General features: G+C 42.9%; 7 protein-coding genes across 8 annotated transcripts; 4 read left to right on the top strand and 3 right to left on the bottom strand.

The window, feature by feature from the left end:
* Positions 1-14,488: 14,488 nt before the first annotated feature.
* LOC124692560 (glutamate receptor 3.4-like) lies at positions 14,489-20,632 on the bottom strand. Of its 2 annotated transcripts, XM_047225953.1 has the most exons (6): positions 20,295-20,626; positions 16,359-17,704; positions 16,007-16,284; positions 15,827-15,858; positions 15,318-15,724; positions 14,489-15,204 (listed from the first exon to the last, which is right to left on the bottom strand). In XM_047225953.1, exons 1-6 carry the CDS (start codon positions 20,548-20,550, stop codon positions 14,719-14,721), a joined length of 2,805 nt encoding a protein of 934 aa, XP_047081909.1. In that variant the 5' UTR covers positions 20,551-20,626; the 3' UTR covers positions 14,489-14,718. The 2 variants fall into 2 exon arrangements, with proteins under 2 accessions (XP_047081909.1, XP_047081910.1); XM_047225954.1 differs by lacking the exon at positions 14,489-15,204 and having other exon boundaries at positions 15,527-15,719; positions 20,295-20,632.
* Positions 20,633-29,381: 8,749 nt separating this feature from the next.
* Positions 29,382-33,791, top strand: LOC124690282 (THO complex subunit 2-like). Its single transcript, XM_047223684.1, has 5 exons — positions 29,382-29,531; positions 29,633-29,758; positions 33,451-33,492; positions 33,594-33,657; positions 33,769-33,791. The coding sequence occupies exons 1-5, from the start codon at positions 29,382-29,384 to the stop codon at positions 33,789-33,791; spliced, it is 405 nt and encodes a 134-aa protein (XP_047079640.1).
* Positions 33,792-34,544: 753 nt separating this feature from the next.
* Positions 34,545-50,904, top strand: LOC124692559 (THO complex subunit 2). Its single transcript, XM_047225952.1, has 26 exons — positions 34,545-34,607; positions 34,707-34,775; positions 34,881-35,014; positions 36,065-36,140; positions 37,048-37,238; positions 37,412-37,492; positions 37,660-37,861; positions 39,583-39,771; positions 39,856-39,936; positions 40,031-40,150; positions 40,932-40,991; positions 41,140-41,267; positions 41,997-42,093; positions 42,171-42,299; positions 42,375-42,478; positions 42,773-42,950; positions 43,054-43,205; positions 43,835-44,441; positions 44,545-44,649; positions 46,111-46,266; positions 46,334-46,414; positions 46,524-46,599; positions 46,678-46,943; positions 47,398-48,468; positions 48,689-48,972; positions 50,237-50,904. The coding sequence occupies exons 1-26, from the start codon at positions 34,545-34,547 to the stop codon at positions 50,304-50,306; spliced, it is 4,770 nt and encodes a 1,589-aa protein (XP_047081908.1). The 3' UTR covers positions 50,307-50,904.
* A 3,829-nt stretch (positions 50,905-54,733) lies between these two features.
* On the top strand, positions 54,734-55,721 carry LOC124689099 (protein MAIN-LIKE 1-like; the record flags this gene model as incomplete). The annotated part of the gene is made up of 2 exons (XM_047222694.1): positions 54,734-55,409; positions 55,489-55,721. Coding segments are annotated over 2 exons (909 nt in total), but the record flags the coding sequence as incomplete, so codon positions are not given.
* Positions 55,722-59,336: 3,615 nt separating this feature from the next.
* LOC124687632 (phytosulfokine receptor 1-like) lies at positions 59,337-60,299 on the top strand. Its single transcript, XM_047221405.1, has one exon. The coding sequence runs from the start codon at positions 59,374-59,376 to the stop codon at positions 60,178-60,180; it is 807 nt and encodes a 268-aa protein (XP_047077361.1). The 5' UTR covers positions 59,337-59,373; the 3' UTR covers positions 60,181-60,299.
* Positions 60,300-112,230: 51,931 nt separating this feature from the next.
* On the bottom strand, positions 112,231-113,277 carry LOC124692558 (thylakoid lumenal 19 kDa protein, chloroplastic-like). Its single transcript, XM_047225951.1, has one exon. The coding sequence runs from the start codon at positions 113,174-113,176 to the stop codon at positions 112,430-112,432; it is 747 nt and encodes a 248-aa protein (XP_047081907.1). The 5' UTR covers positions 113,177-113,277; the 3' UTR covers positions 112,231-112,429.
* Positions 113,278-121,408: 8,131 nt separating this feature from the next.
* On the bottom strand, positions 121,409-121,931 carry LOC124687631 (histone H2B.2). Its single transcript, XM_047221404.1, has one exon. The coding sequence runs from the start codon at positions 121,929-121,931 to the stop codon at positions 121,479-121,481; it is 453 nt and encodes a 150-aa protein (XP_047077360.1). The 3' UTR covers positions 121,409-121,478.
* Positions 121,932-135,000: the final 13,069 nt, after the last annotated feature.

The raw sequence follows: 135,000 nt of genomic DNA, 5'->3' as shown, positions 1-135,000 counted from the left end.
ATATTGCATCCTGACGGTGCTTTTTCCAGCAGAATCCTGGCTCCGGTGCTCGATCTCCAAATAATCATGAAACATGCAAAATAGATGAAATAACATAAGTATTGTGTCCTAATATGAAATATATCAATGAATAACAGCAAATTATGATATAAAATAGTGATGCAAATTGGACGTATCATCTGCCCTTCCGCCTACTTAAAGCCTCCGTCGCGAACCCCCTGATGCGAAAAACCACGATACGGAAAACCTTACTGAGACGCCGCCGCCGCCGATCCCATCTCGGGGGATTCTGGAGATCTCCTCCGGCACCCTGCCGGAGAGGGGATTCATCTCCCGGAGGACTCTACACCGCCATGGTCGCCTCCGGAGTGATGAGTGAGTAGTTCACCCCTGGACTATGGGTCCATAGCAGTAGCTAGATGGTTGTCTTCTCCTCATTGTGCTTCATTGTTGGATCTTGTGAGCTGCCTAACATGATCAAGATCATCTATCCGTAATACTCTATGTTGTGTTTGTCGGGATCCGATGGATAGAGAATACCATGTCATGTTAATTATCAAGTTATTACATATGTGTTGTTTATGATCTTGCATGCTCTCCGTTACTAGTAGAGGCTCTGGCCAAGTTTTTGCTTTTAACTCCAAGAGGGAGTATTTATGCTCGATAGTGGGTTCATGCCCGCATTGACACCGGGACGATGACGAGAAAGTTCTAAGGTTGTGTTGTGCTTGTTGCCACTAGGGATAAAACATTGGCGCTATGTCCGAGGATGTAGTTGTTGATTACATTACGCACCATACTTAATGCAATTGTACTGTTGCTTAGCAACTTAATACTGGAGGGGGTTCGGATGATAACCTCGAAGGTGGACTTTTTAGGCATAGATGCGGTTGGATGGCGGTCTATGTACTTTGTCGTAATGCCCAATTAAATCTCACTATACTTATCATGTCATGTATGTGCATTGTTATGCCCTCTCTATTTGTCAATTGCCCGATCGTAATTTGTTCACCCAACATGCTTTTATCTTATGGGAGAGACACCTCTAGTGAACTGTGGACCCCGGTCCATTCTTTTAATACTTGAAATACAAATCTGCTGCAATACTTGTTTTTACTAATTTCTCTCGCAAACAATCATCTTCCACACAATACGGTTAATCCTTTGTTACAGCAAGCCGGTGAGATTGACAACCTCATCTGTTTCGTTGGGCCAAAGTACTTTGGTTGTGTTGTGCGGGTTCCACGTTGGCGCCGGAATCTCCGGTGTTGCGCCGCACTACATCCCGCCGCCATCAACCTTCAACGTGCTTCTTGGCTCCTCCTGGTTCGATAAACCTTGGTTTCTTTCCGAGGGAAAACTTGCTGCTGTGCGCATCATACCTTCCTCTTGGGGTTGCCCAACGAACGTGTGAAATACACGCCATCAAGCATATTTTCACGGCGCCGTTGCCGGGGAGATCAAGACACGCTGCAAGGGGAGTCTCCACTTCCCAATTTCTTTACTTTGTTTTTGTCTTGCTTTATTTTATTTACTACTTTGTTTGCTGCATTATATCAAAACACAAAAAAATTAGTTGCTAGTTTTACTTTATTTACTGTCTTGTTTGCTATATCAAAAACTCAAAAAAAATTAGTTTACTTGCATTTATTTTATCTAGTTTGCTTTATTTACTATTGCTAAAATGGCCAACCCTGAAAATACTAAGTTGTGTGACTTCACTAGCACAAATAATAATGATTTCCTATGCACACCTATTGCTCCACCTGCTACTACAGCAGAATTCTTTGAAATTAAACCTGCTTTACTTAATCTTGTCGTGAGAGAGCAATTTTCTGGTGTTAGTTCTGATGATGCTGCTGCCCATCTCAATAATTTTGTTGAACTATGTGAAATGCAAAAATATAAAGATGTAGATGGTGGCATTATAAAATTAAAATTGTTTCCTTTCTCATTAAGAGGAAGAGCTAAAGATCGGTTGCTATCTCTGCCTAAGAATAGTATTGATTCCTGGACTAAATGCAAGGATGCTTTTATTGGTAGATATTATCCCCCTGCTAAAATTATATCTTTGAGGAGTAGCATAATGAATTTTAAACAATTAGATAATGAACATGTTGCTCAAGCTTGGGAAAGAATGAAATCTCTCGGTTAAAAATTGCCCAACCCATGGATCGACTACTTGGATGATCATCCAAACCTTCTATGCAGGACTAAATTTTTCTTCGCGGAATTTATTGGATTCAGCTGCTGGAGGTACCTTTATGTCCATCACTCTTGGTGAAGCAACAAAGCTTCTTGATAATATGATGGTTAATTACTCTGAATGGCACACGGAAAGAGCTCCACAAGGTAAGAAGGTAAATTCCGTTGAAGAATCCTCTTCCTTGAATGATAAGGTTGATGCTATTATGTCTATGCTTGCGAATGATAGGACTAATGTTGATCCTAATAATGTTCCATTAGCTTCATTGGTTGCCCAAGAAGAACATGTTGATGTAAACTTCATTAAAAATAATAATTTCAACAACAATGCTTATCGGAACAATTCTAGTAATAACTATAGGCCATATCCTTATAATAATGGTAACGGTTATGCTAATTCTTATGGGAATTCTTACAACAATAATAGGAATACACCCCTGGACTTGAAGCTATGCTTAAAGAATTTATTAGTACACAAACTGCCTTTAACAAATCTGTTGAGGAAAAGCTCAATAAAATTGATATTCTTGTTTCTAGAGTTGATAGTCTTGCCTCTGATGTTGATCTTTTGAAATCGAAAGTTATGCCTAATAGGGATATTAAAAATAAAATTGTTACTACAGCAAATGCCATCCAAGTTAGAATTAATGAGAATATAAGATTAATGGCTGAACTGCGTGCTAGGTGGGATAGAGAAGAAAATGAAAAACTAGCTAAAGAGGAAAATGTAGCTAAAGTTTGGACTATTACCACCACTAGCAATGCTAATGATTCATATGTTGCTGCACCTCCTACTATCAATGGTAAAATAATTGGTGTTGGCAATGCTTCTACTCCTAGTGCAAAGCGCGCAAAATTACTCGAAACTGCTAAAACTCGCTGAAACCGCTTGTGATAAAACTGCTGAAATTTTTTCCAACCTTGGGGATGATAATCCCATTGCTTTAGATTGTAATGATTTAGATTTTTATGATTGCCACATCTCTGAAGTTATAAAGTTCTTGCAAAAACTTGCTAAGAGTCCCAATGCTAGCGCTATAAATTTGGCTTTCACAAAACATATTACAAATGCTCTCATAAAAGCTAGAGAAGAGAAACTAAAACTTGAAACTTCTATTCCTAGAAAGCTAGAGGATGGTTGGGAGCCCATCATTAAAATGAGAGTCAAAGATTTTGATTGTAATGCTTTATGTGATCTTGGTGCAAGTATTTCCGTTATGCCTAAAAAAGTCTATGATATGCTTGACTTGTCACCATTGAAAAACTGTTATTTGGATGTTAATCTCGCTGATAATGCTAAAAAGAAACCTTTGGGGAAAGTTGATAATGTTCATATTATGGTTAACAATAACCTTGTCCCCGTTGATTTTGTTGTCTTGGATATTGAATGCAATGCATCTTGCCCCATTATATTGGAAAGACCTTTTCTTCGAACCGTTGGTGCTACTATTGATATGAAGGAAGGTAATATTAAATATCAATTTTCTCTCAAGAAAGGTATGGAACACTTCCCTAGAAAGAGAATGAAGTTACCTTATGATTCTATTATTAGAACAAATTATGATGTTGATGCTTCGTCTCTTGATGTTACTTGATATACACTTTCGCGCCTAGGCGAAAGGCGTTAAAGAAAAGCGCTTATGGGAGACAACCCATGTTTTTACTCCAGTATTTTTGTTTTATATTTGTGTCTTGGAAGTTGTTTACTACTGTAGCAACCTCTCCTTATCTTAGTTTTATGTTTTGTTGTGCCAAGTAAAGTCTTTGATAGAAAAGTAAGTACTAGATTTGGATTACTGCGCAGTTCCAGATTTCTTTGCTGTCACGAATCTGGGTCTATCTCCCTGTAGGTAGCTCAGAAAATTAAGCCAATTTACGAGCATGATCCTCAGATATGTACGCAACTTTCATTCAATTTGAGCATTTTCGTTTGAGCAAGTCTGGTGGCCTAATAAAATCCATCTTTACGGACTGTTCTGTTTTGACAGATTCTGTCTTTTATTTCGCATTGCCTCTTTTGCTATGTTGGATAAATTTCTTTGATCCACTAATGTCCAGTAGCTTTATGCAATGTCCAGAAGTGTTAAGAATGATTGTGTCACCTCTGAACATGTGAATTTTTATTATGCACTAACCCTCTAATGAGTTGTTTCGAGTTTGGTGTGGAGGAAGTTTTCAAGGATCAAGAGAGGAGTATGATGCAATATGATCAAGGAGAGTGAAAGCTCTAAGCTTGGGGATGCCCCGGTGGTTCACCCCTGCATATTCTAAGAAGACTCAAGCGTCTAAGCTTGGGGATGCCCAAGGCATCCCCTTCTTCATCGACAACATTATCGGGTTCCTCCCCCGAAACTATATTTTTATTCCGTCACATCTTATGCACTTTGCTTGGAGCGTCGGTTTGTTTTTGTTTTTTGTTTTGTTTGAATAAAATGGATCCTAGCATTCACTTTATGGGAGAGAGACACGCTCCGCTGTAGCATATGGACAAATATGTCCTTAGGCTCTACTCATAGTATTCATGACGAAGTTTCTTCTTCGTTAAATTGTTATATGGTTGGAATTGGAAAATGCTACATGTAGTAACTCTAAAATGTCTTGGATAATTTGATACTTGGCAATTGTTGTGCTCATGTTTAAGCTCTTGCATCATATACTTTGCACCCATTAATGAAGAAATACTTAGAGCTTGCTAATTTGGTTTGCATATTTGGTTTCTCTAGAGTCTAGATAACATCTAGTATTGAGTTTTGAACAACAAGGAAGACGGTATGGAGTCTTATAATGTTTACCATATGTCTTTTATGTGAGTTTTGCTGTACCGTTCATCCTTGTGTTTGTTTCAAATAGCCTTGCTAGCCTAAACCTTGTATCGAGAGGGAATACTTCTCATGCATCCCAAATACTTGAGCCAACCACTATGCCATTTGTGTCCCACATACCTACCTACTACATGGTATTTATCCGCCATTCCAAAGTAAATTGCTTGAGTGCTACCTTTAAAATTCCATCATTCACCTTTGCAATATATAGCTCATGGGACAAATAGCTTAAAAACTATTGTGGTATTGAATATGTACTTATGCACTTTTATCTCTTATTAAGTTGCTTGTTGTGCGATAACCATGTTTCTGGGGACGCCATCAACTATTCTTTGTTGAATATCATGTGAGTTGCTATGCATGTCCGTCTTGTCTGAAGCAAGAGAGATCTACCACCTTCATGGTTGGAGCATGCATGTTGTTAGAGAAGAACTTTGGGCCGCTAACTAAAGCCATGATTCATGGTGGAAGTTTCGGTTTGGACATATATCCTCAATCTCATATGAGAATAATAATTGTTGCCACATGCTTATGCATTAAAGAGGAGTCCATTATCTCGTTGTCCATGTTGTCCCGGTATGGATGTCTAAGTTGAGAATAATCAAAAGCGAGAAATCCAAAATGCGAGCTTTCTCCTTAGACCTTTGTACGAGGCGGCATGGAGGTACCCCATTGTGACACTTGGTCAAAACATATGCATTGCAAAGATCCGGTAGTCCAAGTTAATTAGGACAAGGTGCGGGCACTATTAGTATACTATGCATGAGACTTGCAACTTGTAAGATATAATGTACATAACTCATATGCTTTATTACTACCGTTGACAAAATTGTTTCATGTTTTCAAAATAAAAGCTCTAGCACAAATATAGCAATCGATGCTTTCCTCTTTGAAGGACCATTCTCTTTACTTTTATGTTGAGTCAGTTCATCTATCTCTCTCCACCTCAAGAAGCAAACACTTGTGTGAACTGTGCATTGATTCCTACATACTTGCATATTGTACTTGTTATATTACTCTATGTTGACTATTATCCATGAGATATACATGTTACAAGTTGAAAGCAACCGCTGAAACTTAATCTTCCTTTGTGTTGCTTCAATACCTTTACTTTGATTTATTGCTTTATGAGTTAACTCTTATGCAAGACTTATTAATACTTGTCTTGAAGTGCTATTCATGAAAAATCTTTGCTTTATGATTCACTTGTTTACTCATGTCATTACCATTGTTTTGATCGCTGCATTCACTACATATGTTTACAAATAGTATGATCAAGGTTATGATGGCATATCACTTCAGAAATTATCTTTGTTATCGTTTTACCTGCTCGGGACGAGCAGAACTAAGCTTGGGGATGCTTGATACGTCTCCGACGTATCGATAATTTCTTATGTTCTATGCCATATTATTGATGATACCTACATGTTTTATGCACACTTTATGTCATATTCGTGCATTTTCCGGAACTAACCTATTAACAAGATGCCGAAGTGCCAGTTCCTGTTTTCTGCTGTTTTTGGTTTCAGAAATCCTAGTAACGAAATATTCTCGGAATTGGACGAAACGAAGACCCAGGGGCCTATTTTTCCACGGAGCTTCCAGAAGACCGAAGAACATACGAAGTGGGGCCACAAGGTGGCGACACCACAAGGCGGCGCGGCCTAGGGGGGCCCGCGCCGCCCTATGGTGTGGCCCCCTCGTCGGGCCCCGACTCGCCCTTCCGCCTACTTAAAGCCTCCGTCGCGAAACCCCCGATGCGAAAAACCACGATACGGAAAACCTTACCGAGACGCCGCCGCCGCCGATCCCATCTCGGGGGATTCTCGGAGATCTCCTCCGGCACCCCGCCGGAGAGGGGATTCATCTCCCGGAGGACTCTACACCGCCATGGTCGCCTCCGGAGTGATGAGTGAGTAGTTCACCCCTGGACTATGGGTCCATAGCAGTAGCTAGATGGTTGTCTTCTCCTCATTGTGCTTCATTGTTGGATCTTGTGAGCTGCCTAACATGATCAAGATCATCTATCCGTAATACTCTATGTTGTGTTTGTCGGGATCCGATGGATAGAGAATACCATGTCATGTTAATTATCAAGTTATTACATATGTGTTGTTTATGATCTTGCATGCTCTCCGTTACTAGTAGAGGCTCTGGCCAAGTTTTTGCTTTTAACTCCAAGAGGGAGTATTTATGCTCGATAGTGGGTTCATGCCCGCATTGACACCTGGGACGATGTGACGAAAGTTCTAAGGTTGTGTTGTGTTGTTGCCACTAGGGATAAAACATTGGCGCTATGTCCGAGGATGTAGTTGTTGATTACATTACGCACCATACTTAATGCAATTGTCTGTTGCTTAGCAACTTAATACTCGGAGGGGGTTCGGATGATAACCTCGAAGGTGGACTTTTTAGGCATAGATGCGAGTTGGATGGCGGTCTATGTACTTTGTCGTAATGCCCAATTAAATCTCACTATACTTATCATGTCATGTATGTGCATTGTTATGCCCTCTCTATTTGTCAATTGCCCGACTGTAATTTGTTCACCCAACATGCTTTTATCTTATGGGAGAGACACCTCTAGTGAACTGTGGACCCCGGTCCATTCTTTTAATACTGAAATACAAATCTGCTGCAATACTTGTTTTTACTAATTTCTCTGCAAACAATCATCTTCCACACAATACGGTTAATCCTTTGTTACAACAAGCCGGTGAGATTGACAACCTCACTGTTTCGTTGGGGCAAAGTACTTTGGTTGTGTTGTGCAGGTTCCACGTTGGCGCCGGAATCTCCGGTGTTGCGCCGCACTACATCCCGCCGCCATCAACCTTCAACGTGCTTCTTGGCTCCTCCTGGTTCGATAAACCTTGGTTTCTTTCTGAGGGAAAACTTGCTGCTGTGCGCATCATACCTTCCTCTTGGGGTTGCCCAACGAACGTGTGAAATACACGCCATCACCCGGCGGCGTGCGCTCTATATTCCACTCGAGATCGATCGGATTCGAGCGGATTTTGTAGTCAGTCGAATTGTAGTGTTCAGGAATCAGAACTTGTAATCGCCTCCAAGTCAGTGAAGACAACAGCAAGTGGCAATCGCCTTCAAGTCAGTGAAGACAACAGCGCGTCCGTGCGCCACCGGCATGTGAGAACGCCTTGCCTTTGAGCGCGTCCTTGCGCCACTGGCCCGTACGCTCCTCTCCTTGGTGAAGGCCTGGCCCGCGTTATCGATCGTCTGCCTCTTGGCGACGCCGTCGCTGTTGCCGGCTTCTACGCGGCGCACGACCTCGCATAGGGCGGCGTCCACGCTGGAGGAGGGGGCAGTGAAGGAGATCCAGCGCGTCGAGGGCATCTTCGTAGGAGAGCATCGGGAGGATCTCCGCATTGCCGAGTCTCTGGAGTCTGGAGCGCTCATGGCGATGCTCTGGAGAGCGGTCCACGATCTACGTGTTGCCGATGCTCTGGAGCGCGTCGGAGAGCGCTGGAAGGAGGATTTGTTGCCGCGCGAACAACAACGAGCTTCAGGAGGACGAATCCGCGAGCGCCGGGAGTGTCGTCGGCGAGCGCGGGCGCCGGCACCGTAGGCAGAGAGGACGGCATAGTCTACGTGGCCAAAACCACTCTCCACATAGGCTAAAACAGCCATGACCGGCCTGGGGGGTTAACTAACTGGTAAGTGATACCTGGGGGGTTATTTGCTCTAGTTGAAACCTGGGGGGTTAAACGCCGCAAACGTGAAACCTAGGGGGGTATGTAGACTTCTTTCTGGGTGATATCTACGGAATCCTACGTGGGACCGACCAAGGCCGTCAGCCATGTAGTTTTTTATTTTATTTTAAACAAACAAAAAAATCATCAGCCTGCAGCATTATAAAACACATAGGCAAATGCTCACAAATACCGAAACTGTCACCTCCCACTGAAAAAAATATTCAAAAATATTTCACTTTTTTACGAGACAACAAAACATCAAACCTAGTTTTTATTTTTGGTGGGCGCGAGGTACAATTACCCTCCGACCTTCCAACCACAGATTGATTCTCATCCTACAACTTTCAATAGAGCTTACGAGATTAAAAAAAAAGTGACAAGTCGAGGGCTCGGGATTTGTACAATTCACAAGAGGTTGGAATGGACATAATTTACCAAAGAAATCTAGTTTAAATTAATCCTAAGAAAAAAATCATGGATTTACATCCCATGAATCAAATAACAAACATAAAAAAAATCCTATGGACTAGAATCCTCCGAAATGCCTTTCGAAGTCCTTTGAATCAAAGAGAAATTGAGTATGTCGTCCACAAGATTGAATCCGTAAAAAAATGAGACAAGTGAATAATGTCATGTGCTATTCATAACTATTTTTTAGGCTAGCCACATATAATATTGTACTTCCAACGAATTGTGTACGTCTCAATGACCGGGCTTAGAGGCAACACCATTGTACAAGCTAATGGGTTCGCCGCCACCATTGTTCAAATTTTCCTATTTGGAACGTGTGATCCAGTCACACTTCTCCTTTTGAACGAACCTTAACCATAACATGATGTTAGAAATGGCATGAACTCAATGAAATTACTAATAGCGTCATGTTTATTGATAATGTAGATGCTTCAATGCAACAACAACAAAAAATGACAGTAAAGCTCCTCGTCTTTTTAAGTTTTTATGTTGTACTTTGGTGGTGTTACTCCAATCGTTATACTGTTGTTTGGAACATCAAATTCCACAAGAGTTTACATTTTTTATGGCTCCTTGCCTTGGATAAGTACAGGGCCTGGATAAGTATATGACTAGGGATAACCTTAAGAATAGGAGCATTCATAAACATGTATCTTCTGTTTCAAACGTAAGTGGTACATCATGTTTTAGTTGACTAGAAAATGTTGGCATGTGGTTTCATCCTTCTTTCAAATAGAGGTTGGTTTTGATTATGAATCTACGGCCAAGTACTGGAGCTGATGGCAAACATGCAGTTCTAAAACTCTGGCAATGCCTTTTGTTCTGTGGAGCCTTTGGAAGATTGTAAATAGGTTAATTATTAATTATGAAGTATGATTAGATATTTAACATGTTTGGAGATTAATCCTAGGCTCAATGAAGCATTGGAGATTGGTCTTCAAAAAACCTTGGAAGCATCCCACAACTTTTGCTAATGCATCTTCAAGTTTCTAGTATTTCTTTATTCTCTCAGGTCCTCCATGAAATCTATAACCCACTACCATTTAATGCAGTTATGTACCTTTCGGAATCCTTTCTGTGTTAAAACAGTGTCGTTATCTAAGAGCAAGTATAATAAGGAAGCTATAAGATTTTAAATAATACTTCCTCCGTTTCTAAATATAAATCATATAGTTTCTGGCACGAAAATTAAGGAACACATATTTAGGAAAAATTACACCATATTTAGCTGGAATCAACCCTAGGCAATTGACGTGAGATAATAGAGGACTTTGCGTAAGCTAAGGAAAACTATTCAAATCCCTAAAAATATTCTCCATATAATTTTTTTTTGACCAATATTGTCCATATAATTGGGGCAACGCATTAAACCATATATTATGGAATTTTTCTCAAAAAACTATATGACTTATATCTGGGAACGGAGGGAGTATAGTTTTGCTGAGTTGGGTGAGAGAGAAGAGGAGAGAGAAGACAAGCAGGCTACAGGATAATAGCCAGCTGCAGCACGTGCTCCTAGGCACATTGTGAGATTGCAAAGTGAGCCATATGCATATAAAGTAGTTCATACTTGTATCTAACTATTGTATGGGTTGACTACAAGTAGACTATAGATGACATGGCAAAAACATATAACCAACTGTTGACTCTTCTATTTTCTTGCTCTAATGTTATTTTTGTAGTTTAAGTTTTACCTTGCAATGGTGGTTTTGGGTTGTATCTTATTGTTGTAGTGAAACTTGAAAACTGCAAATGGAGGCTGAGCTATACGTAGATCTTTATTTAAAAAAAATTGAAAGTTATATTTTATAGTTTAAAAAAAACTGAAGAAAAAATATAGATGTAGCCAATGATGTATGCTACAAAGGTGCAAAACTTTAATGTAAAATTCTTTGTGTTCTATGCGACAAAAATGGCAAAATATGACAAGTTTTATAGTTTTAAATATGTGTTATCCACTATAATTAGATCCACACATTTATCATTTTCATGTAGCCTAAAATACAAATAATATCACATTGAGATTTTGCACGTTTTAGATTTTATCATTGGCTACATACAAGAATTTTCACATTTTTTGAAACTTAAAAATATGATTTCTAATTTTTTGAAAATAAAGTGCTACATATAGCTCAACCTCCGTTCGTTCACTCTCAACTGGAATAGGGATATCATCCGTGTCTCTCTACAAAAACAGGTTAATCAGTCGACCGCATGTTAGTAAAAGAGGTTGTATATTGTATTTTTTTTGTTAAATGCATGTCGGAATTATAGGTCTATGGATCCGATAGCAATCAACCAACCTAGTACACAACTCAACTTGCGTGTAACCAAGAGATTCAAAATAATGGCAAATGTTGCCAAAGTCCTCCACATCCCTACTGGAACTTTAGGTTTAACAATGATTTTCAGGCAAGTGGAGACGAGGAGAACAGTCAGTATGAATCATAACTCCACGTGGCAATGTTCCACAACAAAAACAAAAAAAAAAACAAGGTGAAAATATCATGTGAAACCAAGTCCGGGTGAAAACGAAGTGAAAACTCCGAAATTTATTTTAGAACTCATACATGGAGCTTGTCCTTTTCAAAATTCAAAATAGACATTTTAAATATTCAAAACATTCTGAAAAAAAGTTTATAGACAACGGTGTATTCTACCAATGTGCAAAATCTGAAGTATAAATACCTTGTACTTGGCCTACACAAAAATAAAAAAATCTGGGAAAAAATATTGTGGTTTGAATTTTTTGCATTGCTCACTACTTAAGATGTCGGTTTGATATCATTTTTGCGCAGCCATGAATTCAAGATGTTTAGAGCTGGGCGTTTGATTGAATAATAACCTCAACATCTAGGATTTTCTACATAACTTATTGCAAGTTTGAAGTGCAGTTTTTTAACTTTTCAACAAAAGGAAAATGAGCTCTACAGTGTCCGAGACCCAAAACACCGCACTCGCGAAAACTGTGTAAGTTTCTATAAATTTTGGAAAGATAAAGATCAAATGATCTACAAACATGTATAGTATTTTAAGAATCTTCAGATACTTGCAAACATAACTGTCTCAGAGTAGTTAAAAAATGTAGAGTAACTTGTTTTACAGGTACCTTCACATAGACACCATAAACATTTAATTAACCATACCCAATATCACCGGCAAGTGGCGACATAAGAGCTTTTTGGCCTTCCTCATCAGAGCCGGTAGCCGTCTCTCTTTATGTTGATGGAGAGGCAGAACGGCCTCCCAACATTTCCGGCGTTAGAGGCAGCAAAATTCAGTTAGTTCTCAGCTGCTCTCTCAATCAGTCGTGTGGCGAAATACGAACAAGGCTCGTAATTAAAATCCCCCGGCCTTCTGTTGCGATTCGATGGAGATCGGTAGGGAGAGAGGGGCTTGAATGCGAAAGCTCAGTTCACCAACAGGGAGCGAACCTCAACCCGATGGCATGTGTGGGAAGATGAGACTCTGTAGTGTGAGTGTCTGGATGATGGTAGCTGAGATGGAACACGAGTAATTTGCTTGTCCACGGATCAGTGGTGCTCGAGCTGCTCGACGACTACTTAAAAAAGAACGTCCGCTGCAACTTGCGGATGCGTCAACCACCGCGTGCACGCACGCGCAGTGCCTTCTGTGTTGTTAGCGCCCACAGCTGCGGTCATCTGGTTTCAAATTTTATATTTTAGGGTGAATTACAATTTTTACCCTCTAGTTGTGCATATATAACATATATTACTTCTATCAAAATATCACATCTACGAGATCTTGAAGACGGTTTTACCCTAGTTTGACATTTTATTATTTTTTGTTAAATAGGGCTAGCACGTTACGTCGACGACGTGCCGTGACAAAATGTATAAAGATCGGAGAACTTATATTATGTGTATGTTTTATTATCGTCGTTGTTCTGATATTTTCGAACCTCGCTTACCACCTCACACCTTTAAAATGAGGATACAAAGCTTCTAAAAGGGGTAGTCTAGACGAATTCTCAATCGACGGTTAATTTGTGTCACAAATGCATAACTAGGGCTAAAAAGTACTCCATATGTTTCTCCTTTAAGCTTATCTTGATTGGTCAAGGGTAGACGTTAATTAGCAATGACTCTGTTAATATGTTATTTTTGTCACACAAAATCACAATTTCAAACAAGTATTTTTAAAATACAAACCCAAAGAACTACCATCACTGTCCCTAGTTCCTAATGTCGGCATGAGCACGAGAGGCGAAACAGCTCAGGGCAGAAATGTGCTCCCTGGATGAACAGTGAATTCGTAAAAAAAAAGCAAAATAAGGAAAAAAGACCACCAATAAATGCAATGTATTCTACTTGTTAACTTGTAGTTTTTCATCAAAATTTTGTTGGTATATGTTTTTGCCAGCGAGTTTTCACATAGGAACATACTTCCTCCGTCATTTCTTTATGTAGAAAACATACTACCAAACTTGTACTGTAGAAAAAAACTATTGACGAACATAATACTATGTGGATATAATATGAAAATACATTTCATTATGTATTTAATGATAATGATCTGACATAGTAGATGTTAATATTTTTTTCTATGAAACTTCATCAATCTTAAATCGTTTGAGTTTGACAAAAATTTATACATCCTTACAGAAACGGAGGGAGTAGTTGTTTAGAAGGTGCGCTTCAGCAGAAACTACGTATAATTCACGAATTTATCCCCAGACCCGTCGTCAGTTGTAGCGTGTGATCAGAGGCTACACCTCAGGTGAGCGAGGTTTTTCTTGTCATCTTCAAGCTGCTTTTTAACAATGATTTGGTGGTCTATCCTTGTAATCACAAAAAAGAATAGGCATTAGATGTTTCCTCTTTAGCAGTGATCCCAGGAAGCACTTCTGTACCAATAGCGATCTGTTAATTTGGGAGTAGGGGAGATGGTCGGTCTTAGCGATCTGATTTGTACAGGAGCAGAAAGGTGAGTGAGAACCCTATCATTATGGCTGTAGTGCCCACGAAGACTGTCCAGATCCGGATAAGCAGAACAACAATTAGCCAGTTCGGATTTCAGAATGATCCTGCCCGCACCACATTTACGTTTGTCTGTTAAGATTCAGAAAAAAAAAAGAACTAAAACAAAATTTGTGATTATGAAATGTCAAGTATACGGACTATAATTAGTTCAGTGAATTTTTGTGCCTATGAGCCTATCTATGTATGGCACAAACCAGAGTGGCACAGTACAACTCACTCTGGAAAAGGAAGCCATCTGTGTACTCACTCTGGAAAAAAAAATTACAAGGGCGACTATCAGAAATATTAATAATTAAAAAAATGTTATCGGAGACAGAATTCCAATGACCCTTACAAACAAAATGGATTTCCGAATCCTGTTACAGGTATACAGCTGTTATCTACTTCGGTATATGCCGTGTCTTGGCTGTGTAAGGAGAATATGTGGCTTTTGTCATCTGAAAAACCGAAAATCTGCAAGAACCTTCTATGCTGCCTGAAGAGACCGAAATCCACGAGAACCTTCTATGCTGAAGAGATAGAGCGGCCGTGTGAGGATCCGCCGGCTCCGTTATCTTTCTCGCCTGTTCTCCGTTTCATCACCTTCTTGATCTCCTCCTCCTTCGTGTCGACAAACTGCATCAGTTCCTTGAAGCTGCCGAGGCGCGTCGGCCTTGGCTTCGACGGCTGCATTTCAGAGACAATAGCGGTGGTGACAGCGGCAGCGGCACCTGGCTCACCATCAGCTTTAGAGTTGGAGTACCTGCTGTACTGCCAGCAGACTCGCCCGAAAAAAACCATGAGAGCTAAGGTGCATATCAGAGCACACACTAGGAAAAGGCCCCAGAAGCTTCCGAGGCTAAGCTGGACTGCTCCCAGCCCGCTGTCCTCAGAGCCGCAGCTTGGATCTGTGAACCACTCGTCGTGAATTCTCTGGAGCTGGCCGCTCTCTGAGAGTTGGAGGATAGCGGTCGATAAGTCCGCAGCAAGGGGAGAATCTCTCTGAAATGCCTGTAATGAACAAGAAGATAAAATGAGCATGCTTAGATCTCTCCTTTTATAAGGGGCGCACAAAAGGGAATATCTACATATATATATGATGAGTTAATGGATAATAAACATACAAATCCCCATCCCTCCTTCGTGAACTCCTGGCCGACTATTCTGAACTTGCAGTGAGATGACAGAAAGATCTCAACACATGGCATCTCATCAACAATTGCAGCAACGCCGCCGTTTTTGGGCCCACGGTTAAGGGCATCAGCATACTCCTGAATCGTGCTCAATGGTACTAACCGGGATTCAGGAATATTCAGCTCATCAATCAGGTAATTTCTGACAAACTTTCCAGCCTGGTATCCGATAGGTAAAGCGCTTGCAACCAAATTGTCAAGCCCAGTTATTCCGGTTGCAAGTTGCTGGACTGTGAGGATTGACGTCAGGCTAGCGGTGTAGCTTGAATTGATGATCAGCACGACGAACAACCATATGATCAGTACAAAACGCCCAAGAGCACTTACGGTGTTCTGTCCTGAGGTGAATTTTTTCAGTAAGATATTTTCATTCAGATGGGAAGATAATATGGACTGGAAAAATTAAACATAATATAATGTGATGCATCTAGTGGACTTACGGTGAGCAAAGAACATTGTCGAGAAACTGAACCTGAAAGACAAGCATGAAGAATCAGTTAGAAACTGAACCTATAACATTTAGGAAAATCACAATAACCACTTTATTTCCAGTCTGAATCTTAGTTCAAGCAGGTCTGGTAATCTAAATCAAACACATCCTTGGAGAAAAAGAAATTTACCAAAATATTGTCAGGACTTGTTGTCGTGGAGAGCCTCGAAACTCCTCATTAGTTCGATGTTCAAGAATCCAAACAACTACTCCCACAAAAAGAAAAAGAGCACCTGTTACACACCACATCTCTACTGTGAAAGGTTTAAGGAAAGCCCAGGCACTTGAATTTGCTCGTCTTGCTGGTGCTACTATCACGAGTCCCGCCTCGATATAAGGCTGTGTGAACTCTGCAATCTTCGTTCTATTTCTCACAATGGCAAAGTCGCCTACAGCTGCATCAAGGGACTGAAGAAAACGAAAGATTCAGATAACTGAAAGCAAAATGAACAAAACAAGCAGAGCAAAGAATGAGAACATACATTGGTGGAAATCCTGTTAATAATGTCGTCATAGTTAGGATTATTTATACCATCCCCAATTGCTATGAATTGGCAAGGAACTGGGTAAGGAAGCAGTTTAATTGCTGCGTTGAATATATCAATGCTGTACCCGCTCGCATTATCAGGGCCTTTGCCACCTGACACCAACTCCTTAAAACTTGGTTTATTTGGAACACCAACTCTGAGAGGCTTGCCATTGTTTGGGAAAACCCACCCCCTAGGCTTAGTGGTAATGTCGCCAGGCCAAACCACACTGTACAACCGCTGGGCACTTGTTGACCTATTTGGTGGCTTCTGATACAAAATTTCAGGAGAAGCAACAGAAAGGCCAGAGTAATTGCTCCAATATCCAATCAAACGGGAACCAGAACCACCAACGTTAAGGATATCATAAGCTGGCTGTACCAAATTACGGTCTGAGTCAAACCGAACCTGACCTGTTAGGCCTGTAATGTTTGTGAGTAGAAGTTGCTGTAGCAACTGCTCACCACCATCAAATATCTTAAGAGTTGATAGACGCAAAGTGCTTCCATTTGAGTCGTGCAACCTTGGATCTACAGAGAAATTAATCTGCTGGCCGCTATCGAGAAATCGATCGATAGCATGGGCAACAGTCCAAACTGAGTCATATGCATAAAAGCCATATGAATTCAAGGCCGAATCAATGCTCCTATTACGAGCCATATTATTCCATTTAGATATGAACTTCGACTTGGCAACAGAATCAGGAGTATGCTGACGAAGAACAATTATCCCTTGTATATAATTCATGTCATTACGGTCGCTAGATTTTGATGAGTCCAGGACAGCAGCTAGCCAATCGGTTACTATCCAGACATAGCCACTGGCCATCATCCGAAGCTTGTTAGCTGTAGAAAATAACTTCATCCCTGTATCAGGATTAACATGCACAACAAACACCCTTGATTCCATCATGTTTGCTCTAAAGAGTACATCACTGACCACATCTGTGTCTGAGTTTGGAGGAATGGCTGCTTTATACGAAATTCTTGCCCGCTTTGCTGCAAGTGCATCTCCGAGTACCGAGACCCCACCTCGCCCATAATCATCATCAACAAATATAGCAGTCACCTCTTTCCATTGGAAGTAATCAACAATGCTAGCAACAGCGTGCATCTGGAAGTAGTCATTAATGGTACTCCTTAGAAAGTAAGGATACTCCGATGCAGATAGGGTTGGATCTGTTGCTGCAAATGATAGAAGTGGAACATGGAGCTCATTAACAACATGTGAGATGACATGGCCTATTCCAGATGATTGTGGGCCAATGACAGCAACCACGTTTTTCTCCATTAGTTCCAATGCTGCAAAAAAGTAAGATTTTATGTATGAGTTCATAGACTATTCAAAGAAATTAGCGTATATGTACTAATTGGAGGCTCCTTTGAAGCAACCATACTGATCTAAGGAAAAGAAACATCTTCAAGACCTATATTCTATATCTCACTATCCTAAGGCCTGGATGAAGTACATATGTTCGTCCAGGTACAATGAAGTGCACAATCCCCGATTACCGATAAGGAGTTTGAATAGACTTGTAACGTATGTAGTGTCTCAACACTATTACCACCATTGAAAGATTTGACTTACCGATTAGACTGCTATAAAGCTGTAAAACATGCACATGCGATCTAGGAAAAAAAAAGGAATCTGTCACAACAAGGGAAAAGAAAAGAGAAAGGCTCGGACACATATATATGATGAATTATACACCCATGTGTACACAAATAAATGAAATACATATACAAGGACTGTATCACATAAAAGAAGTTCTCTCTAAAGTATATTTTTTAATGTGCGCAATCGGGTAATCATGGCCTATATATAGGGCGCATGCTCTACAGAAAAATGCAATAACAAAACATATGAAAACCAAAACTACTAATAGGGCTTAACCGTTTAGGGGCATTTTTTTCGAGCATTTCATTTCATTGAAAAGGTAGAGTTTGATTTACATTCCTCCTAGGATGATGATTACAACTTGAAAGAAACTAACTTAGTGCACATCCCAGGTGGGTGGCAGGACTACTCAGAGCCCGTTTGTGCCTGCTTGTGCCCAAAGCCTAGCCTCATCCTTGATCTTGGACACCAGGGAGTGGACAGATGGCTGGGCGCCCTGGACGATGCAAGTGTGTCAGTGCTTCCATATCATCCAGGGGGTAACTGGGTAAGCAACACGGCAGAGGTGGGGCCTTTGTGCAGATGCTTGGGAGTTTGCTGCTTTGCTTGCATCCCACCAATCCATACTGTTTTGGGGCATGAATAGGATGGTATAGGGAAGTGTCTGACTCGATGTTACCAATAGCATAAATAATTTTATGAACACATAAAACAAATAAGAAAGTTGGAAATTTTTGTGTGTTGTCCATCACTAAGCTTATATATTACTTTATGAGCATCAGGCAAAAGGATGGCTCGAACGAGGGCAGTAAAAGGGTATTGATAGAAATCTCACATTCCCAAATTGATTCAATATGCATCAGCAAAACTTATTGTCCAACAACAATGAGAAAAAAAAATGTTATGGTTCAAAGCATATGCTGATGTATGTTATGCAGATGCTCACACATGCCACAAAGAGAAAAAGGAATCTTGCATCAGAAGAAAGTGAAGAATAGGATGCTCCTTAATACATGTTTCTTGCACCTTACGGAATGACCTAAGCAGTATTGTAAGTTATGCTACTTATGCTCCACAGTACCAGCATGCTTTTTGTCTGTTTCTCTTTTGTTGCCAGAATAATCATGTTAGGACGATTCTCAAGAAAGGGGACACCATCCTCATAGAAGTTTAGAGAATCAGTTTCTTTAAGCAGAGTTGGTTTCTCCTTTTGCAATCAAGAAAGTAATGAAGCATCTCATCGAACACGAGACAGGAAATTATTGCCTTAAACAAAAGGTTAAATGTACAGAAAATGGACCGTCCCTTAAAGAAAAGGCAATAAGAGACATAATATAAAAGGAAGCTTGACCAAATTCAGAGTTCAGACTAAGACATCAATAATATTACACCGCACCTCAATTATTTCTTTGCTAGTCAAACAATTAGTTCCCCTAAATTTATGGTACCTAATCTAAGTGAATCTCAAACAGAAAGGCAACAACAATTGAACTAAAAATGGTATGCATGCTTAAAGGCTAGTGAAGATTATTATCTAAAAATAAAGAAATGAAAGAGCAGAGCAGGTTTCTTCAGATATGTGCCACAAGGCCCAGATCAATGAAATATATACTAATGAAGTCCGACATGCAAGTTCTGTCATTTTGTAACCAGTTGCAACTACTTTTGTATTTTATATAGGGTTTGTAGATATGCAGATGCAATAATTCACAAGGCCCACCGCATCAGGAACAGATATGCTGGCCAGACTTGAGGTGTCCTCGTCTCCACCACTACCAACGAGGCTTATACTGAGATCTCAATAAAGAAAAAGAAAAATGAGGCTGATGCTAAAGGTAGCAGAGGGTTCAGGTCCTTAAAAGATAAATTTGTTCAGACATGAGAAAATTAACCACATTTAGATTAGTTTTCTCGGGTGATGGCAAATCAAATTATTCTCCTTTCCACATCTCACCCGAAAAAGAAAAAAAGCATTGTCCCTCATTTGCAACTACTAAAGCAGGAAAGTACTATCTCCGTCACCAGCTTCGCTTTGTACTACTACATAGTTGTTGGAATAAAGAACCAGATGAGATGATTCCAACCAGAAAACTACAGACGAGGCTAGTGGTAACTAGCAAGGTTACCGAATCACTCAAACCAGCCAGGAATTACGGACAAATCTCTTCTGTTTTTAAGCACATGGCACGTGGGGATGATAATAATGAGCTGAAAGAAAACGAGAAGTGTAACAAAGCTGGAGGATAATAAGAAGTAATAAAGAACCCAACTGACCTTCGATGGTTCCAAGAAACCCGCTGCAGTTGGTGTCCTGGGTGATCAAATTCAGGTTGGTCCCGGCGAGCACGGTGGCGTCCGCGTTGACGTCGTCGACGGCGAGCTCGATGGCGAGCTGCGCCGCGCGGCCAATGGTCGAGTCGTAGGTGAAGAGCGCGCCCACGGACACCGCGCTCGGCCGCTGCCCCGCGGCCGCCGCCGCCGCCGCGGCGGCGAGCGCCAGGCACAGAACTAGCAGCCTGTCCGCGCCCATTGGCCCCAAAATGCCAACCGAAAGCGCGCGCTGCGCGGCGCTAGAGCGCGGGGCTCATAGGAATGGATCAAGAGAGACTACTCCAATCAGGGATGGCCACAAAAGATGATGGCTTTGAGGTGAGCGTGCGAGGAGGGAGAAGAGGACGAGCCGAGGCAGAGCTGTCCCCTCCTCCCTGTCGCTGGGAGAAAGAAAGCTCGACGGCGGCGTGAGGATCGTCGAGTAGTAGCGAGTCCAAGAAGACTGTAGCGGGATGCGACAGCAGCGCATGTATGTAGCGTGCGGGGAGGCGTGTTGTGTGGTGCGCGGGTGCCCTGCGCTGCCGCTGCCGCTGCGTCGGCGTGTGTGTATGCATCACATGGAGAAACTGTTGGATGGAGACGGGGGCAGGGCAAGGAATTTCGGTGGCATTCCTCTCTCGGCGACGCTACAGATATTTTTGGCATGGTTGAGAACGGTTATCGATGAAATCACCTGAGATTTGGTGACATGAATATCCAAAAAGATCATCAGAATTTTATTTTCTTAGGATTAGGATTGGTATATACTCCCTCAGTTATATATATACCAGCAAACATGACCTTGAGAATTTTTTTGATTCGTTTCTATTTTGCACTTTTGAAAAATATGGTTTTGTTAACTATCAGCTGGCTAAGAATTAAGCTAGCATTAGTCTTGCAGCATTCCATTTCATTGCCATCCGTGCACCTAGGAGTTTACAAGTTAGATTGCAAATGAGATTTTTTTTCAGTTGTTTGCAATTGAGAAAAATATTTCGAAACCGTTAGATTTGCTTTGTGGTTCATGGTAATGATTTGCAACTTAGATTATATTGAAATTTGATGGTGTCATCTAACTCCGGACTAAGTTAATTCTGATTCAAATGAAAATTAGCCACACCCTAAAATAATGTGATGTACCACTAAGAGTTATATAGAACATAGATGTGAATGTTAAAGAAATATTTATTAATGTGGAGAGCAACACAACTTCAGAAATTATATGAAGTAAAAAAAGTACATTTAAATTAAGGTTGTTGAATGCTCATTGATAAATTTGATTTTTTTACTATTATGCTTTATAGTCATCTACCTGGACAACAACCAGGCAGCATAGATGAACCCTTTTAGATTTTGTATTATTTCGGTGCAATGGTTGTGAATAATTTTTGATGCGGAAACAAATAATTTGTGTTTTTTTACATTTTAAGAAAGAATAGATTCATCAATGACAATAAGGTACTAGGCTTCTCTAGAAAGGGAGAGGCCCAAACTTTGGCAGCGTCAATCTAACCAGGCATGAGTTCCTATGCATTGTCGAATATATAAGCATGTTACCATATAATTTAATCTAAAATAACAACAAAAATAGTAGTATGATCATAAAAACAGTAATTAAACTAATTATGCAAATTAATAGAATAGAGGAACAAATTATATCTAAACATGGTAAATTGATTACATCTACTCCAAACACAAGAACTAGAAGCTCCAGCAAGATCGGTGATGTTGTCTCTATGTTGAGTTTGCCAAAGAGATCATTGACGCCCGGGAATAATTCGTCATTAGGAAAGTCATTGTCAGACGGTGTCCTGTTGCTAGTACGTAGTTGCGCTAGACCGATCCCAAAAACTTGATCGCCCATCACCTGTATAAGCATACGAGAGACCTACTGTCATACGAGAGACGGGTTCAGAGACGTACTGCCATATCCTTCAGTGTACGCCAGAAGCAGGGGTAGGGAAGATCTAAGCGGCGGCGCGAGGTTCTGGAGGCGGGTAATCTCATATGGCATTCCGATTAGGGTTTATGTCAGTGTTTATATAGTGCATGTCGGGGTGCAAACATAACCCATGATACGGCTGGTACACAACCCACAATGCATGGGCATGAGCTCGGCTCGGCTCAATCCTGCTACTCACGTCGTGTCGTGATGGGGCGGCCACGGACATCACAGATATTTTTGGGATGATCGAGACGGGGAAGGAATTTCGGTGGCATTCCTCTCTCGGCGACGCTACAGATATTTTTGGGATGATCGAGAACGGTTACCGATGAAATCACCTGAGATTCCATGACTTGGATATCCAAAAAGATCATCACAACTTCATTTTCTTAGCATTGATATATATATATATATATATACCTGTCAGTTTTATACGAGTTATGCTAGTCATGAATTACAACATGGGTTGCAACTGAGATTTGATAATATCAATGCTAAAAAAAGATATGTGATGTATTGCACCAAGATTGTTCTGCATAATGTATTGCACTAAGAGTTATATAGATGTGAATGTTAAAGAAGTAGTTATAACGGAGATACTTTTGTACAACCACACATGGAAATTATATGAAGTAAAAAAGGTGCATTTGAATTGAGGTTGTTGAATGTTGATAGATAGATTATGCTCTGTAGTTATCTACTATCTCTGTTAGAGAATAAGTGTCTCAACATTTTCTTGATATAGATGTATCTACAACTAAAATAGATCTAGATACATATGTATCTATATAAAACTAAGATATTTATTTTTGGACACATGTATTACCTGGACAACCCAGATAGATGTTCTTTTTTTTTTGGATGTAGTGCTTATGAATAGCTTCCGATGCGGAAACAAATAATGTTTATGCTTTACATCTTAAGAAAGAATAGATTCATCAATGACAATAAGGTCATAGAGAGGCCGAAACTTTGGCAGTATCAGTCTAAAAGGGATGAGTTTGTATGTAATGTTGAATGTATAAGCATATAGAAGATTCACTTCATAAACCACTCAAACTCTCTCCTAACTCTCGCCTCGTCATCCCCAGAGGCGGGCGTCGGGAAACCCTACGTGTCGCCGCTAAAGGGGACGGCAGGCCCTGGCGCCTCGTGGTTGTGGCACAACGGGAGGGGCAGCGCTCAGCGGCTATTTGGAGCAGCGGCAAGACCTACTACGGCAGTGCGGTGGCAAGACCTACTGCAGCTGCTTCTCCCGACGGCGCAACGTCATTCTGGTGGCGTAGCGAGGACAACGGTCTCACGGGGTGATGATCGATCTGCGGCACATGGACCCTGGAGCAGTGGCTCTGGACACGGCGACGGCGGTGTCCCATTCGCCAGGGATGTTTCGCCAAGAGGCGGCTCCTTGTGGCGGTGCTTGTGGGAGATGGGTCATGGGATCTCGAGCCTAGGTTCATCGTAGAAGGCGCGTGGTGGCCAGAGCTTTCTGGCATCAACTATGCGGGATGCAGGGGAGCCATGGCCCTCTAGGGCCTACGGGTCGGATATGGTCCAGCGGCGTTGGGGTGGCGCAACCTCCGGTGAAAACCGCGCCGCGACTTTGGTCATGGCAGGCGATGGCGGTGTGCATGTGCCGTTCCCTTGTTAAAGGCGTCGTCATTGTGGTGTGCTTCCACTACACTTGAGTTGCTTCTGAGGAAACCCTAGGTCCGGGTATCCCTTCAAAGTTGGCAATTCTTGGCAACGTGGTGCAGCGGGGTTTTCTCGATGGTCACGGAGTGATGGTATCACACAGGGTGGGCCCGATGTTTGGCACGGTGGTGACATGATGGTAGCCTGCCATGGGCTATGTGTAGCTCGACCCTAAAGATGGACCAGCGGTTGATGGATGTGATGGTTTCTGAAGCGAGAGCATGAGACTCTCACGGATGGCATGCATGACTACACTAGGGTGACTCAGTGGCGCCTCCGATGCCTAATTAGCTCATGGGGTGTTGGTTTCTATTTTTATGGCATACGACCCTGACAATATGTTTTTTCATCCATTGTCAGGTTCGTAGGTGTTGAATGTTGGCATCGGGTTTTGTGATGTATGTCTTTGGCAGATCTTTGTTGAATAAAATTTAAATAAAGACCGAATACATTGTTTTGATGCAGAGGATAGGGCTTCGCTCCCCATTTCGAAAAAAATCTCCCCACTAGCAATGTGTAGCTAAACTTAATCTCACCCTAGTGTAGTCATGAATTGCATATATATTGGTTATGCCGGGAGTGACAGGAGAATCTATCCGATCTAAAGAAACAATCAAATTCACCTAACCAGGCTTCATGGCAGGTTTTGGACGAATTGATCGAAGTTATTCCCTTCCACTTGTTATACGTGTGTGTTTGTTTGTGCTTGAGGAATCAATAGAGGTAAAACCTTCAATGATTACCCAATCCAGTGCAAGTCCGGTAGTCGGCGGGCTATGAGTGCAAGTCCGGCAGTCGGCGAGGCATCGAGTGGTCGTCGTGGAGGCGTCTAAACTCACGAACGGGAAATATCTTCACGTCAATTCGCACCTGCTAATTCCTACCACATACCAAACTCCCTCTAAATTCCAAATCCCTTTCCCAGAGTTACCAAACACGCTGTCAAAAGCAAAAGAAATGCGTCAATAATTCGCCGAACTACCAGAAACGATATAGTTCCACATCTCCATTTCATTGCTGATGTAGCAAGGTCCAACGTTTTGTGTCCTACATGAGAAGTTCTGTGGCTGCAAAGAAAGAAAACGCAGAAGAGATTGATTGGACACCAGAGGAGTGGACACCGCTAGATCTTTGTCACTGTTGCGTGCATCACTCTCTGTGATATAACAAGTGACATGAGAGCTCTGTGACACATTTTCTATAAATATCAACCTTTTTGTTTCTTTTTTTAAGGATAAAACAATTTAGTGTGAGAACTACTGAAGAGATAAGGAAACTGGCAATGCATAAATTCGTCTATTGGTTGGAATCTAGGCGTTATGATATTTGTAATGACAGCTTAATGTTCCGCGAAACAACAAAAAATGGATTGTGCAAATATTTATTTATTCTTTGAAAAATTGCAAATATTTATTTTGGTAATGTCAGAATTTTCATTAAAGATACAAGTTCAAGGCTGTTTTTTTTCAACTTAAAGTGAAAATCCTGTTCATAATTGGTTATGTTCATTTTTAGATGGCGTGGTTTGATTCGGTGTCGTCTCACATCCTGAACTTAACTTTGACCATAGTTTTCTTTTATGATACTTACTTGATAGTTACAGAATTAAAATATAGGAGAATAACCTTAAATACAAACCCAAATCTGCCTATTTCTCTCACATAATTGTAGAATTGCATGAACAGAGGCTCTTCTTCAACACGCCCACTCATGTGTGGCTCCCTTGGGCATGTATGTGTGGGTTTATATACTAGCTAGAGGCTCAGACTTGCTTTTGTTCAATTCAAGAGTAGACGCGGTCTTATTGTTGAAGTGAATAGCTCTATTCGGCTTCTGCACCTATAAATCCATCAATGATATAAATGAGGATATGCATTTGGTAAATCTAAACATTAGGAGTTGTTATTCCCATATATTTGCAAATGGATAGTTAATGGTGATGTGTTGAGTTTGGCTCAATTTTGTTATCTTTTCATCTGTCCTAGGCAATGGTACATGCTTGTCCACAATAGTTTTAATCAAGATCTTAACGGTGAACTCGCTCCCGTCGCTCCCGTCGCTCCCCCCGCGGGGCGACCGGGGCGCCCCCCGTCTCCCTCTCCTCTACCCCCACCCTTCTCCTTCCCCCCGCCGCCGCCGCCAGCGGGAGCCGCCGGGCAAAGCCCGGGCGGTGCTGGCGGCGGCGGTTTTCTCCTCCCACCGCCTGCTGGGAAGGCCCGACGGGGCGGGTCTCGCCCTTGCCGCGGTGAGGCGCGTCGGTTCCGGCTCGGGCCGGCGTTGCTCCGGCCGTGGAGGGCCGTGTGGTCGGCGACCGCAGCGTGGCGCGGTCGTGCGCGGCGCCGCTCGGTCCGCCGGCGGCTGCCGGGTCGCCTAGGGTTGGCGTGTGGCGGCGGGATCCGGGCTCGGGGGCCCGGATCCGGGCCTGCCGGGGCCCGGCCGGATCCGGCCGTTGGTCCGCTCTCGGGCCCGATCCGGGTACAGAGGGCCCGGATCCGACGACCTGGCCGCTCACTGCCGTGGGAGTCCGGCGTTCTCGGGCTCTCCGACGGTTTTGACGTCGCTTGGGGGCGAGGTTCTTGTCGGCTATCCAGGATGGGTCCCTGGGCCGGCGCATGCTTGCCGGGTAGGCAGTGTGCCCGCATCGCTGCTCGCTCCCGCGGCGGTAGTCCGGTTTCCCTCCGACCGGCTTGCGTGTGCGAGTGCCGGCGACCCGGGGATGGTGAGGTCGTTGGGTTGCCGCCGATATAGCGTCGTTGACGTCTAGATCCGGGTCCGGCCGGGCATTGCCGGCCGGCGTTTGCGTTCACCCCGCGGATGAGTCTAGCTGGGGCTAGTTCATAGGGCGACTTTGGTCGGGGGCGCGGTAGCGATTGCTGCCTTGTCTGCTCTACGTCCTCGTGATGGCGACCGGAATTTTGATCGGGTTTGGACCTCGGCGAAAGCTGCACATGGCCGTGGCCTGTGCCGGTGACGGCGTCACCTGCGGGTGTCGCTCCCTTGTTGAAGGCGTCCCGATGATGTCTCTCGTTCGAAGTGATGGACTCCGTCCCTCCGCCCCAATCTGCTCTCCTGGGGCCCTCACTTTGTGCTTGCTTCTCTAGTAGTGTCTTGTGGATCACCCCGTGATCTCCGGCCGGTGTCACGGCCCACTCGCGAGCATCGGCCCGGCTGCTTTTACACGGTTTGCTGCGGTAGCCGATGCCCTTCCTAGCGCCTTGGGGGCTTTGCTAGGGCGGCGTCCGGTCGTAGCTTTGCCGGTGTGCTTATCCCAATGCCGGGGGAAGATGTTGTGTTCTTGGTCCGGACCTAGCCCGAGCTCCGGGGGTGGTGGCTCTCGGGTCCGGGTGAAAACTTTGCAGGACCCGTGTTTCGCCGACGACGATGACGCATTCTCGCGCCATTCACCTTCTTGGAGGCGTCGCCGCAAGACCCCCTCCTTTGGTTCCTCAAGCTCCGCTAGGTCGTCGGCCCGTCGTTGAGTTCCTCATGGGTTGCGGTCTTGGTGCGGTGGAGGTTTGTTGGTGTGGACTTGGTCGTCATTGCTCCGGTCTTGCAGAAGACAAGGCTCCCTCCATAGTTTAAGCTGACGCTTCAGCTCGACGTTATCTGTGTTGTCTTCTGTTTTGGGTTCCGTTGTGTGCTTGACGCGTGTGTGTTGTAACTTCTGGTGTAACTCCTAGCCGGTTGATGGCTTTGTTAATTCAAAGCCGGGCTCATTTCGAGCCTTCCGTCTAAAAAAAAGATCTTAACGGTTGTCCATGACCCCATATTACATGCTTGTCAGCGAAAGTTAGTCTTCCAAATGCAACTATCCTATCACTTTTCCTCGATTGCAGATAGTCTAAATAAAGTTATTATAGCATCAAATATGAATTCTTGTAAGCAAACATACATAGAACAACAACCACACATATAATTATAACTGCAATGCACATACAAGACATACATACTAGAGTTTCCGCAGTTTGTCGAATTCAAAGACTTGAGACTTCATCTTATTGTCGAGCCGTGACCTATAAAATAGCAGAGATCCACATTTGTAATGCATACAAAAGAGGATGGGGTACTTAAGTATTCCAATGTGCAATGGTCACTTGCGATAAGTGCATGAACTGTGACTCACTAGAACACTTTCCCTTGATACTATTGCCTCCAACGGATAAAAATGAAGCTTATCCCTTCTTCGAAGCACCTTCGGATCCTATACTAAGATCTGATGGAATAACCGAATCCGATCTAGATGCACATGAGCTATAGGGGGTACCACAACAACATCCTCGAGTAGCAGTTTTCGCAGCACCAGTATAGGAGCAGTTTGCACAACACCAGCAACATATGTACGAGCACTTGACACAACATGAGCATCATCTAGAGGTGTGTTGAGCACAACACTGATGCATGTAAAATGCACACGTTGTAGTTTATTGCCACATAATCCTTCATATTTCCATTCCATTAAAGGTTATATCAATGTTTTATATTTTTTTTGAGAATTTTCAATGATCTCCTTTATTTTGGTTATAATTCTACGGAACAACAATCTCCTGTTTTGTGTATTTTTTTACTACTCGAAGCCCCACGCCGTGGCGGCCTCCACCTCGTCCTTCCCCCTGGCGGTGACTAGCTACCGCTCCACGACGTCGCTTAGTCCGAGTCCGTCCCACTGTTGGTGCCCCTCGTTCTCCTCCAGGCATTCCTAGCAGAGGGGCAGGCCCACATGACGCCCATCACAACGCAGATGGACCATGGCCAAAATCTCTAATGGAGCCTCGCCGTGTGCTGCTGTTGTCCGCTGCTGCGACTATGCTCGAATCAAACCTATGAACAAGGATACAAAATTAGAAGAAATAATTTATAAAGTTTTTTTTTTGTAAAGTTGCTAGTAACTGCTGGTTTGTTAAGGTTTTCAGCTACACATAGCCCAGACAAGTGGGCCCGAATAGTCAGAAAATGGATCAAGACGCCTAATTGGTGAAATCAGTGTTATTTGTCACATACTACGTACCTAAAAAGCTATTTACTCTCAAAGTTTTTTTTGACAAGATCGTCCAAAGTATGGTAATTTCTTCTTGTCATTTTTTCGGCAAACAAAGGGGATGGAGTAAGAGTTTTTTATGGAGCGAGCCAGTTTGCGTAGGCCCATAAGGCCGCCCACCAAAGCCCAGGATCCACTCAGAAAGCAAGGCCCAGTCTGCTCCCGTCGTTCTCCGTCGCGGAACACTCCAGGAAAATGCCATTTTCCGGCAGCAGTAATTACGGAAAATTGCCACCGCAGCCCGCATCTCTTTCGTTTTCGTCTCTCTTCCCCATCAAGCACCACCACCGCCTCCTCCCTGCTTAGGCCTCGCCACCTCCCATGAAACCCTAATCCCCCCGCAAAACCCCGCCGCCGTCCGCCGCCGCCCGCCGCCATGTCGCCGCCGCCGCCGCTCCAGGCGCCGGACTACAAGTACGTCACGGAGGAGTGCCTCCGCGAGTGGAAGGGCCAGTCCGCCGCCGCCTTCCGCCTCCCCGATCCGGTCCCCATGCCGCGCTTCCTCTACGAGCTCTGCTGGGCGGTGGTGAGCTTCCCCTCCACTTCTCCTCACCGCGCGATTCGCTCCGCTCCGCTCCTCGGTTCGCCCTCGTTGCTGATTGCGTGCGTTGGTTTGGGCCTGCGCAGGTGCGGGGGGACCTGCCGCCGCACAAGTGCCGGGCGGCGCTGGATTCGGTGGTCTTCGTGGAGGAGCCGTGGCAGGAGGAGTCCGGCTCCGTGCTCGCCGACATCGTCGCGCACCTAGGGCAGGATGTGAGTATCCTCGACTCCCTTTCCTTTCGCTGATGTGCTGTACGGTTGCTTAGTTAGCTACTACTAGTGCCTCCATGAAGAGTGTCTGATTAGTCAATTTGCTAGGCGGTAACACTGTACGCAAAACTTAGCTGAATTGGCTGCTGTGTAGTTAGCGTCTGTTACTTTTTGTGCCAGCTGAAGTTACAACCTGGTTGGATAGTAAGGTGCTTCTGTTATTATGTACAATATCCCACTAGAACTCATAGCGTGTGGTGGCCATGGACAAGTTGTAAGGCTATGTTTGGAAAACATGCCCTGCTGAAGCGGTTACCAGAAAAGAACGGTTAAATTATGCACATGAAACTGCCAGATTTTTTAGTGACACTAGCAAACCTTATAACGTCTGAGAGTCAAGGAGTATACTTAGTTTATCTTCGCAGAAAGCAAAACCTTGCAAACCTATTTTTCATTATAATTTGAGTTATAGAGCGGGAAGTTTACCTTTACAAGCTTACGAGTTAGAAGCCTATGTGTTGCTACGGAACAACAAACCAACTTTTTAAACCATAAATCAAGCATCATTCTCCTGTTTTCTTTCTCACCCCGCTCTCTTTCTCAGTGACGCACATATCCTGCTCTGTCCCCACTTTATAAGAAATCAAAGGCGTCATCTCTGGCTCAATCGCCGCCACTGTGCTGTCCCCACTCTCTAATTTCGTGCCTTTCCACAATGCTCCACCTTCATGTACTCTATTACGATTCGCTCTCACGTGCACACCTGCTAGTACTGCAACAAATCTCCAACATGATGTCTTGTTCAGCTTCAACACATTGCTGTTGTTGTTGTTGCTTCCATTACCTTCGACAGAGGATGGAAGCACATTAGATCCCAACATTCAGCCCCTGCGTTCGACAGTGGCATCTGCCTCTATGTACCCTTCTCACACACACAAACTCTAGACAGCCTTTCTCTCTTCCCTTACCGATCTATTTATGATCCTTGGCTCTTCCATCATTCTTCCTATCCGTTTCGCTACTTCGTGGCAATGCATTAAGCTCACAATCTTTATATGGATCACAAAGTGCGTCATGAGGAAATGGCAATACATTTTTTCTCTCATTTGGCACTGGCAACGAAGGTATGACAGTGTCCGGATTTACCTTCTCCATGTCATAAAGCTCTGACATTTCTATAGACTGATCCATCGACAACCTTGGCCATATTAGATCCATGAAGCAACTAATCTTTGCACTGGACCCATACATGTAAATACTTTGTTTGTGCAAAGTGAAAGCATGCCTGCCGAATACAACAGACATTATTTGTTCTATTAGTAACTGTCATCTCTAACCATGGCCATAGGGTTAGACAGTAATTCCATGATGTTGAACATGAGCAAGGTTCAAAAAAGCGCTGAGCGCTAAGCGAGCGGTGAGGCTCAGCCTAGAGGAACTACTGCTTAAGCGTTCATGGTAAAAGCGTACGGACAGGAGCAGGGAAGGCAATCCGATGACGCCGGTGCTAATATGTTTCTTGAAATGGTAGATGCCGACGGTGCTAATATGTCCACAAAAGTCACATTTCACCTTACTCTTGTTGGTTGGATCACAATATTTGCCATACTTCCAACCAACATCTTTAGAGTTACCGGTCAATGCAATTGGCACCTCAGGCACCGATTCATCCGCACCCGGATCAATGTCCATTTCTTGACAGTACCTACAAATTGCAAGCAAATCTTAGGCTTAGCAGCAACAAAATACTAGCTGCAGCAATCAACTAAGCTAATTTCATTAATTAATCAGTCGCAACAGCAACCTAGCAGCAGATATCATATACAGTTCATGTTCATTAGTCCATCAAGCCAGTAGTCAGTAGCACATAGCCACATATACGAGCAGACTAGATCAATTGATTTAATTCATCTACTGACTACTGCAGATAGCACCAATGCACCACACCAACGCACATACACGCAGCAGCACGCCAGTAGCACATACACGTGAAGGAGAATAAAAGGGTTAGGGAATACCTGAGGGCTGAGGCGTGGCGGACGGCCGGCGGCGACGAGCTCGAGCTCGATCTGGGGCTCGAGCGCCTGGGCGGAGAGGGGATGAGCGGGACGGGGAGCCTGCTTGGAGGAGGGAAGTAGGCATCCCGCCGGCCTGGAGTAGGAGGTGGAGGGCGGTGGAGGAGTAGCGTCGCAGGCGGAGTAGAAGCTTGGAATCGGGATGCGCCCCTGCCGCCGCCTCACTCCCCTGTCTTTCTCTGTATCTCGCGTGCGGGGGGATGGTTGATTGGGGTGCCCAGGAACCCTATCTCCTACTTTTCCCTCCCACCTACCCTCAATTTTTCGTTTTGCCGCCGGCGGCCATGGACGCTCAGCCAGGCGCTTTTCTTCGTTTCTGCCCGCTTCCGCGCGCTTAGGCGACGCTGAACGCCTAATCGAAACGCTTAATCGCGCTTAGCGCTTTCCTTCTCGCTCAGGCCTGAAACGGAGCGGTTTGCCTCTGCTTTGCTCTAAGCTGCGCTTAAGCGTGCCTGAGCGTCGCTTTTTTGAACATTGAACATGAGCACTTCCATATATACATTTTTATGTCACCATTGTCGAAGTGTTAGACCATATAGGCATTCAACCAAACGTGTGTTAGGCTTAAAAAATGCAACCGTAAGCTGCCGAGAATGGAAGGCCCTTGCCAGCCTGGAAGGAGTGAATCTGGCAGTCCATGGTTAGCACGTAGCTGAGAGAGCAAGTTAGTGACATGGAATGCTTTGTGCAATACCTGGTCTGTCTCCTTGAGCCATGCCTCCACCTTCAGCCAGTCTTCAGCCAATCGACCGTAGATGGCAGTACCAGCAGCCACCACATCATGTGAGGCGCTGACTGAGACACACATAGCTCCCAGGAGGAGGACGTGGTGGTGGTGGGCATAGCTGAACTCATCTCACTATTTTTCTTTTCTCTCTATCGTACATGATCTATAAGTGCTAATTTGGTCAATATGTGTTATCTCTACTCTTATAAAGATCCGAGTTGATGGCGGTCCATTTGCACTTATGAGATTACCTCTTAAGTTGCCAAGAAATTAATTACCATAATTATCATAAATTTTATGTAGTAGACATATGTATTGTTTACTTTTGGGTTAATTATATTTTTAGTTAAAATTTTATTTTTCCATAAAGTTAAGGGAATATGATGACACAAGGGTTTAAGCAACTCAAGCAATGGAAAAAAAAACCTTGGCAGCGCATGAGCATTTAGTTAGTATCTCCTAAGTATGGACATGGCATGTTGACAATGTCATCCTTGTGGCGCTGGGGTCTTGCCACGACTCTAGACGGATTGCCATGACAGCCTTTACGGAAATGCTGCTAAGCAGTGTTATTGTTGTTCTTCCAAAAACCAGGGTCAGTAGAAATGTTAATGCCATCCTTCGTACAATCTCTTGCCACTTCCCATCCTGCAAAAAAAGAATCCTTGATACATATGTGCGTTGCTTACGCAGTACTATAGAATTCAGACTATAACCATTTATTTTACATCTGTCGGTGTGGTTGTGCTTTTGATCTGTGGTTGATGCCTATGTTCAAGATGTATTCATTTTAGAATCATGTAGCTTGGATTTACCACCATTGTTTGTGTTACTATTTCTCAGAATCATTGAGTGCTTCATTATTATTTGATCTGACACGTTGTAATGTGCAGATTACAATTTCTGGTGAATACCGCAACCGTCTTGTCAAAATGGTAAAAAATCTTTTTTGATACTTATACACCTACTTCATGGTCCTTGTTCTGGTAGAAGATCTAGTACTCACTAATTTCCTTTTGAATACTCTGGGCTGCAGACTAAGTCATTCGTGGAGTCTTCGTTGATTATGCCTAGGCTTCTTCAAGAGCGATGTGAAGTGAGTATTTTTTTTTCCCTCATACTGGGCACCACATCTTTGTTCACACCACCTTTTCTTGATTCAAGTTAGCTGACACATGCTGTCTCTATTTCCTGTATGTGCACATCTGAAGGAAGAATTCCTATGGGAGGTTGAACAGAGTAAGTCGAAGGGCCAGGATTTAAAAGCCAAAGAGGTATGTGTCATATTCTAAATTTCTAATACCATGCATATTGCTCGGATAACATGTTGCTATCATTGGTTCCTGATATTTTGTGTGTGTTCACGTAAATTGCAATATACATGTCACAATCAATTCCCACATATCTTATAAACATGGTTCCCTCTGCAACTCCCTTCTCCTTATTTTGCACAGTTTCATTTTTACCTGTTTAGTGCATTGGTCTCTTATGGTTGCTTAAAATATTTGGCAACAGGTCAGAGTCAACACACGGCTTCTTTATCAGCAAACCAAATTCAACCTTCTAAGAGAGGAAAGTGAGGGCTATGCCAAGTTGGTATGTATCTCTGCCTGTGAAATTTTTACCATTTGTTGTTGTGATGGGTGTGATTACTTCTACAAACAATTGATTAAAGATGTATATATGGCACATGTGTTCTAGATTCTTATACTTCCAGTTTGAAATTTATTGAGAATATAGCGCAATCATGTGGGATTTACGGCTAGTTCCATTCTTCACTTAGTGCACAATGGTCTACTGGACCTTGGTGTAATTTTTAACCTTGTTGCCTTTTGTTTTTCTCGAATTCAGATAACCCTACTTTGTCAAGTCGGTTCAGACTTAGCTTGCCAAAATGCTTCTTCAGCTACTATCAGCATTGTAAAGGTTGGTGCTAGAATTATCTGTTTTTCTCCGGAGCATGTAAACAGTATTATGTAATAACTTAATGTTCTTGTGGCAGTCATTAATTGGACATTTTGACCTGGACCCGAATCGCGTATTTGACATTGTGAGTTTTTATTTTTTAATCCGGGTATTACTATCTGATATTGTAAAAGTATGTTATTGTTACAATATAATTATGTTTTTTTCTTGTTTGCCTTGCCAGGTCTTGGAATGTTTTGAACTCTATCCAGATAACAATATATTTTATCAGCTTATACCTCTTTTTCCAAAGGTATTCCTGTAGTTTCTTATAAGATACATAGACAGCCTATAAAGATTATTACCATACTCCACACCTACTATTTTCGGCCCATCTTATGACTTCTCTTTGTTGCAGTCCCACGCTGCTCAAATTTTGGGGTTCAAGTTCCAATACTATCAACAATTGGATGTAAACAGCCCTGTTCCATCTGGCCTTTTCCGAATAGCAGCCTTGTTGGTCAAATCTGGTCTTATTGACCTTGATAATCTGTAAGTTTTCTAGCTGTACTTGTGTTTCTCTACACTTTCGGACCGCAAACTGTAATTTCAGACATCCTCCATAAATATTTCTAAACAGATCAGTCTTTTATGAGGTTCATATACATGTAAAATTGGTATTTGTATAACATTACATTTTAGGTGATACTCACCAACTTCTGCTCTTATTTTGATGGCCATTTTTTCTAACTATGCGATGACTTTTATGAACAGTAGTATGCCATTTTCCCCAAATGTGTTGTACTTCGATACTGAGAACCATTTTCCTCAAATGTGTTGTACTTGATACTGAGAAAAAAATTGTATGCAGTATTGAAGCAGCACAAAGTTGTGGAGGAACAACTCCACCGTGTTGCTACAATGTGGACAGCACAAATGTTGAAGGAACCACTTCAACGTGCTGCGCTAGATATCGCTCTAGGGGCGTAAGCTAGATATCGCTCTAGGGGCGGGGCTGTCAAGAGTTCAATCTAAACTCTCAACACAAGATCTAATCCAAGATCTTACAACAAGAACAGAAAGTTCTCTTTATTGATAGGTAGATGGTACATAGTCTGGTTACATATGTAGAGGCTGGCCCTCTATTTATAGGCTGCATGAGCCTTCTCAACTTAGCTCTACTCACAACTAGAGTGTTCTAGAGAACACTACATAAGCTAGGAAAAGAGATACAAATATTCTAGTTACAACATATAGCTACAACATGCTAGAAACTACTACAACACATGTGACTAAAGGATTCTATTTCCTAGAATATAGTAGAAGTGTGTAGAAGCTAGTACTGGACCTTACTTCTGTTTTATTTTAATTTATTTTCTTTACTGTCCCTCATCAAGTATGAATATCACTAATTATTCTGCTAACCGACTGACCGTAATCATAGCTAAGTCCTTGTTTGCTTTTATTTCCGTATTCTGTAGTACTTACTATGCTGTGTCAGTATGAATAAGTGTTGTTGCTGGACCTATTTGCATGGGAATATACTTTTCAACTTCACCTCATATGTTATGAATCATGACATGTTTATCGCTTCTGTTTCAGCTATGCTCATTTACTTCCAAATGATGATGAGGCATTTGAGCATTTTGGCTCTTTTGTTTCGAGGAAAATTGATGAGGTTAGTATCTTTTTTGTTGTTGAATTCATTCTGTTCGAAAAAAGATTTACTGTATTTCATGTAGGGTTATAAAGGAGAATCATATGCACGTCGCTACAATGCACTCAAATAATAAAAATACCACCACACAGATTTTCAATAATCTTATATTTTTATGCTTTGACTCTTAGACTTAACAAAGACTACCATTCGTAAAAGGAAAACAATGCTGTGTAATTGTATAGTTCTGTTTATGGAAATACCATAATAATTCTTATTGGAACTACAACTTAATGACGACAAATAGCAAGTTGCCATACTTTTGAGTTTTTTCACTCATGAAACCACATTATCGAGCTTATTTTTCACGCAATTCCTGAATACCCCATTTGAACTGACATGTCCTGGCGTGGAGCGTGGCCTTGGCAACATGCACCGACCCAAACTCTTCTTCATTCTCCCGAATCTTCATCCTCTGCTCCACCGCAGCACCATCTTCTTGTGAATGATCTGGCCTTCTTTGCTGAAGTGAAGCTGGCAACAAACTCCCTGATCTCACTGGTAGTTTACTCCAGTATCTTCCTCTGGTCAACGTCCTTGACTTCATACTTGTTGCCGGCCTTGAGCAGTTCCTTGATCTTGGGCATGTAGTCTATGCAAGCGGCCAGAGTCAGCATGAAGTTCACTGGCTGGATGTTCTGGTTTAGCAGCGCTTCTATTTTTGTCCCACGCCCTCTAAACATCGCCATGTATTTGAAGCACAATATGTGATTAAACTCGTGGCCACTGTCAGAACATAGTTGAAGTACATTATAGATCTGGTCTTACATTTATGCTATGTCTGCATTGTTCTTCAATATTTTTCAATAATTATGTATGCATCGGAGTTTCAACTTATGGAGTTTACTCATCTCTTTATTTATTCCAGGCTACTAAAATAGGCAAAATAAATCTTGCTGCTACTGGAAAGGACCTTATGGACGACGAGAAACAAGAAATAACGATCGATTTGCACACAGCATTGGAGATGGAAAATGATATAATTGAGGAGAGAGCCCCTGAGATAGAAAAGAACCAGAAGCTTGGACTTCTTCTTGGTTTCCTCTCTGTTCATGATTGGTATATACCCTGCATGCTATTGATTTAGATGTTGTACAATCATAATGCGAAGTTTCTTTTGATAACATTTCCTTGTTATACTCAATTGGTACAATTATGCTCTTGCTGTGAACACATCTGTCTTCTTTGGCATGTTATAATTCCCCTGATCGATTTCTGCTATTATTTGCCAGGGACCATGCACAGCTACTCTTTGACCGTCTTGCACAGCTAAATCCTGTTGAGCATGTTAAAATTTGTGATGGCTTACTTAGGTTTGTCAACTTCCTCTGCATATTCTATTAGCAGCCTCGCATTTATATACAATTGCCTGTACTAATGTGCAAACATGCTATATTATGGCGTGCATGAGTATGTTTGTTGTAATGCTATGGTAGAGCTCCCTGATTTATGTTGTTCAATTCTACTTTCATTTCTGCAGAATTATTGAGAAGACTATTTTGCCAGCCTACAGTACATATTGTCAAATGCATCATAAAATCTCCCGTAACATTGACACTCACATGACGGATGCATCATCTGTCTCCTCACCAAGTTATTTGGTTGATCTGCCAAAAGAGTTTTTCCAAATGCTTGCTGCCTGTGGACCATACCTTCATCGTGACACACTATTATTTCAGAAGGTACTGTTAAATCTTTTGATGTTGATTTTTTCTGCATTCTTACCCTCTTGATATGTTTCTGCCTATTACATATGATTGATATTTTCCTTATTGCATGCATGTCATGCATTATTGATTTGTTATATCTGCTTTGTACGAACTACAAATGATAACATGTCTGTATAAAAACTTCTTTTTAATCAGTGGTTGTGATGACCAGGATTTTGCTTCCTGACTTGTGTTCCTTTAACAAATTAAGAAGCGAAAAATGGTCATCCCTGATACAATTCAGAATTTTGGAAGCTATCTGCTGCATACAGCATGTGTGGCGATATGGGTATGGGACAGTTGTCGTACTTAACTCTCTTGGAGCATCATCTCCAGTAGCCCCCTCTTAGCTCATTCCCGTATCTCTATGGGGGACCTCCCCCAAAAGATGCCCTGCCTATGTTTCCTCCCACTCTAGCAGACTTTCCATATTGGACTCCCTAGATTTTATTAATATACTGTCATGGTTTTTAAGGCATCGTCTAAGCGGCGCTTAAGCGCTGAGGCGCCCTAAGATGGCAAGGCGTCTGCCCCGCCTTTGATAAGAAGTGTATGGCTGCCTCATTGAAGTGTCCAACCTCGTAAGAGGTCTCTGTTTCTGCCTGTTGCTTGCTGCACCATCGCTATGGCTTCTCCTGGGGCTTGGAGATGACTACCCTGCTGCGGTGCTGCCTCCCTGCACTCTGGCGGGCATCATGTCGTGCACCTGGTTCTGCTGCCGCCCTTCCCTTGCCCGATCTACTCTGCTGTTGTGATGGTGAAAGGATGCTGCGGTGAAGGAGAAGGGTGGTGAAAGGAAGGATGAGTTTTGAGGGTTGTGTGCTGCTACCGCGAGGAAAGGGAGCAGAAGATGTGTGTCGGCTATGGTGGGGAAGAAGGGAAGGACAGTGGGGAATTAGGTCATGGAAAGAGTATATGGCCAATAGATGGGCTTTTGGGCCACTGGGAGGTGCATAAGTAGTGGCCCATCTCTCAGTCATTGCTATTTCCCCTTGTAATATACATGCAAAACTGTTGATTCCTCTTTTCCTGCAATGTCTAAGGCATCATCTTCCCTCTCTTTAAGAGCTTAACAGCTAAGGCGGGGTTCAGTCACCTTACCTGGCTTCAACGCCTTAAAACCATGTATACTGTAACTAGCAACATTTTTGCAACATAATTAAGTGCACATTTGGCATCGGTTCCAAGAATTTATCATGCTAATGGTACTGACCCATATCCAAAATACCAATGAACATGATAATTAGTAATTACAAGTAAATAAGACCTGATAAGAAACGATTAGCACCAAATTAGCATGGATTATAATACCAAAGGATTAGCACCAACCATCATTGATTAGCATATAATCATAGCACACAAACACCCCTAATCCCTTACGCAGATTATCATGGATTAGCACACATCTATGATTAGCGCCAGGGATGGGAGCCCAGAGCACCCCTTTCCCGTAGTGCAAACGAGCGCCTGTACCGTTCACACTTAGTGTGCTTGTTACTTTACAGATAAAGAGTATACTTTTCTGCTTACGGCAAAAAAAAAAAAGGTTTCATTACATTCATTTAAAAGCATTTGGAAAGGTCCTATGACTGAACATCTTTGCTTGCAATAATGCGGTTCTGCCTTGAGCATCTAGTGGCAAAAAATGTTTGGTGTTGTTTATTTAATGGCACATTCAATGTGTTAATTTCCAGGTTTGCAGAGTGCTAAAGGTGTACCATGCCTCGTCAAAAGATTCAGCCCGTACAGCAGGCATAATGTCTCCAGAATCTCGTATTGAAGAAGCACTTGGATTATGCTTGCTTCCTTCGTTGCAGCTTATACCCGCCAATCCTGCTGTTGATATGGAGATATGGGGAGTTCTTTCCCTTCTTCCTTATGAGGTTTGTCTTGCTTCATGGTTGTTACTTGTTATACTTGACTACTTTCATTACCTTCTTAACCAATCTGGCACTGTTCATGTTTAGGCACGCTACCGTTTGTATGGTGAGTGGGAGAAGGACACTGAGCAAAACCCAATTGTCCTTGCTGCAAGGCAAACAGCAAAGGTTGCATGCTAATTCCATGCCTGGGTTTTCTTTCTTTCATCTATCATTTTATCTTGAGCTTTAAATTCACCCACGTCCTTATTTTCTCAAATAGCTGGACACCAGAAGGCTCTTAAAGCGGCTGGCCAAGGAAAACCTGAAGCAGCTTGGCCGCATGGTGGCTAAACTTGCTCATGCAAATCCAATGACTGTACTTCGGACCATTGTCCAACAGGTACCAACAGTGGGCATATAATTTATTCAAAAGCAATAATAAGCACTGCAGCCATATATCAAACATGCAAACTTCCATGGCTGTGATATTATTGGCCTTTTGCATGTAAATTATTCTCCTTGTTGTTTTCGATTCTCTGATGTTGGAGATGACAACCATTGTTACATCAGCTGACTGCTCCATTCGGACTGTATTTGGCTCTTCTATCTTCGCTGTAATATTTTTGCACCAACCTTTTTTTTTTCGATAAAAAGCAAAACAATGTGCGGTTCATTTTGTTGAACAGTAAGAGTTTAGAGGCTGGTGCTTTGAGGAAATCACAGAACAATTTGCACCAACCTGGCCATGTCAAATCCATTATATGTATTTTCCCTATATGCTGGTGGGTCGAGGATAGTAAAATTTTTAACTGACAAAGGGTAACACGAATCTCAGATTGGCATTAATGTTTAAATCAGTAAATTAACAATAATGCTGCTAAGAATTGTCAATGGAGGGAGTCTTTTTTGGGACCAAAAAAGTAGCAGAGCCTCCTACAGTCCTAATGTGCATGTGTAGAGGGAATGTGGCCCTTGGGGCTACACCACACTTAATGAAGCAACAGAGGAAGCCTAGTCAGTTTATTTCTGAATATATTATATTATTTTAATGGGTTAATTTGTGATAATTCAGTGATCCTGGAAATTCACCTTCATTTTTGTAAATGCTTCGTTGACTTTTTTCATTATAATTTATCTTCAGTTCTTTTTTTACATCTACAGTACATTGTTCCATCTTTCAGGTTGAAGCATACAGGGACATGATAAATCCAGTTGTGGATGCTTTTAAATACTTGACTCAGGTATTAGCTGCGTATGTGATGCATGTTTTGTGGAGTTGACTGTACCCTTTTGGCCTTTTCAGAGTCTATTGTAATTATCTTCCACATGTCTTTGAGTTGTTTTTGCCAGTCAAATTAACAGCATTGCCTAAATGTGTTCCTTTTACAGCTGGAGTATGATATCTTGCAATATATTGTAATCGAGCGCTTGGCTCAAGGTGGCCGTGAGAAAGTAAAAGATGACGGTCTTAATCTGTCAGACTGGCTTCAGTGTCTTGCATCATTCTGGGGACACCTGTATGTCGTTTGATTCCTGTCTCTGATTATATTATTTATGTAAGACATGATGTGATGTACTGACCAGTTTTTAGTCAAACCTGATGGTAAAGTGATATTTAATCATGTTTGTTCTTGCTTATTAGGCACATGTAGCTTATGTCATATGGCTCATACAATGATCTGCTATTTAAAAATTTGCGTTTAGCAGCAAAGTATGTGAAAAGAATTTCTGCCTAGGGTTTCCTTTTATTTAGTATCACAAATTTATCTGTAAAGTAAGCATACTATACATTATCTCGAACATGCACGCCAATGATACTTTTAGATATGCTAATGCAGCATAATGTAATTGATTTATAATCTAAATATTTAGAGATTTACCTTTTGTTTTACAACTAGTACTCACTTTAATCTTGTGCAAAATCTTGGGTTACTCTCTCCCCATTTATTTGCCCATTTTTCCATCACGTCTAGTCGTCTATAAAAGTTATCTACAAAAAAGATATCACTGATTTGCCAAGACTCCATATTCTTGTTAATATTTGTTAATCACATTTGAGCTTGAACCTTGATTGATGGATAATTACTGTGACTCTTTGAGTAAATCTTTATGCGTTGAAAATGCTAAATGTTTCTACTAGTGCTATATATATCTTCATAACCACTGGGCACTTGTGTTTCCCTTCTCAGTATTGTTATTATCTTTAATTTTTTATGTTCTTATTCTGAACCAATTAAGTTCAACAGCTGCAAGAAGCATCTTTCCATGGAGCTAAAATGCCTTTTCCAATACATAGTCAATCAACTAAAGAAAGGATTGGGCACTGAGCTTGTTGTACTGGAGGTTTGTTGACTATGTCGAAATGTCCTTGCTCCCTTTGAACTATATGAATCTGAATTTTGAAATGATGTACCATGCAGGAACTCATTCAGCAAATGGCAAATGTACAGTATACTGAGAACATGACTGACGAACAGGTTGATGCCATGGCAGGGAGTGAAACACTGCGGCTTCAATCTTCACTGTTTGGATCAACACGGAACTATAAGGTTGCATGAGGAACCAATGCCCCTTTCTCTTTTCATGATAATAAAAAAAAAGTTTACCAAATCAATTTTTTGTAGGTCCTGAATAAGTCTACAAACAAGTTGCGGGATTCTTTGCATCCAAAAGATGAACCAAAACTTGCAATTCCTCTATTACTGCTTATTGCGCAGCACAGATCCAAGTAAGGTTTTGTTTCAATTTGCAAAATCCTATGTGCCCAATCCCCTGCCTTTATTTTGTTCTGTTCTGCTCTCTCGACTAAGTGGACTTTAGTCTTGGTGCAGTTATGTAATATAGATGAATACTGGTAGCTATTACAATTTACAACTGTATAATAATCAAATGAAAATTTTGACTGTATGGTATTATGCAATAATTTACTTGTTAAGTACATTCAACAGAAATTACTCAGAAAGCAACCGTGAGCTAAAAGCCTATCATGTTCAGTTCTTGATAATTTTTTTATTATTCTCAGGATTATAATAAATGCAGATGCCACATATATCAAAATGGTTAGCGAGCAGTTTGATAGATGCCATGGGATACTACTTCAGTATGCCGAGTTTCTTTCAAGTGCTTTAACTCCAGCAACCTATGTTCAACTAATACCTCCCCTGAAAGATCTGGTTTATAAGTATCATATTGAGCCAGAGGTAATACACCCGTGTCTTGTGATATTTTAATTAATGTGCGAGCAGATTTTATATTTATGCACCCGGACTTTAGTAAACCTCTTAGTACTTAACTTTATTCTAGGTTGCTTTTCTTATATACCGCCCAGTAATGAGGCTTTTCAAAAGCGGTAATGGTGGTGAGGCCTGTTGGCCTCTGGATGGCAATGAAGAAGGGGAGTCTGTATCAAGTGATGATATGATCTTGCGTGGTGATTCATCTCAGAAGTTAATCACGTAAGTCTGTTATGAACATCTTCCACTAGTCTCTTAATCATGAATTCAACGCTATGGGTCATCACCGGCAGTACCCCCCACCTGTCTAACAACATTTACTCGGCAAATATTCGAAAATATTCACATGTAAATACAGCAGCACTTCGTGTAATTGCAAAATGTTTTTTTTTTGTTGAAAGAAGGTTATTTTCTAGTTTGGTCCCCATCCTTGTCTTTTTTTTCTAATTCAAACCTAAGGATAAAAGTGTGTTGGGAGCTTAAAATCTGCATCCGGGTTATCACGTCGTAGTTATTCCGGTTTGACCTTTTTGTTTCATGTAAAAATGAACTTGAAAGTAAATACAAGTTAGGTTCAGAAAAAATATTGACCCTTTAAAATATTTGAGTTACAAATATGAAAATTTGATCCCCTCTTGCCACTATATCAGTGAAGATCTTGTGGTCCTTGAAAGCTGGTAGGGAACTAGCTGCTTACCTTGAACAATGGTTGCTTTTAGAAACTTACAATTTAAATGTTTAAGCCTCCTTGAGGATAGCTTAGTTCAAAATTTCGGTTTCTATTCATTGATATGGCCATGGTATTTTAGGTTCAATTCACATGCAGTTCTCCGTATTCTGTTTTCTTGCAGGTGGACAGATCTTCTTGAAACAATCAAAACAATTTTGCCAGCAAAAGCCTGGAACAGTCTTTCACCTGAGTTATATGCTACTTTCTGGGGTTTAACACTATATGATCTTCATTTTCCAAAAGATCGCTATGATGCAGAAATCAAGAAGCTGCATGAAAATCTCAAACAACTCGAAGATAACTCAGATAACTCTAGCATTGCAATATCACGACGTAAGAAGGACAAGGAGAGAATCCAAGATTTACTGGACAAATTGAACAATGAATCTGATAAGCATAAACAGCATGTTGCATCGGTGCTCCAAAGGCTTGCCCGTGAAAAGGATAAATGGCTGAGTTCCAGTCCCGATGCACTGAAGATCAACATGGAATTTCTCCAGCGGTGCATATATCCACGCTGTGTTTTCAGCATGCAGGATGCTGTGTATTGTGCTACATTCGTCCAGACGATGCATTCACTTGGGACTCCACTTTTCAACACAGTGAATCATATAGATGTTTTTATCTGCAAGACACTACAGCCAATGATCTGTTGTTGCACAGAATATGAGGCTGGCAGGCTTGGAAGGTTTCTTCATGAGACACTTAAGACAGCCTATTATTGGAAGGTAGTCTATTGATTCATTTGTGCTAGACACTCTTCACCATAGCTTTCATGATGTTTATTACATTGTTTAGTGCTTCTGAGTTTGCATATACAACTTTTTGCAGAGTGATGAATCAATATATGAACGTGAATGTGGAAATAAGCCGGGATTCGCTGTATACTTCAGATTTCCAGATAGTCAACGTGTATCTTATACCCAGTTTGTTAAAGTACGGTTTGCACACTCCTTGAAGTTATGTGTGTCGCACAATTCAGTTTATGTTTGTCATATCCTTTAGTGCAGCTTAGTCCTAAAATCTTAAAAGAGTGACTGATACATAGATAGCCTGTTTTGTGTTCGATCACCATTTCTCAAAATTTTAGGACGTAGTTGTACTCAAGTAGCATGATTATGGTGATATGACAAATCCTAAGAGTTTGTAGGGGTAATTTCTAGTGTAAAAAGTACTATCAGGAGCACAAATAAACTAGAAGTAAATATATTATGTTGTTTATGGTGTTTTGTCACCTTTTAAAATAACTGCAAACATAATGCATATTAAATTATACAAAAATGAACATTTACTGTCGATATTGATGGTTCCAACTTTTTCACAAGTCCATGAGAACAGTCTTCTGAATATCTTGCACTCCCTCTTTCCCAAAACAACTTGCTTAACTTTTCTATAACTAAAATGTGTATATTTCTGTATCTAGACAAAGTTGCAGCAAGTTATTTGCTTTGGTATCCAAACCAAAAGCTTTTGCTCTAGATATCTTATTAATATCTACAGAGTGCTCATAGATATTCTGTTCTATCTCAGTTGAATTAATCCTGTGATAAATACTAATGCACAAAAACCGTGTTTAGGTGTCAAGTGTAACTCTTTACTGTGAGCTGTTAGCGTGCCAGATATTGATGGGTTAGTTAATGGATTTAAAATTTTGCAGATGAACTCGTTCACGAACTCACAAACTATGTTAGAGGAACCCATGTCTTCTCATTCAATCTAAATCGGGTGTCTCCAATGCTCATACAATGGCACATTGGGTGTTAACATGCTAGTTCCCAGATATGGATACTTCCCCTTAGTTCCACCCATAGGGGACATAGGACATAAAATCTTTCCACTCCTTGTAGTATGTCACTCGTAAAATTTGCAAAAATGTGGACAGGTAGCCCATTCTCAGTAAGCTGGCCCTGTCTGTTTGTCATGCCAAACATGTCAGAGCTCGTTTCATAAAGCATTGCTGTCCTGCCATGCAGTTTTATTTTATTTAAAGGGGATTTCAGATGTGTCAGTTGGTGCTGCATGTGCTAGACGTGTTTGGCTTTATTGAGCTGTACATTTGGTCATGTTTGAGCTTTGCAACAGAAGTGTAGTGGCTACTTCTTTTATAAAATGTTAAAACCTGCAAGATTACCATATTCACTGCATGTACCTTTTATTGATAAGCATCTACCCATTTTCTGGTGAAATTTCTGTTTTTTGCATCTTGGTATGAATTCAGCATGGTTTCATTAACTCTAGTTTTTATTATTGACTCATGCTGCTTTTCTTTGTATATTTTGTTCATGCCACCTGAATTAACAAGTCATAAGTGAATGTCTAGTATCAAAAGTTTCAAGTTGTCCTTTTATCTGCTATTCTTTAAATATATTTGTGAACATTTTTTTTTTCTGTCCTTAGGTTCATTGGAAATGGAGTGGAAGAATTACCAAGGTGCTTAATCAGTGTATGGAATCAAAAGAATACATGGAAATCAGAAATGCCCTTATTCTGCTCACAAAGATAACTAGTATTTTTCCTGTGATGCGAAAAAGCGGCATCAACATCGAGAAAAGGGTAATTACATCATTAGTCACCATATGTGGTATGCTATTGTTCTATCGCTCACAAATATTTTTACCAGGTAGCGAAGCTAAGGGGGGATGAGAGGGAAGACCTGAAAGTACTGGCCACTGGTGTAGCTGCTGCTCTGGCGGCTCGCAAGGCAAGTGTTAAATCTTCACTGTTGCCTTTTTTCTTCCTATCAGGAGGCACCCACTTGTGTATGATTATGAGATGTATGCGTGGAAGCTCAATTATTATTTATTATGCAGAGCTCATGGCTATCTGAAGAAGAGTTTGGCATGGGTCACCTTGATCCGAAGCCAGTGCCTGCAAAAACTATTCCTGGTAATTAGAAGATGCAGAAGGTGTTTTTGTTTAACCACTATGATTAGCTGGACTATAACGCTTCCTTCGATTCTACAGGAAATCAGTCTGCAGACCCTACGACAGCAAAGGATCACATTGTTCGTGCAAAATCTACTGAGGGTAGGCATGAAAGGTCAGAAAATGCAATGAGGTCTGATGCTCAACACAAGAAGAATGCCTCGACTGCAAATGGATCTGATAGTCAAATACCATCTTCCTCTGCACAAGGAAAAGTTTCAGGGGTTGCACATGGTGCAGATGAACCTCCAAAGCTTTTGTCTGATGAGGGAGTCAAGGTTTTGAAGCCTACTGCAGAATCTGAGGTACCTCCCAGTTTATCATGTGAAAAGCATGAAAGTAACAGTAGGATAGCTCCTGTGAGCTTGGCTTCAAAAAGGTTTTTGGAATTGCAAAAAATTCCTACAAGAGCGAATATGGCAATAGTATGTGTATTTGTAGATTGTCGTGCAAAGAAATCTATTTTTATGGCCTATACATGTGCTAAAATGGTGCAATATTTTATCTATTTCAGCCCATCATCCTCGTATTTTTTCTGCAGATGAGAAATGGATGTATATTTCACAATTTTTCGCAAGTACATGAGTGTATTTCCACTTGTAATTTTCTTAGGATTTTTTGAAATTTGAAACAATTATTTTCTTGAAAATAACGGGGTCAGGCGTCCTTTAGTATGTCATGGAACATGGCAGTGACCATTGACTAATTTTGTGCTGGGCATTTGGTTTGCATTGTTTCTAATCATTTTTCCTACAACAGACAAGAGGGCCACAGAAGCGTGCTGCACACAATGCTGCAAAGGTATCTAAGCATGATGCGGTGAAGGAAGATGCAAAACCCGGGAAATCAACCAGCAGAAGTCTTAATCAACAAGCCTCTGCTATTTCTGTAGACAGAGAAGTATTGCCTCAGGCAGCTGATGGTATGTTGGATACTAAAACTACTAGTCCCTTGGTTGGAACTAATGGTAACGTACATCCGGCGCCACGAAAGGTATCAGCATCCTCCCAAAGATCAACGGCGTTGGCTGCACATATTGGTGGAACAGCTAATCCTGCCAGCGAAGGTGAATCTACTGACTTGATTGATTCTACCGTGAAACAGCAAAAAAGATCTGTTCCTGTTGAAGAACAAGAGAGAACAGGTAAACGAAGGAAAGGGGAGTCTGAAGTCCGGGATGGTGACTTAACAGATCACCATACAGACAAAGAAAAAAAGTTGGACTCGCGATCGGTAGATAAATTTCGTTCTTCTGATCATGAGAGAGGTGCTAGTGAGGAACAAAACGTAGTTAGGGCAGAGAAATTAAAAGAAAAGTTCGATGATAAATATGACAGAGATCCTAGAGAAAAAGCAGACCGGAGTGAAAGGCGACGTGGAGAAGACGTGGTTGAGAAACCAACAGACAGATCATCTGAAAGGAGAGAGCGTTCTATTGAAAGGATGCAAGACAGGGGGATAGACAGGGTTCCTGAAAAAGGAAGAGAAGACAGGAATAAGGAGGAGAGAAGCAAAATTAAGCATGTTGAACCCTCTATAGACCGGGCACATACTTCTGACGAACGGTTCCGAGGGCAAAGCTTACCACCACCTCCACCTCTTCCAACAAGTTTTGTACCCCAATCAGTCGTTGCCAACCGAAGAGATGAAGATGGTGACCGAAGGGGTGGCAGCACCAGGCATACACAAAGGTTGTCTCCCAGGCGTGATGACAAAGAAAGGTGGCATGTGGAGGAGAATGCTTCACTGCCGCAGGATGATGGGAAACATAGAAGAGAGGAAGATCTCCGGGATAGAAAGCGGGAAGACAGGGATGTTTCATCAAGCAAGGTAAATCTGTCTTTCCCCCTAATGCTCTCCTGTGATTTGTGATCAATGTTTGCTCACTAGTTTGGTTATATCGATAAAGATGATGTATTAATCTCGTCACTCAACAGTTCTATGACTGCAATGGTGTGAGGCATGCATTCACTCCTCTTGGGACCTTACATCTTGTAACTGATAGACTGAACATTCTTGTTTAACCTCTAATGCTTTATTACTTCTATAGGTAGATGACAGGGATAGGGACAAAGTTATGAAGGAAGATAGTGACCCTAATAGTGCTTCCAAACGGCGAAAGATAAAGAGAGAACAGTCTACTCTAGAAGCTGGAGAATATGCACCTTCTGCTCCACAGCCTCCGAGCCTTGGAGCTGGTAACTCGCAATCGGAAATACGAGAGAGAGAAAGAAAGGGTGCTGTTTCACAGCATCGGCCGTCACATGCTGATGACCTTCCTAGGTTGCATGCCAAGGATTCAACAAGCAAGACAAGTCGTAGAGAGGCTGACCAGTAAGTTTAGGAAATGATGATTTCATTGAACTAAGCATTGCACACCTTCCTACGATTTACAACTCACTTCACAATGTTTTTTTTTTAAATCTTACCTGTCACGTGAAACACAATCTATTTTATGGGAAGGATCAATTTTGTATCGACTGAATGAAGTTGCAAAACCATTTTCTTTATTTTCTTAAAGTTCAGATGCTTTGCACATAAAAAAATCGTGAACTGCAATATCTTATGCAAACTCATTTTTTCTTAGACCTCTTTTAGTATGCACCCAACCCGCTTCTTTCTATATTGAAGAAACATTTAGTCAAATAAAATAACGATTGTGCTGCCAAGTTACAAGCTATTATGCTGGTAAGTAATGTAGAAAAAAAAATCATCATTTCACCTTCCTAAATTGTAGATAACATGGTGCCATGCACTTAATGAGGCATAGTGTGGCTGGCATTATGGAAACTAACCACTTATGTTCCAAGATACTCCCTCCGATCCAAAATAAGTGTCAGATTTAGTACAAACTGTGTACTAAATCAGTACAAAATCACCGACACTCATTATGGATTGGAGGGAGTAGCATTATTGTGAAAGCTGCCTCAAAGAGGGTTTGCTTTTAAAAGTAGTGGAATATGAATAATAGAGAAATGCCCAACTAAATAATTGCCATTTATTAGAACAAGGATAACTGCATGACAAATAGTTCAATGGATTGATGTCTTACCAAGAATTTGTAGCATTCAATTTTTTTTGTTTCCATTGATAGAGAACAATGAAATTTATGACTTATTAAGTCGTCATGGTTGACACGTGTTAAATCGTAGCTACCAAAATCTAGGTCAATGGCTGGTGTAGTTTAGAATTGGTATGACCCCTTTTCCTTGCATGTAAGCATCTTTAAAGAAATGAGAATTTAAAGCTTACACATGTAAAATACAATATACTCTAGCATCACTTTGTTGTCTTGAAGCATATTTAACTGCTTGATTCCGCGTGTTCTCATCTATGTGTTTAAATTGTCTTAATCCTTGTGTTGGTTAATATATAGCTTGAGCTTTTGTCATGAATTCATGAGTTACATATATAAAAGAGAATAGTTACATCGATGATTAGGCTTAAAATCTTACCTTTCATATGTAGCGATCGTAAGGTATACTAGAAATAAAGCTGCAGACAAATGATTGCTAGGATGTTTTTCTTTCTAGTTCTTCCCAACAGTCATGTAATGCAACATCATATTTTTCTCTGACAAACCCTGGTTAACTTGCAGAATGCATGATAGAGAAAGGGAAGAGGAAAAGCGGATAAGAACTGAAGCAAAAAGAAAGCATCGGAAGTAGGTTGTTGCGAGAATTTTGATCATTCAGTTGGCATCCTTGACAAGTTTTTCTTCTAGCGGGAAGATCTATGTGGGCATATTGAACCATTCAGTGTGTATGCCTCTAACTCCATGGTTTCCTAGAAAGGTTTGCTGGGGCAGAAGGGGACACAAAATCAATCCTTCAGCTGTTGCTGTCCAGATGCAAATTCTTATGAACCATGTTGAGTGCAAGGAACAACCATCTGGGCCGTAGTCGTTATACACGTTGTCGTAACATTATAGCATGGAATGTGAGAAACAGAAATCATGTGCCATTATTAACTTGAGACAAATTTGCTCTAGACAAGGATGAGCAGATGTTGGTCCAGCTATTTTTGTAATTCATTTTGTACTAGCTGAAGGCGGTTTTGTTGTAACAGGCTTGAGTTTCCTTTTTTGCTCTGCCTAGGAAGAATAGCAGTGGCCAGTGGGGACACAATGAGTAGGTTGTACATGTATAGTTACAATGGTCGGATGAACAGTTCTGCTGTAGCTTTCACTTAGATGGTAGCGCTACATTTGATGTGTGATACATTTTACAAAATCGCATTTGATCTGTGATACATTTTACAAAATCACGCTCATGATTCTGGAAGGGCTGTAGGTACTTTGCTAAAAAATGACATGTATATTTTGTCTGCTTTGTTCTAGCTATTCTTATTAAGAGCATCTCCAGCCGCGTCCCCCAAAGGGATTTGGGGCGCGCTGGACAAAAAATCCGTTCCAGCCGCGTCACCTAAAGCCCATTTTTGTCCGGCGCGCCCCCATAATGTGTCCGGCGCTCCGAGCCCGTCCCCGTCCCACAGGGGACGCACCGAGCACGCCGGACACAACGAAAAGCGAGGCGAACCGACGCGGGTCTGACGCGTCAGTGGCTCGGAAGCCTAAAACCCCGTCGCCTACCTTTGGTCAAGCGATGTTAATGGCGTCCCTGTTTTCCCAGGCGACGCAGCGACGCGTCTCGTCGTGCATGGCCGCGTGGCCGTCCGCGCCGGCATTATTGCGTGCAATCACCCGCTGCCGCCGCTGTTTAAAGACGCCGTGCAGTTTCTCACCGCTCACAAACCTTCTCGTCGCCGCCGCCTCCCCCCTCCCAGATCTTCTCCTCGTCTCTCCAAAAATGTTGAGCTCGTCCTCCCGCAAGATCGCCGCGGCGAACGGCTTCGGTCGCGGCAGCCTCACCGTGGCGGAGGCGTGGGCGCTGTACCACGCCCGGTATCCAGTCCCGCCGGACATGCGGCTGCCAAGCAGCGGCGGGCCGGAAGATGGCCGTGAACGGCATTGGCGTTCCGCCGCCGCCGAAGCCGCGCACGGACCAATGGTGGGACGCCGTCAAGGCCCGTCGGGCTCAACTCACCGCCCGAGGAGCGGTTGGATCCGACGTGGGCGGTCGACAACAACGACGCCTGGTGGACGACGTACTTCAAGGCGAAGTACGACATCGAGATGCACAGCATGGAGGGGCTCGTCGGCGGCCCCAATAGCTGGAACAAGGACGGCCGCGCCTTGTTCTGGGGCGTTCCGGGGCGCACCCTTGACAACGTCATCCGCGGCATCCGCAACGGCGCTCCAAGGCTGGAGATGCCGTCGTCGCCGCCGCCGTCTCCTCAATGGCAGCCGAGGAGGATGACGTACTCGTCCTCCTCGCACTCTTCTTCCTCGGGACCGGCGCGATCGACGCCGTCCTCGTCTTACCGGTCGGCGCCGTACACCGTTCCCAAACGGGAGGTGAAGGAGGAGCCGGCGACGCCCGTCAACACGAGGCGTGGCGGCAGCGGCAGCCGGCGGCAGCAAGGGAGGCGCGGCGGCGCCCTCCTCATCCCGAAGCCGGAGGTGAACGAGGAGCCGGAGGAAGCGTCACAGGCGGCGCTGCTAGCGGAGTATGAGCGGCAGCAGCGGCTCATCGCCAGCAGCGACGACCCCGAGGACTGTCCAGGTCTGCGGGCGGCGTTCTTGGCGTCCATGAACGACAAGGACGCATGGAGGGGCGACCTGGACGCGGCGATCGCCATGTCCATCCGCGACTCCGGCAAGCCGCTGGTGGACCTCACCGACGACGGCGAGGCAGGACCAAGCGGCTTGGTGAAGGACGAGCCCGTCGAGGAGCGCGTCAAGCAGGAGGTCGTCACCGACGACATGTACAACTTCCAGCAGTACTACGACGCCTCCGGCCGACGCAAGTGGTTCTAGATTAGGTTTAGTTTAAATTTAGTCAAATTTTGTTCGAATCTATGTAAGTTTGGACGAATCTTAGTCGAATCTCGTTAAGTTTAAAATTTCCGAATTTTTGTTTGGGGGACGCGACTGGGGAGCGACGTCCCCCAAAGACGGCACGAACAAAACACGTCCCCCAAACGCTCAATCTAACGCGGTTTGGGGGACGCTTTGAGGGAGGCGACTGGAGATGCTCTAAGTCCCTAGCATTTAATAAGGTCCTTCAGTTGATAGAATATTAATTCTTCCGAGCGGGTGCGTGCCAAACCAAACTTCCGGGCGGGCGCGCTACAGGAACCACCATGCGTTCAGCTGTAGTCTAGCTGATATCATGTGTTTTTTTCTTTTTCAAAAAGCTGTAACTTTTAAATCGTGCAGCGAAATTGCAATTCGTTTTCACTTCTAGAATTCTCAAGACGAGAGCTTCGAAATAGACCATATTTTCATACGTTCTGATGAAATTTTTTAACGAGCAACTTTGATGCGCGACAGAGCAACTTTGTTTTGTGGCAAAACAATTTTGGTGTGCTGCAAAGCAACTTTTGTGTGCAACAAACATGTATGGCGTGAGACGCGCGGCGGCGGGGTCTCTGGCGTGGCACGCAACGGCGGGCAGGTGGCAGGTGGGATCTGCGGCGGGCCGGCACGGCGGACCGCGCGGTGGCGGGCGTGCACGGCGGCGAACTGGTGGGCAGCGGCACGGCTGACAGGATCATTGGGGAGTTTTTTATAGACATTTTTTGTTTTTTATATATATTTTATTTCATAAAACGGTCTGATAAGTGGGACCAATGCCACCTCAGCCCTGACAATGGGGCCAACCGTCGAAATTTCGCTCCAAATCAACTATTAGCGCATTCCTCAAAAAACCTCGCAAAATGTGATGGTTTTTTGTCCCGCAAACGTGGTGGTATACGGTAAATTTCACTATCAAAGTAGTGGTTTTATGCTATTGACTCAGAATTTTAGGTGTTTTACGACCGTGCGTAGATACAGGCTTTAAGTGGAGGTTTGAAGAGGAACGTTGAAAGGACAGCCGGCGATCAGTGACAGCCGACTAACAAAACATGGAGAAGATGGGAGACATGATCTAGATTTGTCGTCGTCAGGAAAATCGCCACCAGATTGCCTAAGGAAAACCAACGTCACTCACGGCGATTTACACAAAAATAACCCTTTGTTACAACTATAGCATAGACTGACCCTCCGGGCAAACTATTTCACCCATCTAACCCTTTTGTGTGGCGCGCCTCACAGCGGCGCTACACATGGCAGTGTGGCGTCCGTCCCTGCGGCGCCACTCTCCTAGCCGACGTGGCGCCCTCGACGCTGAGCTGGTGCAACGATCCGACGTGGCAGGATGTGTGGCGCCGCTCCCATCGGCGTCACACATGCACTTGTAATTGCCCAAAACATACTGTAAGACAAAGCTTCTGGGACTTAGCCGTTTTGGCGAGGCGCTATGTGTGGCGCCGACGCCGCGGGCGCCACACTTCACAGTGTGGCACCGATGCCACGGGCGCCACACATCCACTTAAGTGTGGCGCCCGCGCCCGCCCCCAGCCCGACCCAGCCTTCTTCTTCTTCTCTCTTCTCTGTTTCTTCAAGACTTAGGGGCGGCCGGCGGTTCCTCCTCCTCCCCCCTCTCCCCCAACAAATCGGCCACAAATTCGTCAGATCTGACCGGCCAATCTCTTCCCCATCCATTCCTCAAGTTAATCCCCTTCAAATCCCTCACATTCATCCACTAATTTCATAGATCTTGCTAGATTTGTACATGAACCCTAGACATGGAAACTAGATTTGAAATGGCTATGTATGTGTTGAAATGGCTATGTATGTGTTGAATGTGTATGTGTAGGAACCCTAGATATGTATGTATACTAGATTTGTGGAGGAACCCTAGACATCAAATTTCATGAATGTGTATGTGTAGGAAACATAGATATGTATGTATCCATATTTGTGTTACATATGACCATTATTTGTGATGGAATAACTCATATTTGTGATGGAATAACTCATATTTGTGATGGAATAACTCATATTTGTGATGGAATAACTCATATTTGTTAGGAATGGCTCATAATATGGTGTTTTATCCCTAGATATGAATGTATATGTATGTATGTGTGATGGCTTATTTGGATATATTCTCATGTATGTGTTGCTCATATTTGTTAAACATGTAGGATGGTGTGGCTCCTAGATCAAGAGTATGACAGAGATCACCGGGCTTTTCATATGACGGAGAGGAGAACGGATCTTCACCCTTTGAAGATTCGTTACCATGGCACAGTGGATATAGCGTATGACGAGGAGTACACGGAGTTCATCGAGCCTACCGGTCTTCTCCCGTTCATATCGCTTGTAAGCCGTGGGGGGCCGAACATGAACGCCGCGGCACTCACCGCCCTTGTCGACCGGTGGAGGCCGGAGACGCACACCTTCCACTTGAGGGCCGGCGAGATGACCCCTACTCTTCAGGATGTTTCCATGATTCTTGGACTTCCTATTCAGGGCGAGCCACTGTGTATGAACACAGCTTCTGATGGGTGGCGCCGACAGATGGAGGACCTTATTGGCATGGCTCCTCCGGCGCCTGCAGATCCAAAAAAGAGAGCTCCCGCCGGCGCAGCTTTCTCTTGGATTAGGCTTAACTTTGGACAATGCCCGGAAAGGGCCGACAGGGACACTCTCAGGACGTACACCCGCGTGTACTTATGGTACATGATTTTGAGGACTCTCTTTGCTGACAGTGGTGGGAAGCTGGCCCATTGGTGTTGGCTCAAGGCGCTTACGGTGTTGGAGCACCGGTGGAGTTGGGGAATAGCGGCACTTGCCTACCTCTACCGGCAGGTAAAGATTTGTTGCATGTACTATTCTTCTATAGTAGGTTGCCTACATCTACCTCTAACCAAATGTCTTATGTACGCACTTGGATGAAGCTTGTCGCAGGACGGGGAGCGGCGGTATTGGTGGATGCTTGCTCCTACTTTCCGTATGGAGCTGGGACCGCCTATCAGTTGGGCGGCCCAGGGTACTCACAGAGAGGCCATGGCCTCATCACCCGAACAACCCTGATCGGGAGCCGACTTGGGCATACCTTTGGGACAATATCTCCGAGATGACGAGCGATCCAAAGGTCATGTACATGCACTACACTGAGGAGTTGGACACTCTTACCGCTGAGCAGGTAACCGATCACTCTTTTGCAATCCGAGTTCATAAATTCTATTGCCATGTTCTAAATTCTGAAATATTTGTATGGTGCACGTGGATTGGGAGCCATATGGTACCTACTACCGTATTGGCGCGGCGATGACTGACCTCAACCACAAGTGCACGGAGGAGGCGCGGTTCTGGCGTATGTGCTGCCCACTCATATGCATATGGCTTGTTGAATACCACCAGCCGCACAGAGTGATGAGACCGTTTGAGCTGTATCAGGAGTGCCCACCTCAGTGGCAAGACACGGACCAGACGCTTCATAGGTAAACTTCCGGAATCATGCAATGGAAGTTTCTTGATTGAAGAGGTAGAATCTAACTTCTTGATTCTTGCAGGCTTGATAGGCAGCGGCAGAGGAAGATCACAAATTGGCCTGTCCATCATAGCGGCCACGTCACAGCGTTCCAACACTGTTTGGAAGCGATACAGAATGCTGGCCCTGTGGAGATTGTGCCTCACGACTTGGCCGCTTTCAACAACTATCTCCTGTGGTTTCATCAAAGCACGCGTATCGAGTTAGTGAAACACGCGTATGATGATGACATCTTGGACGACCCCATCGAGTTCGATGAGGTTGCGCAAAGCCATCACGACATCTATGCTCGCAGAGGAAGATCGACTTCTATTGCTTCCGAGCTGAACTTCGTGGTAATTTATTCCCTCGTTAGCTAGTACATCATCTACATTGGCATGTGATCGCTCAAATTTTGTATAATATGTTTGTCGCAGCGGTCCGAGATCCAAAAAACAGCTGAGGAGTGCGAGGTTGTTTGGGATCAGAGCCATACAGATGAGAAGCCTATCGGACCGATGCGGCATTTCATTAAGGTATGGTCGCCAACATTCAATGTAAGCTAGTGTGTTCCTGGGGTGGCTTTGTAACCATGACTTTCACGACGCAGAACACTGCACGAAAGATGCGGCGGTTAGCCAACTTGCTAGGTTGCCGCGACACCGAAATTGCGGCTACATCCTCTTCTGAAGAGGTGGAGGTATGGACTATTTTGTTGCTGTCAAACATGTGCTTACTAGTTTCAACTTTTATAATCTCATGTGTTCATGTTTGTGAAGATTCCTGACGACGAGGAAATTTTGAGTCAAAGCATTAGTCGCGGCAAGAGGCAAGCCCCACGGTCTGCTTACCAGTTGAAGCCAAGGGGCAATGCTCCAAACCGGTACACTCCGGAAGATTATGTCAACCTAGGAAAGAAGGTTGTCATTGAGGAGGATGAGGCGCCACCGCGGAGATCATCTTTGAGGAGGATGAGGAACGATGACCCGTTATCTTCAGAGGAGGAGGAGCAGGAGGAGGAGGAGGAGCAGCAGCAACAAGAGCCACGGCAGCGGACAAAAAAGATGGCCGTCCGGAAGGAGCCCGTGAGGACGGCACGTCGAGGACGAAACTAGGATTTGCTACGTGTTGTTGTGAACTCTATCTTCATAAGTATCGTGTTGTGAACTATATGTCATTTTGAACCATGTCTATTGTTGCTACGTGTTGTTTCAATCTATGTGCTACGATGTGAGCTATGATGTGTTATATGTGTATGTTCTATGTGTATGACATTCGTACTATTGTGTTCAAATATTGTGTTGAAAACTGGTTAACTAAGGCAAGAATTTACATGGTTTTAACACAAGTCAACAAGTGGCGCCCCTCACGCTGGCGCCACACCTCACTATGTGGCGCCCACGGTATCGGCGCCACATAAGTTGTTTATATGTCGAAAACATCCAGGGGCTCCGGACGTCTGGGACTTAGCCGTTTTGGCGAGGCTCTATGTGTGGCGCCCGTGGCATCTGCGCCACACTGTGAAGTGTGTCGCCCGTGGCGTCGGCGCCGCACATAGCGCCTCGCCAAAACGGCTAAGTCCCAGAAGTTTTGTCTTACAGTATGTTTTGGGCAATTACAAGTGCATGTGTGGCGCCGATGGGAGCGGCGCCACACATCCTGCCACGTCGGATCGTCGCACCAGCTCAACGTCGAGGGCGCCACGTCGGCTAGGAGAGTGGCGCCGCAGGGACGGGCGCCACACTGCCATGTGTGGCGCCGGTGTGAGGGGCGCCACACAAAAAGGTTAGATGGGTGAAATAGTTTGCCCGGAGGGTCAGTCTGTGCTATAGTTGCAACAAGGGTTATAGGATCGCCACCAGACGTCACTCACAGGACCGAAAAAAACTGAATACTACTTACTTAGCCGACATCGGAATCTTCTAATACAGTGCGTTTGTTGTGTAGGTTGCATACTATATTGGATTGCGATGATCCAGAAAACAAAGTTGCATGCTTTGATATGACGTACAACTTTCGTTTCTATCATTTTTTCATTTAAGGTCATCTTGAGAACTCTCCTTTGTAAGTCAAAAACAGTTGTTCAGTTAAGAGTTTTAAAAACCATCTGATCAATAATTATTTGTTTTTTTACTTCTAAAACCTTCGCACCAAAACCACCTAGATTCTTGGGTTGGCAAATGATGTTTCATGGAGAAAGTCTATACTTTATCTTATGGTCATCATTTTGCTAGAAGAATTTCGATCTGAAAAAGTCTTAGTCAACAAAAAATATCACAAATAAAAAAGTGATTTCCGCTTTGTATTTTACAGCATATTACTGTAATATAAATTCATACATCACTAAAATAAAAACACACTTCAGTTTTCAATTTCAGAAACATCGAATCAAAGTCTTTCTGCACGTGCATGGTGTTGGCCTTACGAATGATATTCACCGAATTGTGGTGAATCTCAAATGTAAACATAACAATCAGCACCTTTTTCGGCGTCGCCCTTTTCCGTAGGTGACTTAAGATTATTTATTTATTTTTCTTCCTATTCTAAAACTGTTTCTTGTACTTTGATGACCGGAATCTTTTCATTTGGAGTAAAACTACCAACGTCTGCACCCAAGGAGGCAAACATCATGGAGGCTATGTAAGTAGAGCAAAACAGAGCAAAAAGAAGTATTAGGAATATTACTTAATCTGAATCAGCTTGAGAAATGCACAATCCTGTTCTTTACGGGTTGAGTTTTGGGTCTTAGCACGGATTGGATTTGGCTGGTCACGGGGAAGTGTCGTGTAGTTACCCAGACTAATAGGTACAAAATGGAGAAGTATATCCTCCTCTCGTCACTCAGCCATCTCTCTGTCTCTCCGAGCTCCATGAGAACCACGAGTCCCATGCGCCAGTCACCCAGCGTAATAGTATTTTGCTAGGATATTTTCGTTCTCTCTGTGTACCGGAGCAAGCCGCACGGGACTTGAGTCCATACCAGCCACGAATTTCAGTCGACACAAGAACCAAGTTTGAATTTGGAGGCAGTTATGGGCCACTGACTAGTACATAACCACTTGCAACGCAAGTTTGAATTTGGAGGCAGTACGTGTTATGGGTAGGCCACTGCCTAGTACATAACCACTTGCAACGCAAGTTTGAATTTGGAGGCAGTACGTTATGGGCGGGCCACTGCCTAGTACATAACCACTTGCAACGCATACTTACAAACGTATACACACTATAAATAGGATGCACCACTCTAGCAGTTTTACCAACAACTCTTGCTACATAGCTTGCATTCCAATCAAGGTTTCTTGTTCAATCCATGCCTGAATACATGGCAAAGTGTTGCATGCTGCTGCTCTTCTTGGGGTTCCTCTTGCAGGTGGCCGGAGCAACGTCGTGGTCGTGCCACCACGACGACCTCCACGCGTTGAGGGGCTTCGCCGAGAACCTAAGCGGCAAAGGAGCCGTCCGCCTCCGCGCCGCATGGTCCGGCGCCTCATGCTGCAGCTGGGAAGGTGTGGGATGCGAAACAGCAAGCGGCCGCGTCGTGGCGTTGTGGCTCCCCAAGCGCGGCCTTGGAGGGATCATCCCATCGTCGATTGGTGAGCTTGATCACCTTCGCTATTTGGATCTCTCGGGTAATTCATTGGTTGGGGAGGTACCAAAAAGTTTGCAGAAACAGCTGAAGAGCCTCACCACTGATGGCCAATCACTCAGTATGGGTTCCATTAACATGCTATTGCATGTGAGCAGTAACAGAAGAACACTTGACGAAGAACCAAATACAATATCAGGGACCAACAATAGTGTTGGATCCGGGAGCAACAATGTTGTTTCCGGGAACGACAACACGGTCATATCTGGGAATAACAACCATGTGTCTGGGAGCAACAACACTGTTGTAACTGGAAGTGACAACACTGTAGTTGGTAGCAACCATGTCGTATCAGGGACCAAGCATATTGTTACTGATAACAATAATGCTGTATCCGGGAACGACAATAATGTGTCTGGGAGCTTCCATACTGTATCAGGGGAGCACAATACCGTATCCGGGAGCAACAATACTGTATCCGGGAGCAACCATATCGTATCTGGAAGCAACAAAGTCGTAACAGATGGTTAATATTCTGTAGGTGCAAGATTACTTCCATCTTCCCAAGTTCAGTGTAGCTCATAATCAATTGATGGAGACAATCACGTTATGTAACTTCAGGATATGACATACTTTTCCTATAAATAAAACTTCCCTTAAATGTTGATCTGAATATCAAGGGAGTCTTGCAGCTGATGTAGACCAAGTATGTTTGCCTATGTACAAAATTTGCATCCTGGATGTCTACATGTAGTAATTATTCAAACCTGCTCTATTATGCTGATTGGGTCGTGGATCAGATAGTCAGTTATAACCTCTTAATATCAGCTAGCTTTACACTTCTCTTGTGCAAGTTTCGATATTACATGCATCAATGTCGAATATTTGGATGGAGGAGACAAAGCAAAACATGGGATATTAGTGCAAATAAATATGAACCATCTATCCGATTTGATCTTATGGATGATATTTCTCGATGCTGGTATCGTGAAATGGCTACTGTATATATTTTACGCCTAGAGTAAATATTCTTGCATAACTCGATCATCGATGTGCTTGGGAAGCAAATTGTTCGATCAGCTGCATCGGCCTTTTTGCCTAAGGGCACAATAGTTATTAAAAAATCGGCTGACCTCAGCTTCTGCATCAAACTAATGCACATGATTTTGTTTATTACAGAGTTATAGTATCAAAGTATATAACATCTCATGGATCGCATAAAATTGCAGCAAAAATTAGCCAACAAAAAACAGAAAATGGAAGGCGTCTAATTATCTTGTATTCTAAGTGATTGTCACCAGTCACCTAGCCTAGACAACTGCCATCATTCGAGTGCAACCAGAGTCCACATGTTCTCGCTGCTCCACACGAAGAAGGAAAGACCACATGTAAATCCAATACAAATGACATGCACAAATATTGGAACCATTGTCTTGTTAAAAATCACATCCTTTCGACAATTACATATTACCCAAACCAAGGCTTAGAACCCAACTCGAATCCGAGTTCTATCCCATTAAACCAATTCTTAAACCTATTTGTTAGCGGAGCAATATTAAACGTAAAATGAACAACTCTCCGAACATATCTAGCAAAAGGACAATTGGTAAAAGTATGATTAAACGTTTCTTTAAAATCATAAAAAAACATATTTGGTACACTCATTCTCCTTTTTGCAGAATCATCTTTAGTCAGAGTCACTTTTTATTTATTAAGAAACAGCAGGAAAACCTTAAGTTTCAGTGGTACTTTTAGTTTCCAAAGGTATTTTGCAAAAAAAACTAGTATGCCCACTCATGAAGTCTGTATACATAAACTTCACCGAAAAATGTCCAGAGGTGGTGACATGCCATGAAAATTAATCTGGTTTATCAACCAAATGAATCTCCATCAGCCTTTCTTCCAAATTCAACCACGGAGGCCATTAATCTCTCGTTAAAGCCCACCATAAACTAATATTCAGCAGCGAATGCGATAAAATATCAACGATAGTAACATTTTTATGTCTAACAATGTTAAAGAGAGATGTATATTTCATAGAAATTAAGAGCCAGACTCCCAAAACCAAATATGCGTCCCATCGCCTATAGCTATCAAAGAACTTATCCTTGACTGCCATAGGCCCCTTCTAGAACGTTGAATCAGTAGGGGCACGTTTGTTAGGCTGCATCCCCCTTGGCTCGCATCGGGCCAGCAATTTTCGGCCTGTTTGGATGCCTGGGTCGAACCGCGTTGTTGTATTGCACGGTTCTCAAAGCACCCCCGGGACAGGCCCTGGAAGAACACCCGGAATGGCAGTTTCTCCGGGGCCAGGCCCGTTGCGGACAGAAGGCTAAACGCGTGGGGAAGGGAGGCGGAAACGCCGCGTCCCTTTGGGAACACGCGCCATAATTATCCTCACCGCTCCCCTCTCCTTCCTCTCACTCGCGACCGCACTCTCACCTCCCCCAAACTGTTACATCACCCGGCGGTTCCCCTCCCGCCGACCAATCCGCCGCACCGCCGTACGGAGGAGCACCGGTACCGGCGGAGGAGACCTCGACGAGCAGCACTGCGACATCGGCCGCAATATGCTCTGCAGTCTTCATTGGCATCTCGACTTCGCCCGCGACCTCGAGCTCGTCCTCGGCTGAAAAAATGGCGGTAACGACCTCTCTTTCTCACCTTCATACTCGTTATGGCAGAACATGGCATTCTCGGGCATTTGCGACGACATGCACATTAGATCTGCTAGGGTTTCCATTACAATAGGGTCCGGATTGATGTTTGCAAGGTGTTCCTCCCTATTTCTTGTTGTTCTTGTCCAGTTCTTGCTTTTCATGGTCTCGATTTGCTTAGATCTGTTACTCCAATCTCCAAGCGCGGTAGATTCTTCATAGACCAGGCTTTGAATTGGTGAAACTGGCAGATTTTACTGTGCATGCATAGAGGAAAAGGGTTTTTTTGTGTTCGGGTTTACCATGTTGTGTGAAAGATTAAGCTGAGTTGCGCTAGTTTGTTCAGACGCAAGAGTAGTGAGAGGACTTGAAGAACGAAGTTGCTATGCTCAAGAATCTGCAGAGAACACAAGCACAAGTGATGAGGGCTAAGAAACAAGAATGGGAGGCAGAAAAAAGGCTTTGGAAGGGAAAGCTAGAGTATGACATATACGATCTGCTTCAAGTGAACTTTGAATTAAGGAAAATGTTAAGAGGATCAGGGCTACTTGTGACGAGTGATGAATGTGTTGTAGATGTAATGTAGGAGAATTTGTAATGTGGCCTAAGTAGAATTTGTAATATACCCTAAGTACCACTCGTAATGTACTCAATTTGATCTTGTACTTGTGTTGTTTCTTGATTGAACTAGGCCAATGATTATAACCTGGGATCATAGTATGAGGAGATGATTGATCAGAACCTATGGCATGACTTAACATGACCATGCCATTGATTATGTTTAGACATCTCCTACATATGTCCTTATTGTATGAGGCCTCTGATACCCTTCTTTGCATGTTTCTGCTTCTTCAGTTCTTCATTGGCCAATGATTCAACTATGGCACAACGGCAGGCAGGGTGCCGCCCTCAAACTTAGTCATGTGTGCCATATTACTGGCACACTAGACTTAGTTTGGGGACAGTCCATGTGCCTACTGTGTGAATCTACATATGAGGCCTCGTTTTGGTATGTCTGGTGCATTGGCCAATGATTCAACAAAGGCACAATGGAAGGCTAGGTGGTGGCCTCAAACTTAGTCGTGTGTGCCTGGCCACTCCCTATGCCTGCCATGTAAACAAATGTATGAGGCCTTACTAATGTTATCAATGTCCGTTTTCATCTTAACTACCTGAGAGCAAGCACACCTCTAATTGCTTGTGTTCTTCTAGCGGACTGAGAAGATCATGCTTGGGTCACTGATATGTCTCCAACGTATCTATAATTTCTGATGTTCCATGCTTGTTTTATGACAATACCTACATGTTTTGTTCACACTTTATATCGTTTTTATGCGTTTTCCGGAACTAACCTATTGACAAGATGCCGAAGTGCCAGTTCCTGTTTTCTGCTGTTTTTGGTTTCATAAATCTTACACAGCAAATATTCTCGGAATTGGACGAAATCAACGCCCAGTATCTTATTTTTGCACGAAGCTTCCAGAACACCGGAGAGAGACCAGAGGGGAGCCAGGGGGCCTCACACGCCAGGGCGGCGCGGCCAAGGGGTGGGGCGCGCCCCCCTATTGTGTGGCCCCACCAGGGCCCCTCCGAGGCTGCCCTTCCGCCTACTTAAGGACCCCGTCGCGAAAACCCTAAACCAATAAGCCACGATACGAGAAAAGTTCCAGAGCCGCCGCCATCGCGAAGCCAAGATTCGGGGAAGAAGTCTCTGTTCCGGCACCCTGCCGGGACGGGGAAGTGCCCCCGGAAGGCATCTCCATCGACACCACCGCCATCTTCATCGCCATCGCTGTCTCCTATGATGAGGAGGGAGTAGTTCTCCCCCGAGGCTAAGGGCTGTACCGGTAGCTATGTGCTTAATCTCTCTCCCATGTACTTCAATACAATGATCTCATGAGCTGCCTTACATGATTGAGATCCATATGATGAGCTTTGTAATCTAGATGTCGTTATGCTATTCAAGTGGATTTTACTTATGTGATCTCCGGAGACTCCGCCTTGTCCCACGTGTGTAAAGGTGACAGTGTGTGCACCGTGTGGGTCTCTTAGGCTATATTTCACAGAATACTTATTCACTGAGTTATGATTTGAGTTGGATGTCTCTATGAAATTGTGGTGTGTTAGTACCTCCTATGAATGCTCAGAGTGACAGCGTGGGGTGTTTATTAGTACTTGGGAATACATCTTTAAGGTTTGCCTACATGATGAATTAGTGTTCGTTATCTTGCCAGAGAGTAATTCAGAATAGCATAGTGAAGTGCTTATTTATATTCCTTTATGATTGCAATGTTGAGAGTGTCCACTAGTGAAAGTATGATCCCTAGGCCTTGTTTCCGAATAGAAAAGTTACACCACAGAGAATTGCCTCCCACGCCAGCAAGCTATTTTCTGGCACCGTTTGTTTACTGTTTTACTGCATCTTTACATCCTGCAATATTACCACCATCTATACCTCCTGTGTTTTACTCTATCTTCGCCGAACTAGTGTACCTATATATCTGACAAGTGTATTAGGTGTGTTGGGGACACAAGAGACTTCTTGTATCGTGATTGCAGGGTTGCTTGAGAGGGATATCTTTGACCTTTTCCTCCCTGAGTTCGATAAACCTTGGGTGATTCACTTAAGGGAAACTTGTCAGCTGTTCTACAAACCTCTGCTCTTGGAGGCCCAACACTGTCTACAGGAATAGAAGCGTGCGTAGACATCAAGCTATTTTCTGGCGCCGTTGCCGAGGAGGTAAGGTAAAATGTATTCACATCCTCCGACTACTAAGCTATTTTCTAGCACTGTTGCCGGTGTGTGAGTGCTCGAAGCTATTTCCTTTAGATCCTGCAATTGCATCTTTTTGTTTCTTGTTTACACTAGTTAGGCTTAATGGAAAACAACAAAAATATTAGAGATCTTTATAGTATCTATCTTGAATTAGGACATGAGGTGTTTGAAGAGAAAATTAAAAAACACTATGGAACTTTATATGCATGATAATGCCAATGTTATTAGTATGAATGATTTGAACACCATTGTTGCTAATGCTATGGAAGAATTTAAGCTTGGGGAAGCTGGTTTTGATGAGCATGATATTTTTAGTCCCCCAAGCATGGAGGAGAAAATTTACTTTGATGATACTTTACCTCCTATATATGATGATTACAATGATGACTATCATCCACCTACTATTGAGGAGAAAATTAATTATGATTATACTATGCCTCCTATATTGATGATTATGGTGATAATGATAGCTACCTTGTTGAATTTTCTCCCACTATAATTAATAAGAATGACTATGCTTATGTTGGGAGTAGTAATTATTTTATGCATGAGACTCATGATAAGAATGCTTTATGTGATAGTTACATTGTTGAGTTTGTTCATGATGCCACTGAAAGTTATTATGTGAGAGGGAAACATGGCTATATGCATCTTAATAATATTAAGTTTCCCCTCTTTATGTTGAGAATCTTGAAGTTACTTGTGTTTTATCTTCCTATGCTTGTCACTTTGTTCTACATGAATTTATTTGTGTACAAGACTCCTTTTCATAGGAAGTGGGTTAGACTTAAAAGTGTTTCATACTTGCTTTTGATGCTCTCTTTTGCTTCAACTCCTATTTCTTGCGAGTGCATCATTAAAATTGCTGAGCCCATCTTAATGGCTATAAAGAAAGCACTTCTTGGGAGATAACCCATGTTTTTATTTTTCTACTGTTTTGTTGTGTCTTGGAAGTTGTTACTACTGTAGCAACCTCTCCTTATCTTTATTTTATTGCATTGTTGTGCCAAGTAAAGTCTTTGATAGTAAGGTTGATACTAGATTTGGATTACTGCGCAGAAACAGATTTCTTGCTGTCACGAAATTGAGCCGCCCCTGCTGTAGAAAATTTAGAAAAATCTGCCAATTTACGTGCGTGATCCTCAGATATGTAAGCAACTTTCATTCAATTTGAGTATTTTTATATGAGCAAGTTAAGTGCCCCTAAAAAATTCGTCTTTACGGACTGTTCTGTTTTGACAGCTTCTGCCTTTTATTTCGCATTGCCTGTTTTGCTATGTTTGATGGATTTCTTTGTTCCATTAACTTTCAGCAGCTTTGTGCAATGTCCAGAAGTGTTAAGAATGATTATGTCACCTCTGAATATATGAATTTTCAATTATGCACTAACCCTCTAATGAGTTTGTTTTGAGTTTGGTGTGGAGGAAGTTTTCAAGGGTCAAGAGAGGAGGATGATACAATATGATCAAGAAGAGTGAAAAGTCTAAGCTTGGGGATGCCCCCGTGGTTCATCCCTTCATATTTCAAGAAGACTCAAGCATCTAAGCTTGGGGATGCCCAAGGCATCCCCTTCTTCATCGACAACTTATTAGGTCACCTCTAGTGAAACTATATTTTTATTCCGTCACATCTTATGTGCTTTACTTGGAGCGTCTCGTGTGCTTTTATTTTCGTTTTGTTATTTACATTCTCTCGAATAAATTCATGCTTGTGTGGGAGAGAGACACGCTCCATCGTTGCATATGAACACATGTGTTCTTAGCTTTATTCTTAATGTTCATGGCGAAGGTTGAAACTGCTTCGTTAATTGTTATATGGTTGGAAACAGAAAATGCTGCATGTGGTAATTGGTATAATGTCTTGAATAATTTGATACTTGGCAATTGTTGTGCTCATATAGATCATGTTTAAGCTCTTGCATCATGTACTTTGTACCCATTAATGAAGAACTACATAGAGCTTGTTAAAATTTGGTTTGCATGATTGGTCTCTAGAGTCTAGATATTTTCTGGTTAAGGTGTTTGAACAACAAGGAGACGATGTAAAGTCTTATAATGTTTGCAATATGTTCATATGTGAGTTTTGCTGCACCGTTTTATACTTGAGTTTTCTTCAAACAACCTTGCTAGCCTAGCCCTGTATTGAGAGGAATTCTTCTCGTGCATCCAAATCATTGAGCCAAAAACTACGCCATTTGTGTCCACCATACCTACCTACTACATGGTATTTCTCTGCCATTCCAAAGTATATTACTTGAGTGCTACCTTTAAAATTCTATTCTTTGTCTTTGCAATATATAGCTCATGGGAAAAATAGCCTTAAAAACTATTGTGGTGAAGAATATGTAGCTATGTGTCTTATTTTTTAATAAGTTGCTTGTTGAGCGGTAACCATGTTTCTGGGGACGCCATCAACTTTTACACCTTTGTTGAATATCATGTGAGTTGCTATGCATGTTCGTCTTGTCGGAAGTAAGGGCGATTTTCATGATCAAATGGTTTGAGTATGCATATTGTTAGAGAAGAACATTGGGCCGCTAACTAAAGCCATGATTCATGGTGTAAGTTTCAGTTTGGACAATCAATCCTCAATCTCTTATGAGAATATTATCTGTTGTTGAATGCTTATGCATTAAAGAGGAGTCCATTATCTGTTGTCTATGTTGTCCCGGTATGGATGTCTAAGTTGAGAATAATCAAAAGCGAGAAATCCAATGCGAACTTTCTCCTTAGACCTTTGTACAGGAGGCATAGAGGTACCCCTTTGTGACACTTGGTTGAAACATATGTTATGCAATGATAATCCATGTTAATCCAAGCTAATTAGGACAAGGTGCGAGCACTATTGGTATACTATGCATGAGGCTTGCAACTTATAGGATGTCTTATACATAACACATATGATTTATTACTACCGTTGACAAAATTGTTTCTATGTTTTCAAAATGAAAAGCTCTAGCACAAATATAGTAATCCATGCTTCCCTCTGCGAAGGGCATATCTTTTACTTTATTGTTGAGTCAGTTCACCTACTTCTTTCTATCTTAAGAAGCAAACACTTGTGTTAACTGTGCATTGATTCTTACATGTTTACTTATTGCACTTGTTATATTGCTTTATGTTGACAAATATCCATGAGATATACATGTTGAAGTTGAAAGCAACCGCTGAAACTTATATCTTCCTTTGTGTTGCTTCAAAGCTTTCTACTAAGAACTTATTACTTTATGAGTAACTCTTATGCAAGTCTTATTGATGCTTGTCTTGAAAGTACTATTCATGAAAAGTCTTTGCTATATGATTCAGTTGTTTACTCATTGTCTTCACCATTGCTTTGAATCGCTGCATTCATCTCATATGCTTTACAATAGTATGATCAAGATTATGTAAGTAGCATGTCACTACAGAAATTATTCTTTTTATCGTTTACCTACTCGAGGGCGAGTAGGAACTAAGCTTGGGGATGCTGATACGTCTCCAACGTATCTATAATTTCTGATGTTCCATGCTTGTTTTATGATAATACCTACATGTTTTGTTCACACTTTATATCTTTTTTATGCGTTTTCCGGAACTAACCTATTGACAAGATGCCGAAGTGCCAGTTCCTGTTTTCTGCTGTTTTTGGTTTCATAAATCTTACACAGCAAATATTCTCGGAATTGGACGAAATCAACGCCCGATATCTTATTTTTGCACGAAGCTTCCAGAACACCGGAGAGAGACCAGAGGGGAGCCAGGGGGGCCCACACGCCAGGGCGGCGTGGCCAAGGTGTGGGGCGCGCCCCCCTATTGTGTGGCCCCACCAGGGCCCCTCCGAGGCTGCCCTTCCGCCTACTTAAGGACTCCGTCGCGAAAACCCTAAACCAATAAGCCACGATACGAGAAAAGTTCCAGAGCCGCCGCCATCGCGAAGCCAAGATTCGGGGGACAGAAGTCTCTGTTCCGGCACCCTGCCGGGACGGGGAAGTGCCCCTGGAAGGCATCTCCATCGACACCACCGCCATCTTCATCGCCATCGCTGTCTCCTATGATGAGGAGGGAGTAGTTCTCCCCCGAGGCTAAGGGCTGTACCGGTAGCTATGTGGTTAATCTCTCTCCCATGTACTTCAATACAATGATCTCATGAGCTGCCTTACATGATTGAGATCCATATGACGAGCTTTGTAATCTAGATGTCGTTATGCTATTCAAGTGGATTTTACTTATGTGATATCCGGAGACTCCTTGTCCCACGTGTGTAAAGGTGACAGTGTGTGCACCGTGTGGGTCTCTTAGGCTATATTTCACGTGAATACGTATTCACCGAGTTATGATTTGAGTTGGATGTCTCTATGAAATTGTGGTGTGTTAGTACCTCCTATGAATGCTCACGGTGACGGCGTGGGGTGTTTATTAGTACTTGGGAATACATCTTTAAGGTTTGCCTACATGATGAATTAGTGTTCGTTATCTTGCGAGAGAGTAATTCAGAATAGCATAGTGAAGTGCTTATTTATATTCCTTTATGATTGCAATGTTGAGAGTGTCCACTAGTGAAAGTATGATCCCTAGGCCTTGTTTTCGAATAGAAAAGTTACACCATAGAGAATTGCCTCCCACGCCAGCAAGCTATTTGCTGGCACCGTTTGTTTACTGTTTTACTGCATCTTTACTTCCTGCAATATTACCACCATCTATACCACCTGTGTTTCACTATCTTTTCGCCGAACTAGTGCACCTATACATCTGACAAGTGTATTAGGTGTGTTGGGGACACAAGAGACTTCTTGTATCGTGATTGCAGGGTTGCTTGAGAGGGATATCTTTGACCTCTTCCTCCCTGAGTTCGATAAACCTTGGGTGATTCACTTAAGGGAAACTTGCTGCTGTTCTACAAACCTCTGCTCTTGGAGGCCCAACACTGTCTACAGGAATAGAAGCGTGCGTAGACATCAGTCACCTACTGAGGTTCCCGGCGAAGAAGCGGCGTGGAAGGCTGGCTAAGGTCGGCCACTTCCACGAGGAGGCAGTGCCAGACCACTTCCTCAAAATCATCTTCAAGCCCACCTTCGGACGGCTCATGATCCCTAAAGCTTTCGTCAAGTGGTTCGGAGAAATTCCTTCCAACATCATCGTCACCACCAACACCGGATGCAACTGGAGGATGACTACGAGGAGAGAAGACAATGACACATTCATCGACCAGGGATGGACGGCCTTCGACGTCGCCCATCAGCTCAAGGTAGGCCAATTCGTCACCTTCGGGAAGGTGTCCTCCTTTGAGTACGATATGGTCATCTTCGACCACACCGCACCGAGGAGGTTCCACGGTATTGGGATCCGGGTTACTCGGAGAACTACCAGTGCAGTGAGGAGAACCGTGAGGCATGCTTCCGGCTGCACCCATGCGAGCTAAGTTGAGTAACCGGAAAATCTACACTACAGCTACTTCTTCTTCTACAAGTCCGGTGCACGTACCGGCAATGGCGCGACGGTCCGGCGAAGTAGAGGTCAACAAACTGGCGGCTTTGGGCCTCCGATGACCACGAATCGGCGGCGAAGTTGATTTCTTGGTCAACCGCGGCGATCTTGGTTGGAGGAGAGGCTTGAGGCGGTGGTGCGAGAAGCTCCCGCGCGGAGGGCTCGCCGGAGTTGAGATCTGTCGGGCGGCGCGGCGCGAGGAGGAAGATGAAGTGGTGAGGTGCGGTGAAAGAATGAAGAGTTACCGAGCCGCGGGGTATTTATAGGCCACGCGCGGAGATTCGGGATTCGGATCCGACGGTGGAAACGGAACGGTCGCGCCGTTGGATGGATGACACGTGTCTTAGGTCAAGTGCGGTAAAACGACGTAGAGGTAACTTAACCATGCACTCCCGAAATTTCCGGCTAAGAGATTGGCATCTGCGAAAATTTAGCGCGGGAAAAAAGGAAGTTGTGCGCGGGAAAAGCGGAATCTCCGTTGCGATACCTAATCTGAAGATGAAGGAGTTCCGAATGAGTGAACCCGGAATCAAGTAAAAGTTTTGAAGCTCTTCAAGATTCTCTTCGGATCCGAGCTGAATGAAGTCGGAGGAATGATGAATCTCGGAGAACTTCGGGGGCTACTGTTGTGGGTATACTTTATGGGTATATCAACGGCATGGCCTAGATCCGGCAAGCCCGGGTGGCCCATAGATGGTGGTGAGGCATGTGGCCCATCGGGCGGCCCGATTGCTGTAGATCCCGAAGGATGAAGTCCAGCCCAGGAACGAGAAGCCGGATCTCTACCGTCCTACGAAGGAGGCCGGATCCGTGACGGCCCATGAAGTATCCGGATCCGAGCACGTACTTGGAGGAAGGCGGATCCTTGACGTACACGGCAAGACATTGTACCGTAGTTAGGCAACTTGTATTCCGGCTAGGACTCTCCATGTAAACCCTAGATCCGTGCGCCTTTATAAGCCGGAACACGGGAGCCCTAGAGGCACAACCACAACTCATTGTAACAACGCGAAAGCGCCCGGATAATTCCGGACAAGCAGCGAGTAGGCCCTGTCCTCGTGCAGGTGTTCCGAAGCTGGGTAACTCGCGTACCACCGTCCCGTGTGCACTCCGCCCTATGGCCCCTACTTCTTCTCCCCCTCGTGAGGATCCCTCCTCCGAGGTACCGTCGATTAGGCAACGACAGACCCTCATCTTGTTGATGGTGGACTATCTATTCTACAATATGTCGATGATGCGATTATATTTATGGAACATGACCTTGAGAAAGCGAGAAACCTTAAATTAATTTTATCCGTGTTCGAGCAATTATTAGGGTTGAAAACTAACTTTCATAATAGTGAATTGATGTGCTTAGATGAAGCCCAGGACGATGTCAACCTATATGTTGAGCTCTTTGGCTATAGTATTGGTCAGTTTCTAATTAGCTACTTAGGCCTTCCGACTCATTTTGGGAGTCTTACTATTGTTGAATGGAAGCACGTCGGGGAAAGACTTCAGAAGCGTCGTAGTAGCTAGAAAAGCAAATTACTATCTCTCAGTGGAAGATTGGTACTCATTAACTCAATATTAGCAAATATGGTACTATATATGATATCCTTCCTCCAGTTACCCAAAGGAATCTTGCATCGGTTGGACTATTTTTGATCAAGTTTCTTTTGGCAAGGAGATAGTTAGAAGAGGAAATATCGGCTTACAAAGTGGAGTGTTGTTGCCGCCTGATGTTGTGCAGTTGCACACCGTTGGGGAACCCCAAGAGGAAGGTATGATGAGCACAGTAGCAAGTTTTTCCTCAGTAAGAAACCAAGGTTTAATCGACCAGTAGGAGAAAGGAGTGACTTCAGAAGGTGTTGCTAGCTGACTTGTGGCAGGGCGCACTACCGGCATCAGCAACAACGTGGAACCTGCACACAACAAAACCAAAATACTTTGCCCCAACTTACAGTGAGGTTGTCAATCTCACTGGTTTTTCTTAAAACAAAGGATTAACTGTATATTGTGGAAAGAGATGTTTGTTTGCAGTGAAATTAAAGGGAACAGTGCTTGATGTAAGTAAACAGAACATGATGATTTTATTAGTGTAAAAGAAAGGACCGGGGTCCACAGTTCACTAGAGGTGTCTCTCCATAAAGATAAATAACATGTTGGGTGAACAAATTACAGCTGGGCAATTGACAGAATAAAGACCATACTTGACAAGATGATTACTATGAGATTCATTTGGGCATTACAATATAATACATATACCGTAATCCAACTGCGTCTATGACTAATAATCCACCTTCCGGTTATCACCCGAACCCCTTTCAGTATTAAGTTGCAAGCAATAGATTATCGCATTAAGCAATGTGTGTTAAGTAAGCAATATAATTACCCTTAGATAAAGCATTGTTGTTTTCTTCCTAGAAGCAACAACACATCTACAACCTTAAAAGTTATTGTCACTCTTCCAGATTACTAGAGGAATGAACCCACTATCGAGCATAAATACTCCCTCTTGGAGTTACAAGCATATACTTGGCCAAATCATCTACTAGCAACGGAGAGCATGCAAGATCACAAATAACATATGACAAGTATATAACCTATCTCAACCATAGTATTCAATATTAATCGGATCCCAGAAAACACAACATGTAGCATTCCATAAATATGATCTTGATCATGATAGGCAGCTCACAAGATCTAAACATGAAGCATAAATTGGAGAAGACATCCATCTAGCTACTGCTATGGACCCATAGTCCAGAGATTAACTAATCACGCATCACTTTAGAGGCTGGCATGACGATGTAGAGGCCTCCGGTAATGATTTCCCTCTCCGGTAGGGTGCCGAGAAGATCTTTAGAACCCTCCCGAGCTAGGGTCGGCGATGACGGCCATGATGGAAGTTTTTGTGGATGGAGGATCGAGTATTTAGGTTTTTCCTGAACAGGTGAATAAAAAGGCAGAAGGGCGAGGTCGGTGGGTGCCCGAGGGGCCCACACCACCCCATGGCGCGGACAGGGCCTGGTGTGGCCGCCTCATGGCGCTTATCCGTCTCTCCTCTGGACTCTGTCTTCATTACAGTAATATAGGAACTTCGGATTTTATTTCGTCAAATTCCGAGAATATTTCCTGTCCAACTTTTCTGAAATACAAAACAGCAGAAAACAGGGAACTGGCACTGTGGCATCTTGTCAATAGGTTACTTTCGGAAAATGTATAAAAGTGCAACGAAGTGTAAATAAAACATATAGAAATTGGAGTAAAACAAGCATGAAGCATCAAAAATTATAGATACGTTTGCAACGTATCACCGCCCAAAAGGGCCTTGTGTTCATGACCTTGAGGTCAAGAACATAGCTCTGCTGGTAAATGATTGTCTAAGTTGCTAACCAAAAATGGGGTTTGGCAGACAATACTGAGAAGAAAGTATGTTGGCTCACGTGCGATCTCTCAGGTTTTGTGCTTACCTGGGGATTCACACTTCCGGGCCGGCCTTATGGCGATAAAAACAAAAACACTTCTTCCCATTTGGTTCTTTCTCCATTAAGGATGGATCTGAGATTAGGTTCTAGGAGGACAAATGGTTAGGTAATACCACTCTCCGGGAACAATATCCAGCTTTTGTCACAAAGGGGATACCTTAGCTTGGGTGATGGAATCTAACCCACCGAGTATGATGTTCAGAAGAGAACTTGTTGGGCCCCAACTTACAGCTTGGAACGCATTGCTACAACGTTTGGCTTTCGTCCAATTGTCACAAGAGGGAGAAGAGTTCCACTGGAAACTTACGGAGAATGGTCAATTCACTTTGGTTTCGATATATAGAGCGTTGATTCAACCTTTAGAACCGGTAGTTAAAACTAAGAAAATCTAGAAGATGAAGATGCCTCTGAAGACAAAGGTCTTTGCATGGTATCTTCGACGCGGAGCAATACTTACTAAAGATAACCTTGCAAAGAGGAACTGGCATGAAAGTAAAAATTGTGTCTTTTGTCATCATGATGGGACAATAAAACACTTATTCTTCCAATGCCACCTTGCAAGATCTATATGGTCAATCATCCAAATAGGTTCTACTTTATACCCTCCACGTAGTGTTGCCAATATTTTTGGCAATTAGCTTAATGGGGTGGATCATAGGTTTAATGTACTTACTTAGGTGGGAGCAGTTCCTCCTACTTGGTCGCCATAGCTATGAAGAAATGATGAATATTCTCTTATGCAGGTTATCTATCGGTGCAGTACTTTGATCCTTACATGGTCGTCTCTTCAGCGTATGGAAAATCGCGACCTCTTTACGGAGGTGTATACATGGTTGGAGGACATGGCGAGGGACTTTATTACCAAACATAGGTGGCAGCGTAATCCCAGGATTGGCCCTTGATGCATGTAAAATGCATACATGAACTTTGTCCTTTATCATATTGAATTCCCACATATTTCAACATATATGATGATAATAACATGTTTTACATTGATTTTTGGGAATTTTACAATGATCCCGTTTATTTGATTTATAAATTTGCAGAACAGGAAAACTCTGTTTTGTGTATTTTTCACTTTTAGAGACCTATACGGAGTCAAATTAACCTAGGATTTTTGGAGCGTCACCTTTTCATCGGGAGAAGCACCCTGGAGCTTTGGAGGAGGCCTGGATGGGCCTCGGGCCCAAAAGAGGGCAGGTGGCTGATACGTCCAATTTGCATCACTATTTTGTATTATAATCTACTGTTATTTATTGATATATTTCATATTTAGACATGATACTTATGTTATTTTATCTATTTTTGTATGTTTGATGATTTTCACGGGATTTGCTGCCGGAGCTAGAATTCTGCTGGAAAAGTGGTCATCGGGGTACCATACTTCGGAAGATCAGAAAATTCCAGAAACTTTCACGAATATCTTATTTTCCTGGATGACGGAGATAGCCAGAAGGAGGACCTGAGGGGGGCCACCATTGGGCAATACAATGCCCAGGCGCGGGCCCTACCCTGGCCGTGCCTGGGGCATGTATGGCCGACCTGGCCCACATCTGACGCCGCCCTTTCGCGTATATCATCCCCACGAAAACCTAAGATCGGGGGGCAGCTCGCAGAAATATTCCTCCGCCGCTACGAGGCGGAAAACACCAGAGAGAGAAAAGCTCTCCGGCAGATAGGAATCTGCCGGGGGAAATTCCCTCACGGAGGGGGAAATCGTCACCATCACCACCGCCATCGAGCTGGACTTCATCGTGATCATCATCCTCATCATCTCCACCATCAGCACTATCATCACCGCCGTCTCCACCTCGTCCCGTTGTAACTATTTGGATTGTACCTCGCATATTTTGAAGGGGAAACTCTCCCGGTATTGATTACTTGTTGTATTTGATGCCATTGAGTGAAACCATCGGATTAAGGTTTATGTCCAGATTGTTATTCATCATTATATACCCACTGATCATGTTCCATATTGTCCCGTGAGTAGTTCGTTTAGTTCTTGAGGAGATGGGAGATGTCTTGTGTTAGTAGTGGAGCTATGTGAGTAATATGTATTGGTATAATATTTAAGTTGTGGTGTTATTCTTCTAGTGGTATCATGTGAACGTCGACTACATGATACTTCGCCTTTATGGACCTAGGGGAATGCATCGTGTATTTGGCTACTAATTGTGGGGTTGCCGGAGCGACAGAAACCTGAACCCCCGTTAGGAAACCATTGCATGAGGGAGCGTAGGATCTCAGAGTTTAAAGCTGTGGTTAGATTTTATCTTAATTACCTTCTTGTAGTTGCGGATGCTTGCAAGGGGTTTAATCACAAGTATGTATTATCCTAGTAAGGGTAGTGCATTAGCATAGGTTCACCCACACAACACTTACCATACCAATAGAGATTATTCACGGATGCGACGCGAAAGCACTTGACATAAAACCTCCCGTGTGTCCTTAGGAACGTTTGGTCGATATAAGTAGAACAACCGGCTTTTCCTTTGTGCTAAAAAGGATTGGGCCACTTCCTGCAATTATTATTGCCGCCTTTTATTTACTCGCCTTTTATTTATTTGCAATATCAAATACCCCTGAAAACCCGTTTGCTAGTGTTTACAGAGAATCCTTCATTAAAACTGTTCATCAACACCTTCTGCTCCTCGTTGGGTTCGACACTCTTATTTATCGAAAGTACTACGATACACCCCCTATGCGTGTGGGTCATCAGTGGCGCGCCCAAATATGTTGGGGGTGCCACCCAACCTCTTTCGACCGTCGATCGTCCAATTGACCTGATTCTTTTGCCCACCGACGTATTTTGACCTAAAAATCACTATATATGGCCTCGAAGAGTCCTCGAGAGCAGAGCGCCGCAGAAGACAGAAACGCGAAAACAGAGGCCTATAGCAGAGAAAATTGGAGGGGGAAACTCCGTCAGGATCACCGCCGGAGGGATCTCCACCTTCTCCAACGTCTTCATCATCATCACCATGATCAAGGCGGAGTAGTCCACCTCTGGACTACGGGTTTGTGGCAGTAGCTTGATCTATTTCTCTCATGTTCTTCATATATGAGCTACCCTACAGGATTATGGCCATATTTGTAATACATATGTGGTGGATTCTTATTCTATGATGTTATGTGATACGTCCAATTTGCATCACTATTTTATATCATAATTTGCTGTTATTCATTGATATATTTCATATTGGGACACAATACTTATGTTATTTCATCTATTTTGCATGTTTCATGATTATTTGGAGATCGAGCACCGGAGCCAGGATTCTGCTGGAAAATGCACCGTCGGGATGCAATATTTCGGAAGATCAACTGTGGAAGGAAATTTTACCAAAAATCCTATTTTTCCAGATGACGAAGGAAGCCGAGAAGGGGAGCCAGCTGGACCCAAGGTGGGCCCACACCATAGGGCGGCGCGGCCCATGGCTCGGCCGCGCCACCATGTGGTGTGGGGCCCCCACAGCCCCTTTCGCCTCCTTTTCTTCGCGAAACCCTTCGTCCCGAAGACCTAAGCCATAGAGGAATCCTCACGAAGGGTTACGGCCCGCCTCGCGGGGCGGAGAACACCAGAGAGAAAAGAGCTCTCCGGCGGGCAGGAATCCGCCGGGGAAATTCCATCCCGGAGGGGGAAATCGACGCCATCGTCACCACCATCGAGCTGGACATCATCTCCATCACCATCATCATCATCTCCACCATCATCACCGCCGTCTCCACCGCTGGACATCGTCACCGCTGTAGCAATTTGGGTTTGATCTTGATTGTTTGATAGGGGAAACTCTCCCGGTATTGATTTCTACTTGTTATTGATGCTATTGAGTGAAACCATTGAACCAAGGTTTATGTTCAGATTGTTATTCATCATCATACCACCTCTGATCATGTTCCATATGATGTCTCGTGAGTAGTTCGTTTAGTTCTTGAGGACATGGGTGAAGTCTAAATGTTAGTAGTGAATTATGGTTGAGTAATATTCAATGTTATGATATTTAAGTTGTGGTGTCATTCTTCTAGTGGTGTCGTGTGAACGTCGACTACATGACACTTCACCATTTATGGGCCTAGGGGAATGCATCTTGTACTCGTTTGCCAATTGCGGGGTTGCCGGAGTGACGAAACCTAAACCCTCGTTGGTATATCGATGCGGGGAGGGATCGCGAGGATCTCGGAGTTTAAGGTCTGTGGTTAGATTTATCTTAATTACTTTCTTGTAGTTGCGGATGCTTGCAAGGGGTATAATCACAAGTATGTATTAGTCCTAGGAAGGGCGGTACATTAGCATAGGTTCACCCACACAACACTTATCGGAACAATGAAGATTAATCAGTCTGTATGTAGCGAAAGCACTAGACTAAAATCCCGTGTGTCCTCGAGAACGCTTGGTCATTATAAGTAAACAAACCGGCTTGTCCTTTGTGCTAAAAAGGATTGGGCCACTCGCTGCAATTATTTCTCTCGCATTTTACTTACTTGTACTTTATTCATCCGTTACATCAAAACCCCCGAATACTTGTACGTGAGCATTTACAGGTGAATCCTTCATCGAAACCGCTTGTCAACACCTTCTGCTCCTCGTTGGGTTCGACACTCTTATTTATCGAAAGTACTACGATACACCCCCTATACTTGTGGGTCATCAAGACTATTTTACGGCGCCGTTGCCGGGAGTGAAGCGCTATTGGTAAGTGGAATTGGTAAGGAAAACCTTTACTGTTTGTGCTGATTTTATTTCTGCCTCCTGCTATAAGTCATTATGGAGAGATCTTCTCTTCAATTTCTATTTGGGAAATCTACTACTACTGCAACGATAGTGGATGAGGCGCCAGGTGAGGAAGTAATACCATATAAAATACCTATGAAAATTATTGAACGTGTTATGGATAACCGCTATGAAGGGGATGGAACTGTCCATCCTGGTGATCATTTACTTGTTTTTGCATGAATTATGCGGGTTATTCAAATGTGCGGTATTGCTATGAATGAAGTTAGAAAGAAACTATTCTCTATATCGTCTGTCGGTAAAGCGGCGCATTGGTATAAATTGTTGAAGAATGGTGATTCTCTTGATTGGGAGGACATTGTGCCTTTATTTTATTCCAAATTTTATCCTCCAAGTGAAATTCACAAAGATCGGAACCGCATATATAATTTCTGGCCTCATGATGGAGAGAGTATTGCCCAAGCTTGGAGGAGATTGAAGTCTTTAATGCTCAAATGCCCCATTCATGAGCTTCCTGGTAATGTTATTATTGATAATTTCTATGCAAGACTTTCTTTTCAAGACAAGACCTTGCTGGATACTTCTTGTTCTGGATCATTTACACGCAATAAAGAAGAGTTTAAAAGGGACCTTCTTGATCGGATCCAAGAAAATACTGAAGGTTGGGAGAACGACAAGGATAGAGAATCAGGTATAATTTATGATTATAAATGCATTGAAGCTTTTATGGATACTGATAAATTTCGTAATATGAGTGCTACATATGGTCTTGATTCTCAAGTTGCTTTGCAAATCTTTATAAAGCTTTTGCCTCTCATTATGAATTGCCTAAGAAGAATTTTGACAAGTATCATGAACCGTATAAAGATAAAATTGATTCATCTATTAATAAATGTGTTGTAGTTGAAACTGATGATCGTGTTATTCCTGAAGCTTATATTGAAAAAACCCCTTTTCCTGCTAAAATGAAGGAGTACTCTGTTATAAATAGTGCGGTTCATAAAAGTGAAAATAAACCTATAGAACCTGAAGAACAAATAAAAGTTGAACTCTCGCTGTTGCAATAGTTAAAGATCTTGTGACTGAAAATGTGGAGGATGGTCATATTATTTTACGTGAAGATGCTTCTAATATTGTTTCACATCCTAATAAACCCAAACAAGTTAGTGTTCCTATGCTATCTGTTAGAATTGGTGATCATTGCTATTATGGTTTATGTGATATTGGTGCAAGTGTTAGTGCTATTCCTTATGAGCTTTACACGGAGATTATGCACGAAATTGATTCTTGTGAACTTGAAGATATTGATGTGGTTATTCAGCTGGCTAATAGAGAAACTATTTCTCCAATTGGTATTGTTCGAGATGTGGAAGTTCTATGTGGTAAGATTAAATATCCTGCTGACTTTTTGGTACTTGGTTCAGCTGCTAGTGATTATTGTCCTATCATTTTTGGTAGACCTTTTCTAAATACTTGTGGAGCTATTATAGATTGCAAGAAAGAGAAAATTTTGACTAAATTTGCTGGTGAATCTTATGAGTTTAACTTCTCTAAATTTACCAAAACTCCTTATAAAGCTGATTTGCCTAGTAATGATTTTAAAATGGAGCAGTGTGCATCTATTGTTCGTGTTCCTAATAATCCTTTGCAGCAACATTTGGAGAATAGCGAGAGTGAAGTTTTTAGGAAAAAAGAGATGAGCTTGAGGAGATTTTTCTTCGCCAACCTATTCTCAAGCATGATTTACCGGTGGAAGATTTGGGTACAACACCGCCACCAAAGGAAGATCCTGTTTTTGATTTAAAGCCTTTGCATGATAATCTTAAATATGCTCATATTGATGATAAGAAAATATATCCTGTTATTATTAGTTCTAAGCTTACAGAGTTTGAAGAAGAAAGATTATTGCAAATATTGAAGAAACACCGAGGTGCTATTGGCTATACTCTTGATGACTTGAAGGGGATTTCTCCTCTATTTGCCAACACGCCATTAATATGGAAGATGATGCAAAGTCTGTTGTTGAACCTCGGCGTCGTCTAATTCCCAAGATGAAGGATGTGGTAAGAAATGAGGTATTACGACTTCTTGAAGTCTGGTATTATATATCCTATTGCTGATAGTAGATGGGTTAGTCCTGTGCATTGCGTTCCTAAGAAAGGAGGAATGACTGTTGTGCCTAATGATAATGATGAGCTCATACCTCAAAGAGTAGTTGTAGGGTATGGAATGTGCATTGATTATCGAAAAGTTAATAAGGTTACTAAAAAAGATCATTACCCTTTACCATTTATTGATCAAATGCTAGAAAGATTGTCTAAAAATACTCATTTTTTCTTTCTTGATGGTTATTCAGGTTTTCGCAAATTCTTTGTTAAAACTAAAGATCAAGAGAAAACCACCTTTACTTGTCCCTATGGAACTTATGCTTATAGGCGTATGCCTTTTGGTTTATGTAATGCTCCTGCTACTTTTCAAAGATGCATGTCTGCTATTTTTCATGGCTTTTGTGAGAGTATTGTGGAAGTATTCATGGATGATTTTTCCAGTCTACGGGAATTCTTTTGATAGTTGCTTGCGAAACCTTGATAAAGTTTTGCGAGAGATGTGAAGAAACTAACCTTGTTCCTAATTGGGAGAAATGCCACTTTATGGTTAATGAAGGAATTGTATTGGGACATAAAATTTACGAGAGAGGTATTGAAGTTGATAGAGCTAAAGTTGAAGCCATTGAGAAGATGCCCTATCCAAGGGATGTTAAAGGTATTCGTAGTGTTCTTGGTCATGCTTTGGGTTTTATAGGAGATTTATTAAAGATTTCTCCAAGATTTCAAAGCCTCTTACTAATCTTCTTCAAAAAGATGTACCTTTTGTTTTTGATGATGATTGTAAGGAAGCTTTTGAAACTCTAAAGAAAGCCTTAACAAGCTGCTCCTATAGTTGAACCTCCTGATTGGAATTTACCTTTTGAAATTATGTGTGATGCTAGTGATTTTCTTGTAGGCGCTGTTCTTGGACAGCGAGTAGATAAAAAATTAAATGTTATTCATTATGCTAGTAAAACTCTTGATGCTTGCTCAAAGAAATTATGCTACTACTGAAAAAGAATTGTTAGATGTAGTCTTTGCTTGTGATAAATTTAGATCTTATATTGTTGATTCAAAAGTTACGATTCATACTGATCATGCTTGCAATTAGATACCTTATGACAAAGAAAGATGCTAAGCCGAGGCTTATTAGATGGGTACTTCTTTTGCAAGAATTTGATTTACATATTGTAGATAGGAAAGGTGCTGATAATCCTGTTGCTGATAATTTGTCTAGATTGGAAAATATTGCTTATGATCCTGTTCTTGTTAATGATAGTTTTCCAAATGAACAATTGGCTGTAATAAAGGTGAGCTCGCGAGACAGTCCTTGGTATGCTGATTATGCTAACTTTATTGTTCCCAAGTACTTGCCTCCAACCTTTTCAGCTCAGCAGAGGAGGAAATTCTTTTATGACTTGAGGCATTATTTCTGGGATGACCCACACTTATATAAAGAAGGAGTGGATGGTATTACGCGAAGGTGTGTTCCCGAATATGAACAACAAGAGATATTGAGTAAATGTCATGGTAGTGCTTATGGAGGACATCACGCCGGAGATAGAACCGCGCAAAAGGTTCTACAATCGGGTTTTTATTGGCCAACTCTCTTCAAAGATGCAAGGAAGTTTATTTTATCTTGTGATGAATGTCAAAGGGTTGGTAATATCTCCGGACGCAATGAAATGCCTATGAATTATACTCTTGTTATTGAACCGTTTGATTGTTGGGGATTTGACTTCATGGGACCTTTTCCCTCTTCAGAAGGTAACACTCATATACTTGTTGCTTGTTGATTATGTTACTAAATGGGTGGAAGCCATACCTACAAAAAGTGCTTGACGGTGAGACCTCTTTAAAAATGCTTTTAGATATTATTTTTCCTAGATTTGGAGTACCTAGATATATTATGACTGATGGAGGTTCTCATTTTATTCATGGAGGTTTTAGAAAAACTCTTGCTAGGTATGGTATTAATCATAGAATTGCTTCCGCTTATCACCCTCAAACTAGTGGTCAAGTAGAATTATCAAATAGAGAGATTAAATCTATTTTGGGAAAGACCGTTAATAAATCTAGAAAGAATTGGGCTAGTAAATTGAAAGAAGCACTATGGGCTTATAGAACTGCTTATAAAAACCCCATGGGAATGTCACCTTATAAAATGGTTTACGGAAAAGCTTGTCATTTACCTTTAGAACTAGAACACAAAGCTTATTGGGCTGTTAGAGAATTAAATAAAGATCCTAAACTTGCCGGTAATAAGAGGTTGCTACAATTAAGTTCTCTAGATGAATGGAGAAGTGAAGCTTATGAAAATGCTAAACTCTTTAAAGAAAAAGTTAAAAAATGGCATGATAGAAGGATCATCAAAGAGAGTTTAATATTGGGGATAAAGTCCTATTGTATCGGTCTCGTCTCGGACTCTTTGCGGGGAAATTATTCTCGAAATGGGAAGGACCATATGTTGTTGAGGAAGTGTATCGTTCGGGAGCAATTAAAATTAGCTCTCTCCAAGGCAATGCTACGCAAGTGGTGAATGGACAAAGACTCAAGCATTATATCTCGGGTGATTCTTATAATGTTGATGTTGATATTATTCAAGTGGAAACACCGGAGGCTTTCATCAAAGGACAAATTGACAATCCGCCAGAACTCGACTTTGAATAGGTAACAGTACTGGTAATGAAAAGATCGCAATTTACTTTCCGAACAATATTTTTGCTGTTTTTGGAAAATATGAAAAATTACGAGATCGAAACGGAGTGGAAAGGACGCACGAGGGCGTGCCACCATAGGCCGGCGCGGCCTGGCTCGGGCCGCGCCGCCCTATGAGGGCACCGCCTCGTCGCCCCTTTCCGACTACGGTTCGACTCGGTACTTTCCGTTTGTTCCGAAAATTTTTACTATATAATCCCCGGACCCCTGGAGGTCCGTATATCGTTCTCTCGACGTGTTTTGTTTCGAGTCTGTTTACGCCAGGATTTGTTTTGGATCTAGAGCCATCATGTCTTCGTCGGGAACTCCGAAGGATAGCTCCTGCAAGGATGTTGGCAACTTGTACATGGAGGAGCTGAGGATGCACCCAAAGGAGTTGATGCTCGTCGAGGAAAAGCTGCAGATCAAAGATGTTCGGGGTCCCAAAGGAGAAGGAAGCTTGGAAGACGGGATGGAGAAGCTAGAACAAGAGGTCTTCAATTACAACAAGATGGCTGAGCGTGAAGTGGATATCTTTCACAAGATTGTGTCCGAACTCATTGCTTGAACACGAGAAGGAAAGCGCAAAGCTATGGGGCGACATCCTCTCACTTCACGACACCACCAACAAACTCCAAGCTCAACTCTATGACGTTCATAATCAGAGCTGTGAGTATGAAAACGAGGTTTAAACACATAAGCCGTGCTTGCTAGTTTCAGGATTTCCGAGACCAAGATGTCATTTGTTGATGGAGAGCCTCTATCTTGGAAGTACGAAGACGGGAATTCATCACCACCATCGCCAAAGGAGTAATCCATCATCGGTATTGGCATCCCCTTGGTTTGTTCCAAGCTTGGGGAGTGCCGCGGTATCACATTATCACTACCTTTTACTTTTTACTATCAAATAGTGTCATATCATGAGTAGGGAAGTTATCGTATAAGATGGGTTGCGGTGTGGAAGTATCTCTCCTTTAGTTTGTCTATGTATCCCTTGGTGTGAGTTATCGTTATGGAATATTAATGAGAAGTCTTATCATTTACATATTGCACACCTTATTTTAGTTTGCAATTTCTACTATATGATTGATCTTGATTTTAGTATTGGTACCACTTTGGGAGCATTAAGTAAATCTATTTGGTTTTGGCAAACTTAGCAATGGTCAATAGCAACAACACTTTGAGTTTAAGAAGAATAGAGGAAATACATGTAGAAGATATTATCATCTTTCTTATCAGTTCTTAGCTTAGTATTCTAAAGTTAAAACTATTTGTGCTTACAAGTAAGATGCATGATTGTTTCTATCACATGTATATTTATTTGTTTCCCTCAACTCTTATGCTTGCTATTTAACCTTGCTAGCCAAAGACCTGTACTGAGAGGGAATACTTCTCGTGCATGCAAACCTGAACCCAAACCTATGCCATTTGTGTCCACCATACCTACCTAATGCATGGTAATTTCTGCCACTCCAAGTAAATACTTCATGTGCTACCTTTAAATAATTCAAAATTTATTACTTCTTATTTGTGTCAATGTTTTATAGCTCATGAGGAAGTATGTGGTGTTTTATCTTTCAGTCTTGTTAGGCAGCCTCCACTAATGGACTAGTGGCTTCATCCACTTATCCTATAATTTTGCAATAAGAGGCGGCAACGGGGTTCCCAGCCCCAATTAATCAACTTTCATTAATAATTCTCTTCACATGTTTTGCCCTGATTCATCAGTAAGCAACTTAATTTTGCAATAGACACTCCTCCATGGTATGAGATTGTTGGAAGGCACCCGAGGATTCGGTTATCCATGGCTTGTAAGCAAAGGTTGGGGGGAGTGTCATCCTTAAATAAACTAAAGTACATGTGTAACAAAAGAGAAGAGGGATGATCTACCTTGCTGGTAGAGATAACGTCCTTCATGGGAGCCGCTCTTTGGAGGTCTGTTTGGCAAGGGGGTTAGAGTACCCACTACCAGTCGTTGACAACGACAAACACCTCTCAAAACTTTATTTTTATTCTCTTTATATGATTTCAAAACTGAAAAAGCTCTAGCACATGATTTAATCCCTGCTTCCCTCTGCGAAGGGCCTGTCTTTTACTTTATGTTGAGTCAGTAAACCTATTTCCCTCCATCTCAAGCAAGCATTTGAGTTGTTGTGATCAAACTATTATATTGTGGTTTGTTTCATCATGTCTTTACTCTTTCTTGTTTAGTACAAGTTTTACCTGAATGAATATAGCTTTGAAAGTCATCAATGATTAATATGATTGAGTATGCAAGTTTACCATAAGCTTTTAATATGAGAGCGCTGCTCAATAGATAAGTATAATCTGTTAACTGTTCTCTGACCAAGAACAAAGTTTGCCATCACCAATTATGATTTCTTATGCACCTTTATTTGTGACTACCTTATACTTGTTTCAAGCTGAGTTATATGAGGAAGTTGTTTACTATAATATCTTGTGTGAATGAATATGGTGCTTCTTGTCCGTATTTTATTTATCGACTCTTCACTCCATAAACATGTGGTCTTGTTCACCGAGTTCAGTTTCGCTTGGGGACAAGCGAAGTCTAAGCTTGGGGGGAGTTGATACGTCCAATTTGCATCACTATTTTATATCATAATTTGATGTTATTCATTGATATATTTCATATTGGGACACAATACTTATGTTATTTCATCTATTTTGCATGTTTCATGATTATTTGGAGATCGAGCCAGGATTCTGCTGGAAAAATCACCGTCAGGATGCAATATTTCGGAAGATCAACTGTGGAAGGAAATTTTACCAAAAATCCTATTTTTCCAGATGACGAAGGAAGCCGGAAGGGGGAGCCAGCTGGACCCAAGGTGGGCCCAGACCATAGGGCGGCGCGGCCCATGGCCTGGCCGCGCCACCATGTGGTGTGGGGCCCCCACAGCCCCTTTCGCCTCCTTTTTTTCGCGAAACCCTTCGTCCCGAAGACCTAAGCCACGAGAGGAATCCTCACGAAGGGTTACGAGCCGCCTGCGCGGGCGGAGAACACCGGAGAGAAAAGAGCTCTCCGGCGGGCAGGAATCCGCCGGGAAATTCCCTCCCGGAGGGGAAATCGACGTCATCGTCACCACCATCGAGCTGGACATCATCTCCATCACCATCATCATCATCTCCACCATCATCACCGCCGTCTCCACCGCTGGACATCGCCACCGCTGTAGCAATTTGGGTTTGATCTTGATTGTTTGATAGGGGAAACTCTCCCGGTATTGATTTCTACTTGTTATTGATGCTATTGAGTGAAACCATTGAACCAAGGTTTATGTTCAGATTGTTATTCATCATCATACCACCTCTGATCATGTTCCATATGATGTCTCGTGAGTAGTTCGTTTAGTTCTTGATGACATGGGTGAAGTCTAAATGTTAGTAGTGAATTATGGTTGAGTAATATTCAATGTTATGATATTTAAGTTGTGGTGTCATTCTTCTAGTGGTGTCGTGTGAACGTCGACTACATGACACTTCACCATTTATGGGCCTAGGGGAATGCATCTTGTACTCGTTTGCCAATTGCGGGGTTGCCGGAGTGACGAAACCTAAACCCTCGTTGGTATATCGATGCGGGAGGGATCGCAGGATCTCGCAGTTTAAGGCTGTGGTTAGATTTATCTTAATTACTTTCTTGTAGTTGCGGATGCTTGCAAGGGGTATAATCACAAGTATGTATTAGTCCTAGGAAGGGCGGTACATTAGCATAGGTTCACCCACACAACACTTATCGGAACAATGAAGATTAATCAGCTGTATGTAGCGAAAGCACTAGACTAAAATCCCGTGTGTCCTCGAGAACGCTTGGTCATTATAAGTAAACAAACCGGCTTGTCCTTTGTGCTAAAAAGGATTGGGCCACTCGCTGCAATTATTTCTCTCGCATTTTACTTACTTGTACTTTATTCATCCGTTACATCAAAACCCCCTGAATACTTGTCTGTGAGCATTTATAGTGAATCCTTCATCGAAACTGCTTGTCAACACCTTCTGCTCCTCGTTGGGTTCGACACTCTTATTTATCGAAAGTACTACGATACACCCCCTATACTTGTGGGTCATCATTATGCTATGAAATATGATCATATTATGTGCATGATGTATTGATAGATGCATATTATTTACCCCATTCTTAAGTATTTGTTCTGATCCAACATCTATGCAAGAGTGTGTGTGGGGTGATGTGTGTATTAGATTGAGTAGCATGGTTTTAGTGATTGAATAGTGACAAAAAATTAATGATCTATTATGGTTTTGCCTTTTCTTTTGTTACCTCACTAGGGTTAAAGTGAATGCATGTGCTATGTTCTTCACGTGAGAAAAGTGATGATCTTGTTTGTTCAAGGTAGCACATTTGATATTCAAACATCATGTCAAAGTACTTATGGCTATGCTCTGTTAATTCTTAATACAAGATTGCATTGAGTTATCCCTTTCTTGTGTAGTATAAGAGAGATGTGTTGCGTCTTCTCTATGTTAGGACGTGATGCCCATATGATTGTGTATCTTTCACATGTGATTATTTTCCATCCTCGTATCTCATTGATGAACTACTATTTGTCCACTACAACTTAAAAGATAGAATAGTCAAGTGAATAAATGATCCCCGGTCCAATTTTTATCATAATAAACACCATTATCTTGCTTTTATCTTGTTTTCTATTTGCTGCACTATTTTAATCCAAAAATACAAAAATATTTACTTTTCTTAGTTGCATCCAAAACACTAAAAACAATCAACCCCTTTACACTTTTTACTTGGTTACTTTGTTTATCTAGTTTTACTCGCTTTATTTTTACTTGCGTTTTATTTACTTACACGAAACTTTGTGCTTGACAACCACACGGTGGAGTTGGGGATAAGGGCTTTCATTTTACTTTGCAGGATTACTAGAAGAAGAGAGAAGAGAATACTCTTTGCTCAGCTCCCCGAGAGTTTGATATAAACCCTCGAGTCACCCTTGTGGGGAAAACACTCTCTGACACAACACTTTGTACTTGGAGTACCAATGACATCAAGACATTTTCTGGCGCCGTTCTCAGGGAGCTGAAAAGAGTTACATCATAGTGGTTGCTGCATAAGAGGTATTATATTTTCTAGAAGAATCTTCTTACAACTGCGTCTCTCCTAAGCTTGGGGAGGTAACACCATTTTGAGCTCTCTTATCTCTTTTAGATTTTGCATCGTGTTTTATTTGTCATTTTTTAGTCTTTGCTTGCTTATTTCTATTCTTTGCTTGTTAGTTGTTTTTCATAAAAATTGAAAAACACATAAAAATTAGTTTCCTATTAAGGAAGTATGATTAGGCAGCACAAAAGGGTGAGAATGGCAACGCAAGGTTGCAGTCATGTTATCCACAATAAGAAACTAAAGAGCAGAATAAATCCCATCATAATGATTACAATCTATAATACTAGGTTTGCTAATGGGAATACACAGCCGTGAGTTGCATGTTAAAAAAATTGATGAACTTTGTGATAAAATTAAACCTCCTAATATGGATCCTGGGGTGTTAACAGTCAAATTATTCCCACACTCCCTTATAGGATTGGCTAGGACACGGTATGAATATGTACCCGAAAAAGAGAAAAAAATTATGGTTCAATTTAAGAGCTTCAATTCTAGATTTTTTTTGGAAATGCACCACTGAGCATCAAAAACTTATGCTTGATTTTAAGAAACTAGAATAGGAGAGTGTTATCCAAGCTTGGAAAAGGTTTAAAAAATACACATGCAATCTATAACATGGGCTAAGGGATTATATGCTTTTGAATAGGATTTACCTTGGCTTAAATCAAAAAAGTAGGCGTCTTTTAGACAAAGAATCCGACACATGTTTCATCTTCTATAAGCCGTATGATGCCTTTATGATATTGGATGGTATGTTGGTAGACGATAATATATACAAAAGCATAAAATATGGTGGAATAGAAATATGTATGTCAAAGAAAATTATGAAATAGAAATAGAAGAAGAGGAAAACACTGTTTTAAATGCTATAGATGAAAAAGAAACTCTTATGCTTGCTAATGATAAATAAATTGAAGAAGTTAAAATGCTTAGTGAAGCTAGGGAACCAATTTTGGATCTTGATAAATGTAGCTTGCACGAATTGATTGCTATACTAGAGAAATTTGCTAAAGATCCCACTATCAATGTCAATCAAGCTGGTTTTGGTTCCTATATTGCTAACTATATCATTAAAGAAAAGATTCAAAGATACAATAATGAGGCTATGATACCACCTAATCTTGGGGATGCGTGGATCCCCAAGATCTTAATTTCTATTGATAAATAAACACATCATGCCATTCTAGATTTAGGATCTAGTGTTTATGTCATATCAAAAGAGCTATATGAATTACTTAATCTCAAAATTATGGAAAATTGCTCTATTGATTTATTAATTGTTGATGATTCAACCAAAAAGGCTTTAGGAAGAGTAAATGATGTAATGGTTGAATTGCATATGACATATGTGTTTGTTGATTTCATTGTTATGGACATGGGTAGAAATACCTCTAGTCCTATAATCCTTGGAAGATTTTTTATGAGAACAACAGGAGATATCATTGATTCTAAAGAAGGGAATATGAAGTTTCAGTTCACATACAAGAAGTGTATGGAGAACTTTCCAAGGAAGAAGGAGGTAGCATTCATGCTACCACATAATTTCTAGGACACATGAACATGTAAGTAAGCCTAGCTGTATGGCTATAAAGAAAGCGCTTTACGGGAGGCAACCCGAGATGTTTTTATTTTTGGTTTTTATTTTAAATAGTTGATGTATAATTTTAGTTTCCATTTAGTTTACTCTATAGTTTTTAAATAAAGTATCAAGTTTTTACCCATTTGGATGTTTAAAGTTGCAAACATAATATGGAGTTGCTGGTTTTTGCGCTTCACTTTTTAGTGCACGATTTTATGATTTTTTTGGTAACTCCTAAATTCTTGCTAAATTAACGATAGCTGTAAATTTTAATCCTCTATATTCAGGGAAATTGCAAAAAAAATCCTGATGTGTCTAAGTCTTTACTATTAAATGAGAGTTGGTCGTTTGATACTCAACGCACTTTGGTGGTCGTCATTGAAAAGATCCTGACCATCCAATCTATTCTTCCTACTCCGCTTGGTCCGATCAAGTCAAACACCATCCGTCCAACCTACTTTTCCAATTGTCCGATCTACTTTTAAGGCAGGTTCTTTAGTGCGAATCAAATCATGTAAATCACGATAATCAATACATATTAATTATGAAAATTTCTTTCCTTACTCCCAAAAGACTTATCTCACAACCATCTATCCCCCTCCCGAGCGAGACATCCAGCCCATCCCACCTCAGGTGCCTCTCCTTCTGGTGATCTTTACTATTAAATGAGAGTTGGTCGTTTGATACTCAACGCACTTTGGTGGTCGTCATTGAAAAGATCCTGACCATCCAATCTATTCTTCCTACTCCGCTTGGTCCGATCAAGTCAAACACCATCCGTCCAACCTACTTTTCCAATTGTCCGATCTACGTTTAAGGCAGGTTCTTTAGTGCGAATCAAATCATGTAAATCACGATAATCAATACATATTAATTATGAAAATTTCTTTCCTTACTCCCAAAAGACTTATCTCACAACCATCTATCCCCCTCCCGAGCGAGACATCCAGCCCATCCCACCTCAGGTGCCTCTCCTTCTGGTGAACTCAGAGCATCGCACAAATGTGGGATGCGGGACCTGCCGCGGTGATTGCACTCGCTCCCCTGGCCAGCCGCGTTACGGAGAGCAGCCCAGGCAGATGAAGAGCGATCTGAGGGAGGGGAGAGGGATCCATGTGCAGGGTAGGAAGCGGAGCTCCAGCCGTGGTCCTGGTGGCCAACGGGGACGACCAAGGTGGGGCGACAGTGGCGCTCGGCGACGGCTGCGGCTGGCGGGAGGGGGCCATGTGAGAGAGATGAACGGGGTGAGCTCCCTAATTTTCCGCACCTACAAAGCGGCCTGGATCAAGGATAGCAACACGGATCACCGGCGGTGGCTCCGTGATGGCGTGGTGGCACACATGTGACAGCTGACCACCAGACTGTCCTCCACCAACGTTGCCCCTCTGCAGGCTCGACATGGATTGATGCCAGTACCTCCACCCTCTGGTAGGCGCCATGTCGCCCATGGCCGCCCAGGTCAACGCAGGCTGTTGAGCACCACCCTGTCAGTTGGCTCTTATTTGATCCTTTAAATAAGTTCTATCCGTTTTCAACTAGATGATATGTGGTACTTCATTAAGGTATAATCCAAACACTTAAGCACCAATGTTCGCTTCGTTCTTTTTTTTAGCTGAAAACATTCGCCTCATTTTGTTTAGTGCTAAATTTTCTATTTTGTTTCACGTCACTGGTGTCTCTTGTAAGTACTATAAGCACGTATATGCCATCATTTTCACTTTTTCCAGCTGGAGTATCTTCTTGACTTCAGGAGTAATATTGTTCTCTATTTATTATTTATTGTTACAGGACACACAGTACTGTATCTTTGTTGACAGTGACTATCTTGAATGGAGTGACACATCTTTTTATGGATATTCAGTTAATGGAACTCGGGTTTTTGGAGCTTCTCATTCTTAATTTACCATCCTGTTTTTTCCTATATATGCTGAAAAGTTAAGTGGACTTGGTCATGTATTCATGTGTTGAAAGTTGAATGTTTGCTTGTGTGCTAGGGAAGTTTAGTTTGGTAAGGAAAATCTGTTATATTCTTATAACATGCTTACCTCCCCTCCACCCTAAAAATGCCGCCTTTGTTTCGCTAAATTTAGCGTATACTAAATTATCAGAACTTGATTTGTAGCCTTGCTTCTACAGTGGTTAGATGCAGTTATGGACTAAGGACCATATTGCTGAAAGTTGAAACTGATTTTGGTTCCTTGGTATCAATTTTGATTTACCATAATCATTTCCATGTAATAATTTGACAGAGTATGATATGCCCGTGGAGGTGAATCATGCGGACGAGAAGCAACAGAAAGGCCAACAACAAGCCTGGAATAAGAGGTGGACAAGGGCGATGGATGCGGTCACGATCGTACCATGACCGGCTCATCGCCCCTCTCGCTATTATTGGTCTCCCTTGCTGTTCATATACTTTGGACATTTTAGATTGACGGTTGATTCGGTAGCTGCTATAATCGAGTTCTCTTTTTTTTCGAGTCTGATTGAATTTCTCTACAATATGTGGAAGCTTTTTTTTTCAAATGAAACTGTTAAATGCATCACCGAGGGCTCGCTTAGTAACCAGTTTTAATGATAAAATGGTCTTTATGTTCAGAATTCATGTTGGTAATTGAAATGAAATAAATATAAATGGATTCATTGGTAATGTATGTTGATTAAATTTTGTAGGCTTTTTAACATAGTCTATGACGGATACCATGAGAATAGTCAATACAGTCAATTTGCTTTCGGGTTCAAATATGTGCTATGTTCTCTTGGCCATCATATCACCGGAACTGTTCGTCTTCATAGTACTTGTTTTACAAACTGATAGCCACCATGCCATTACCATGGGAGACACGGCTGCTTCAGACATGCATCTATGTCTCAGCAAAAACAGGTTATTTATTGTGCTATTCTTTTCCAAAGTGAAGTGGTTGTTTGTATTTATCTTCTGCCCTCCAGTTACAAAATTACTGTAGCTTCCAAGTCAATGGACTACCTCATCCGTTAGTTAGCATCAATTTACAGGCAATTTTCTTCTTCTAGCCGAGTCGCTAGAGTTCATTGCAACTTCGTAAATTTTATGTTGCTAAATCTGTAGTCACTGGTTAGCACTTGTAATGTGTGTAATTTATAGTTGCACCTTGGAGGTGAAAAATAATTTCCCAAAATCTGTTTTCTTGCACATAGTGTTAATATTCTCCTCTGCGTGTACATTTCTAGGACATAAGGGACAAGTTGAGATGTTGCACAGATGGGGGTGAAAGGTTAGCAAATTTTCCTTCTATGTTGTCAAGCTAAGACGATTGATCATTTATTTTTCTCTTGCCCAATTGCAGAATTTGTATAGAGACTGGTTCAATGTACTCGGTCTGAATTGTGTTCCTAATAAACTTGTCTGATGTGTAATACTTGGTTAGCATTGACTCTGAATATAAACTTCTTTCAGGGCATATTCTCTACTGATCCCATGGCTTTGATATATATAATCTGCTATTTGATTGATGCTGGGATACTACAGAAATAACTGGAACAAATGGCTCTTTGGCAAGGATCCCAAAGCCACGTGGTTGTGGCTCTAGAGATGTTTAATAGAGGACGATGTTGGGTGCTGAAGACCTTGTGCAAAGAAATGTTTTGGAGCTTTTTACAAGGCTTTGTTTAACCTTCACCATGAGTTTCTATGGAAGAGATTATGTGGTTGTGTCCAGCAGAAAGCTGGGGTGTATAGGTGTTCGTCGTGTTGAGCATAGTTAACTTCCCCTTGCAAAAACTGTTGGCGTTTGCCAACCGCGAACTCCAGTAGAAATAACTAATCAAATGTGCGACCTATTCCTTCTATAAATATAGTTGTACATTTTCTCAAAACTAGCTTTAAATGAAGTGGATTTTGAATGGAGAATTTTAGCTCTCAGTCTCGAGTTGGATCTTACCTAAAAAATGAAAAAATAAGTACGAGTTCCAAACTTTTTGAAAAGAAATCGGATGCAGCCAACGATGTCCCATAGAGTGCGTAATATCAAATTTTGAAATACTTTATATCTCAAACTTAACAAAAGTGAAAAGTGTTGATCTGAGAATGCATATTTTCAACTCTGCATATTTGATCAGATTTTGTCATTTTTATGTATCCCATGAAACAAAGGATTAACACTGAGGTTTTCATGATGGTAGAATACATCATTGGCTATGTACAAAATCTTTTTTGGATTTTTTTAATAAACTTAAAAATACCTTTTTTCAAGGACTTGTTTAATTCAAAGGATCCAAGAGGAACTTTGTTGGATTCTTACCCATAAGAATGTTTTTCTATAGAGGCCATTTGATTTCTCCAAAATTTCCTTGGTTTCCTTTTCTATATTAATATCTAATACGATTTCTAGCAAGAGGTTAGACCTCTTGAAAAATTTCTTATGTATGTATAACAACTATGTCATGTTCTCAATCTACATAGAAATTTCCTATGTTTTCTCTGTGGTGCAACCAAACGACTTGTACAACTAATTACTGTGTTTTTTATTTTCTATTCCTGTAAGATCTCACATGTCATGACATACTATTCCTCCGTTTTTCATTCTAATGCTTCTGAAATCCTTTAAATCAAACAGGATTGGCACATTTTTTTTAATGAAGGGATCACTAGAGCTCAGAGTCAAAGACACTTTCTGGTGGATTCTTAGTGATAAGAATACTATGATATTACTATTTTAACATTTTATTTTGCAAGATGAAAACGAAACCGTAGCAACGCACGGGCATTCAACTAGTCGTGTTAAAAATTCAATTTTGCTGCAGCAAAAATTCTGGATAGATTCTGCCATTGTATGTTAGATTCATTCTTTTGAGTATCAAAATGATTTTTGTTGGAACTTTTGATATGCTAGAATTACTATAACATTATTTTCTCACTGGTTAATGCATATATACTTTTATTTATGATTAAAATAGCAGCAATCATGATTTATTTGTACCTCTAATGTCACCCCATAGAAAAGAATGGGTAGAAAACTTTGTGTTGAAGTTTTTTCACAAGGAATGGATGAATATAACACTAATATAATTCAAGTATGATAAACATCAAAATCTTGGGGATTCCCATGACACCCCACTGGACTCATTCAAAAACTCCTGGTTTGAGCACCTCTAAACTCTGTTATTTAGCAACATAGAATTTTCGCAAAAACTTGAAGCGTCCTTGTTTTATTTGTGTCTAGTTTTGTTTTTTAAATGAAAGGACCATTATATTGAGTGTTCATAATGCATATGCATAAAATACTGTACCAAACTCTCTACCTCTGAATGTTTAAAGTAAATTAAGTTGCATGATTATAAAAGAAATGGAGGAATGCCTAGAGCTGAAATTTATTTTGTGTATGGTATTTCTAGTTTCACATGCTCTATTGAGTGATGATTTGCTATGTGCCTTATTCAGTGATACTTCCTGGTAGTATACATAGAGGTTTAATTTTAAGTATTATTGTTTGATGATGAATGAATAGCAAAATTGAATTCTTACACAAGCATAGACTTGTTTCCAAGATCAACTCAAATCCAATGTTTTTCATACCTACCTATATAGCACTTGCTATTCCAAGTATAATGTGTGTGTTATGCCTCCAACCTTTTTCAAAATATCCATTTTGTGTAATTTAAATCTCATAAGAAAGTAAGGTTTGGAAGGAAAATACCGATGTGCATGTTGTGGGTTTGACTGATTATGAGTAATGATCTAGACCATAACCACGTTCTTGGGGACGTCTTTCAACATTGCACTATCAGGGTATTGCACCCTGCGTTGATCATCATTTCTTTTATTTTGTTGATGGCTATCTCTTGTGTAATAAGTCGAGGTTATCAAGAGTAAGTATGCATGCATTGTTAGAGAAGAGCAATGAGCCGCTAACCGAAACCATGCTTAATCATGGTGAAAGTTTCAGCAACGAGCATCCTCAATAGGAAGACTGAAAAAAGTAAAAGAAAAGGAGTTAGTGAAAAGAGAGAGAGAGAGTGTAAAAAGAAAAAGGAAAGAAAAAGAAAGAAAAAACAGTTAGAGAAAAAAGTGAGAGAGAGTTAGAGAGGATGCTCAACGTCTGTTGTTCATGTTGTCCCGGTATGGATGGCCGGCCTATAGTTGAGATACCCATCTCCTTTAGTCCTTTGTACATGCAGCATGATGGTACCCCATTGCGATACTTGGTTGAAACATGTGTGTTGAAAAGTCTTGGTAAACTGGAGCTGAGTAACAAGAGGTATAGCCCTTAGAATTTAAGAAAATGAGGCAACACTTAGTCATAAGAGGTCAAACTCATGACACATAGATATCTTCTTACAAGAGATTCATGGTACCCCATCCTTATTATTATTGTTTACATGAATTGCATATCTCAAAACCTTGTTTTATTCTCTACTTTTTATTTTGTTGGAGGTTTAGCACGTACATTCTCTACTTACTTTCTAGTGTTCAGGAGTCAAAAGAAATATTCAAGAAAAGAGAGGACCAAAATTCTTCCAACAATTCTATAGGATTTTCCTAAGCATGCTTTATGATTCATACTACTTATTTATACATCCCAAATATATCTACTTTTCCAAGCACTTTGATCAATAGTTTACTCCGGAATCTCACCATACTTGGATAAAAATTGCTGAATCTGATGCTATTTTTAGCAAAGTCTCCTTTTGTCAATTTTTCGCGGGAAATAAAATTGGGTAAAATTACCACAGAAGTTTTCACCAAAAGAAGGGACCTGGAGCTTTGGATCACGAGAGGGAAGCCATGAGGCCCGAACGAGGCCAGGTGGCGCGCCCTACTTCTTTGGGCGCTCGACCCAGGCCTATTTGGCCCTCGGTCATCGTCTCGCATCCCCCTTCACGAAGTGTTTTATATACCCTAAAAACCTACCCCTTGAAGGCCACAACGTTTCGCGAAATAGAGCGCTGCTAAAACCCCGATCTTTGTTTCGGGGGTCAGATTGATCGTGCTCTCTGATACGTCTCAAACGTATCTATAATTTCTTATGTTCCATGCTACTTTTATGATGATACTCACATGTTTTATACACATTATATGTCATTATTATGCGTTTTCCGGAACTAACCTATTGACGAGATGCCGAAGTGCCAGTTCTTGTTTTCTGCTGTTTTTGGTTTCAGAAATCCTAGTAAGGAAATATTCTCGGAATTGGACGAAATCAACTCCCAGCATCTTATAATTCCACGAAGCTTCCAGAATATCGAAGAAGTACCGGAGGAGAGCCGCAGGCCCACCACACAAGGTGGCGGCGCGGCCCAAGGGGGGGGGGGCTAGTGTGAGGAGGCTCCGTAGCCCTTCCGACTCCGCCTCTTCACCTATAAGAAGCCCCCTGACCTAAATCTTCGATACGGAAAAGCCACGGTACGAGAAACCTTCCAGAGCCGCCGCCATCGGGAAGCCAAGATCTGGGGGACAGGAGTCTCTGTTCCGGCACGCCACCGGGACGGGGAAGTCCCCCCGGAAGGCATCTCCATCGACACCACCGCATCTTCATCACCGATGTTGTCTCCTATGATGAGGAGGGAGTAGTTCTCCCCCGAGGCTAAGGGCTGTACCGGTAGCTATGTGGTTAATCTCTCTCCCATGTACTTCAATACAATGATCTCATGAGTTGCTTTGCATGATTGAGATCCATATGATGAGCTTTGTAATCTAGATGTCATTATGCTATTCAAGTGGATTTTACTTATGTGATCTCCGGAGACTCCTTGTCCCACGTGTGTAAAGGTGACGAGTGTGTGCACCGTGTGGGTCTCTTAGGCTATATTTCATAGAATACTTGTTCACTCGAGTTATGATTTGAGTTGGATGTCTCTATGAAATTGTGGTGTGTTAGTACCTCCTATGAATGCTCACAGGTGACGGCGTGGGGTGTTTATTAGTACTTGGGAATACATCTTTAAGGTTTGCCTACATGATGAATTAGTGTTCGTTATCTTGCCAGAGAGTAATTCAGAATAGCATAGTGAAGTACTTATTTATATTCCTTGATGATTGCAATGTGCTTTATATCACTATTAATCTATGTTCTACTCTAGTGATGTTATTAAAGTAGTCTATTCCTCCTCCATGACGTACTGGTGACAGTGTGTGCATCATGTAGTACTTGGCGTAGTTTATGATTGTAATCTCTTGTAGATTATGGAGTTAACTATTACTATGATAGTATTGATGTGATCTATTCCCCCTTTCATAGCTTGATGGTGACAGTGTGCATGCTATGTTAGTACTCGGTATAATTGCGTTGGTCTATCATGCACTCTAAGGTTATTTAAATATGAACATCGAATGTTGTGGAGCTTGTTAACTCCGGCATTGAGGTGCTCTTGTAGCCCTACACAATTAATGGTGTTCATCATCCAACAAGAGAGTGTAGAGTGGTTTTATTATGTGATCAATGTTGAGAGTGTCCACTAGTGAAAGTATGATCCCTAGGCCTTGTTTCCAAATACGCAATCATCGCTTATTTCTTGTTTTACTGCATCTTTACTTCCTGCAATATTACTACCATCAACTGCACGCCGGCAAGCTATTTTTTGGCGCCGTTACTACTGCTCATATTCATTCATACCACTTGTATTTCACTATCTCTTCGCCGAACTAGTGCACCTATACATCTGACAAGTGTATTGGGTGTGTTGGGGACACAAGAGACTTCTTGTATCGTGATTGCAGGGTTGCTTGAGAGGGATATCTTTGACCTCTTCCTCCCTGAGTTCGATAAACCTTGGGTGATTCACTTAAGGGAAACTTGCTGCTGTTCGACAAACCTCTGCTCTTGGAGGCCCAACACTGTCTACAGGAATAGAAGCGTGCGTAGACATCACTCTCCACCCTAGAGAGAGGGATTTCGAGGGCTTCTTCATCATCACCACCACCAACATCAACACCAACCATCATGGACTCACTCTCCATCACCATGCGTAGTAGTTCTCTGTAGGCTTAAGAGGTGGATGGGTTTCGGATGAGATTGATCATGTAATCCTCCATATGTATCGAGAATTCAGGTGTTTATCTTGAAGATATTCTTGTATGAGTGTTAGTACACCTTTTCTATGTTTAATGCTTTTTACTAGGGTCCGAGTGACATGATTTCAGTACTGAACCTATATTGATTTATCATATATTTGAGGCTGGTATTTATCTGTAAGGTGTATTACTTGTTATTATGTTGACCAAGCGAATTCCTAAGGTGACAGATGGGGAAAATTAAGGGGAAGATGTGATAATTCAAGGATTATGTGTGTTCATGAATCTTAATGCTTTGTTATGCTCTATTCGAAAGGGTATACCTTAATTGCTTGTAGTTCCAAGTTGGCCACGGTGAAATGGGCAAGCAGGACAAAAGATGTTATGCAAATTCTCTTAGTTGGTACGCATAACTACATTTGGATCAACACCTACACAACTGAGATGAATACTATGTTAGATGGATTACATTACATGATCAATATCATTCATACATTACCCCATTGTGCCTCATGCCTACGCTTTTAGCCACTGAAAGTTTCACATTACTTATTCCGGTGAAAACTAGAAATATGTTGCTTTTATCTATTGTTTGCTTATACTGCTTTGAATCAACTGCTATAAAATCACCACTTGATTTGTGAGTTTATTGATATATATGTGAGATTGAGAGTGTTGTCTCAATTGCTAAAGTCTTATTGGTATTCTTGTGTCAAAATATAAATTTGGATAATACTTCCCATTGAAGATTTCCGCGATCCCCTATAGGTGTGGGCATCACTTATCATTCATGTTTCTTACAATGCTATTTACTATTATGCATGCTTTGTAGAATGTAAGAGTTATCACTTCATGCGTTCATATTATTTATTGTCATTCTTTGTTTACTGAACCTTGTGATACTTTGCATGATTATTTCGAAGCTATATATAATAGGGAAACTCCAAACTTCATGTTAGTTTTATCACCTTTATGCTCGGGACGAGCATAGGTAAGCTTGGGGATGTTGATGCATGTAAAATGTATGCATGAACTTTTTTCATTTATCATATTAATTCCCACATATTTGCAACATATATAACATGTTTTACATTGATTTTTTGGGATTTACCAATGCAGAACATGAAAGCCTTGTTTTGCGTATTTTTCACTTTTAGAGACCTACACGGAGTCAAATTGACCTGGGATTTTTGGAGCGTTACTTTTTCATTGGGAGAAGCACCCTGGAGCTTTGGAGGAGGCCTGGATGGGCCTGAGGCCCAAAAGAGGGCATGTGGCGCGTCCAAACATGTTGGGCGCGCCATCCAGCCTCTTTAAACCGTCGATCGCCCAATTGACCTAATTCTTTCGCCCAACGACGTATTTTGACCTAGAAGTCACTATATATGGCCCCGAAGAGTTCTCGGAAGCAGAGCGTCGCAGAAGACCGAAACACGAAAACAGAGGCCTGCCGCAGAGAATATTGGAGGGGGAACTCCGCCGGGATCACCGTCGCAGGGATCTCCACCTTCTCCAACGTCTTCATCATCATCACCATGATCAAGGCGGAGTAGTCCTCCTCTGGACTACGGGTTTGTGGCAGTAGCTTGATCTATTTCTCTCATGTTCTTCGTTATTCTTAGTACCATATGAGCTACCCTACATGAGTATGGCCATATTTGTAATACCTATGTGGTGTATCCTTATTCTATGATATTGTGATATGAGACATGATCATATTATGTGCAAGATGTATTGATAGATGCATATTATGTACCCCGTTCTTCAGTATTTGTTCTGCCAACATCTATGCAAGAGCGTGTGGGGGGTGATGTGTGTATTAGATGGAGTAGCATGGTTTTAGTGATTGAATAATGACAAAAAATTCATGATCTATCACGTGAGAAAAGTGATGATCTTGTTTGTTCAAACATCATGTCAAAGTACTTATGGTTATGCTATGTTAATTCTTAATACAAGATTGTTTGGAGTTTTCGCTTTCTGGTGGAGTATAATAGAGATGTCTTGCATCATCTCTATGTTAGGATGTGATTCCCATATGAATGTGTATCTTTCACATGTGATTATTTTGCAGCATCATATCTCATTGATGAATTATTGTTTGTCCAGTACAACTTAAAAGAGAAAATAGTAAAGTGAACCCATGAACCCCGGTCCACTTTCTATCATAAGAAACATCGTTATCTTGCTTTTATATTCTTTTCTATTTGCTGCACTATTTTAATCTGAAAATACAAAAATATTTACTTTTCTTAGTGCATCCAAAACACCAAAAACAATCAGCCCCTTTACAATTGTTTACTTAGTTACTTTATTTTAAATAGTTTTAATCGCTTTATTTTTACTTGTGTTTTATTTACTTATACGAAACCTTGTGTTTGACAACCACATGGTGAAGTTGGGGACACAAGGCTTTTATTTTACTTTGCAGGATTGCTAGAAGAAGAGAGAAGAGAATACTCTTTGCTCAGTTTCCCGAGAGTTCGATATAAATTCGAGTCACCGTTGTGGGGAAAATACTCTACTGACACAACACTATGCACTTGGAGTCCCAACATCATTAGCTCTTCATCATCTTAGGGTTGATGCAACATCATCATGTTTTATGTATCGAACCTTTTAATTTGTTGGATTATACTGTGGCTGGTGTGCGGCTGTGTGCATCCTAGTTATGCAGAGGTCGGGTATAATGCTTAAACCTTTTAAGTAGTACAATAAAGAACCCCTTATCTAAAAAAAATTGGGCCTACCCTCTCCGCAGTTCGTCTTCCCGCGCGGCTTCGCCACGATGGCGTGGCCTCACACACATCACCTCCCCAGTTGCAGCGGCGCTTCCTACCCAGCTCTCTGGTTATAAGATGTTATGTTGTGTCGTCCAACCTCGTCTAGGCTGCGCGCCAACGTTTCCCTCCCAGGTATCCAGTTATAAAATGGCCCGTCGTGCCAGCCATCATCGTCCAAGCCACGCATTAGCATCTCATGTTCTCTAACCCCGCTTATCCACATTCTAATGAGGAGAGCGAGGAGGAGGCGGAGCCGCCAGCGTATCCGAAATAGGTGGCCTTACTACCCCCCTTTGAAACTGCCGCTGAGTGGAGCTAGATGTCGTCACTCTCGAGCTAACTAGCACGTCCATCGAGTAACGTGTCGTGCAGATCTCCCGTGATAGATCGGGAAGGGAGGATGCTGTCTACCAGTTCATGGTCGTTGAGCGGTAGGCAATGGCGGATCAGCTCGCCTAGAGAGAGGAAAACACCACCGCGCGCAAGGTTGCCTGCCTTGCCATGTTGGAGATGCCCCGTCGAGCGCGCGTAGAAGTAGAGGCGGGGAGGAGGGATTAGGCCACGACGAACAATGACAAGGATAGACGTAGCGACCTAGTAGAATATGTTTTAGTCATAATTTCAGTTTAAGTTGTAGTTCCAATTTTGTTGTAATGTGTCATTTATTTTAGTGAATTTTCTTTTGATAATGGACAATATGTCACCGACTTGCGGGCCAGAGGATCGAGGACAAGGATGTGCAGACGAGCGTCCCGCTGTCTATCCATGCAGATACATATCCAACCCAAATTTGGCCGAAATTGGGTCCGCATGTAAACAATTCCTTGGACATAACCTCAAACGGGATACACATTGACAAAGTTGTTTATCCGTGAGGGCATGAAAGGACACGCGTTGATGAAATACGTCACCGTGTTGGAGTTGCCCAAAGTGCTAACTATGAATCTATGATAGTAGTGAACAGTTTTCCAAAGTACACCAATTTGTCCAAATTTCTAGGGCATGAGAGTATTCCTAAGTTGTTAATTTGAAAATATAAATTAAATTATACAACACAAGAATTACACCATTTTTATTGAAGCTGGACAACAGGTTTCCCCACTGCATTTTTTTAAGTTACAAAGGTACAAACAACATAAAGAGCAGAGCTTGATGGAAGCGCAAAGAAAGTAACTAACATGCTAAACCCAAGAAACTAAGAGAAGTTGTTGCATCAAGATTGCATGTCAGCATAAGACCTTCTAGAAGCCTTGTGAATAAGTAAAGCCATTTCTTTCTTAAATATGCTCCTTGCTCTGTACACACTAGGATCCACTTCTTTAAACATGTGGTGATTTCTGATTACCTATATAGACCAGCAAACAAGAACAGTGATCTGTAAGTAGAAAGGCTGATGAATGGCTGTCCCCCTTTAAGCCCTCTATGAATGAGAGAACTGGTGCGTGAGTCAGTGCATATGTAGGACAGATGTACCTCCAGCAAAGCAGGAAAAAGGACAGGTAAAAAACAAATGATTTCTGGATTCTATATGATGTGAATTGCACATTGGACAAGAGTAATCTGCCATGAAGAATCATTTCCTCTGGAGGAGCTGCCTAGTGTTTAATCCGTCCATAATCAAGAGCCAGAAGAAAACTTGATGCTTGGGTTGGCAACATGTTTTCCAAATCCATTTCAAGGCTGGACACAAAAGATGCTGACCCATGGCCAATTTTGTACGCAACGGAAACTTTAAAACTGACATCACTACCAAATTAAGGCAAGCCACTTCATGGCACTCTGTCTCCTGTAATCCATCAAGGATGCCTAAAGTATAGCATCTGAAATTTGTAATAATATATGTTTTATGGGTACTTCTTTCGATTCATATTACTTGCCACTAGTATAGATATACTTACAACTAAAACAGGTCTAGATATATCTATATTAATGGCAACTAATATGGATCGGGGGGGTATCTAAAGTAGTATAATAGTACTTTGGTTAAATTGAGGATCTAGGATGCGCGGGTGATCTATAGATCGAGATGGAGGGCGTAGCTCATTTTATGATGCCACTTATTTAGTTACTACCTCCGTTTCAAAGAATAAGACGCACGCGTATTTCAAGATAAACTTTAATCATAAAAATTGAGCAACAAATTCTTGATTATATTATATAATTAGTATCATTAAATTCGTATTGAAAAGCACTTTTTAATGATACTAATTGCATACAAATAATCTTTATCTATTTAAAGTAATTTTTAGTCAAATAAAAAATACGTAAAATGTGGACGCCTCATTTCTTGAAACAGAGTAGTATGAGAAATTAACTTATCGTGTGCGTGCATGCATGGGATATTGGGATTAAACACCACAGATGGGCAACAACCAGTTGCCTTTTTCACGGGGCCATGTTACCTGGGACAGATTCTCACTCTGGCTAGGGTTATGTTTGGTGAGGCGTCTGATACGACGAGAAAAGAGAGAAGAAGAAGAAGATCACAGAAGGGAAAAGCTAGTGCCTCGTAAACCCAATCAAGGGAGACCGCCCTGTTCCTGCCCGGCCCGCTGGGCGCGGGACAGCATGTCACTTGTATATTCCCCCGCTGCTTCTCCTGGTCTCCCCGTCCGTTACGTTCAACTCCAAGTTCAATTGGTTAATTAACCACGCCACACGACGCGCATGCACGCACGCTTGCGAGGCCCCAGGAGGATTTTTAAGAAGGGCATGTATGTGTGTTGGTCACTTGGTAGGTAGCACACTCAATACATTTTTCTTGCCACGGTTTCGAGGCAGCTGATTACTGGTGAGTGAAACATGGGATCCAGATCAACTTGTTTATCCGTGCGTGTGTGCAGAAAGGGTCGTTGACGATGGCTAGCACGCATAGGGATCAAAGGACACATAAACCTTTTTTCCTGGAACCCTGCTAGCTGATTAATCCATCGAGGTGATGTTGTTGTGGTCGACATTGCTAGCTTTGCCATGAATCCTAGCTAGAGTAGTTCGCGTTGGGAAATGGATGAGGTGCCTAGCGCTAGCTTTGGCATGCATGTGTCCCTCTGTCCAGCTCCAGCATGAGAGGTGTCGTCTGTTCCAGTGCTTTTGATCACCAAAATCGTTAACCGGTGAGCTTGGGAAATGAGGTTATCGAGCTTTTTGGTGCTCGACTTTTGGCGACAGGGCCTGAATTTAACCGGTGACTAGACATGTCGCAACCGGATCGCAACTACCGGAGGCAGGCAGGGTCGTGGCCGGCCTCCGCATGTGGACGGCCTGCCTGCGTGAAATGTATATGCAGGTGCCTAGTTCTACCTAGCTAGAGCTAGAGCTAGTGTATGTGTGCGTGAGAGAGACGACGACATGGACAGGAGGAGGGGAAGGCGTCGGAGGTGGAGCAAAAGGACAGTGCAGGTTAGGAAAGTGTGGAGTCTAAGTCACGTTGCTGGGTGCTGTCTACACACATATGCCCCGATCCACAGTCCACTCACACGCACGCGCCATCCTGACCTACCTAGCTACAAACAGAAACTGGTGATGGATCGATTGATCGAAGAGATGGATGGATGGATTGTTCCTTTGACGTGACCTTGCAAACAGTCCACACCGCCCCTCCAATCTCTCGACTTCCTGTGGCTGTCTCGCACCAGACAACGCCTACGCGGCAAACATATATCGAGGTTACACGTGAAAATAGCCGAGGTTGGATCCACAAAGGCCATAGTCCCCTAGGGTTCCCATCTGCCAGAGCCGTCACCGACATCGCCGTTTGCCCCCCCCCCCCCCCCTCCCACCGCCCCGGCGGAACCAGCTAGCCCTAGGTATTACTGCTGGCAGGGGCACAACTGCTTCGTCTTCCGAGGCGTTACTTACGGGCAGCGCGCTGCAGCCTTTCCAGGGCCGCGTTAATGGTGCGCCTCGGCTTCCGCGAGCGTGCGTAGCTGGGCGGCGTCGCAGTGGCAGGATATTGAAGGCGAGATGGCGTCCGAGCCTCTTAAAGGGATGTTGTCGGCGCCCATTTCCCCGACCACACCATTACCAGAGCCCACACTATCCACCCGACCGACGCCATGGGGAAGAAATGATGGCCGTTCCGCAAGACCAAGAACGACCACGAGGCTAGCGGCTCGTAGTCCAGCAAGAAGCCAAGGGTCGGACGGTACGTCCGCGTCGAGCTCGCGCGCCGGCTTTCAGAGGAAAACCGGCCGGTACCATGGACGGACGCAAACCTTCCTGGAGGGGTTGATACCTCAACTCGAGGCGTGTGCCGGTCCCCCTCGTGCCGCGTGAGGGCCGAGAGCGGCGCGACGAGGTGCACCGTCGCCGAGCGATCTTGCCGCCGGATCTCCGGGAAGATCAGGCGTACGCGCTCAACTCCTACAACTGGATATCTTTCAGGACATGGGAGGTCGACGCGCGCCGCCGCGCTGGCTACCTCGGCAACGTCGACTACTTCGACCGCGAGATCGCCGCGGAAGAAGAAGAGAACAACCAGGAGGACGCGGACGAGGACGTGGACATGGCAGAGTACGACCACGATGATGGCGGGCCAGCGTGGGATCCGAAGACCCAGCAGCCGGACATTACCGAGGAGGAGACCATTGCCATGGCACTTGCCAACAGCGAACTCGACGAGCTTAACGAGCTCGCTTTGTGGGACGGGCTCGCAATCCAGCTCTGCGAGTCCGCGCTCGCGCAGGGGAGGCCGGCGACTCCTTCGGCCACGCCGACGCGTTCCAACGATCGCGCTCTGGCTGCTGCTCCAGCCTAGGATCCCTGGCCACCTTCACCACATCCTCCTGCGCGGGCGACGGCCTGGCCGCAGTTGCCGTAGCCTGCCCTACCTCCTCCACCATCGGCGTACCAGCTTCCATGGCCGACGCCGGAGTTCATCGACCTCGTCAGTGACGATGACCAGTAGACAGTCCCTACTTTTACCACATCTTTATGTCATTTTTATGTTTTTTATTAATGTAAATTATGACTTTATGAATGGAAAAAAAATATGCATTGTGCCGCTGGAGCCACCCGACGCAAATGGACGTCGGCCCATTTGGACGTCCGTTTGGATGTCGCCGCGTTGGAGATGCCCTGATATTCATTTCGCCAGCGAATTAGTAAGCTGTGCAGATCAGCAGCATGGAGCTAGCTAGGCAGATCGATCGACGACGAGAGTAAATGCATGCACATCTGTATTAGGAGTACGGCAGAGCCATCGTCCTGGATGGATCCCAGCAAATGAGATGGATGGATGCACGGAATTAATGGCACCACTTACTTCCTGTCTCCCTCAAACTGAGTCGGGACTTGAGAGAGGCTTTTCTTTCTAGCTTTGCACAGGCTGCAACTGTGTACGTCGTGGTGACGAGTAAAATGGCGAACTTGAAACAGCATGCACGCACGCAGAAGGCCGGTGAGAGCTAAGCCAAGCCATAGCTATAGGCTATAGCCTACCGCCACCAGGAGGCATATGACTTTTTTTTTTAACAGGGGTTGGGTCCAGATGGACCCAGAAACTTCATTTATAGCGGTGGGTACAACTTACACAGAGAACTCTAAAAGTGAAAGAAGTTACAGCATGGCCCTCGCAAATTCTAAAAAGGACCCTAGAGGAAAACCGAAAAACGATCGGGTCCTTCTCCACCGACGCGTCGTCTAGACCTCGATGTCGCGGCCGCCGAGAACGTCACCGGGGACGAAACCACTTGGGGCGAGGTCGACGTGCGTTGTCGCACTGAGGTCGAAGTAGATCTTCCGTTGTGGCTCTCTGGCCTGGAGGAAGAAGATCCATTGAAGCATCAAGCTCCAAGGTGCGAAGAGGCCCCATTGGCCAGACGTAGCAGCGGCGCAACCTCACCGTTGCTGATGCTCTTCACCTGAAGAAGCTTCGAGGAACACCCCTGGAACTCCAGATCTGGTCGTCTCCCGTCGCCGCCCACCACCATGGCGGCCGAATCTAGGAAGAACGGCTCGAAGGAGAGCTTCGGCGAGCTTACTGGGGGGAGGTATAGAAGAAATCGCCCCGTCCATCTTCGGCTCCAACCAGCAGAGCAGCGCGGACAGGAAGACCTCCACCACCGGCAAACAGGAGCAGCTCGAAAGCTCCAGCCACCACAACCTCCGGATACACGGCAGAACGCCAAACCGGCATAACGCCATACAACCTACCATACTAGAACCTAGACTACTATGTACAGGGGGCCGGTCTCCTCTCTCCCGCCGCCTCCGACCGGCTAGGCCGTCGAAGGGGAGAGGGAGAGGAGCCGGGGGAAGCCTGCTAGCTCGTATGCCTGCAGATCGCGTGCATTAAGATATCTAGCTTTGACATACGAAACGCAGTAGCAACCTTATCGTTTGATAAAGAAGACTTCGTAGTATCCTTTTAGTTCGCTTTTTTTTAGAAACACAGTACAAACGCAAGCGCTCACATACACGCGCATACACTCACCCCTATGAACGCACACACGCACACCCTACCTCTATGAGCACCTCCGGAAGACTGAGCCGGCGAATTGGATCTTGAAATTGACGAAGTCACCACAGGCGCCTCGTTGTCGACGGGAACGTCGCCTCCCACTGAATGAATATTCCGCCTTTATGAGACACACAGATGTCAAACCTGGGATTTGAACTCTGGTGGGCTGGGGGTACAACCACCCTCCTAACCACCCAACCTCATAATTAGTGAACAGAGGATGTAACATTAGCGAACAGAGAAAGTACTATAATTATCGAGTTTTTAAGGGTATATGGAGTCATATTTTTGTAGGGACAAATCTAGAGTTAGTGTTTGCGCATACATCGAGATCATGAACACGACTGCCAAAACGAGGAAGACAAAAAAAAATGAAGGAATAGTGCGCGCGCGAGTTAGGGATTTATCCTTAACTTTGGTTGCATCATCAAAATTCCTATAATTCGGGTCATCAAGATTGTCGACCCGGCTGGTTCAACTTCCATCAATCCCAGCTGCTATGTCAGGGTGGCGCCCCCTAATTCGACGCGGTGTTCAAGGTTTGTTGGGCGGCCGTCTTGTTAGTCGGGGCAACGAGACGGCCGGCTCGTGCGGCACTGCCACTGGCATTGGTGCTGGGTGATGCAAGCAGTCCCGGCCCCAAAGTCGGAGAGGTTCTTGGGCCTCAGTTTGGGCCAACCGGCCAGGAACTCGGCACTTTCTACCACTGGGCCATCGTAACCTCTTGTAGTGGGATATGTTGTGCCAGTTGCCGATTGATCTGATCAATCGTTCCCGAAATAGAAGATTGACCGATCGATATCTGAAAATGAATCGATCCCCAATTCCCAATTTAACTCATTCAAACTCTCTTCGAGCGGGACAAGCGCATCTTTCTAGATGGAAGCAAGCCGAAGAGTTCGCGACCTCTGGTGCTTCGACGTTGTCCTCTGACGATGGGAGTGAACTTCTAGGCATTAGGCCACATACCGGGATGCATAGCCCGCACGGGTGTTGGCAGGCGCAGATCGCGGTCGGAAATGGAAGCGAGGTGGCAACATGGACATGACAATGGCCGATGCGGGAGGAAGTGAGAGGGAAAGTCCGGTCGGCGGAGGCTCAAACCAGGGCCAACGGGCTGGCTCGATTTCAGCATCTCCGAGCAGAAGACCGTTGCAAAATTGTTAGTATTTGGTACTTTGGTTCCCAATTGTCAATTTTAGCACAACATTTTCTCAATTGAATTTCATATCTACCTTTGTTAAATGTTCAAAGTCTTATACTCCCTCCGTTTCTAAATATAAGCCATATAATTCTGGCACCGAAATTAAAGAATGCAATTTTCAGAAAAATTACACCATGTTTGGGCAGGATTAACTCTACGCAATTAACACGAGCTAATAGAAAACATTGCATAAGATAAGAAAACATAATCAAATTTCTAAAAATATTTTCAATACAAGTGGTGCAATGCAATAGACCTTATATTCTGGATTTTTTCTCAAAAAACTATATGGCTTATATATAGGAACGGGGGAGTATTTAATACTGATAAACATTTGAAAGTGCTATTTGCTTTTTATGCACCGCATTAATCTTTATACATGAAAACCTTGTTGGAGGTGTATTTTCCCTATCTGATGTTTATATTAGTTGTTGTCTACGTGGAATTTTTTGTCACTCTTTGGCTCGCCTAGGCTTTGAAAAATTTCTAGGTCTGCCTATGGGCATGATGACTTTGCCTCATACCCTGCTTCCTCGGGCTTACCACTCGGAGTTTGTCAAGGGTTTCAAACTATGATTGGCAGCTAAACACAAGGGTTCCGCTCACTGCCTGACTTAACCTAACACCTTACACGAGTTGTTGACATCCATGCACCATCTTTATCCTTGTTGCCAAGGGTTGGCACATGCAGTCTGCCCAATTAGCATCGACACGTTTTTGCAAGACGCCATGTCTAGAAATATAGAGAAAATGTGCAGGAGCAGAATGGGAAACATACACTGAAATGGTGAAGTGATAATTATGTAAGTATTTTTTTGAATAACAAATAAATACAAACACTGTTTACACGGTAGTTGACGAACTTTTGAATCATCCAAAATACTACGTGGACCTCTGTATGGGCTCAAAGTTCAAACAATAATTCGGTTATCTAGGCTATCAGGTCGATTGAGTCATTTTCATGTTTCGAAAAAAATTGGGCTTAGGGCGTGAAGACAGGATTTGGGCACATCCAGGGGCGAGCCTATACCCCGCTCACGTGCGTGCGGGATTAACGCACCCACGCACCGGCTTGCTCCTATTGGGCCAGCCCAGCACCCAGAGAAAGTTACCTACAATTTTTTTCCTATTAATTTTTAACTTTTTTAGTAACTTCCAGATTTAAAACTTTTCATATTTTGAAAAAAATCCTATCAAAAAAATTTGGATTACAAAAATGTTTAAATTTGAAATTTTGCTCAAATTTGAAAATTGCTCGATTTTAAATTTGCTCGAATTTGAAAATGCTTAAATTTAAAATTGCTTCAATTTAAAAATTTGCTTGAATTTGAAATTTACTCAAATTTAAAATTTTCTCGAATTTGAAAAATATGTTCAAAAAAAGAAAAAAGCAGGAAAAGGAAAAACTGGGAAAAGACAAAATAAAAACAGAAAAGAAAAACAAAAACTGAGAACCGACCAAAAACCAACCAAATCAGCGAAGAACGGAAGAAAAGGGGAAAAAACGACTCCAGATGGGCCGCGGCCCGCTCTCTCCCGCGTGTGGGCGTTAGTCTTCGGGAGCAGCTATACACCGACCTGGTCGGTCGGTGCAACGCACCGCACACCCCCGCAACTCGGGGCGGTTCAGTGGGCCGCGGCCCATCCCAATAGGTAAGCTTTTTTTTTCTTTTTCTTTCCTTTTTGCTGTTTTATCTTTTCTATTTATATTTCCGTTTTTAAAATCTAACAACTTTTTTGGAAACACAAAACTATTTTTTGAGATAGAATATTCTGTAAAATTTGAACATTTTCAAAACTGAACAAATTTTAGAATTTGAACAATTTTAAATTTGAACAATTTTAAAATGTGAACATTTTTTAAAGTTGAATATTTTTTGAAATTGAACATTTTTAACTGAACAATTTCAAAGTTTGAACAATTTTAAAATTTGAACAGTTTCAAAGTTTGAAAATTTTTCAAAAATTTAAATTTGAACGGTTTTCAAATTTGAACGGTTTTCAGATTTGAACGGTTTTCAAATTTGAACATTTTTTAATTTAAACATTTTCTCAATTTGAACAATTTTTAAAAAATAAAATTTTCGAATCTGAAAAAATATAACAAAAACCGAAAACAGAAAAAAGAAAAGAAAACAGAAAAAGAAACCAGAAAAGAAAAAAGAAAAAGCAAAAATGAACTGCACAGCCTAAATGGGCCCGGCCCATACCCGACCAGGGGTGTGCGGTGGCCAGTAGCCACCGACCTGGTCGGTGTATAGGGTTTTCGCCGCTGCTGGGCGGGGAACAGGTTTTGCCCACATCCGGAGCCTGGAGGGTGATTGGAATCGCCAAGACCTCAAAACAATTCGGTCGGTCAGCCCGATGGAACACAGAAATTTCCCCCAGATCGTGCGGAAATCTAACGGTTTTCGCTGAAGTCCTTACAAAATTTCATTTAAAATGTACGCATTCCATCTACAACAGCCAGTCACAAACTCGTTCTATAAACTCGTGTGGCCCCTGAGGCCCTGATCTTCTACGCAGGTTAACTTGCATTCATTACGATTGAGCCGTTGCGTTGCTAACAGCAGAGCAACACTTAGCTGAGAAAATAATTTACAGATCAGATATACCAGATCGTATTGCTTAATTATCCACAATTCCACATCAATTACCTCTTCCCCGATCGCGCCTATACAAAACTGCTTGATCCACCACAACATACCGCGCGGGCAGCAGGCATGTCAATCTTGGCCGCTGAAGTCGACGGTCTTGAACGACTGGTGCAGGCGGCGGAGCACGGCCTCGTCGCGCCCCCACTCGGGGTTGGGCGCCGTGACGAAGTGCGCGTACAGCTTGTTCCGGGCGCACGTGACGGAGATGAGGCTGTGCGCGCCGGCGCCGGCCACCTCGTACTCGTAGTACACCTGCCCGTCCTCGTCTTTACGCTCCGTCGACGTCACGCCGTCCGCCGACGAGATCTGGTCCTGCAGCCCGACGTCGGAGAGGGCGAGGTTGTCGAGCACGGCGCCGACGGGCGCCAGCTTGCGGAAGCCGGAGAGGAAGGTGAGGTACTCCCGCTCGGAGCGCTTGCGCGGGTTGAAGAACTCGCTGTCCGTGCCGTTGGTGCCCTTCTCCACCTTGGACACCAGCCGCTCCTTCCACCCCTCGGGGACGTCGTAGACGTACTCCGCCGCGTCCTTCTTGCTCGCGTTCCCGCCGTACCCGCCGTAGTTCGCCGCGCTCGCCGCCGTGCCGTAGTACGTCTTGAACTCCGCCTCCGCGTGCAATGGCGCCGCGGGAGACAGCAAAAGGAGGCCGGTTGCGGCGGCCGCGGCCAGCGTGGTGGCGAACGGCCTGGGCGCCGGGAGCCTCACATTCACAGACTGCGGCGCCGACGGTGGCTGCTGGGAGGAGGCAGCCGATGAGGAGGTGGAGGCGGTGGTGGTGAGGAGAGGAGAAGGGGAGAAGAGCGAGGCGAGCATGGTCATGGCGGACCTCGACGTCGTGCCCCTGTGGTGATTCGCGCGCGTTTTTGTGTGGTTTTGTGTCGATGAGAGGATAGGAGAGATCGGCGTGGCTTATCCGTTGCGAGCGACGAGGCATTCCACTAGGACTTTGTCCTTGTCGCTGTATGTGGAGAAAGAAATGGTGCTTGTGTGGGCTTGCAGCCCAGTTACTTGGCAAGGCCTTTCGTTGTACAATACCGAAATTTTCTGAGGTTCGGTCTACTTTCATGATGCGTTAATGACCAGAAATTTCATTACTCATCTCGGGTGCATGTTTCTGCCATCGGAAAAATATTCAAATTGTTAACAATTTGTAATAAATAATTTGCATGTATATCTCGATATTCTATGTGTCCCCGTTAAGTTTCGTGAAAATAGATATTTCTGTGTCATGTGTAAAAACAACAAAACAATATCTCGGATTTTTTCTTTTTACATACGACATAAAAAATATCATTTTTTCGTGAAACAACTTTGTGATCAGTTAAAATGTAGAGATGTAAGTGTAAAGAAATTAAACCGGGGAGTATATATAGACGGTAGGCTCAAGACGAGCCCAGCTTTAACTTAATAAAGCCACAACACGACAGAGTACAACAAAGATCCAGGGGTCAAATACACATCAACACAGTGCGAAATAGGCATGGACCAAATGCCAAACAGGTCCAAGAGTCCACAAGCTCAACCTAGAGAATACTGATGATACAAAGGAGAATTAGGTCGGCGCCATTCCTTCTCGCAGCTCCGCATGAAGAGAGTGGATCCGTCTGATCGTCATCTCCAGCGCCTCACGGTTTTACCTCCTAGCCACTGGCTTCCACACTTGTAAGTATATGAACATTTTGAATATGATATCAGCCTTGCGAAGGGTACTTTTCCTCGATCGTAAACTTGTTCCTAATGTTCCAGAGGAACCATAGGAGAGCCGCACAGCAAGTAGATAGAACGCGCCTAGTCTGATCGACACAACCATCCAGGAATCTAAATACATCTGCCGTACACGAAGGGTTCCAGGTGAAGCCTAGTAGTTCCCGCACTACGCTCCACATAAACCTCTCCAAAGAGCAGATAAAGAAGATATTGTTTGTATCCTCCCACCCATCACACAAGGCACATCTGCCCGTGGAAGACCCCTGTCTTTGACGGATATTGTCGAGGGATGGCAGCCGTTTCGGCTCGTCAGTGTTTTCTAGGGGTTCCCTGACACAGCCTCCTGTAAAGGGATCGGACCATGAACCTTCTTGAAGGTTCCAGTGCCCACGAAATAATATCCGTCTTCTGGGAGAGAGAGAGAGAGAGAGAGAGAGAGAGAGAGAGAGAGAGAGAGAGAGAGAGGGAGCTCCCAGCTCCCTTCTAAGGGCCCCCCACTCCACCATTTCGCGTTGCCCCAGGGCCTGACGCATAGGAATGTGCCAATCCCCATCCCTATATGCACGGGCTACCGAGACGGCCGGGTCTAAAGCCAGAGAAAATAGGGTGGGGAAGCGATCTTTGAGGTACCCAAAGTCTCGTGGAAGAACCGTTGCGCACCCGGTGTTGTGCTCCCAAACAGAACACCAGTTTAACTTTCTGGATGGCGTTCCAGAACTAAGACCCGCTCTGGTGTGAATCGACCAACAGGTCTTTAGTATGTAGATATTTGCTTCTGAGTATGTCAGCCCAAAGGCCCTGCTCGCCCGCATAAAGCTTCTAGATCCATTTTGCCATCAGGCAGGTGTTCATAAGCTTGGTGTCAACAATCCCAAGAACCCCAAGGACTTGGGCTTGCACACCGCATCCCAGCACACCCAATGATATTTACACTCGAACCAAAACCCTCCCAGTAGAACCGGGGGTGATGTTTGTTGAAGACTTGGTGCACCCCAACGCCAAGTAAGCAAACTCCCATAGCATGCATGGGGAGGTTCGACAAATGGGCGTTGGTGAGAGTCAGTCTTGGCGCAGAGGACATGAACTTGCCCATCCAAGGATCCACTCTCTTGCCAGCCACCTTAAGGCCAAGAGGTTCCCAATAGCATGCATGGGGAGGTTCGACAAACCGGGGAGTATATGTTGCTCTAGGTGCCAAAACGCCATATCTGTCTGTGTTGTCTTACTCAGAACTTGAGACGATAGAATAACCTTTTGGGGGCTATTCCACGCATATCATAAAAATACACCTTGCAGTTTACTTGATGAATCTCGCGTAGCTTAGGCATAGTGACCTCGAAATTTGGTGTGGCGACTGACATGATAATTTCTTTCTTTTTTTCCACGTGATCCTGACTTGGGATAAGGGAATAAGCACACACCAACATCATCCACGTAAAACAAGGAAAACGAAAAATTCTAAGCGTGAAGCGCCGTGTACTGCTAGCATCTTTCATAACCGAGAACTAGGAGTTTCAAAAACGTTGACCAACTGGGAATGATTCCTCCCTTGACTATACGTTGTTAGGTAGGATGAGACTCTCCCCGCGGATGGACGCTAAGATAATAACCCGGTTTAAAGTCCGCCCCTCTATGTGAAATTACCGCGAGATGGGGATTCGAACCCGGATGGACTGGCTGCACACTCGCTAGCCTTGCCACTGAGCTAGTACTCAGTTCTCGAACTAGGAGTTTCAAACAACACGACATATATATAAAGCAAGCACCCAGTGATGCAAATTTTTCAACGATAGGGACCAAAAACAGGAACACCTATCCTAATCAAAGCTTCCCCTTACTTTCCTTCTTCCCCCAGAACATTGTTTTTATCCACAAGAACATGTCAATGTTCTTTAGCTTCTTCATCTTCTCTAACATTATCATCATCAGCCATCTGAATATCAAGTGCTTCCAGCTGAGGTCTACCAGCACCGGCAAGATCATTCGGTGCATTTCTTTGCAAAGTCGCAACTCTAGAGCGCATACCTGGCCAGTAGTTTATAAATATGCAATCCAAACAAATCAAGCTCTATTACGAAATTTCCAGATCACTTAGCAAATAGCGGCCAGGGTAGTGATCTGCATGTTTCTGCTAAAGGAATAAATTGAGCCATAAACCAATTGCCAGGTTTATTACTTGTACCAACTGATGTTGCCACCACACTCCATACATAGTTGGGAGCTGAACAAGTGAAGAAAAGATGATAAATTGTCTTTTCTTCATTACAAAACTGACACTTGGTATTGCCCACCCAGCCTCTCATCGTCATGTTGTCCTTAATTGGTTGCAGTTGTATTATGCCAAATCAAGGAGAGCCAAACTTTGATTTTTAAAGGAATTTTGTCTTTCCAAAAATGGTTGAAGGACCTGCCAATACCATTACTACATAACTGAGAATACATAGATTTCACTGTGAATTTCCCTGATTTTGTCCATTTCCATTTTGGCCTATCAGTCCGACCAGGAATAGCAGCACATGCTAGTGTGTCTTGTAGTTTTTTCTATTCTATTTGAAGACAGCAATTTCTTTCTTCTTCTTTTTGGGAAGTGAGACGCTTTGTTGTTTGGTTAAAAAATCAGAGTTAGGACTAATACTTAAGAAAGTGTTTTCTTAATCAGAGTCCAAGGCCCTATATTTGTCAATTAACCGAAGAGAATTGTTGATTTAAGTATAGAAAAGGTACAACACATCCAAAACATTGTCCAACCTGACTACCAACACAGACACGAGACACGTCGTCGAGGATGAGATAGTTATAATTTCAACACAAAGCCCATGCAGCTCATGTCAAACAGTGTGCCAACACATCGAGGATGACCCTAGCTCACAATTAGGTTTTTTTTTAATTTGAAGTGTATTATAGGGGATTGGAGAGAATTATCCTGAATCCTGAGATTTAGATTGCGCGAAAATAATATTACATCATCAGCATCAGTAACATGTTGGAAGTCCTATGTTTACAAAAAAGAGGAGCAGAGCTCACTATTTGCATCAATGAAACAAAGGTTTTACATTGTATCAGGTTTACAGATTGGCCGACAAGCCAATTTAAGGGAATCCCACAACTCAATACGCCATATGCTCTCAGAATCCTTCTGTAAGAGATCATTCTTCGTTCGAAGCTTCTACCAGAACGATCAGACCCAGGCTATGTGAAGCAGTTCCCCACACTCTTCTGTCCAGGAGAAGCATCATTTCACTAGTATTTATTGTGTGTCTTTGCAGAGTTCACCTAGGATCCTGAAACCGAAGTTCATTTTGTAAGGTACAGAGACTCCAAAGGGACGCAGCACATAAGTTAATTCTGACAGAGTGTTTGTTGGAAGTGAGCCACCACCCAGAAATGTCGTCAACTGATTCGGGCTGTGTACATTAAAAAAAACCTGCTGTGAACTCCCAAAGTCGACTAGCAATAACACATACAAAGAATAGTGTTCTACAGTTTCACTCCACAAAAATGTTGTTGGAAGCAAATATACCGAATACAGATAAAACCAAGAAAGTGTTTGGCTGCAGTAAGAGCAGGTCTAACAGACCCCGTAAAAGGGGCAAACCCGTATAATAACCGCCGGTTTGAGGGTTTCGGCTCTACCCGGCCGTCTAGCACGCCCCGTAAAAACGCCCCCCGAATCGTTTTTTGCTGTTTTCGAGTACGGGGCGGGTCCTCGCCCCTACTTGTGCGGGGTGGGAGCGGGGATAGTGGGCGAAGCCGGCATCCCAATTCCAAAAGCGCGCGCGGACATTTCGGTTCCCCCGCCCGTTTTCCCCGCGCGCCGCCGCCGCCACCCGCGCGCCGCCGCCGCAATCCGTCAGATCCGTGCCCCTCCGCCGTCCGCCCAGCCTCGTCGAGGTTCTTCGACGCCCGCCGCACCTCCGCCGCGCCCCCGCCGAAGTTCCGCGTCCCTCCGCGCGCCGCCCGCCCTCCCGCCGTGGTCTTCTCCGCCGGTGAGTATTCCGCCGCGTTCTTCTTCGTTGCCGCCGGTAAATTGGTCGGATTTGGGGCTGATGTATGGTACACCGTGGTAGATGGCTTCGGAGGATGTGCACATGGCGGATTTGGACGCGACGACCACCGATTGGTCGTCGTCGGATTCCGGCGATTCGGATATCGACGAGCTGCTCAACGACGATGAGATGGAGATGATGCTGCTCCTGTTCGGATTGAAGCAAACGGAGGACCGCATGAAGCTGCTCGGATCAGCGGAAAGGATCCGTGATGGGGCGTATGTGCATTCCGCGGAACCGCGCGCTCGGCCACGAGCAGCTGATGCAAGATTATTTCGCCGAGGTACCGACCTATCCTCCCCGCCTCTTCCGTAGACGGTACCGAATGCGTAGGACTTTGTTCGAGAAAATCGTCAAAGATTGCGAGGCAAATTGCGACTATTTCAAGCAAAAAAGAAATGCTGCCCAAGTCATGGGATTTAGCCCATACCAAAAAATTTCTGCCGCCATGAGGGTTATTGCCTACGGTATACCAGCAGATTATACCGATGAGTACCTTCGCATTGGTGTGCAAACAACCACGGATTGCGTGCGTATGTTTGCCAAGATGGTGATCAAGTTGTATGGAGAGATGTATCTCCGAGCTCCAAATGAGGATGATACAAAAAGGCTCATGGAGATCAATGAAAAGAGGGGTGGCCGGGGATGCTTGGTAGTTTGGATTGCATGCATTGGACATGGAAAAATTGTCCAAAAGCATGGCATGGCATGTATTGTGGCAAAAGCCGTGATGCTACCATTGTTCTTGAAGCTGTGGCCTCTCAAGACTTATGGATTTGGCATGCTTTTTGGATTGCCGGGGACACTCAACGACATCAACATCTTGAATAGATCCCCTTTGTTTGCAAGACTAGTTAAGGGTGATGCTCCACCTTGTAACTACAAAGTTATGAACAATGAGTACACCATGGGGTACTATCTCACAGATGGTATTTACCCTAACTATGCAACCCTTGTCAAGTCCATAAAAGAGAAAAAGGACAGGCCTTTGACAAGAAAGGAAGCTTGCTTCACCAGAAATCAAGAGGCATGCCGCAAGGATATTGAGAGAGCTTTTGGTGTCCTTCAAGCAAGGTTTGCAATTGTCAGGGGTCCTGCTAGGTTTTGGGACAAGGAAACTCTTGTTGATGTCATGACATGTTGTGTGATTCTTCACAACATGATCATTGAAGATGAAAGAGGTTTAAACTTGCCATGTTTCTATGACAATGTTGGCACCCGAGTGCAACCCGAGAGGAACCCTGATCGGCTTGAAGCTTTTCTTGCAGCTCATCGAGGCATTGAAAATGCCGAGACTCATCACCAGCTCACCCAAGATCTGATTGATCACCATTGGCGATTGCATGGCCAATGAGTTTTTACATTCATTTTCCATTGTTGTATGTGTGGAACATTCATTTCCTATTTGTTGTATGTGTGAAACATTTGTTATTTGTTTAATTCTTCCATTAGAACATTTGTTGACATTTCCGACAAACATTATTGTAATAATTAAGACGATTATTGTGTGATGTAAAACATTTATTTTATGTGAATGGTGTGTTGGTTCTAATATGCAATTTGTCAAAAAACCCTGTTTTGAGGGGCCAAAACTCGGGCGAGCTAGCAGACCCCGTATCCCCACCCCGTAAAACAGAATATTCTGTTTTACGGGGTGGGGATACGGGGTCTGCTAGCTCGCCCGAGTTTTTGGCCGGCGAAAACCGGATACAGGGCCCTCTACTCGCGTTTTAAGGGGCGAAAAAATACGGGGCCTGTTAGACATGCTCTAACAGTTTGAGAATACACCGTGAGTGAAATGTTTCCTGAGGGTAATGGCATACAAATGCAGTACAATACAAGTATACAACTTTGGTTCAAGAACTATATTCTGATTACAGAAGATGGTTACGACAGAACTTTCGGAGAAAAGGCTGAAGCCTGCTTTTATATAAAAGCAACACACAAACACAGAGTACTGGGAGAATTTAGCCCTTACAAAGTTCGAACACCACAGAACGAAGAAAAACAACAGAAGCTCCAGGGAGCACCTAGTTACAAACTACACTACTAGCGAGCAACTAGATAAACTGGAGACTACTGCTAAAAGCTCAACCAACACCTCTGCGCGGTTTTGTCAGGAAGAAGGAACCTTTAACCACCATCTTCAGTTTCTTGATTATCACCACACACTCCTCTTCACGCTTTGCTGGCCACAGAAGTTTTCACTGCGAAAGTAAGGATATCATTTTGAAGATGTTATTCATGGGGGAGCTACAGATATTATCATTGAACACTAAATCATTCCGAGCAAGCCAAATGGACCAGAGGAGTGCCCGAATCACTGCCCACGCACTGTAATTGGAGCGCAAACCCAGAGATTTCAGACCCATGCTAGCAAAATCATCAAAAGTTTTGACACAGATCAGTAAGAACAGAAAGGATCGCATTGCATATTCAGAATCAGATCGGTGGCGTGCACGATGGCCTAATGAAAATGATTTGACAGAGATCTACTTCCTCCTCCATCCAACGTTGAGCCACACCCTGACCATGGAAGGAGAGGCAATGTTGTACGCAAGTACAACGAGACCAGAGCACCTCTGGTCCTCTGCTGTGCTCCATCACAAGATGTTGGAAACTTGGAACTTGGCGCGTAACTGATTCTATCGAAATTGAAAAGCCCGCCCAAACTTTTGGTGTGCAAAAATTCCGGGTACCAAAAGTTAAATCTAAATCTGAAATCAGAGAAAACTCCTCAGCACACAGAGCAGGACAGACAGGATTCTCAAGAGAACAATAGATCAGACAGGAGATTCTAAAATAGTTCAAACCAAAAGTTCAGAATCTAGATCCTACACTGAAACAAAAATTAAGTCCGTAAACATGCTCATAGTAGTAAGAATTACTATATCCCCAGACACAGATTGAAACGAACATGAGTCGAGTTGTACAGCAATTGAATCCAAATTGAAAGCCCGCCCAATTCTTTCATGTGCAAAATTTTCAAGTGCCGAAAGCTACTCGGCACATTGATCACCACGGACAAGATTATCAGGAAAAAATAACAAAGACAGTAACTTCTAAAATAGTTCAAACCAAAAGTTCAGAACCTGACTCCTACAATGAAACCAAAACAAAGTCACGCAACAAGCTCGTAGTGGTAAGACTTACTACTATATCCCAGATTAAAAAGGACATGAGTCAGATTCGAAGCAAGGATAACATTTCTTCAGATTGCAACAGTAGGGATGTTCCACAGGCAGCAAATTTCTTACAAGACGACATGCTCGGCACAAACTCAGACATCTAACTACAGAGTAACACCGATTTCACCTAAAGACGAAACAGAAGAAAGGAGCCACTCTCCGAGAACACAACACAGCAGCCTAGGCGGAAGTGAACTTGGTGACGGCCTTGGTGCCCTCGGAGACGGCGTGCTTGGCGAGCTCGCCGGGGAGGACGAGGCGGACGGAGGTCTGGATCTCCCGGGACGTGATGGTGGGCTTCTTGTTGTAGCGCGCGAGCTTGGCGGACTCGCCGGCGAGCTTCTCGAAAATATCGTTGATGAAGGAGTTCATGATGGACATGGCCTTGGAGGAGATGCCGATGTCCGGGTGCACCTGCTTGAGCACCTTGAAGATGTAGATCTTGTAGGTCTCGACGGACTTCTTGGCCTTCTTCTTCCCCTTCTTGCCCTCGCCGCCCTCCTTGGCCGCCGTCTTCCCCGCCGGCAGCCGCTTCTCCGCCTTCGGCTTCTTGCCGGCCGGGGCCTTCTCGGCCGCGGGCTCCTCCTCCACGGGCTTCTTCACCGCCGGCTTCTTCTCCGTCTTGGGGGCCATGGGTGCTGCTGGTTTCTCCGGAGAGGGAGGTGCGGTGGTGGGGGTTCTCGCCGGAAGGTGGAGGGAAGAGTGGGGAGTTGAGATGCCAGGAGACGATCGGGGCGGACGATTATATACGAGAAAGAGGTGGGCGCTGATTGGTTGAGGGGGTGTGCCACGGATCGGTTTTGCAAACTGATTCCAGCCGTTGGCTGCTCTTTGGATGGACGGCCAAGGTGCGTCTCGAGTCGGATCGCTAACCTCGCGTCTCGCGAAAAGGTGGAGGCGGGAGGCGATTGGCTTCGGCGCGGGCGTGTACCAACTTTTTTTCATGTGCAAAATTTTCCGGTACCGAAAGTTAAATCTAAATCAGAGAAAACTACTACTACCTCTATACCGATTTACAGGGCAAATACGCATTTGAAGAAAGAAGTTTAACTACAGATTTAGTCAATAAAATATAAAATATATGCCACAAAAATTATACCATTGGATTCATATTCAAAAAATGTTTCAAACAGTATAATTTTTATGATATTTTATATTTTATTAACTAAATTAGTAATCCAAGATTTTTCTCGAAATACGCAATTACCATGTAAATCAGTATGGACGGAGTACTACCACCCACGGGACGTAATTAATCAACACAACTCCTCCGGACCGGAGTGAGTAGTACTCAGCAGTAGCACATATACCAATAAAAAACCAGTAGCACATACCATTAAAAACAGAGTAGATCACACCACGGATAGGATTATCAAAAAAAAAGGTAATATGATAACTTATAGAATAGTTCAAAGCATACGTTCAAGATATGACTCCTACATTGAAACCAAAACAAAGTTGCTTGACGCTCAATACTTAGGGCATCTCCCGCGGCTGCACGCACTCTGGTCACCAAAAGTGACTGCATGCGGACGTTTGGATCGGGCTGTGGACATGAAGTTGGCCTCCTTTGGTGATATGTTTGTTTGGGTCGGGGTATCCAGCGAACGATGCATTTTTTGGCAATATTTTTTATTTATAATATAACCATTTACATAGAGCCAAAAATTAGTAAAAAGGGGAAGTAAATAAACCAAGCTAACAGTGGCACCTGCCATGGCTGCTTACTTGTCATCATCGTCAACGACGAGGTCGATATAGACCAGAGGAGCCCAAGGCCATGGCCAATGAAGAGGTTGTTGAGGAGCTGGAGGCGGTGCTAGTGCGGGAGGAGGCGGAGGAGGAGTCCACGGCCCGCAGTTGAATGGCGAGGCCATCCCACTGAGCGAGGTTGTCGAGCTCGCTATTGCCGATGGCCATCTCCATGGCATCGTCCTCCGTGAGGTTCGGCGGTTGGATTTCGTCCTCATCCTCCAAGGCGCCCTCTTCGTCCACCTCATCGTCGTTGAAGCATGCACGGAGCTCCTGGTTGAAGAAGTCAACATCGCCTAGGAAACCCACGCGACGACGCGGGTCGAACTCCGATCTCCCGAGGTGGACCAATTGTAAGGAGTCGAGGCGAAGGCCAGATCATCGCGCAAATCTACGGCGGCGGGAGGATGAATCTACGGCGGCGGATCTCGTACCACCGTTGGCATTCCTCGTGCGGCACCGGAGGCACCGAGACACGACGGTGCTTGGGGTAACATACACCGTTGGGCATTCCCGCATCCTGCCAAGGGATCGGCCGGTTCTCCTCGAACAGCCGATGGGCGAGTTCCACCGACACGTAATGGCGGTTGTGCGGGGTTTTCTGTTGGATATAGTGCCCTAGAGAAAGAAAGAAAAAATAGTGTTTATTTTTATATATCAATAGTTCGTAATAGTTTTGTGCCATGCTATAATTGTATCAATCGGAAACATTGATACACATGTAGTATTGTAAACAAATCAGGATCCGTGGTGAGCATTCGCAAACTAGTTTATTGTGGCCAATCGTTGGTCGAGGTTTCCCGATCATGGGCACGTAGTCATTGACAATGGAGTCATATCATTGAGTGAATGATATGATGGACATTCTCATATATGAGAATTTTAACGAGATCAAAGTCACATCGAGTTCAAACGTTCTGATATTTATGAAAGTGTAGTAACCTAATCCTTAGACCGTGAGACCATATCTAATCACCGTCAACGGGGGATACTTTCGTTGTATCAACCGCCACACCGTAGCAGGGTGGTCATAAAGGTGCAGCTAGGTATTCCAATGGGATGGTTGAGGCGTATGGATCAAGAGCATGATTTGTTCATCCGCGTGATGGAAGATACTCTGGGCCCACTCGGTGAGATTACATCCGAGTTGCAACACATGGCTAGGTCATGAGGATGGAATCGAATAGAACAATTTGAATAGCCTTGTCGGTAACGAGATCAAACTAGGTATGATGATACCAATGATCAAGTCTCGGACGAGTGCCATTATCGAAGTAAGAAAGGGAATGGTATACGACGTAATGGTTCAAACGATGATCACATCTTCGTAGAATACATGGGGGTCTCTATTGTTCTCCATAACACCCTGGTGATCATTGATCGGAGAGTGTCTCGATCATGTCTCTGCGTCATTCTCGAACTGTAGGGAAACACACTTAAGGGTTCAACGAAACTTAATATTGTTTTGGATTCAAATGAAACACCGAAGAATAGAGAAGAGAGAAGCGAAAAGGGTTCCAGGAGAATCATAAGGATGTTCGGAGTGACACGAGAGGCGTCTCAGATCATCGGAAATTAAATAATATTATTATATAATTAATTGAACATATATTAAATATATATTTATTTAATTAATTAAAAAGGTGCAACCCAGGAGGGGGCCTTTAAGTGGCCAGCCAAACCCCTAGGGTTTCCTAGGTGGGCGGCTAGGGTTTCCAAGGTGCGGACGGCTAGGGTTTCCTAGGTGGGGCGCATGGGCCCTTGAGGGCCCTCATGACCCACAAGTATAGGGGATCGCAACAGTCTTCGAGGGAAGTAAAACCCAATTTATTGATTCGACACAAGGGGAGACAAAGAATACTTGAAAGCCTTAACAGCGGAGTTGTCAATTCAGCTGCACCTGGAAACAGACTTGCTCGCAAGAGTTTATCGATAGTAACAGCTTTATAGCAAGTAGCAGTAGTGAAATAACAACAGACAGAGTAACAAAGACAGCAGTAGTTATTATAGTAAACAGCAGGATTAAAATACTGTAGGCACAGGGATGGATGAACGGGCGTTGCATGGATGAGAGAAACTCATGTAACAATCAAACAGGGCATTTGCAGATAGTAATAAAACGGTATCCAAGTACTAATCAATCAATAGGCATGTGTTCCATATATAGTCGTACGTGCTCGCAATGAGAAACTTGCACAACATCTTTTGTCCTACCAGCCGGTGGCAGCCGTGCCTCTAGGGAATCTACTGGAAATTAAGGCACTCCTTTTAATAGAGCACCGGAGCAAAGCATTAACACTCCGTGAACACATGTGATCCTCATATCACCGACATCCCCTCCGGTTGTCCCAATTTCTGTCACTTTGGGGCCTCGGGTTCCGGACAGCAATACGTGTATACAACTTGCAGGTAAGATCATAAAGCAATGAATATCATCATGAATCGATAACATGTTCGGATCTCGAAATCATGGCACTCGGGCCCTAGTGACAAGCATTAAGCATAACAAGTTGCAACAATATCATAAAAGTACCAATTACGGACACTAGGCACTATGCCCTAACAATCTTATGCTATTACATGACCAATCTCATCCAATCCCTACCATCCCCTTCGGCCTACAGCGGGGGAATTACTCACACATGGATGGGGGAAACATGGTTGGTCGATGGAGAGGCGTCGGTGGTGATGATGGCGATGATCTCCTCCAATTCCCCGTCCCAGCGGAGTGCCAGAACGGAGTTTCTGGTCCCGAGACGGAGTTTCGCGACGGTGGCGGCGTACTGGATGGTTTCTGGCGATTTCGACTAACTCCCCGTGCGTTTTTAGGTCGAAGGCAATAAGTAGTCCGAAGGAGGGCGTCGGGGGCCAGCCGAGGCCGCCACACACTAGGGCCGCGCGCCCCCCTCCGGGCCGCGCCGGCCTAGTGTGTGGGGCCCTCGGGCCCCCACCCGGCTTGCCCTTCTCGGCTCCGTCAATATTCTCGGGAAAATAGGACCTTCCGCATAAATTCCGAGGATTTTCCCCGAAAGTTGGATTTCGCACAAAAACGAGACACTGAGCAATTCGCTGAAAACAGCGTTAGTCCGTGTTAGTTGCATCCAAAATACACAAATTAGAGGCAAAACAATAGCAAAAGTGTTCGGGAAAGTAGATACGTTTTGGACGTATCAACTCCCCCAAGCTTAGCTTATTGCTTGTCCTCAAGCAATTCAGATTGACAACTCGAGTGCGATAAAAGAACTTTCACGAACACCTTTGTTCATATGATGTAAATATTCTCATGATATGGCAAGTACTTAAGCAGTTCATAATAAGATATATGCAAATAAAATCATCTAATAGCTATGTCAATCATGGAAAAGGTACCAACAAATTAATAATGAGCATCATGAATCATGTCTATCGGCAGGATTGCAATGTTCATAGAATGATATGATAAAGTGGTATCTCGCTTGCCCATAATTGTACAACAGAAACATAAATGCTTGGGCACCTTTGAGGTTCATGAGAAGACTGGAAGTAGAGGTTATCAAAGATTAAAGCATCAAAGTTATACCACAATTAATCACATTTTGGGACAAGCATATTATACTAAGAATGACAGTTGTGCTCTCAAGAAAGTGCTCAAAGAAAGGATGGAGACTCAATGTAAAAGTAAAAGATTGACCCTTCGCAGAGGGAAGCATGGATTAACATGTGCTAGAGCTTTTCATTTGTAAAACAAGAGCAAAATTATTTTGAGAGGTGTTTGTTGTTGTCAACGAATGATAGTGGGTACTCTAACTACCTCGTCAACCGGACTTTCAAGAGCAGCTCCCATGAAGGACGTTATCTCTACCAAGCAAGGTAAATCATCCCTCTTCTCTTTTGTTTACACACGTACTTTAGTTTTATTATGGATGACACTCCCCCAACCTTTGCTTACACAAGCCATGGCTAACCGAATCCTCGGGTGCCTTCCATCAATCACATACCATGGAGGAGTGTCTATTTGCAATTTAAGTTGCTTACCGATAAATCAGGGCAAAACATGTGAAGAGAATTATTAATGAAAGTTGATTAATTGGGGCCGGGAACCCCGCTGCGCCTCTTTTTGCAAAATTATTGGATAAGCGGATGTGCCACTAGTCCATTATGAAAGTATGTCAAGAGTAAATGACAAGATTGAAAGATAAACACCACATATTTCCTCATGAGCTATGAAACATTAACACAAATTGAGAAGCATTTTGAAGGTTTAAAGGTAGCACATGAGAATTTACTTGGAATGGTTTGAAATTCCATGCATAGGTATTTATGGTGGACACTCTGGAATAACTTGGTTTTCATGTGTTTGGAAGCACGAGCAGCATTCCCGCTCAGTACAAGTGAAGGCTAGCAATAGACTGGGAAGCGACAATCAAGAGAGCAGTAACTGTCATAATCATGCTTGCGGCAAAATAAATTAATGGAGGCATAAAAGTGATACAAGAACTCTGAGGTAAAGTAAATCATCGAGGCTTAATTGACATTTTGTTCAGTCATATGCATGCGTGAGCATGTGCCAAGTTGATTCAAGAAAATTATTCAGAGGAGGATACCACAATGTCATACCTATCTATGAATAAAGCAATGCAAGCAAATACTTATGACATGCTACTCATATTAATAAATTGGAGCTAATCATGAGAGATCATGAACTTCTAGACTTTCTTAAATGACATATACCTCACATGAACCAACTAAGCATGCTCACATGGATGAGTATATGTACAAAAATGAAAACAAATAGAGTTCATACCAGACCTCTCACCACAATCGGATTGTCGTAGATCGTCATTATTGCTTTTTCACTTGTGTAGCTTGAATAATATGGAATGAAAACCACGCTCCAGCCCACCGAAGACCATTGAACTCATAATGAACTTTACAAAACCAAAGAAGAACAGCAAATATTTTTGGTGTTTTCGAATTTGGAAATAAGAACAAAAGGAAACAAACAAACAAAGCAAAATCTTTTTGGATTTTCTTATACCAAACCAACGATAGCAAATAGAGCAAGATAAAAGCAAGAAACTAAAATAAACAAGTGATGAAAAGAAAAAACAGAAATATTTTTGGTCTTTTTGTGTTTTAGGAAAGAAACAAAGCAAAAACAAGAAAATGAAAACTAAAAGAAACACAGAAAAGCAAGATGGCAGAAATCTGCCAAAACTTGACAACAGTATAGTAATCGATTTTTAAGAAAATCTTACGCTGCTCAGCTCGAAAAGTGTTCAACTAATGAAAGTTAGATAACAACCTGGGGAACATGCACAAAAATTGGCAGCTCAAAATAATGTTCTGGCTGTGCGCACGAATTTTTTTAGTAACAGTCCAGTAATCTGTTTTCAGCAAGCACTTCCCCAAATATCATCTTCCTCTCATTAGAAAACCACTCAAAGAAACTAAACAAGTATATACAAGTATCCAGCAACCATAATATGCAAAGAATGAGTGATGCCGGTATACCTTCCCCCAAGCTTAGGCTTTTTGCCTAAGTGGAGATCAATCCCATGGTGCCCATGAAGTAGCACCTCCGTAGTACGACGAAGATGGATCATATTCCGGGTATGTGCTGGAAGAAGCACCCGGATACGTGACGGTGTAGTCATAAGAGGGCTCGGCGTCCTCGGAGTCATGCTGCTGGTGGAAGCCTTGTATCTTCAATTGCTCATCCACCTCCTCCTTAGAGCGTGACCATGGTTTCCTGTCAATACTGAACAAATCAGGCTGCGGCAAAAGGATTTCCCTCTCTTCCCCGTCAGCAAACAATATTCTATAGACAATGTTATCTAAACTAGAGTCGTCCGTAACAAATTGGTGACTCTTCATAGCAGCAATATCGAGCCTCATAGGAGTTATTTTTACATCAGTAGGGTCAAGAGGAAGCTCTAAATATGCTAAAACGCGCGAAGCAATAATTCCTCCAAATATAGGCCCCTTGTTAGACAAGCGGCGAGCAACAAGAGCACCAAGATGATAAGGCGTGTCCCCAGTGAGTGCAGCAATTAAGAAACCAAGGTGATAGCTAGATATGTTACTAGTGTTCTCCCTACCAAGAATGCTAGTACCGATGTAATAAGCAAAATACTTAATGGCGGAGAGTTGAATGTTTCTTATCTTGCCACGCCGAATGGTGCGACAATCATCATTGGTGATCCCTCGATAGAGCTCCAGCAATTCCTTGGGGTTGTCCTCGATCTTCCTTGCTGTACCTACAGGGGCAATACCCAATGCAGCACAAAAAATTTCCAACTTCATAGTAATAGGTTTACCATAGATCTTGAATGCAACTGTCGGGCGAAAGTGCCTTATTGTTGAACTTGAAGCTCTCCACAAAGATTTTAGTGAGCGTGTAGTATTGCTCACTCTCATCTCCCACATAGGTGGTTAAGCCCGCCTTACCGACGAGGGTCAAGAAATCATCCAACAACCCTGCATTACTCAAAAAGTCATAACATGGGAAGGATGCAGCATTAGGGACTCCATTGTCCTCTTCGGGTGCGAACTTGGTGCGATGAGGTCCTCATTATAGGATTGCCTGAATCGGGTGGATGACCTCGAGGGCCTCCCCGTGCTTGTTGTCTCTCTTTCAAACACTTCTCCAAAGTTACAATTATCCATCTTCCTTTTCTGAAATTTTTCAACAAACATTATAAAATTTGATTTGGTGACATATAATTGAGGGAAACTACCATAGGAACTTGCTAGAGTACTAATCATGCATCAAAACTAGTTTCTACCACTTAGAACAAGCATGCAAGCTCACTAATCATGTTACCTACAGCAGCAAAATATTCAAGATATACTCCACCAAACAAAATTCTACTTGGATAATTGGAGGAGTCACATACCGGAGAGCAAATGTGCCAAATTTCAGACAGAAATCTGGGCTGAGCAAAGAGATCGAGAAATATGGAGCTCTTGAGCAAAAACGCGAGTGAGAGGAACCTGGTGCAAGTTTTTTCGGAAGAGAGAAGAGAGTGGAGGAAGAGATGATGAAGTGGGGCAAGGAGGGGCCCACACACCAGGGTGGCGCGCCCCCCTTGCTGGCTGCGCCGGCCTGTGGGGTGCCACCCTGGGGTGCCCCACTGGTCATCCCCAGGTGTTCCCATGTGCCTCGTCGAAAAATAGGACCAATGGTATAATTTTTGTGAATTTTTGAAAACTTTGAAAAATGCACATTTCTGGGTGTCAAAATTATTATTACTGGGCAGGAAATTTTTTGAAATCTCTAATTAACTAAAGAACTTTGCAAAACAAAAGTGCTACAGAAAGTAGAACAAGTGGAGGGAGAAAGAGATGTTGTTTAGTTCCTCCATGCATATAAAATGAATTTGTTAACAAGGTTGATCAAGTCTTGCCACCAAATAAATTTTACATAGCATAAGAAGAATTAAACCTCAAATCAATCATGTTACCTTGTATTGTATTGATATGGATCCAATCACAAGAGTTTTATATTCTTCTTTAGGCTCATATATTGGACAATCAATAGTTCCCACTTTGATAGTTCTCACATTAGAAATTGTATTAACTCCACATGCTTTCTCAATCCTCTTGGGAAAATAAACGGTATGCTCCTTGTCATCGACATTGAAAGTAACTTTTCCTTTATTGCAATCAATAACAGCCCCTGCGGTGTTAAGAAAAGGTCTCCCAAGAATAATAGACATATTATCATCTTCAGGCATTTCCAACACAACAAAATCGCTTAATATCAAGCAGTTATTAGTAACTTGAACAAGAACATCCTCACATATACCAACAGGAATAGCAAGTAGATTTATCAGCCATTTGCAAAGATATATCGATCGGTATCAACTTATCTAAATAAAGTCTCTTATAAAGAGAGAAAGGCATAACACTAACACCCGCTCCCAAATCACATAGACGAGTTCTAACATAATTATTCTTAATAGAACAAGGAATAGTCGGTATACTCGGGTCGCCAAGCTTCTTTGGAACCTTACCATTAAAAGAGTAATTAGCAAGCATAGTGGAAATCTCCGCATTAGGAATTTTCCTTTTGTTAGAGACAATATCTTTCATATACTTTGAATAAGGAGGCAATTTAATAGCATCAGCCAAAGGTATTTGCAGGAATAAAGGTTTCATCCAATCACAAAATTTATTATAGTGTTCTTCTTCCTTTGATTTTAGTTTCTTAGCAGGAAAAGGCATTTGCTTTTGAACCCAAGGTTCCCTTTCACTACCATGTTTCTTAGCAATAAAATCTTCTTTAGTATACTTTTTATTTTTAGCATGCTTTTCGGGTTCTTCTTCAACCTCTTCTTTATCGAAGCATCATTCTTATCATTATCTTTATCATGTTCATTACCACTTTCAGTTTCAAAGCATCGAAATAGAAATACTATTAGGATCATTAACGTGCTCGGAGGATTCTACAACAGTTTTATGTTTCTTTTTCTTTTTCTTAGATGGAGCACTAGTTTCAGCTCGTTGAGAATCTTGTTCAACTCTTTTGGGATGCCCTTCGAGATATAGAGGATCCTGGGTAGAAATACCGCCTCTAGTTGTTACTTCATAAGCATGCTTTTCTTTAGAATTATCTTTTAACAAGTCATTTTGCACTTTAGTGAGTTGATCAATTTGAGTTTGAACCATTTGAAAATGTTTAACAAGCATCTTAACATCATTGGAGGTTCTCTCCACAATACCATGCAATTCACCAATAGCTCGAGAATTTTCCATTAAATGATTCTCTACTCTCATATTAAAATTACTTTGCTTAACAATATAATTATCAAACTCATCTAAGCATTGAGAAGGAGGTTTTGAATATGGAATATCTTCTCTAGTAAAGCGTTCAAGAGAGTGTACCTCAATCATGGATGAAGGGGGAGTGATCTTACATGAATCTTCTATGGGAGGTAAATTCTTCACGTCTTCGGATTTAATACCCTTCTCTTTAAGAGATTTCTTGGCTTCCCTCATATCTTCATCATTTAATTTAATCATACCCCTCTTCTTCAATATTGGTGTCGGGGTTGGTTCAGTGTGTAGACCAATCATCATGATTCCGGCCTATTCTCGCCAATAATTCTTCGAGCGTCGTCCGGAGTTCTTTTCCCGAAAACACAACCAACACAACTATCCAGGTATGCCCTAGACTCAATGGTTAGTCCACTATAAAATATATCAAGTAAATCATGCTTTTCCAAATCATGGTCAGGCCGAGCTCTAATAAGAGAGCAAAATCTAGCCCAAGCCTCAGGCAATTTCTCTCCAACTTCCTGATCAAAATTATAAATTCTCTGCAAAGCAATATGTTGAGCACTAGCAGGAAAGTATTTACGGAAGAAAACATCAAGCAATTCTTTTAGACTATTAATAGAATAAGGTGGCAAATTATTATACCAAGTTTTAGCATCATCCTTTAATGAGAAAGGGAAAATTTTAGCAACAAAATAAGTACGCTTCTTAAAATCATCAGAAAACAAGCTACTAAGAGTAGATAGCTCAATCATGTGTTCTACAGCACTTTCTTTTTCAGTACCACAAAAAGGTGTTTTCTCCACAATAGATATATGAGACAAATCAAGAGAAAAATCATAATCCTTATCCTTAATGTTTATAGGAGATGTGGAAAATTTAGGATCGGGAGACAGCTTTATATCTAACAGTATGTTGTGCAAGCAACTTTTTAATTTTTCTTGCATCAGTAGTAGCATTGCATTTATCAATAAAATCATCATCAAGTTCTACATAATCCTCATCAAGATTATCACTAGAGTATTCAACGTGACTCGGTGAATTAACAGGTGTAGCAGCATTTTCATTAGGAGTTTCAAGTACTTTCAATTTGTCTAGACCTAGCAATTGTAGCATCTAGAAAAGATCCCAATGAACCACTATCATCAAGCACAGCTAGAAGCATCATCAATATTATAAGAATTTTCAGATCTAGCGTAAGTACCAACATGTGAAGCATGTGGTGGTGAAACAAGTTTATCTATCACGGATGGTGAATCAAGAGCAGACAGCGGTACTCGCAGTTGTACCTTTTCTTGTAGTGGATGGTAATATGGCGACTCTAGGATCGCGAGGTTTACCCATGATGGAGAATTTGCAGCGAACAATATCAATCCAAGTGAACTTCCAAATAAAGCTATGCTCCCCGGCAACGGCGCCGTAAAATAGTCTTGATGACCCACAAGTATAGGGGATCGCAATGAGTCTTCGAGGGAAGTAAAACCCAATTTATTGATTCGACACAAAGGGAGACAAAGAATACTTGAAAGCCTTAACAAGCGGAGTTGTCAATTCAGCTGCACTGGAAACGTACTTGCTCGCAAGAGTTTATCGATAGTAACAATTTTATAGCGAGTAGCAGACAGTGAAATAACAAGCAGAGAGTAACAAAGACAGCAGAGTAGTGATTATAGTAAACAAGCAGGATTAAAATACCGTAGGCACGAGGATGGATGAACGGGCGTTGCATGGATGAGAGAAACTCATGTAACAATCAAAGCAGTGGCATTTGCGGATAGTAATAAAACGATATCCAAGTACTAATCAATCAATAGGCATGTGTTCCATATATAGTCGTACGTGCTCGCAATGAGAAACTTGCACAACATCTTTTGTCCTACCAACTGATGGCAGCACGGGCCTCTAGGGAATCTACCGGAAATTAAGGCACTCCTTTTAATAGAGCACCGGAGCAAAGCATTAACACTCCGTGAACACATGTGATCCTCATATCACCGCCATCCCCTCCGGTTGTCCCAATTTCTGTCACTTTGGGGCCTCGGGTTCCGGACAGCAATACGTGTATACAACTTGCAGGTAAGATCATAAAGCAATGAATATCATCATGAATCGGTAACATGTTCAGATCTGAAATCATGGCACTCGGGCCCTAGTGACAAGCATTAAGCATAACAAGTTGCAACAATATCATAAAAGTACCAATTACGGACAGTAGGCACTATGCCCTAACAATCTTATGTTATTACATGACCAATCTCATCCAATCCCTACCATCCCCTTCGGCCTACAGCGGAGGAATTACTCACACATGGATGGGGGAAACATGGTTGGTCGATGGAGAGGCGTCGGTGGTGATGATGGCGATGATCTCCTCCAATTCCCCGTCCCGGCGGAGTGCCAGAACGGAGTTTCTGGTCCCGAGACGGAGTTTCGCGACGGTGGCGGCGTACTGGATGGTTTCTGGCAATTTCGACTAACTCCCCGTGCGTTTTTAGGTCGAAGGCAATAAGTAGTCCGAAGGAGGGCGTCGGGGGCCAGCCGAGGCCGCCACACACTAGGGTCGCGCGCCCCCCTCCTGGGCCGCGCCGGCCTAGTGTGTGGGGCCCTCGGCCCCCACCCGGCTTGCCCTTCCGGCTCCGTCAATATTCCGGGAAAATAGGACCTTCCGCATAAATTCCGAGGATTTTCCCGAAAGTTGGATTTCGCACAAAAACGAGACACCAGAGCAATTCTGTTGAAAACAGCGTTAGTCCGTGTTAGTTGCATCCAAAATACACAAATTAGAGGCAAAACAATAGCAAAAGTGTTCGGGAAAGTAGATACGTTTTGGACGTATCAGGCCCCAACCGGCCACCTCCAAGGAGCCAACCGGCCAACCCCCTAGGGTTTCCCCCTTTGGCCACCCCACCCCTCCCCTTCCCCCTATATTTAGTGGATGGATTGGGAGGAAGAAAGCACACATTATGAATTAGGGTTTGGGGAGAAAGAGAGCCCCTTTGGGCGTCTCCTCTCCTAATCCCTTCTATGTAGTTCTCTCTCTACTCGTGGTTCCTCGAAGAGCTACGCACGGTGGGAGTGCTCCACCCGGTACGCGGGAGCGCTACCGGGATCCGAATCCAGAAGATCTACTTTCGAAACTTTGCTGGATTTGGGCCGGGGGCATCGTTGAGTACCGTATGTGTGCAAAACT

This window comes from Lolium rigidum, chromosome 2, assembly GCF_022539505.1.
Source record: "Lolium rigidum isolate FL_2022 chromosome 2, APGP_CSIRO_Lrig_0.1, whole genome shotgun sequence".
NCBI classification, from domain to species: Eukaryota; Viridiplantae; Streptophyta; class Magnoliopsida; order Poales; family Poaceae; genus Lolium; species Lolium rigidum.
The sequence above is the reverse complement of the archived record's forward strand: the minus strand, read 5'-3'. Positions and strand labels throughout refer to the sequence as shown.

Excerpts from the sequence above, each read along its gene's own strand:
- LOC124692559 (XM_047225952.1), top strand. The coding sequence starts at position 34,545 with ATGTTCTTGTGGCAGTCATTAATTGGACATTTTGACCTGGACCCGAAT. Across the intron at positions 37,862-39,582 it reads ACACACTATTATTTCAGAAG|GTTTGCAGAGTGCTAAAGGT; the intron begins GTACTGTTAAAT and ends GTTAATTTCCAG. Across the intron at positions 46,267-46,333 it reads GCATCAACATCGAGAAAAGG|GTAGCGAAGCTAAGGGGGGA; the intron begins GTAATTACATCA and ends TATTTTTACCAG.
- LOC124692558 (XM_047225951.1), bottom strand. The coding sequence starts at position 113,176 with ATGACCATGCTCGCCTCGCTCTTCTCCCCTTCTCCTCTCCTCACCACC.
- LOC124687631 (XM_047221404.1), bottom strand. The coding sequence starts at position 121,931 with ATGGCCCCCAAGACGGAGAAGAAGCCGGCGGTGAAGAAGCCCGTGGAG.
- LOC124687632 (XM_047221405.1), top strand. The coding sequence starts at position 59,374 with ATGCCTGAATACATGGCAAAGTGTTGCATGCTGCTGCTCTTCTTGGGG.
- LOC124692560 (XM_047225953.1), bottom strand. The coding sequence starts at position 20,550 with ATGGGCGCGGACAGGCTGCTAGTTCTGTGCCTGGCGCTCGCCGCCGCG. Across the intron at positions 17,705-20,294 it reads GTTTCTTGGAACCATCGAAG|CATTGGAACTAATGGAGAAA; the intron begins GTCAGTTGGGTT and ends ACTTTTTTGCAG. Across the intron at positions 15,205-15,317 it reads CGAAGGAGGGATGGGGATTT|GCATTTCAGAGAGATTCTCC; the intron begins GTATGTTTATTA and ends TGTTCATTACAG.
- LOC124690282 (XM_047223684.1), top strand. The coding sequence starts at position 29,382 with ATGTCGCCGCCGCCGCCGCTCCAGGCGCCGGACTACAAGTACGTCACG. Across the intron at positions 29,532-29,632 it reads ACGAGCTCTGCTGGGCGGTG|GTGCGGGGGGACCTGCCGCC; the intron begins GTGAGCTTCCCC and ends GGGCCTGCGCAG. Across the intron at positions 29,759-33,450 it reads TCGCGCACCTAGGGCAGGAT|ATTACAATTTCTGGTGAATA; the intron begins GTGAGTATCCTC and ends TGTAATGTGCAG.